This window comes from Hippopotamus amphibius, chromosome 9, assembly GCF_030028045.1.
Source record: "Hippopotamus amphibius kiboko isolate mHipAmp2 chromosome 9, mHipAmp2.hap2, whole genome shotgun sequence".
In the NCBI taxonomy this organism is placed as follows: domain Eukaryota; kingdom Metazoa; phylum Chordata; class Mammalia; order Artiodactyla; family Hippopotamidae; genus Hippopotamus; species Hippopotamus amphibius.
In genome coordinates this window covers 13,053,826-13,198,004 of record NC_080194.1, presented here as the reverse complement: position 1 = coordinate 13,198,004, position 144,179 = coordinate 13,053,826, and the positions used below count along the sequence as shown (strand labels likewise).

General features: G+C 37.5%; 1 protein-coding gene and 2 pseudogenes across 3 annotated transcripts; all 3 read left to right on the top strand.

Annotated features, from left to right (window-relative positions):
- The window catches only part of LOC130860278 (40S ribosomal protein SA-like), a 6,371-nt pseudogene extending 5,841 nt beyond the window's left edge, over nucleotides 1–530 (top strand).
- Nucleotides 531–33,097: 32,567 nt separating this feature from the next.
- On the top strand, nucleotides 33,098–131,215 carry HIPK3 (homeodomain interacting protein kinase 3). 3 transcript variants are annotated; one of them, XM_057748176.1, is made up of 17 exons: nucleotides 33,098–33,631; nucleotides 65,235–66,333; nucleotides 105,586–105,709; nucleotides 113,665–113,784; nucleotides 114,423–114,509; nucleotides 115,043–115,227; nucleotides 116,583–116,739; nucleotides 117,163–117,286; nucleotides 121,613–121,734; nucleotides 121,976–122,100; nucleotides 122,192–122,353; nucleotides 122,510–122,572; nucleotides 122,871–123,167; nucleotides 123,474–123,614; nucleotides 125,834–126,069; nucleotides 126,352–126,479; nucleotides 127,314–131,215. In XM_057748176.1, the coding sequence occupies exons 2-17, from the start codon at nucleotides 65,237–65,239 to the stop codon at nucleotides 127,788–127,790; spliced, it is 3,645 nt and encodes a 1,214-aa protein (XP_057604159.1). In that variant the 5' UTR covers nucleotides 33,098–33,631; nucleotides 65,235–65,236; the 3' UTR covers nucleotides 127,791–131,215. The 3 variants fall into 3 exon arrangements, with proteins under 3 accessions (XP_057604159.1, XP_057604162.1, XP_057604160.1); XM_057748177.1 differs by lacking the exon at nucleotides 33,098–33,631 and adding an exon at nucleotides 34,113–34,490; XM_057748179.1 differs by lacking the exon at nucleotides 122,510–122,572 and having other exon boundaries at nucleotides 33,099–33,631.
- Nucleotides 55,324–55,878, top strand: LOC130860268 (peptidyl-prolyl cis-trans isomerase A-like; annotated as a pseudogene).
- Nucleotides 131,216–144,179: the final 12,964 nt, after the last annotated feature.

The following is a 144,179-nucleotide window of genomic DNA, read 5'->3' as shown; positions in this document are numbered from 1 at the left end:
CCAGGCAGGCAGCCTCTCAGGAGCCAAAACTTCTGGGAGTTACTGATCCCAGGGCTGACCACCAGCCTCTCACAGAGGCCTCTTACGTTAACCTGCCTGCCATTGCTCTGTGTAACACAGACTCTCCTCTGCATTATGTGGACGTTGCCGTCCTGTGCAACAGCAAGGGAGCTCACTCAGCGGGTCTGATGTGGTGGATGCTTGCCCAGGATGTTCTGTGCGTGCATGGCACTATCTCCTGTGAACACCTATGGGATGTCATGCCCGATCTCTACTTCTACAGAGATCCTGAAGAGATTGAAAAGGTAGAGCAGGTGGTAGCTGAGAAAGCTGTGACCAAGGAGGAATTTCAGGGTGAATGGACCACTCCAGCTCCTGAGTTCACTGCTACTCAGCCTGAGGTGGCAGACTGATCCGAAGGTGTGCAGGTGCCCTCTGTGCCTGTTCAGCAGTCCCCCACTGAAGACTGGTCAGCGGCTCCCAACACTCAGGCCACTGAATGAGTAGGAACAACCACTGAGGGGTCTTAAGCTGTTCTTCCACAAACTCTTAAAATGGAAATAGGTTGATGGAAAATAAACAGTTAAAAAAAGAAAGATGTTTAAGAGGTAGAATGAACTGGCTTTGGTGATTAACTGAACATCTAATCCCCCTTCTCTTTAAGAGTAAAGAGAGGCAGGTTTGAGGTTGGGTACTGAAGTAAAAACCAGACAAGCTGATTCAGACTTGGGTTAGCTATGCCTCCAGGTAACACTGTAAGAGCAGGAAAAGTAAAAGCCAGTATATTGGTTTCTTCTGGCCACAATAATGGTACTTAACAAATTACCCCAAAACTCAGTGGTTAAATCCCCAATTATTGTTCCTCCTCTTTCCTCTCTTCTCTTCCTTCTTTGATCATTTCAGTCCTGAAACTATTAGATAGGGCTAAGCAAGGTGGCACCTATGCCTGGCTGAGCTGGGGAAGCCATGGCGGCCAGAGCAGGGTCTGACCACGGTGGGTGGTGGAGCCTGAGTAAGGTGAACACGGTGTCTGCTTGGGGAGTGGTCTAGTTGGGGAGTCAAATCCTGAGCAGGGAAAGAGAGCTTCTGCAGGGGAGAGGGGGTGGTGGCAGAGAAGAGGGATGGGTTACATACAGGGGGTTCAAAAAATGATATTGAAAATAATGGGAGAATGGTTTGTTGCCGTTAAAAAAGGAAGATACAACTATAGAAAGAAAAAAAAAAACTAGAATAAATCCTGTGCTATTGGATTGGAGTTGGATGTATCAATATGAATTCATGGTTCATATATACATATGTAATATATATTTATATATATATGTATATGTTCTAGAATTAGATTAGATAGTAATGGTTGTACAATATAAAGAATATGTTAATATTATTGTTTTAACTGGGAAGAAGGAGAAGGTTTATTTATTTATGTTTTTAAATTTTATTTTATATTAGAATATAGTTGATTTACAATATTATATTATTTTTAGGTGTACAGCAAAGTGATTCATTTATACATAGATGTGTATCCATTATTTTTCAAATTCTTTTCTCATATAGGTTATTACAGAATATCGAGTAGAGTTCCCTGTGCTATACAGTAGGTCCTTGTTGATTATCTTTTTTATATATAGTAGTGTGTGTTTGTTAATCGCAACTCCTAATTTATCCCTCCCTTCCATGTTTCCACTTTGGTAACCATAAGTTTATTTTCGAAGTCTGTCGGTCTGTTTCTGTTTTGTAAATAACTTCATTTGTATCTTTTTTCTAGATTCCACGTATAAGTGATATCACATGATATTTATCTTTCTCTGTCTGACCTACTTCACTTAGTATGATAATCTCTAGGTCCATCCATGTTGCTGCAAATGGCATTATTTCATTCTTTTTTCATGGCTGAGTAATATTCCTATATATAGGTACCACACCTTCTTTATCCATTCTTCTGTTGATGTACATCTAGGCTGCTTCCATGTCCTGGCTATTGTGAATAGTGTTGCAATGAACATTAGGGTGCATGTATCTTTTCGAATTACGGTTTTCTCCAGATATATGCCCAGGAGTGGGATTGCTGGGGCACATGGAAGTTCCAGTTTTAGTTTTTTAAGAGACCTCCATACTGTTCTCCATAGTGGTTGTTCTAATTTACATTCCCACCAACAGTGTAGGAGGGTTCCCTTTTCTCCACATCCTCTCCAGCATTTATTGTTTGTAGACTTTTTGATGATGACCATTCTGACCAGTGTGAGGTGATACCTCATTGTAGTTTTGATTTGCATTTCTCTAATAATTAGTGATGTTGAACATCTTTTCATGTGCTTTTTGGCCATCTGTATGGCTTCTTTGGAGAAATGTCTATTTAGATCTTCTGCCCTTTTTTGGTTTTTTAAAAAATTTTATTTAGAGCTGCATGAGCTCTTTGTATATTTTGGAGTTTAATCCCTTGGTGGTGGTTTCATTTGCAAATATTTTCTCCCATTCTGTGAGTTGTCATTTCATTTTGTTTACAGTGTCCTTTGCTCTGCAAAACTTTTTTTTTTTAATATTTATTTATTTATTTGGCAGAGTCAGGTTTTAGTTGTGGCATGCCAAATCTTTTCATTGGGTTCAGGCTTCTCTAGTTGCAGCATGCAGGCTCTCTAGTTGTGGTGTACAGGCTCTAGAGTGCGCAGGCTCAGTAGTTGTGGCACTCAGGCTTAGTTGCCCTGAGGGCATGTGGGATCTTAGTTTCTGGACCAGGGATAGAACCTGCATCCCCTGCATTGGAAGGTGGATTCTTAACTACTGGACCACCAGGGAAGTCCCCAAAGATTTTAAGTTTAGTTAGTTTATTTGTTTATTTTTGTTTTTGTTTTCATTACAAAGATATTGCTGCGATTTATGTCAGTGTTCTGCCTATGAAGAATATATTAAAAGCCATTGAATTGTACACTTTAAAATAGGGAATTTTATATCATCAACATAAAAAAAACAAAAAATGTGTATTTTAAGTTATATATACTATATCTCAATAAAAATTATATATATATTCTACACAGATAGATGAGAGAGAAATAAATATAACTGTAATTATGTATACATACGTACAAACACATTTACATATGTATATACATGTATTGCCCAGCTCAGTCCACTGAGAAAATCTGGGAGCAGTGGCAGCTCAATAGCAATGAGCATGTCTCGTGACCAGCTTCTGATTTTTAAATAACATTCTCCACTAAAAGGAATTAGGCTCCTTAAAGAAATAGCTATTTCTAGGTCTGGCACAAGGAAAGTACAAGATGATCTGGGATATCTTATTGTGTCCGAAAGTAAGGAAGTAGCCAAGGAATGCTGGGGACATGTCAAATGGTGCAGAGGCCAGCTTGAAGGGGGTCCCATTGGCCAAGTCTGGAGAAATTTGAGCATCAAAATAAACAATGAAAGTAACAGATTATAGTCTATTGAATAAAATAGAAAACTGTAAGTCTAGGTTGATATAAATCATTGAGTAAACCATAAGTTTGATGAGGAGTAGGACATTTGCACAGTATTCACAAAATATTTACCAATTATTTAGAGAAAAAGAATAAGTTTATAGTGGAGAAGCCTGCCAGACACCACTTCGATCAAGTGATCAAGTAAACATCATTGGTAATGGGACATATTGAAATCAGGTGTCACTGGAAAGGAAGACGTAGGAAGAAAATAGCATCACTTCTGTAATGTTCCTGCAGGAAGGGGAGGAGGGCATCCCCATGGGCATGTGCCCTGATGGGAAGTATGGAAGCCCAAGTGTGGTGACAAAGTCATCTCTGTAGAGAAAGGCCTGGTGCAGGGTGTCAGGACGAGGAGAGCATCGGCTTTGGGGGGTGACCTGGTGTGGGGTATCAAAGCCCAAGGAAGGGACACAGGGCCAGCCTGAAGTGGGATGTTGGAGCCCAAGTGGGCTGAAGAGGTTGTCCATGCAGGGTGGATGGCCCACTGTAGAGAGACAGGGCCTGAATGGGGAAGAGGGCTCGTGTGTTTAGAAGTGGCCTGGTCCAAGGTGTCAAAACCCAAAGTGTCTACCTGGAGAGAAGTCCTGGTGTGGGGTGTTAGAGCCAATTAGGAGGAGCAAAAACCATGCCTAGGCATTTCATATTCAGACTGCAGAAAACCAAAGATAAAGAGAAAATCTTGAAAGAAGCCAGAGCTGGGGGAAAAAATCATCTTACCCATAGAAGTACAGTGGAGTTTTCATCAGAAACTATATAAGAAAGAATTGAGTGGAGTGAAATATTTAAAGTGTGAAGAAATAAAAAATGAAAAACAAATCTGTGAACCTAATGAATATGGTGAATAATTTAGTGATAATTTCCAGTGAAATTATCCTTCAAAAGTGATGGAGATATAGACATTTTCTCCAGCAAATAAAAACAGGGAATTTGTTGCAAACAGACTTACCCTACAAGAAATGCTAAAAGAAAATTCTCAGTCAAAGGAAAACTGTATAGGTCAGAAGTGTAGATCTACATGAAGAAAGGAAGAGCATTGGGAAAGGAATGAATGATGGTAAAGTAAAACATTTTATTTTTCTTCTTTAATTGATCGACTAGATAATTTGTTTAAAGCAATAATAGTAACAATGTATTGAGTGGTTATAGCTTATACACAAGTGAAATAGGTGACAGAAATGTCACAAAGGACAGGAGGGAGGAATTAGGAATATTATAGGATATCTGCACTGCATATGAAACAGAACAGTGTGATATGAAAGTGAACTTATATTGGTTAAAAATATGTATTGTAAACACTAGAGCAAAGACGATTTTATTTTTTTGAAGACTATAATTTAGCAGCAACATTCACAAGCAATGAGCACACCTAGTGTCCAAATATTGGCTTCTAAATACTCTTCTCCACTAAAAGGAACCAGAATTCCTTGAAGAAATTGCTGGTTGCAGTGATGGTGCAGAGGAACTAAAAGATGCACCTGGATTATATTATGTTAGAAAGCAAGGAATTGGTCAAAGAATGATGGAGACATTTCAAAAAGACACAGAAGCCAGGGTGAATCAGCGCCCAATGGCCAAACTGGGAAAAATTAAGCGTTTAAATAAAATAATAATAATGACAGATAATAAACCATTGAATAAAATGGCAAACATGAGTTCATATTGTTATAAATGAATGAATAGATTGAGAATTTGGCAAGGAATGGGAAATGTACACAGTTTCAAAAAACTCCTACAACATATTAATTACACAGGGGAAAAGAATAGCTTCACATGGAGAAGTCTAGGAGACATCACCTTTATCAAGTGATCAAAGTGAATATCATCAAAATTGAAATTGTGTGTCACCTAATATGTTGCAACAAGAATAACAGAGTGTTATTTCCGTCATATTCCTGCCAAACATGCGTAATCTGAACTTATGTATGAGGAAACATCAGAAAAACACAGTTTAAAGGAGATTGTTTTGTTTGTTTGTTTTGGCACACGGGCTTAGTTGCTCGGTGGCATGTGGGATCTTCCTGGAGCAGGGATCGAACCTGTGTCCCCTGCATTGGCAGGTGGATTCTTAACCACTGCGCCACCTAGGAAGCCCTGAAGGAGATTGTGTAAGATAACTGTCCCATGATTTTCAAAAGTGTCACAATTATGAAAATCCAAGAAAAACCAGGGAACTGTTTCAGGCTAAAGGAAACTAATGAGACATAACAACTAAATTAAAACAAGTAGGACTTCCTTGGTGGCGCAGTGGTAAAGAATCTGCCTGCCAGTGCAGGGGACATGGGTTCGATCCCTGGGTGGGGAAGATCCCATATGCCGCAGAGAGACTAAGCCTGCGTGCCATAACTACTGAAGCCTGTGCGCCTAGAGCCCAAGCTCTGTAACAAGAGAAGCCACCTCAAGAAGAAGTCTTTGCACTGCAACGAAGAGTAGCCTCCGCTCACCGCAACCCGACAGCTTGTGTGCAGCAATGAAGACCCAACACATCCAATAAATAAATAAATGAATTTTATTTTTTTAAAAAAGAAGTGACTCTGAAATGGACCTTTTGGCAATAGAGACCATTATTAGCAGAGTAGATGAAACTTGAATGGGGCCCAACTATTAGAGGGTGGAAATGTATCAATGCTAATTTTTTGTTTTGTTGGTGTATTGTGATTACTGAAAATGTTCTTGTTTATAAGAAATACACACTTAAGTATTGGGGGTTGGTAATGGGGTATTAGGTTAACATCTTATTCTCTAATGACTCAGGGTGGAAAATTCTTTGTATTACTGTGCTTGCAAGTTTCCTATGTTTCAAACTGCTTGAAAATAAAATAACTTTTTGTGAAGGAAAAAAAACAGTAAAAAAAGTTTGTGTGCATATATATAAATAGAGAAAGAACTGTAAAGACCCACATACTAACTATGGTGAATTTTGAGAAGGGGGTTATGAACTGGAGTCGGAGTCAAGAAGGATCTTGTGTATTTATAAAGTTGTGTATTTATAAAGTTATATATTTATATGAAACTTTTGGGGGGAAAATGTCAATCTGTATGTCTGAAGAAAAAGGACCTACGTTGAAAGGACTGAACTTTAAAAAGCTGCTAGTCATAAACAACACTTCTGGCACTCTGAGGCATCCATACTACTGATTTTAAAAGACTTTTATTCATAATTTTATATGGTAGCCCTCACTGTAGAGTAATAATATTGCGATATTGCTTTTGTCGATAGAGTCTGTTTTAATAGTCAGTTAGCCTTATCATAGCAAAGTTCAGCTAACAACTTGTTTTGCTTTTGTTTGCTTTCTCTAACCTTTCCTTCATAGGTGTCTGGGAATCTTTAAGTACTTGATTCGACAGGACTTTCTTGTATTGTGTTAATATAGCCAGAGGTGTAAAGAAGTATCTAACAAAGAAAAGAAAATGAATGAATACACTATTGGGAGGGGCTTATGTTACAAATACTAAGTTTAAATAAAAGCTTCAATTCTTCCCATAACTCCTGATAAATCCACAAGAATTTAATAACTGTTTCTGGAAGGATTTTACACTGAATTTTGTGTGAATGCTAAACTAGAATTTAAATTGCCTTCAGTTTTACTGAGTAGACATTATAGATGTAAAGAAAAAAAAGAAAAAAAGAGGAAGAGGCAACTGTGAAACATACAACAATGTTGTCTCTCAAGCCACAAAGTTGTGCAATTACCTATTGTTTTTTGGGTTTTTTGAAAGAAGTGTTGAGGGCTCAAAGATAAAGTGTAGGCAAGGACACTTTTATTTAGGGGAATTTATTCTCTGAAGTGTTTTAAAGTCAAAAGCTGTATATATTTAAATTACAGATGGCCCTCTGTACTAGTTGGAGTCGTAATACTCTTTTTTTTTTTTTTCCATATCAGATAAAATGACTTTTTTTTTTAATTTTTAAATTATATATATATTTATTATTATTATTTTTATTATTATTATTATTTTTTTTGGGGGGGTACAGCAGGTTCAATCAACTGTTTTTATACACATATCCCCATATTCCCTCCCTTTCTTGACGCCCCCCCCCGTAATACTCTTAAATCATCCCAGGACCTCATTTCTGGCTCCATTTTCTCACTGGCCTGTAATCACTGCTACAGAAGGCTACATAAAATTCAACATTAAAAAACATACCAACAAATATATACATTTAGGGAAACTCTCCAACATGGGAGGCACTTGATGAAAAAGGGAACTTGAGTTTGAGGAGCCATTAAGTTTCTGCTTTTTTTTTTTTTTAAACAACCCAAAATTAGGTGATAGGCTTCTTTTGCAATGTGCAGAATGCCTAATACAGCACTTGGCTCACAAAAGGCTCAATATGTACTTGTTGACTTCAGAAAAACTTACTCTGATATGCGTCCTTAGAGACATATTTCCCAGTTCTGATTCCCTGAGGTTCCTATAAAAATAGAACATGACCAAAATGTGATGCAGAAACAAACTTCTGGAAATATTCAGAATTGGGTCATGCTTTTTTCCCTTCCTACCAGTATCAACAGAATAGCTACATACATGGAATTGCAATTTCACCTTATGTAAGTTTTCACTGACATTCTGGAAATGATCAATTTAAAATATCAGTTTAGGCATTTAGTTTCACAACATTTGAACATAAGAGTTCTCTCTCTCTCTCGCTTAGTAGTGCTTTCTCCCAAAAAAATATTCCAGAGAGTCTGGGATTTGACTTTCAATCACTACTAATATTAATAAGTAAAAGTTTTCAAAAGACTTCTTTAGACAGTTTTGTATATTCTCTACAGTAAAATTCTATGTAATAGTCATGCCCTGATGTAGAGACTATTTTATTCATTCATTCTTCAAAGATCTGACTCTTTAAAGGTTTCTAGTTTGAGTAAACATAATTTTCATTCAGAATAGAACAAAGCACCATTTACTTACCTATTTATTTATTTATTTATTTTCCAAGGCACCAGTGTTTATATTTCTACGGCACCAGTGTTTATATTTCTACAGCACTGTGGTTCAGAGACTGGGCTCTGGCAGATGACTGCCTTGTTTGAAGCCTGGCTTCACTGCCTGCTCACTGTGTTGTGAATTCAATTGTCTATACCTATTTCTTATTTCTAAACAGGGGATAGTTAAATCTATCCTTAGAAAGTGATTGTCAGGATCATATTACTCTATACTGCTTACCACAGTGTCCCTGACACAAAGTAAATGCTATGAAAAGTGTATACTACACTTTGACTGAGGTGCGAGGAAAAATGGTTCCAGTTTCCAGAGTTTGAAATCTTAAACCGACTTGCACTAGCATAATTCTCTGCTAAGCTAAGAGGTAATGTCTCTGTTCAGAACGAACTCAGAGTAGGAAGAAATCTGCAACTGAAGTCCATGGAGGGGATTTTATGGAGGAGTAGAACCTGCACTGGACTTTGAAGAATGAGTGAGGATAATAACTTAGGACCTTGTGAGAACAGAAGCAACTTTGATCAAACATGTTTTTAATTTGAGGATTTCTTGGCAGTCATTCATATAAAACTATTGTGATTATTTTGTTTATACCAAATATTTATATGTTTAAACTGCTTAATTTCTTTATCAATGATAATACATAATCTAATTGGAGAAAATCCAATTAAATGGTAAGTACTTAATTACAGTTCTTTCAGATCTGAAGAACACACTAATTTACCAACTGCTAATGACTTCTCAGCATGGATATGCCTTTCTTCATTCATCTTTTTTTTTTTTTTTTTTTTGGTGGGGGGGCCGTGTTGGGTCTTCATTGCTGTGCCCAGACTTTCTCTAGTTGTGGCGAACAGGGGCTACTGTTTGATGCGGTGCACAGGTTTGTCAGTGTGGTGGCTTCTCTTGTTACGTGCAGAGCATGGGCTCTAGGCGCATGGGCTTCAATAGCTGCAGTGCGCAAGGTCAGTAGTAGTTGTGGTATGTGGGCCCTCGAGCACAGCGGGCTTCAGTAGTTGTGGCACATGGGCTCAGTAGTTGTGGCTCTTGGATTCTAGAGCACAGGCTCAGTAGTTGGAATTAGTTGTTCCTCGGCATGTGGCATCGTCTCAGACCACAGATCAAACCCACGTCCCCTGCATTGGCAGGTGAATCTTAACCACTCTGCCACCAGGGAAGTCCCCTTCATTCATCTTTATGAAAAACTTGTATCTCTTATACACCTGAAGAAAGTATAATTGATCTGCTAATACTAGACTTCAGAATTACAGATGTTCAAAATCAGTGAAGGTATTACTTCAAGGTCTGTTTAGTGTTCAGTAGGCAGTAACATACTATGCACCTTCAAAATATATTATAATTTCAAAAAAGAGACATAGAAATCAAAAGCTGAAAAAGACCTCTTACAATGGTTTAGGCTGACTTCAGTCTTCTTTGTGTTAAAACTAGGAAACTAAGTCAAATTTTCCCAAGGGCCTAAGTAATCCAGAGAGTCGAGTTAATTCTTCCAGGGCCCCCTGAGGTACCATTTGATGTTGTTGCTTTCTTAATCACCAAATCACCTACAAAGTGGGAAAATAACATGTGTCCTCAAATGTGATTCCTAGGATCAGCTCCCCACAAGTTGAGAAACCAGGAAAGGATATTGCCACAACCTCTGACAAAAAGCTCCAGCTTTTTAAGAACACACTTTGCCCTATTTACATTCCCCAGTGAGTTTATTCAGCTTCCAGAACCATCCCATACTTCCAAGCTTTTTTAACTACTGTGGATAATACTCACTCTTGTGAATCCTTCCCTCTCCAAGTGGTGGTCTGTGCGTCACTTCTGCTCATCAACACTTATCTGTCCTTTGTCTTATTCCTATAGGGTCTTGCTACACAAGTTACATAATTTAATAAAATATTTGTAATTGGAAATCAACAATTGCTTCCTTTCAGTATTTTACTGGAAAGTCTATTGCTTGGAGTATTCAAAACATTGAATACCAAGAATGCTGTGTCATTCTTGGAAATTTCTCTTCTAAATGTTGACTTTGATAAGTTATTTTACCCCTAGTGAATCATGGGAGGAACAATCACTTTTATGAAGTACCAAAATGCAATGGGGAAAAGAACAGCCTAGGCAAAATTTGGATCTCTTGAAATGTATTTTCAGCTTAGAAATCTATTGTTAATTTGCACAACATGTTCTGAAGCAGAATGACTTCCTAAATTTGAACTTGAAGTTGACACAGAGAAAAGCAATCTGACACCTCTGTTGCAATCAGCCTATTTTCAACAGTCAGAAAAACAAACTTAAAACTTATCTCTGAGTTTTTGGTAGGGTACCACTGAAAGAATGATGTCACTTTTCCTTTCTTGTGCTTTTAAAACTCCATGAGGCCATTTCCCGGGAGATGTATTCCTTTAATTATAATGAACATGGGCAGGCAGATAGATAACACAGGGATGCCTCAGTGTTTGAAAACTTGCAGTTTCTGATAAGAGCTGGAAGTTTCTATTTTAAATGGAGGCTTGATAAGCAGCCCTGATAAATGTTTACTAAATTGATTTAAGTACTGCTGATTTTCACATTCTGCTTTTGAGTTGAATGCTAAAGATTTGACAATTTTAGAATGTGGAATTCACAACCAACAAATAAAGAAACCATCTTTGCAAATTTCTCCAACATTTTAAAAAACAGATTTTGAATTTACAGTAAGCATTTATTTCAGCAAATTGGGCTGTTGTCTCAATAGGAAGAAGCTTTCTGCTAATTGGATGTCTTGGCTGTATCACTTTTATGATGAAAAATGGTATAGTGTTTTAGGTAACTTTTGCCAAGAAAAGAACTACAGAATAGTGCTAAGATGGAATAGACTGGGAAATGATTCTTCAAAATACTAACGCTTACAGGTAGCCTCCTCTTAATAAATTAAGTGGCAAAAAAATGAACATACATATTACTGTGTCTAAGTTGCATAATTTTCAAGGTCCAAACAAGAAAATAAAGAGATGAGTGAATATTATGTGTCTGATGTCAGTGAATTAAAATGTATAAAGATAGTGAATATATATATTTTTAATCTTTATTGGCGTATAATTGCTTCACAGTATTGTGTCAGTTTCTGCTATACAACAAAGCGAATCAGCCACATGTATACATATATCCCCATATGCCCTCCCTTTTGAACCTCCCTCCCAACCTCCCTATCCCACCCCTTTAGGTCTTCACAAAGCATCAAGCTGATCTCCCTGTGCTCTGTAGTAGCTTCCCACTAGCCATCTATTTTACATTTGGTACTGTGTATATGTCAATGCTACTCTCTCACTACGTCCCAGCTTACCCTCCCCCTGGTGTCCTCAAATCCGTTCTCTATGTCTGCATTTCTATTCCTACCCTGCCACTAAGTTCATCAGTACCATTTTTCTAGATTCCATATATATGTGTTAGCATAAGGTATTTGTTTTTCTCTTTTTGATTTACTTCACTCGGTATGACAGACTCTAGGTCCAACCACCTCACTACAAATAGCTCAATTTCATTCCTTTTTATGGCTGAGTAATATTCCATTGTATATATGTACCACATCTTCTTTATCCATTCATCTGTCGATGGGCATTTAGGTTGCTTTCATGTCCTAACTATTGTAAATAATGCTGCAATGAACATTGTGGTACACGTATCTTTTTAAATTATGGTTTTCTCAGGGTATATGCCCAGTAGTGAGATTGCTGGGTCATATGGTAGTTCTAAGTGAAAATATTTTTAATATGCATATTTCAGTTCCTGTCCCAGGGAAGCAGATGTCAAGTGAGAATTATAAGTGCAAGAGATTTGTTAGGGATAAAGCCTGTGGAAGATAAAGAGGAAAGAACAGAAGGCAGTCTGTGATGAAGGTCTGACACCTGTGAGAGGAGGGAGGGAAGAACTGATAATTGAATAGGAAGAACTCTGGGCTATGGTGCAGCTCTGAGAGTCTTGGTCCTTCCAATGGAGAGCTGCAATACAAAGACGGCCAATAGAGGAGTTCTGTTTCTGTTACCAAACCAAACCTAGGTCTGTTCACCCGATGCGCTGCAAAGCCAATCTACTGACATGGGTTGTGGTGAAGGAAAGCACAGAGTTTACTGCCAGGTGCCCTATGTGGAGCCAAGTAAGGAGACCAGGTAGGTAGCTCATGCTCAAAAGATGGGACCTCCCTGATGGCTTTCACGGGAGGGTTTTTAAAGACAGTGTGAGGGAGATGCTTGAGGGTGTGTAATTGGCTAGAGCTTAATTCCCTGATGGGCTGACGGTGAGGTAACAGGATGATGTTTCGGGAATCTCAGTCATCAGCCTTCTGGTTCCAACTGGTCTGGGTGTGTATGTGCTGGTGGTCAGCAGGTGGTTAACTTTCTCTACCTGGTAGGGTTTTTAGTATCTGCAAAACAAGTCAAGGATATGGCTCAGGATATTATCTATAGCCCTTGAGGAGGAACTAAAGGTCCCTGACCTTGTTTTATGGCTAAACTATTATTATTTTGTCTTGCAAGACTGTTTTCTTCTGTTTCTGCATTTTCTCACTTCTCTGATCAGATCTGATCTTTGGAACCTGGGGAAGGCCTAGGAGGCTAGGAGCTTTTCTACAGACAAGAGGCAGGGGACTTTGGGGTCTGTCCCTGGAAAGGGCCAGCAGGGTCCTGCTCGGTTTCATGCTGGGCGGAAATGGCCAGGCCCCAGGCCCCAGGCTCCAGGCCCCAAGCTCTGCTCCGTCATTGGCTGCAAGCTGCCTGGGCAGAGTATGGCCTGGATGTGGATGCCAAGACACATCCCAGAGTTGCTGCAGCTAAAGACTCTTAGCTGGCTGATGGCACTCTTCAGCAAGTTGTTTCTTGAAAGGATCTCTGAGCAATGCAACTCCATGGCTGACACAATATGCATTATATCAAACATGAGGAAGAAAACAGAATTCCATCTGAGTCAAGTTTCCCCTGTTGACTAATAAGACACCAATATTATTTTGCTAAATTTGCATTTTTTTCTTTGCCAAGATGTGTGGGTTATAAGCCAACATACTACTCTTTGACTCAGATGACTTGCTTCACGCTTTCTGACTCTGGTTCTGGTTTTTCATTTGTTTTGGATAAAAATTAATTTGTAACACAAAGCATCATTTGTCATCTCATGACAATATCTTAGTATAGACTGCATGATTAGTGGATTATGTAAGTTCTGAGTATTTCTCTTTCATAATATAAAAATTGTTATTAGGGATGCAATTTTGAAACATACTATTTATCACAAACCTTTGCATTTCTGAATGAGTTTAATAAAAGAGCAACTCAAAGTTCCAAGGCACACTGTTTAAAAAAACAAAACGGGGGACTTCCTAGGTGGCACAGTGGGTAAGAATCTGCCTGCCAATGCAAGGGACACGGGTTCGATCCCTGCTCCAGGAAGATACCACATGCCGCGGAGCGACTAGGTCCGTACGCCACAACTGTTGAGCCTGCGCTCTAGAGCCCGTGAGCCACAGCTACTGAGCCCATGTGCCGCAACTACTGAAGCCCACGTGCCTGGAGCCCGTGCTCTGCAACAGCAGAGGCCACCGCAATGAGAAGCCCGCGCACCACAAGGAAGAGTAGCCCCTGCTAGCCGCAACTAGAGAAAGCCCATGTGCAGCAACGAAGACCCAACACAGCCAATAAAATAAATAAATAAATAAATTTATAAACAAACAAACAAACAAACAAAAAAAAGCAGGGCTTCCCTGGTGGTGCAGTGGTTAAGAATCCACCTGTCAATGCAGGAGACATGGGTTTGATCCGTGGTCTGGGAAGATCCCACATGCTGAGGAACAACTAAGCCTGTGTGCCACAACATTTGAGCCCACGTATCACAACTACTGAAGCCCACGCACCTAGAGCCTGTGCTCCTCAACAAGAGAAGCCACTGCAAAGAGAAGCCCGTGCACTGCAATGAAGAGTAGGCCCACTAGCCGCAACTAGAGAAAGCCTGCGCGCAGCAACGAAGATCCAACACAGCCAATAAATAAATAAATAAAATTAAAACCAAAACAAAACAGAAACAACCTATTACTCCCTGTAACTATGTATTTGTGTGACAAGGAGTATTGTGATACTATACAATCACAACAATGTATCAAAATTAATTGGAGAAAAAGGCAGATATAAGACAAATGATTATACCTAGTATCTGATTTCTATTTTTCACATTCATAAAAATGGCTTCATTGTTCCTTTTGATTTTTTAAAAAACTTATTTCTTTTTTTTAAAAAAATATTTATTTATTTGGCTGCATCAGGTTTTAGTTGCGGCACAAGGGCTCTTTGTTGCAGCGTGAGGGCTTCTGGAGGCTTTTATAGTTTCGGCTTGTGGTCTTCTCTCTAGTTGTGGATTGTGGGCTCCAGAGCTCGAGGGCTCAGTAGTTGCATTGCACGGGCTCTCTAGTTGCTGCTCATGGGCTTAGTTGCCCCGCGGCATGTGGGATCTTAGTTCCCCAACCAGGGATCAAACTTGCATCCCCTACATTGGAAAGTGGATTTGAACCACTGGACCACCAGGGAAGTCCCTGTTCATTTTAGTTGATTGGATAAAGTAAATACAAATGTAAATGAACTTACAAAATAAATGTATATCAAAAATTAAATTTATTCTGCCAGAAATATTGATATAAAGTGGGTTTTACAATTTTAAAATTTGGAGAACACCTCTTTTATACTGCAGATTAAAGGGATACATTTCTTGGGGTGAAATAGAGAATAGGAGCTTTTTTAGGAAATAAAAAGTACTGAAAAATAAAAGAGGAGAGCTCCACAAAGGTGAAATAGACATTGGCCAGTTTGTTGAAGACTTGCCTGGTTCCCTCCAAGCCATCAGTTGCTGCCACATCCCATCTTCAACTCAAACGAGATTCTCATGTGGGTGGGAATTGTAGCAGGCAGTCTCCTCTCCAATCCTCAAATCAATGCTGTCAACTCTTTGTGAAACCAAAGGCCTATGCTTCTTAGCAACTGCTTTAAAAAGTGGAAAAGAATATACAATAAAAAGTAAGTCTCTTTTCTTCTTCTGGTCCCTCCTTACCCAGGTAATTTCCTGAAGAGAGCCCAGTTATTAGTTTCTTGTTTATTCTTTCAGAGGTACTCTATATATTTGAGTATATACATATATCCATAAATCTTTATCTTCCACAGTAATAAGGTGTGTCATTCACATTGTTCTAAACCTTGCTTGTTTCACAATATAGCTTGGTGATTGTTCCAGATTAATACCTAGATATCTGCTTCATTTTTATTTTAATAGCTGTACAGTATTCCATTGTATGGATGTGCCACAGTTCATCTAACTGGGTTCCTACTGATGGACATTTGGGTTGTTTCTAATCTCTTTGTATTATAAACAACAGTACAAAGAATATACTTATATATGCATTATTTCACAAATGTATAATTATATCTGCAGCGTAAATACCTTTGTCTTTTTTAAATTAATTAATTAATTAATTTTATTGGCTGTGTTGGGTCTTTTTCGCTGTGCGCAGGCTTTCTTTTAGTTGTGGTGAGTGGGGGCTACTCTTTGTTGTGGTGCGCGGGCTCCTCATTACCGTGGCTTCTCTTGCTGGGGAGCACCGGCTCTAGGCACATGGGCTTCAGTAGTTGCAGCACATGGGCTCGATAGTTGTGGCTCACGGGTTCTAAAGCGCAGGCTCAATATTTGTGGTGCACGGGTTTAGTTGCTCCGCGGCATGTGGGATCTTCCTGGAGCAGGGATTGAACCCGTGTCCCCTGCATTGACAGGCGTATTCTTAACCACTGCGCCACCTAGGAAGCCCTGTCTTTTTTATTTTTTGTATCGAGTTGGCCTTTTTCTTAAGGATTTGTAGGAGCTGTATATTCATATAAAGGAAACTATCGTAATTTTTCAAAGTTCATGTTAAAAGTGGGTTGAAGGGATTCCCTGGCGGTCCAGTGGTTACAACTTGGCACTTTCACTGCTGGGTCAGGTTTGATTCCCTGGTCAAGGAATGAAGATCCTACAAGCCGCGTGGCACAGCCAGAAGAAAAAAAAAAAAAAAGAACAATGTGGGTTGAAATCTTCCTATATTCTTTTCACTTTCTTATTAGAAATGTACATAGTATAGGGGAAAGAGGAATTGTGTAGATCTCCAGTGAGGATTATTGGTTGAAGTTTCCTTATTTAAAATGTTTTCCTTTACAGTACAGTGAATTATTACCTATAAGGACATACAAAATTTTTACAGTGATGGCCCTATGAAATAAAATAACACTTTTAATATTTGTCTACTACCTGTGCAAACTTTTCTACTTGATATTTTGTCATTTTCAGTAATTTGTTTCTTTCCTGAATGCCAGCCTTAATAGCAATGTTACATTAAGAACTTGAAAACATAGAAACATAAGTAAATTTGGGCCTTTTGTAACATAATTCCCACAGACAGATGCAGAGCTGTAATACAACCCAGTATTTCAGAAGCAGAGGGGCTTCCTAGGTGGTGCAGTGGTTAAGAATCCGCCTGCCAATGCAGAGGTCACGGGTTCGATCCCAGCTCTAGGAAGATCCCACATGCCGTGGAGCAACTAAGCCCGTGTGCAAAAAGAAAGAAGCAGAGAGCGCTATTCTGCAACATTTGATAAAAGTTAAAGCCTACTGAACTATAGATGTTTTGTTGTCATTACAGCAGCAGTGATCTGCAAAATCTTAAACTTTTGTTGTAGCAGGTTAAAGAATATCTAAAGAGTTTAGTTTGGATCCTGTGACTCAAGATTTAAAAAAAATGTAAACCCTTCTATGCTCAGTGTTTACAAATTAATTTCCTTGTACTTTTCAGAATTTTTTTCATTTTGACAAGAAAAGAATGACAAAAATGTCATATGTTAAATGGTGCTATCTTCTTATGATGCCAGTTTTGGAGAACTCTTTAAAGAACATGAACCTTTAGAGAGATGTTTATCTACTTGTAAGGAACATAACCCGCAAGAGATTTTCTGAACTATTCCCTAATTTGTTGGATTTTTATCAAGTTTCCTGCATATGCTCATGCACTCACACTTAATTAGTCATAATTCTCCTTTAGAAAAGGCTTGTTTCAAGAGAAGCACAACAACTGTGATATCTTTGGAACTTATAAATATCTAGTCTAGGATTTCCTTAAGCCTGTCATCTGTTTCCTCATTTCAAAACTTGAAACAGTGTTAGGCTGTGTTTTAAAAATGTTGGGTTTGTTTTGCAAATACAGGAAAAGCAGCACTTCCCAATTTGCTTAGATGGGTGCCCACATAATTTGGAATTATATCAACTCAAGAGAAGTACTGTTATTGTAACAATAAGAATGATCAGTTTATACGTGTGTGCAGACACGTAGATGCCTCTGTGTGTGTCTGTGGTGTGAGTGTATATAGTTAATGTGATACAGGATTGTAGAGAATCTGTATGAAAGTCAATTCATTCTTTAAATATTGTGACAGAGAGACTGTTCTTCTAAGCACACTTCCTCTCTTTAGTTATTGATTAATCTATGTCCCCTAACTGCAAAAGTGATAGTAAATATTTTCCCACTCTTTAAATGCTTGAGTTAGGATTCATTAATAAGAATATTTTTCATGCGAACATGATATTTCCTAAAATAGTATTTTTAAATGAGTTACATATTAATTCAGTCTTTTAGATACTTAATAGTTACTTATCATCATTTATATTATAATTGTACTGAAAAATTCGACTATAGATCTAGCCCAAAATTCTATTCTACATTGGAATTTCCTTTATAATTTCTGTGATAGTTAGCTTTTTCGTTGTTATCTTAGCTAAGAGAATGTATGGAAAAGCACCTAGTACTGTTTCTAGTACAATAATTTTTTTGCTAAAAATATATTATTTTTCACGATGTGGATTTTTTCTTTAATTTCAAAAATAAAAAGAGAATCCTATATACTGACAGATATTAAAATAAAGGAATGTAAAATACAGAGGTTCAGAGTTTAGGATTCGACATCAGGAATGTAGCTCTGCCACTTTCTCCCTATGAGACGGTCAAGTTCTTCAACCTCAATAAGCCTCAGTTTCCTCATTTCACCTAGTGTGATAATCCCCAGGTCCATCCATGTTGCTGCAAATGGCATTATTTCATTCTTTTTATAGCTGAGTAATATTCCACTGTATATATGCAGCACATCTTCTTTATCCATTCATCTGTCGATGGACACTTAGGTTGCTTCCATGTCTTCGCTATTGTAAACAATGCTGCAATGTCTTGACGTGAGGGTGAGACTCACTCTTTGTTTCATGTTTATTTCCATTGAGTAGCCCCTTCAAGTGCCATAGTTTCCCCTGGGCTGCAACTTCATCTCTTATATCTGCTGGTGTTGGAGGGTTGCCTGCAGAGGTGGGGGGCACCTGTGGCTCACCAAGGAGACAGGGGCACTGGCAGCAGGAGTTCTGAGAAGTGCTCATTGCCTTGAGCCCTTCCAGAGTCCACCATTAGCTCCACCAAAGAGGCTGTAAGCTCCAGGGATGGGTCACCTCAGGCCAAAGGACCCTAAAAATATTTTTAAATGAAGATATTTTACTAGTGGATAATCATTAACTTTATTCAAAGATTTACCATTAAGTACTTTTTTTCCTGATTCTTTATATGTTTTACTGATTATGTGAGTAAAATATGTTTATTTTTATAAATCCAAACAAAACAAAGTTAAAGGGTACTATAATCCTACTTCTTAGTAATAATTACTATTAACAATTACATTACTCATAAATGTTAATATATTATTTTTTATTTTACAGAAATAAATCATATGTAACAACATTTAAAAACAATGTATCTTAGATACCTTTCTCTGTAAATAAAAGTAGATCTATCTTTTTTTTTTAATGCTGCAATGTTTCCATTGTGACTGTAACACAGTTATCCAAACTCTCCAAGACATACATTTCTTTTCCACATTTTAACATTTCTGAAATTAGGATACTGCTGTATATTTTATGTTGTTTTAGAATTACTATCCACTAGGCAGCATTTGTGACCTGGTTGTCTTTGCATAGTTGTTTTCGTGAGTTTCATTATAATTGTTCAAACTGCCAGCTCTTTAATTCAGTTACGTGCATTGTTGGTGCTATAGGTGTTGAGTTTAATTGCTGTTTAAAATGGGAAAAGATGGCACTAATATTTGTCATTGAAACAAAAATTTATTGTTTATATGGAAAGGCACAGACACAGAGCAGCAGGGCATAAATTTGATATTTAGTAAATATTTGTCATTCAGAAATAACTGTCATTCCACATTTTGTTGTTGCTGCAAAGGAAGAATCAAATTCTTCATGAGGTGGAAGAAAGTAAGGTACTCATAAATAATGAAGATATGTTTCGATTTATTATGAGGATGTATGCAAGAAGATTGCCTATCATAAGCCAAGCTGGAGAACATGCCAAATTACTCAAAACTGATGAAATATACTTCAAAGTAATGGGAGGCTGGCATGACCAATTCATACATCTCAAAGGACCATTCTTAAGGCATTGTGTCACAGTTTAATTGAGAGCAGTTTTTCTTTCTTGCTGCCCCATAAAATAATAATGATTGTTATTTTGACTATCAACGATGGCTAAAATTAGATGAACTACAATATCTACAATGAAGAGTAGGTACTGTGCTGAAGATTTTATATAAATTTTCTGCATATTTTTCTAACTGAATTTTTAAAAAGACTTTGCTTTTCAGAACAGCTTTAGATTTACAGAAAATTGAAAACATAGTAGAGAAAGTTCTCATATATTCCACATCCAGTGTCCCTTATTATTAATAATTTACACTGATGTGGTACATTTGCTACAATTAATGAGTCAGTATTAATACATTATTATTAACTAAAGTCCATGGCTTATTCAGATTCCCTTAGGTTTTACCTAATGTTTTTTCTGTCCCAAAGTCCCATCCAGCATACCGTAGTACATCTATTTACTCTGTCTTCTTTGTCTCTTCTTGGCTGTGATAGTTTCTCAGACTTTCCTTGTTTTTGATGACTTTGAAAGTTTTATCAGTTATTTTGTAGGATGCACCTCCCTGGGAACTTGTCTGATGTTTTTCTCATGATTAGACTGAAGTTATGGATTTGGGGGAAGAAAACCACGGATAGAAAGTGCTATTTTCATCATATTATATCAAGGATGCTTAGTATCCATAAAATTTATCATTGTTGATGTTGACCTTGTTCACTTGGGTGAGATAGTGTTTGTTAGGTTTCTCCACTGTGAAGTTATTCTTCCCCACCCTCCCACCTTTCGATTCTGTCCTCTTGAAAGGAAGTCACCACGTGCAGCCCACACTTAAGGAGTGGGAGGTTATGGTCCATCTTCTTGATGATGGAATATCTACATACATTTTTTGATTCTTCTGCATGAGAGATTTGTCTTCTCTCCCATTGTTTATTTATTCAATCATGTATTTATATCAGTATAGACTCACAGATATTTATTTTATACTCTGTTATAGTGCAATACAATTTTATTTATTTTGTTGCTTAAAATGTTCCAGATTGTCCATTGAGAGCTCTTTCCACTGGCCTTGTGTCCCTTTGGCACACCCCTGATCAATATGGGTTTTTTGTTTTTGTTAAGCACTTCCTTACTTCTTGGCATGTAATTGAATTCTCACAACAATTCTAAGAGGTAGGCTTTGTTATCTCCTTAGTTACAGATGAAGAAATGGAGGCTTAAAGAGATTAAGTAGCTTGTGAAGGTCACATAGGAAGCAAATGATAAGATTTGAATTTTGCTCTGTTTGAAATTTTTAATAACTTTTAATATATTATGCTGTTTTAAATTGTAATAAATTACATATCCTTTTAAGAAAAAGAATTCTGCAATCATAATTTGATGGATACATGCATTTCTATCTTTGTTTTGGACTAAGAGGGGAGAAATGTATCTCCTGGATTCAAATACATAACTTTTGGAATCCCATAAGCCTGTGGATGTCTACTCAGACTCTCAGAGTTTCAGTTATCTATGGCTCAGGGTTCACCCACCCTCCCACGGGAGTTGATTTGCTCTTTTGTGCAGAGGTTCCTTATTGCAAGCCCCTGTAGTAGAGTATGTCAGGCTATAATGTTTCATTGCCTTAAAGGAATATATTCCTTTCATTCATCTGACAAGGTTTTATGAGAGTCTACTGTTCTGGTGGAGCTTACGCTTCAATAGGAGGAGACAAAATACACAATATGTAAGCAAAGGAACATGGTATTCTAAGAGGGTGGTAAATGCTGGCTGAAAGCCAATGTGACCAAAATGCAGTGATTAAGGGGTACCTGGGAGGGGATGAGGTCAGAGAGGTAGGTCTGTGGCCCTTGGGAGGGAGCATTTGTGTTATTCTCATTTCATTGGTTGGCTTGGGAAGCTTTCAGGCAAGGAAGCTTCAGGGTCTGCCTGGTAACCCACAGATCTTACCTCACACTGCTCTCTCTCTGGTCCCTTCTTCCTGGCCACACTGGCCTGGCTCTTCCTGAAATATGTCAAGCTCTTTCTTGCCTTTGCGTCTTTACATTTCTTATTTGATCAATCTAGAAGAAAAAAACAAAAATCAAGACCGCTATTCTTCCAGATAGTGATGTGGCTTCCTCCTTCATGTTATTATTTAGGTCTCTGCATAAAGCCATCTCCTTGGACCTTCTATTTAAAAATGCTCACTCCCACCCCTACCATCATGTCTCCACTCCAGTCCCCAGGCTCTCTTTATATCCTTCTCTTCCTTTATTTTTCTTCAGAGCATTTATTGCTACTTGACTTTATTTCTTGTTTATATTCTGTCAGCCCCACTAGAATGTAAATGCCACACATGGACACAGAGTTTGTCTGTTCTGTACATCGTTGCTTCATACCCAGTGCCTAGAAAATTGTCTAGGACATAGTGGGTAATTTTATTAGTTATCTATTGCCATGGAACATGTTACCCCAAACCTCAGTGGCTTAAAAGGGCAAACATTTATTATCTCACAGTTTCTGTGGATCAGGAATTCAGGAGGTGCTAAACTGGGTGGCTGTGGCTCAGCGTCTTTTAAGGGCTAAAGTTATCTGAAGGCTTGACTGAGGCTGGAAGGTCTGGCTTCCAAACTCTTTCATATGCTTGTTGGCCAGAGGACTCAGTTCCTTGGTTTTTCCATAGGGCTGCTCGCAACATAGCAGGTGAAAGCCACAATATCCTTTCTGTGACCTAGTCTCCAAAGTTGCACACCATTATTTCTGCTTCATTCTATTTTTTAAAAAACAAGTCTCTAAGTCCAACATACATTCAAAAGGAGGTGAGGGCTTCCTAGGTGGCGCAGTGGTTAAGAATCCGCCTGCCAATGCAGAGGTCACGGGTTCGATCCCAGCTCCAGGAAGATCCCACATGCTGCGGAGCAACTAAGCCCGTGTGCCAAAAATAAAAAAAAAAAAAAAAAAAAAAAAAACAAAAAACAAAAGGAGGTGAACTAGGATTCACTTTTTTTTTTATGGTTTATATTTTGCATTTGTCTTTATTTTTTTTCCAGCTTTTTATTGGAGTGTAATTGCTTTACACTGTTGTGCCAGTTTCTGCTGTAGAACAAAGTGAATATGTATTTATACATATATCCACATATCCCCTCCCTCTTGAGCCTCCCTTCCACCCTCCCTATCCCACCCCTCTAGGTCATCACCGATCATCAGTTGATCTCCCTGTGTTATGCAGCAGCTTCCCACTAGCTATCTATTTTACATAGATTCACTTCTCGAAGAGAGAAGTATCGAAGAATATGAACATATTTTTTAAACTGATGCACTGATCAATTAATATTTGTTGAATGTAGGGGTGTATAAGTTGGGTTATGTTTTTAAACAATCACTCTGGCTGTTGCGTAGAGAATGGACTTTAGACGGGCAAGAACAGAAGCAATGAGATTGATGACAATGATGGCAGCCAACTTTTGTGAATTCTTTTTTTGTGTCAGGACTTGTCTGATCGCTCTGCAGCTATTAATGCATTTAATCCTCAGAACACTCTTATGAGGTGTACGTCATTCTGTTGCCTCCATGTTATAGGTGAGGAAATGGAGGCACAAAGATATAAGGAGCAGCAGTGTAGGTAAAAGATAATCTGGTGCTATAGTTACACCAGCTCTGATTAGGAAGATTTCAAATGCCTCTGTGTTCTCTAATTTGTGATCTCAACTCATAAAAACCCTGAGCACGGGGTATTACAGGAATTTCTAAACTGGTTGAAGATAATACCACAGACATCAAAAGTAATAATCATCAATAGGCACCATAGATTCCAAGTTTCTTCCAGTGATATTAGAGTAGTCCATGGTTTATGCCTTTTTTTCAATAATTGAAGTACATTGTTACGATGAAGATAAAACCATGGAATTTAAAATTTTCATTTTTAATGTTTTGGGGGCAAGAAATAAATTTATAAACACAGGAGCGTCATGAGTATATTTATCCTTTTGCAGATTTTATAAGACAAGTTTTTTTGACATTTGAATACGTATGTCTTCAACCTCAGAGCTTAGTATATAATTATAAAGCAACTGAATTTTTTTCTGAATCTAGATTTATGTATGATACATGATTTCCTATCATATCAATTATATAAGAACCACATTAATATACCATTATTTTAGTTCATTTATTTTTTGAATAAAATAAACTATATGTAAATGAAGTAGATTTTCCTTTACATAGTTTGAAATATTCTGCTCCTTGTCATGCAAAGAAAGAATAAATTGCCTTCATCTTAAATGAAATTCTGTAGTCTGTTTGCAGATCAGATATGACCTTCACACAGTACTTCTCAGTATACTGATTAGAAAAGAATGCTTGTTTAGATTTTCTTGCACGTTTCATTTAATTTTACTGCAGTGTGCACTGACTGAATTCTACATGGGAAAATATATCATTTTTATTTTTTGCTTCATATTTGATTGCTTCCCCCATAATCTCATAGGCCCTTTAATAATTTCCCTTCTTTTTTTCTTTTCATTTTTTTCTTCCTGTAAATATGCTTTTTTCCCTACTTGAAAAGAAAAAAAGTATTACTGCATTAACCCAAAGAGCAATTTTTGGACTAATGTTTCCTTCATTATGTCAAAGATGTGAGCTTGTGCTATACAAAAAACAAACTATGAAGCCATGAAAATACTTGAACAGCGTTCAATGTTTCAAGAAAAAAAGATGCACCACAGCATTAATTTCGTACATATTTAATAACATACATAATCATGGTGCTAAGTAGTAATTTAAACATCTGGGTAGTGAGCAACTGACATAAATAACTATACTTATATTTATTGAAGGCAAAGCAGACATTTGGGGGTCAGTTGGGGAAAGGGGACATGTGGACTTTGAGCAGAAATTTCAGTTGATATTTGATTATTAACTGAGAAGAATCCAGACAGTTAGGATTCTATAAACTTTCTGGTTGGGGCATCCCCCCAGGACAGACTTCAGAATTTTGCATTTAGGGCAAGACAATTCTTTTCAGGGAAAACTGCCCCTCTCAAAGTGGAACAAAACTGAAAAGGATGGTCCAGACATAAAACTGAATGCGTGGGACTTCCCTGGTGGTCCAGTGGGTAGTGGACCACTGCGTGCTCCCATTGCAAGGGGCCGGGCTTCCATCCCTGGTCAGGGAACTAGATCCCGCGTGCATGATGCAACTAAGAAGCCCACATGCCACAACTAAAGATCCCGAGTGCTGCAATGAAGATCCAGTGCAGCCAAAAATAAACAGATAATAAATAAATAAATAAATAAATAAATAAATAAATAGATAAAATCTTAAAAAGTAACTGAATGCAGTAAAGGTAAGAAGAGAGGTTTAAGCTTGAGAGGACCGATTCATCCTTGCAGTAGAAAAGAAGAGGACGAAGGAAGGCAGAGAAGGGGAATCTTGAGGAAAGGTAAACATTTCCTTTTTGTAGCTCAATCCTCCCCCTTTTCTCCCTGACTTCTGGGGCTGATCTCAAAAGAGACATAGACTGGGCAATGTAACACTGAGTATGTGTTCCAAGTAGCCTGAAATATTACTAATTAGACATTCTTAAACATTTAGATTCACCTAACTTTTTCCTTTTTCTTCCAGTTTTATTGCTATATAATTGACATACAGCACTAAGTTTATGGTGTACAGTGTAATGACTTGACATATACATCATCAAGTGATTATCACAGAAATTTTAGTGAGCATCCATCATTTCATATAGATACAAAAAAATGAAAAAGAAAAAAAAATTTTTCCTGGTGATGAGAACTCTTAGGATTTACGCTCTTAACAACTTTCGTGATAACACAGAGCAGTGTCATTATGCTCTTCATGTTGTACATTATATCCCTAGTACTTACTTATGTTATAACTGGAAGTTTTTTGTATATTTTGATCAGCTTCATCCAAGGTGGTCACCTAACCTTCACAGTGAGCCCACCATCTATTGGGTTTGCATAATCTATTTAACCCTAAACTTCTCTGTAAGATAAGCATTATTATGTCAAATTCAAAGATGAGGAAAAAGACCTGGAAAGGTATGAAATGCACCCAGTCATACAGTTAATTCAGTTGTCTCCTGATTCCTCCTTGACCAGTCTTCTTTTTTTTTTTTAAAGACTGGCATCCCATTTTTTAAACTTAATTAATTAATTTATTTATTTATTGTCTGTGTTGCTGCACACAGGGCTGTCTGGTTGCGGTGAGCAGGGGCTACTCTTCCTCGTGGTGGCTTGGGCTTCCCGTTGCGTGGAGCACGGGCTCTAGGCACGCAAGCTTCAGTAGTTGTTGCTTGCAGGCTCTAGAGCACTGACTCTGCAATTGTGGTGCACAGGCTTAGTTGCTCCACGGCATGTGGGATCTTCCTGGTCCAGGGATAGAATCTGTGTCCCCTGCATTGGTAGGCGAATTCTTAACCACTGTGTCACCAGGAAGTCCCGACCAGTCTCCTTTTGCCACTTCCTGGGAGGGTCAGAGGACGGAAAGGGAGGCTGTATCAGCAGGGCTGCTGGGAGTGAGGGGTGGGGATGGAGGGCAGAGTCACTGAAAACATCACAGATTTGTATGTTTATTATGATGCCTTTCAGATATATGGCAGAAAACTGCTCTGCCTCAAAATTTATATAGTAAGACAATTTTCTGACAGATGGAAGCAAAATGTCATGAGAGGTGAGGAGAGGAATGGGAATCCGGATGAGTAGGGAATATAATAGAAGGAGCATCACAAGTAAGTAGGAAAAAAGCACCAAGGAAGAAAGGAGAGTACCAATTCAGACCTTACAACCTGACCTAGACTCACTGCTCTGAAAAGTCTTAAAGGCACAGCTATCCTTGAATTGCTCCCCTGTGTTTCCCATGCTGGTGCCGTGGGAGAGCAGTTCCCTGTTTCTTGTCCCCAGAAGAGCCAGACTGACACGTATGTAGAGTAGCCTGTGATGTGATATGAGGATAGATCCTTACCCAGAGAATGTCTCCTTAAATGCCTGAAATTTCCCTAACCCAGGGGAATATGGGTTAGCAGGCAGGGTTTTTGTTGCAGTTGTTACGCGGCTATGCATGATCAGAGTCCCAACTTTTGTTGTGTGAGCACAGATTCTCCTGGATGGTCCTTGCATACTTCCTCACATTCCACTGTGGCACGAGCGTGCTCAGAAGGGAGGCGTGGGTAATTTACTCTCTGGAGTCAGGCAGTCAGTATCAAATATGGAGGGACTGGGCTGTTTCTCTAGGTTGGGTATTAAAAGAGGAAAGAATGAATTTAGCAGTAATTCAGGGAGTTCCTATTCTGCGAATAAAGTCTTTGTGATGAATCGGTTGGGATGACTGAAGCAAGAAGACTGGGTCTGTATGGTCTTGGGTAAGGAATGAAACCTCTCTGAGGCTCTATTCTCACCTACCCAAGTCTCATCTCTGTTCTCTCATCTGTAAAAGGAGAATGTGGGACCTGATGAGGGAGGATGACTCTTCTCCATGTATCATTTTAGAGGATTATAAGATTCTACTTTTCTTTCAGAGCTGAATGTTTGTCATATCCATGATTTGATGCTAAGACCTGTCAGGAACACAATGCTCAGTCTGAACTTTTCCCAGGGGGAATTACAATCTCCTTTATGCCTACATGCTTTATAAAAACATTTTCAAGAATGCATTTAGTGAAAAATCTGTGATTTGGGGTAGATGCTTAAGGCCAGACAGCTAAATTACGAATCCAGCTCCATTATTTACTGTATAACCTTGGACAAGATTCTTCATCTCTCTGTGATTCAATTTCCTTGTCTGTAAAATAAGGATAGTAATAGTTATCCTTGAGTAATTAAATAAAAGCATTCAGAACAGTGTCTGGCAAATGGTAGGACCTAAAAAATATTTGTGGGGTGCACGTATATCACTTAGGAACGGTGTGCTCAATCAAAGCTTTCTGGAGGAGTGAGCGTTTAACTTTGACTTTGAAGGATGTTTGGGATTTCAGTGATGGGAGGGCAACACTGATAACAAATGGCATGAACATGGAGAAATAAAGGTTATCATTGGCGAAAGAGAAAAGCACCCTTTTGTAAGATCACAGGGCATATAGGATAAATGGACAAAAAGGGTTTGAGTCCAATTGTAATGTCTCTCAGCAGCCAAATTAAGAAACATGCACATTTTAAGCAGGTGAAACAGTCTGAAGTTTTGTGAGCAGGGAAATGTCAAGATCAAAACAAGATCAATGGTTTATTTTATTTGCCTGTTTTGCATTTCCTTAGTTCAAACATTTTTTTTCTAATATAAAAACTATGCTACTCCATTAAATTGCATCATTCGTACATGTAACTTCTGAGAATTAAACTCCAGAAGCTCTGGAGAGAATGTGTGTAAACAGTGTGGGTGCTGGCAGGCCTTTCCTCTCCAGAAGCTGATGCGATAGATTCAATCAAACCTGAAGAAGAATGCAACTAGAGATTATTGGACTAAGTGAAGTCAGTCAGAAAGAGAAAGACAGATACTACGTGGTATCACTTCTATGTGGAATCTAAAAGATAACACAAATGAACCTATCTGTGGAAATAATGTGCCAAAGATTTTAAGGATTCTTCAACCAAGGAAAGGTCATTTGGGTGTCAGGTGAGTGGGTGTGTTAGTATCCTATCTTCACCACCCTGGAGGAAGAAATTAAAGATTTAACAGAAAAACTGTAACAAAGAGAGTGACTGCTAGACTCCATCTTAAGAAGCCCTCTAAGAGGTGAAACACATGAAACATTTACTTAATGACTACCTACAAGTAGCAGATCATTAATATGTACATATTATTGTGTAGGGTTACTATGTTTACTATATCTTGGAAATTCACAAGTCAGGGATGAATTTTACTACCTGAGATTTTTGTGCTGACTGCAGTACCAAACTCCCAGATTAAGACGAGATTTGTGAATTTCCAGATTAAGATGAGATTATCTTTATCTTTATTTAGTGGTGACTTTTTTTTTTTTTTGGTTTTGGTTTTAGAAGGGAAACAGATCTACAGGCTATGAAGAGTTGCTTGAGTGGAACTTTTAGTCATGCAAATGCAGGTAGCAGTGAGACACTCCCCAACAAACATTTTTCCAATCCCACCTGCCCATCCCTGAGGCCCAGGTACACAAGACTGATATCTAGGGAGAAAGTAGATTATTTGCATAAAGCGGCCAGGGGCTCGCCGCCCCCGCCAGAGGGAGGAGACAGAGGCTCCCTGCTAAACCTCTCTGCTCAGAGATTTGTAGTTGGGAGCTCTTTCCACGCCCCACCAAAGCAGGAAAGGATACCTAGGGTCTGGAGGAAGACAACAACAGCGACAAATCTCCAGTTTCTATGAGGAAGGGGCATGTGGGTTGATGTGACAAAATCCCAAGGCTTTTCTTCTGGAGCAGTATCAGCCTCATCCCCTATGGCTGTGGAGGGTCATTTCTGCATATTGAAACCTATAGGTGGTAAATGAGGAATAAGGGCAGTGATGAACATAGGGTAAGTGGGAGGAGGACTGTCCTCTGGATGGATAAATTTTGGGGTGTGGGGGTTGCGGAAAGCCCTGAGAGAGACAGAGGTCTTGGATTTCACATTTGGGTGATCTCAAACAACCATGACTGTTTGCACTCTGAGTTTATGGAGTGTTTCATACTGCTTACACAGAAAATTCATTTGTTCATTTTACAAATATTTATTGAGTTACTTTTTGTATGCCAGACCATGATCTAGGCTCTAGGAACAAAGCAGCCAACAAAACTGACAAAAACTCCTGCCCTCAGGAAGCTTACTGTCTGGGTCGGGGTGGGAGGGGTAGGGGGGAGTTAGGGGAGACAGAAAACCTATAAAATAGTATCTTAGATGGTGCTAAAACCTAAGGATAAAAATAAAGATAAAAAATGAGGGGTTTATGTATGTAGATAGGTGGTTATTGCTGAGGAAGTCCTCACAGAGAAGGTGAATTTTACTAAGGATCTGAAAAGGAGGTGCGTAGATGCTTGGGAAATGTCTCAGGCACAGAGGGGGATCCAGGTACCTGAGAGGGGAGAATGACGGGTGTCTCTGAGAAATTGTGGCTGGAGTGAGGAGACAGAAAGTGGGATGTGAATTCCTTGTGGGCCTTATAGACCATTTTAGGTCCGTTGCAAGGCTTTTTAGCTTTCATTCTGAATGAGATTGAAAGGAAAATTTGAAAACTACAGAAAAGTGGAAAGTAAAATAGATGGTTTTGACACCCAAAGCCAATTGCTTCTTTGATCATCCTGTATCTCTCCTTAAATTCTTTAATAGCTTCCTTTGCCAGAGAATGAAGTCCTAGATCCCAATCTGGACCTTGCTTCTCCCTCTACCCTGATCTGCTTCTGATTTATCTGTCCTCTTACTCTGACCCAAAACTATCAGTTTCTCAAATTTCTACTCTCTATCACATTTTTTTTCTACACGACTTTTGCATAAATCTTATCTTCTGCCCTCAAGTGTTCTCTCTTTGTTTGGGCTAATTCCTGTACCATTTAGATCTCAACTTTAATTCAACCTGTGTACTTGCAAGAAGTCCCCATGATTGGTTTAGCGTTCTTCCGTCACTAACTTGAAATCCTTAATAATTTTGAACAAGGGGACCCACTTTTTCACTTTGTACTGGGCCCTGTACCTGTATGTAGCTGGTCCTGTTGATCATCTACTATGCGCCACTGCCTCGGTGCTGAGGATACAATGGAGTACAAAAAAAGATATGCTCTCTACTTTGGCAGAGCTTTCATATTGATGAAAGAGGCAGACATGAATCAAACAACCAGAAAATAAACATAAAATGGCAACTGAGAAAAATGCTACAGAGGAAAGATATATGGAAATTGGGCTTAGTCAGAGAAGTCAGGAGATTCTTCCCTGAGGAAGTGAGTGTTTAGCCAAGTCCTGGAGGATGAGAAATGAACCAGTCTTTCCATGGTTCCCCCTCCCCCCACTTGATTAGGTTCTCGTGTTCTGTCCCCTCTTTGCACCCTGTATTTCTCTTTTATAATGCCTGTTGTTATCACTATTAATTGTATAATAGCCAACTTTCTAGAGAGAATATAAGCTCACAGCATATCTCACTTTTCACCACTGTATTCTCAGATCATAGCACAGTGCCTAATATATAGTATTTAAGCAATATTTTTGAATGAACAGACAAATGTTTTGGCTATCATCTTTTTATGCATAAACGTTCATATACAATTTAGTAGTCTGCATTTTAAAAAGAACTTAACACTATGAGACATTTTGCATTTTTTAAAACAAATTCCATAAACTGGCTAAATCAGGGGCTTTGAAGAATTATCTGGAGGTTGATGTTCTGAATGGATTGGAGAGGGAGAGATTGGAAGTAAAGAGATTAAGTTAGGAGACAATAGGTATAAAATGGAGGAGGACCTGAACTGATAGTGTTCATTTACTTATTCAGCTATGTTTACTAAGGACTTATAAATCAGCTCGTGTATTAGGCACTCACAATACAATGGTTAAAAAAAAAAAAAAAGATGGCAGGATCCCCTACTGGAACTTATAGTGTACTGAATATCAATGACAGGGCTGGAAAGGAAAGGAAAAACAACAACAACAAAACTTTCCTCTTTTCAGCCTCCTTCGTAGATGTAGCAATGCTGTAGTAGGGAGAATGGAAGCCTCCCATTATGGGTGACCCAGAGAAATGTTTTGCAAAAATTCTGGAAGTTTTAAATTCTAGTGGAATATTTCCCTTGTTTCACTGATAGATTTTTCTATTACTGCAACTTTCTCCTTTGAGTCATGTTTTTATCCTTTTTTGGTTCTTTTAACTATTGCTTTTTTTAAAAAAAATCAAAAGTAACAAAATACTAAGTAAAAAGGAATGGCTAATATGCTGCTATCTGAGAAACAGTCGGTGTTTTGTTTTTCTATTTTGGAAACCTTTGCGACTGGTTATCCTCCCTAACTTGAAGAAAACTGTCATTCGAAAATGTTATTTCCTTCCGCCTCAGGGCATACTATCATTTTCTCTTTTAAAGGCATCCTTCAAAATACTATTCTTCTCCCCGTGTGAAAAGCAGCAGGGAGTCAAGGTGTGGAATTAAATATGCAGCAAATTGCCACGCCCTTTTCCCTACCTCAGTTACTGCAATAGAAAATGTCTGTGGATAAAGACTTGTGCGGTAGATTCGATCCACCTAGTGAAGGGGACTTCCACTCCTCAGAGAAAGGTGTTCCCAAAGGTTAAACACTAACTCAAGACAAAAGAAACAGAGGAAAAGAATATTTAAAAAGATTAATTCTGAATTGCACTTAGAAGGTCAGTTGTTTGATAGGGACGAGAAGGAGCAAGGGAGTGCAGACCAGGGCTTGGCTGCATAACCTTGGGTAGGTCACTTACACTTCTTTGAACCCCTGCCCTACTTAAAAAGCGTTTGGACCAAGGATCTCTAAAGTGCTTTCATCTCTAAAATTCTATGGTTCCATGATTACGTTGAGATGGGCCATTCTGTTGATTTCCTAGTCTCCAGGAGGGAGATATAACTAGTCTCCGGGAGTGGAACTGACTGTCTTGATGGAGAATTATCAGCGCAGAGGTGGGTGAACTTCGTATTTACGGGGGTTTGGGCCGTAGGGATGCTCTTGGAAAATTTCCACGAGGGTCTTTTCCTTGTTCTTTAACCTGATTTTACACTTCTCTTGACTCTTTGGGATGGGGGAGCGGGAAGGACCTATTTTAGACTGGGATTGTTCACTTTAAGCATTTCGCCTTTGGTTATTATTAGATCTTAAAAACAAAAAACAAAAACAAAACCCGCCAAGAAACAGATCCCAAAGGGGTGACAGGGGAAACTATGAATACGGGATCCCGAAAGGCCTGTAAAATCCGCTTCCGCGTTTTCATCCTGACTTTGGTGTTAGGATCTTTTAAAAATATACATTTTTGGCTGAGTGGGCCTGAGAGTGAGGTTCGGAACAGCAGAGGGGGCGCCGGCGCGAGAGGGAGCTCGGGGTCGGACCCACGCCGGCCGCCAGGCGCGCCCGAAGCTATCCATACAAGGGCGCGGCCGCGGGCGGGCCCCGGGGAGGGGCTTCGCGGAGGCACCGCGGCCCGAGCCGAGCGGGGCCGCCTGGGCTCGGCGCGCAGAGCGGCCGGGCGGGCGGTGGCGCTGCGGAGGCGGCGACCCAGGCCGGCGGGCGCGGAGGAGGGGCCCGAGACTGGGGCGGCCGGCGGCAGCCGCCTCCGTGACGACTGCCGGCAGCGCGGCGACCGGAGGAGACCAAGCCGCGGGCCCCGTCGTCGCCGCCGCTCCCGGTTGTCTCCCTTCTCCTCTCTCGGCGGGGACGTCAGGAATGGGCCCCGGTCGCCGCGGGCCCCGCACCCCGCGCCGCCCGTAGGCCCCAGCAGTCCGAGGCCGGCCGGCCGGCCTCTCACCGCCCCTCGCCCGAGCCGAGCCATCCCCACCCCAGGTCCCCGGGAAGGAAGATGAGGGACACGGGCCCGGCGCTCAGCAGCCAGAGCAGCAGCAGCAGCAGCAGCAGCAGCGGTCGGGGGAGGGTGTTTCGCCGTTTCCTCTCAGCCGCCAGGACAAGATGGCAGCGGCCGCGGAGAGGGGCTGAGCCCGGACTGGGTGGTGCCGCCTGCTGAAGCGCCTGGCTCCCTGTCCCCGACACGGCCCCGCACCCACCCCGGACATGCTCAGGGCTGCGGCCGCCCGAAGAGGAGAGAGCGCAGGCCTCTAGGAAGGTAAGGGAACAGGGCGAGGGGCGAGGGGCTCCCCCACCGCGGGGCGGGGGGACCGGCCCCAGCGGCCGCGCCTGCGTTCGTGGGGGGGGGGGGGCGGGCAGCGGGCGCCTCCCCGGACCCTCCCGGGCCCGACGCCCCTGGAGCGGCCCGCACCCATCGCGAGTCCTGCCCCCCCCACCCGCACCTCCCGTGCGCCCGTGCTCCGCGCTTCCGCCCCGGCCCCCGCCGGGTGGCGGCTTCAGGCGTCTCCTTGGAGGCGGGGGCGCCCCAGGCCCGAGGCCGCCCGACGCGGGGGCCGCGCGTGTTCCCGGCGCGCGCTGGCGCAGCCTCCGGGAAGCCGCGCTTGGGCCGGGCCGGGCCGCGCCGGGCGGCCGCCGCCGCCCCCTGCCAGGGTTGCGCAATGGCTCTTCCCAGCAACCGAAGTTTTGTTTAGTCCCGCGGGGGGCCTCTTCCCTCACCGCAGCCTGGGCGGTCACTACGGAGACCTCTCGTCCTTCATGGAGGGGAACAAACGCAAGCACACGCACGCACGCAACTCGAGCGGCCGCGGCCGATGGCTGCGTGCCTGGCTTTGTGGCCCAGACCCCGGCGTCGCCGAGCGGCGGGCGTGCAGGGTGTCAGCTCCGGGGACGTGAGTGCGTGTGATTGTTGGGGAGGGGAAATGTGAGCCGCCGCTCCGCGTCCCCCGCCGCGGCCGGAGGAAGGCGTGGCGGCCGCGCGGCGGGGCTGTTGCCGGCGTCTCTCGTTACGGTGGCGGCCGCCCGCTTCCCTTCGCGGCGCCGGGGGAGCTCGCGGAGAGACTTCGGATGAGCGAGAATGCCTGCTTTCCTGTCGGGAGGGAGACGGCTGTCTTAAAATGGTACGTGGCCCTCGGCGGAGCCGGTTGTTTTCCCATCTTACCGCTTAGCTTGAGGAATTGCGCTGAAGGGTGTGTGTGTAAATTACCCTGGACCGGTTACAGAGCAGCCGCGACACGTTCAGTCCTTGAACCGTGTGCGCACAACCTCTTGCTGCCCTGGTAGAATTTATTTTCCCACCTGTCGTTCGCTGCTTCTCATTGAAAGGAGCTTCTGTGAACAACAGTGAAGTTTTTCAGATTGTCGTCCGGTTTACAGGGAGAGCTCATGATTGGTTCTGTTGTCAACTTTGATGTCTCTCTGGTCTAGGGCCAGGAGAGTTAGTTGGTAAACCAGTTTGTGCCTGTGTTTATGCATACCTTCTAGTAGTTTGGCGATGCGGGTGAATTTTTTTTTTTCTCCTCTCTTTTCTATTTTAGGTATTTGCTTGTTAGGTGTAGCTGCTGTAGCGGAAGGATTTATATTTAAACCATTTCAGTTTATTTCCAAGATTTAATTGCTGGGCCCTTTAAAATTTTAAGAGGTTCTTGATCAAATTTTTTGTTGAAAACGTTTAAGCAGGATCGGTGAGTTTTTGTTTGTTACCCAACTAAAGACATTTTAATCCTGCATTCTTATTTGATTTTTCAGAAGCTAGGCAAGCCTCACCATATGTTTGATAAGTCTAGATTCTGCTTATGCTTGCAAGCGCGGTGCTAATTTTATACAATGAGCCATGATAAGATTTTGATAGGTCATGATTAAACTTAGTATTTAAGTAAACAAAATAAGACTGACCTTTTTTTGAAACATAGTTTTTATAGTTTTGTCGGTTACCTTATGTCTTCATATGTTATTTAAGAGTAATCGAAATGTAACCAACCAAATGAAGGTACTTACTTGTAAGTCAACAATGTATTTCTTGATATATTTATGGGTGCTTTCCTTAAGTATAGGGAACTCTTATTTATGAAATATGATGCTTAACGTGGTTGAGGTTTATTTTTCTTTTATTTTTGAAACTTGTTTTTAATTTGTGTTAAGGTAAAGGTGTGCTGATATACTTGATACTTTGGGCATTTCACTGTGTGCAGGTTGGTTTTTTTTAGTATTTATGGGAACATTGAATAATTTAATTTGTTCTTTAATTTTTTTATACTCTAGGGACTATATTTAAAAATTTCTTTGTGGAGTGCCTTAGATTAAAACGATGTTTTAGAAAGATAAAATGAGCTTGAAATCTAGAACAGAACCAGCATTAAATGTTTCAGATTTATATTTGGACATTGCTGACTACAGTAGCTAAACATACATATTAGGCAAGCTGGTGAGCCTGCCTTAGTTTATTGTCATAATACCGTTTCCATTGAACTTGTCATTATCTTGCTTATAAACCGGTCATTGGCTTCTGGGTATGGAGTTTTAGAGTCACATAAAAGTGGATGGTTTTTATGAGATAATTCTTCTTGTAAACATGTTTGGAAAGAAGCTTCAGATCGTACTATCTTAATTTTTTGGGTGTTCTGTCATGGGGTATCATAAAACAGGGTGCAAATTACAGAGGTAGGTTGCTGTAACTAGTATGGCAGGGCGCTTAAGTATTTGTTGAATGCAGGTTATTGAAAGTTTTTTTTTTTTTGAGGTACACCAAAGTGAATCAGCTGTATTTATACATATATCCCCATATCCCCTCCCTGTCCTGGCCCTCTAAGGCATCACCCATCATCGAGTTGATCTCCCTTTGTTATATACAGCAACTTCCCGTAGTTATATATTCTACAGTTGGTAGTGTATATATGTCTGTGCTACTCTCTCACTTCGTCTCAGCTTTCCCTTTGCCCCTCGCCTCCCAACCCCATGTCCTCCAGTCCATTCTCTGCATTTGCATCCTTATTCTTGCCCTGTCACTGGGTTTATCAGCACCATTTTTTTTTTTTTTTTTAGATTCCGTATATATGAGTTAGCATACAGTATTTGTTTTTCTCTTTCTGGCTTACTTCACTCTGTATGACAGACTCTAGGTCTATCCACCTCATTACATATAGCTCCATTTCATTCCTTTTTATAGCTGAATAATATTCCATTGTATGTATGTGCCACATCTTCTTTATCCATTCATCTGTTGATGGGCATTTCGGTTGCTTCCATGTCCTGGCTATTGTAAATAGTGCTGCAGTGAACATTACAGTACATGTTTCTTTTTGGATTATGGTTTTCTCTGGGTATATGCCCAGTAGTGGGATTACTGGATCATGTGGTAGTTCTATTTTTAGTTTTTTAAGGATCCTCCAAACTGTTTTACATAGTGGCTGTACCAACTTACATTCCCACCGACAGTGCAGGAGAATTCCCTTTTCTCCACACCCTCTCCATCATTTATTGTTTCTAGATGTTTTGATGATGGCCATTCTGACCAGTGTGAGGTGATAACCGCATTGTGGCTTTGACTCGCATTTCTCTGTTGATTGGTGATGTTGAGCATCTTTTCATGTGTTTGTTGGCCATCTGCATGTCTTCTTTGGAGAAATGTCTATTTAGGTCTTCCGCCCATTTGTGGATTGGGTTATTTGCTTTTTTGGTATTAAGCTGCATGAGCTGCTTGTATATTATGGAGATTAATCCTTTGTCTGTTGCTTCGTTGGCAAGTATTTTCTCCCATTCTGAGGGTTGCCTTCTTGTCTTGTTTATGGTTTCTTTCGCTGTGCAAAAGCTTTTAAGTTTTATGAGGTCCCATTTGTTTATTCTTGATTTTATTTCCTTTATTCTATGAGGTGGGTCCAAAAGGATCTTGCTTTGATGGATGTCATAGAGTGTTCTGCCTATGTTTTCCTCCAGGAGTTTTATAGTGTATGGCCTTACATGTAGGTCTTTAATCCATTTGGAGTTTATTTTTGTGTATGGTGTTAGGAAGTGTTCTGATTTCACTCCTTTCCATGTTGCTGTCCAATTTTCCCAGCACCACTTATGGAAGAGGCTGTCTTTTTTCCATTGTATATTCGTACCTCCTTTGTCAAAGATAAGGTACCCGTATGTGCTTGCATTTACCTCTGAGTTCTCTATTCTGGTCCATTGATCTTCCTTTCTGTTTTTGTGCCAGTACCATAGTGTTTTGATCACTGTGGCCTTATAGTATAGTTTGAAGTCAGGAAGCCTAATTCCACCAACTCCATCTTTCCTTCTCAAGATTGCTTTGGCTATTTGGAGTCTTTTGCGTTTCCATACAAATTGTAAGATTTCTTGTTCTAGTTCTGTGAAAAGTGCCCTCGGTAATTTGATAGGGATTGGGTTGAATCTGTAAATTGCTTTGGATAGGATAGTCATTTTCACAGTGTTGATGCTTCCAAGAACATGGTATGTCCCTCCATCTGTTTGTGTCGTCTTTGATTTTTTTCATCAGTGTCTTATACTTTTCTGCATACAGGTCTTTTGCCTCCTTAGGCAGGTTTATTCCTAGGTATTTTATTCTTTTTGTTGCAATGGTAAATGGGAGAGTTTCCTTAATTTCTCTTTCTGCTCTTCTGTTGTTAGGGTATAGGAATGCAAGAGATTTCTGAGCATTAATTTTGTATCCTGCTACTTTACTAAATTCATCGATTAGTGCTAGCAGTTTTCCGGTAGAGTCTTTGGGGTTTTCCATGTATAATATGTCATCTGTAAAGAGCGACAATTTTACTTCTTTTCCAATTTGGATTCCTTTTATTTCTTTTTCTTCTCTGATTGCTGTGGCTGAAACTTCTAAAACTATGTTGAATAATAATGGTGAGAGTGGGCACCCTTGTCTTGTTCCTGTTCTTAGAGGGAATGCTTTCAGTTTTTCACCACTTAGAACGATGTTGTTGGCTTTTGGTTTCTCATATATGACTTTTATTACGTTGAGGTAATTTCCTTCTATGCCCATTTTCTGGAGAGTTTTTTTTTTTATCATAAATGGATGTTGAATTTTGTCAAAAGCTTTTTCTGCATCTATTGAGATGATCATATGGTTTTTATCCTTCAATTTGTTGATATGATGTATCACATTGATTGATTTGCGTATATTGAAGAATCCTTGCATCCCAGGGATAAACCCCACTTGATCATGGTGTATGATCTTTTTTAATGTGCTGTTGGATTCTGTTTGCAAGTATTTTGTTGAGGATTTTTGCATCTATATTCATCAGTGATACTGGCCTGTAATTTTCTTTTTTTGTGACATCTTTGCCTGGTTTTGGTATCAGGGTGATGGTGGCCTCGTAGAATGAGTTTGGGAGTGTTCCTCCTTCTGCTGTATTTTGGAAGAGTTTGAGAAGGATAGGTGTCAGCTCTTCCCTAAATGTTTGATAGGATTCGCCTGTGAATCCATCTGGCCCTGGACTTTTGATTGTTGGGAGATTTTTAATCACAGTCTCAATTTCTGTACTTGTGATTGGTCTATTCATATTTTCTATTTCTTCCTGATTCAGTCTTGGAAGATTGTACTTTTCTAAGAATTTATCCATTTCTTCCAGGTTATCCAATTTATTGGCATATGGTTGGAAAGCCTTTTTTTTTTTTTCTTGCAACTTAAAATAGCAACAGCTGTCAAGTGAACTTTTGATTGAGCTTTGTTTTAAATATTTGATACATCAACATTGAGGGCATGTGTATGGAAGGGCAGAATAGGAAGATGTAAATTTCAGAGCGCTAAAATGGTGCTTCCCAAGCCTGTTTCCCATCCATTGAATGGAATACTTGTTTGCATGTTATTATCCATTTGAATATTAGAATGACTTACTCTGGTAACTTTTGAAGTTAACTTTCTTCATCTGCTTATGTTTTTTTTTTGGCACAGGGGCTTAGCTGCTCCTTGGCATGTGGGATCTTCCTGGAGCAGGGATCGAACCTGTGTTCCCTGCATTGGCAGGCAGATTCTTAACCACTGTGCCACCTAGGAAGTCCTCATCTGCTTTTCTGATTGTAGCAGTTCACCATGGAGGGTGATAATATAGTAGATTAGAATTGCATTATCGGTGGTTAGTTAATTCAGAGGTTTTAAAAATGTAGTTTCCATTGCAACTTTACATACGTTTGAATTTGGAGATGAAAAGTGTCATGGCAATATTTAGATTTCAGCGTATTCTAAGGAACTGAAATTTTCCGTATTTAAAATATCCCTCCAGAATTATTCTTGCCTCTTAACTATTAAAGGACATAAAATAACTTGCTACATGATTATATTGTTGCTGTGGAAAAGAATCTTCATGTAAAATTTCTGAGTTTGCAGCTGTCCTAATTTCCTAATATCTGAAGTTGAAACTCCCAATGGGGTATATTTAACTTGGAAGTTACTTTTGATGAGGAACTCCTAGAACTTTGTTAAAATCAAGGAACCTATCAGTGTATTTTGTTACTTTTTAAAAGGTGACCCCCCCCACCCCCCACTCCCCCCCACTTGCTAAAAGCTTTGCCATGGGTAAGTAACCCTTTTTGTGTGATAGATATGTAAGTCTAATAAGTTATTTGAAATGTCTTTACTGGTTCTGCATTCAACTGCTTAAAAAAATATATCTTGTCTAGTACTTTAAGCATTTAACATAAGTTGAATATAGGGGATGTGGATTTGGAATAGAAGTTTTGAATCAGTGGAGGATTTTAGGATAGCCAGAGCAGTCATACGACTGACTTGAGGAAATACAGTCCACTTCTTTTGTTTGCATTGTTATGATTAAGAGTGGTTTGGGGAAGAGCAGTTCAGTGTTAGTGTGCTGCAGTAGCCTTGTCACAGCTGTTGTTTTGGACTTTATCTTAATCACTGTTAGGACCAAGCTGGAACAGATATTTAGAGGATGTATGTTACACATTTTACTTAAATGTTTGTGGAATTAGACCTTGACTGATTTAGCATATCGGGCTGTCCTCCTCAGTTGATACTTGGGCCATGTGTCACTACACAAAGGCAACATATTGCCTAGATTCTGAAGCATACACACTGTATGCTAGGGTGTTAGAGCCTCTGCTCTTACCGCTTGTGTGAAAATTAAAAGAACTGGATGAGTATTGGAAATACTGTATTTTTAGGGTGGCGTTTGTAGTTTGGGGACAGTTAAGTCATTAAACTGATTTACTTTGTCTTTTATATTTAGTAGTTAATGCCAACTGAATGCTTTAGAAAGCTGTCTTTTTCTAACAAAAGTCTGAAATGAAACAAACCAAGGATAATTTTTCTTTTTACTTTAAATGTATTTTGTTTTGACCCAAACAATTTCTCAAATTTCGGGAGAATTTTTTACTTCTAAGGGAGACTGAGTGGGAGGGAAGGTAGGGGGGCATATGAGTTAGAGAAAGCTGGGCTGTAGTGGGGGTGGTTTAATTGGATTTGGAAGACTTAGAAATCCGTTTTAATTTAAATGCTCAAGTTGCTAGAAACCAGAGTTCTCTTAGTTATAAAGTCAGTGAAATATTGTAGTAGCTTGGAGGAAAGATTATGAATATGCCATTGACACCTGCCGAATGATCAATCTTGTGAAATAATATCTGTTTATCATCTTTGATCAGGTTTTAAATCCCTGCCCCCCAATTTATTTCCCTTGGTGTAGAATTTAGGCAAGATAAACTTTCTGTACAATTGGAAAAAAACCACAAAACTTGGGACTTCCCTGGTGGCAAAGTGGTAAAGAATCGCCTGCCAATGCAGGGGACATGGGTTTGATCCTTGGTCCGGGAAGATCCCACAAACCTCGGAGCAACTACTGAGCCTGTGCTCTAGAGCCCTCTAGCTACAACTGTTGAGCCCACGTGCTGCAACTACTGAAGCCCATGTGCTCTTAGGCCTGAGTGCTGCAACTACTGAGCCTGTGTGTTGCAACTACTGAAGCCCCTGTATTTAGAGTCTGTGCTCTACAACAAGAGAAGCCACCGCACTGAGAAGCCCGTGCACTGCAATGAGGAGTAGCCCCTGCTCTCTCCACAGCTGGAGAAAGCCCACGTGGAGTAATGAAGACCCATGCAGGCAAAAAAAAAAAAAAGGTAAAACAACAACAACAAAAAACTTATGTTACAGACCTATCTTGAAATAAGAGGTGTGAAGAGCACAGAACATATTATTGCCATTAAGATGAGTTTGACTTATAAGAATAATATTTTTAGTTTTTGGAGATCCTTAAAAATAAAAACTACAGTGCACGTAATAGATGAATCTAGGTTTTTCAAACTGAACTAAAACCCAGACTTCTCTGTCACACAGTTCATTTTTAACTTCTGAGATAAACATCTCTTCTTTTAAAGATTAGATTTCCAGATACTTTTTCATGTTGCATTTTCTTTGCTGCTTTGTCTTTTTTTTTTTTAAAACAAAAAGTTTACACCTAAGAAGTGGAGATTTAGAGAAGAATAAAGAGAAATATAGTACTTTGCTCCTTTGAGCTCTACTTTTTCATTTAGGTAGGGATCTAAATTGTGAAAGACTGATTATTTAGTATGACTCTTGCTCATGTTGAAAATAAAGGATTGCCGGGGTGGTCAGATAAATTATTTTGTATAATTATTAATGCTGGAGCATCTTTTCTAATTGGAAAGAAAATTGTTTAGGCTTGATAGATATTGAAATAAATCAACAGAATACATCACTCTCTACCCCCCTTAAAATTTTGTAGTCATTTATTATAAATTATATTTGATTACAAATGGCTTACCAAGAAAATTGTCTTAGAACTTGACAGGAAATATAAAACTTGGCTGCATTTGACTAGCCACTCTTTCCCTTTTAGAAATTAAAAAAAGTACTTGATTTACTAAAAACATTTATATTAAGTTTAATTAAGCTCAGCTTCTTCCTAGTTTGTTGTATATTATTCATAAATTAAAATGTGTTACAGTTTTTAAGAAAGTGGTAAACTTTGCAGAAAATAACTTGCTTAGAAAATATTTCTTCACCTATAAAGCAGTTATTTTAAAGGCATAAAAATTTCATTTGTATATATGTTTGACTGTGTGTTATCTGTTTAATAATACAAGAGTCTTGTAGGTTTGGTAAACTATACTACTTTAGATAAATAATGCTACAGTCTTAAATAGTTAATAAATTAGATGGACTGATAACATACTGAAAATTGAACCTTACTTTCTAGAGACTTTTTTTTAAAGAATATAACTTAATACTTCTGAGGGCTTTAAATCTGTAATTTATTACAACTTCTATTGAGATTAAATAGGGTACAGTGACTTAAAATCACAATGAAAATTACAGGCTATGTGCTAGATAGCCTATGCTTCCCTACATTTTCAAAACAAAACAAACATGTTTGGGGCCAATTTGTAATCAGTTTCAGTGGAGAATAGTACAAGTATCTCTATAGTACATTAGTTGTAGTTTTGTATTTTGAGTTAGATAAGAATAGTATTGGGTTCAAAAGTATTAGCTTTTTAATCTGGTTAGTGTGCTTTAAACATTTTTTTTTTGAAGCTGGATCACAGACTGACCACAAATAAGTGAAATTTTATTATGGCAGGTAAAACAATGTTTGAGTGCCCATTAAGTGCAAGGTGTACTGTGCTATGAGTGGAGAGAGTAAGAAATCATGATCCCTGCTTTGAGGAAGTAGATTCTATGAACTTTATTTTTGTGATAAGCTTTCCGTCAAGTCTAACCAGTTTAGTAGTGTAATTGCCTTGTAGAGGCGTGGTATGTGTTAATTTAAATGAAGGAGAGGGTCATTTCTCAAGTGTGGTTAATCTAGTTTTGTTGTTCTCTCATGGTTTTTCTTTTTGGACATGCACAATTCTTGCATTGCCTGAGAAAGTTGTTATAGGTTTGAGTTTTCTAACTGTATTATTACCTTCTCAATTTGGAGTACAGAACTCTCCAAATCTCATTCCTTTGCCACCTGTGGAAAGCAAATAGGTGAAAACAGGGTATAGGTAGGATTCCATTTTAAAGTACTTTTAAAAATATTGAAATTGCTAGCTGTGACTTATTTTGAAACCACTGCTCAGAGGGGATATTATTTGTGTACTTAATTTGTATAAATCAGAAGTCTAACTTGGGGTCCTTAAAGTCATGCAAAGGGCAAGTATTGTTTTGTGTTGCTCTTATTATAATTGTATATGATATATTCCTTTTTTTTTTCTCTCATGGAGCAAGGATTCAGACCCAAATTTATGATATATTCTTAATGAATTTTGACAATTTGGTAACATTTTGGTATTTTGTATATGTGTATTTAGAGTTGAATTCTTGGTTTTATTTATTTATTTTTTGGCTGCACCTCGCTGGCTTGCCATGTCTTAGTTCCCTGACCCAGGATTGAACCCGGGCCCCAGCAGTGAAAGCACTGAGTCCTAACCACTGGACTGCCACGCCAGGGAATTCCCTAAAATTGAATTCTGCGTGGAAAGTTACGTAGGGTGTTAGGGACTATAACATAATTGGTTTGCCAATAGCCTTTTTTTTTTAAATTGGAGTATAGTTGCTGCCAATAGCTTTTGAATAGTTGGAATGCTTGCCTTGTGAGTTGCCTTGTCTAAGCCTACTGTGGCTGTTGTTGAAAGTATTTCTAGTGGCTACTTTGTAACTTGCAAAAATCTGTTTAAAGTATCTCATATCTGAAGGTATATCTAGCTTGAAATTGTTCCCTGTTAATCTGACTGGAAGAAAATGAGATACCAATTTATAACCTATTGAAAGTATTAAGTATTTATAACTTAATGCTTTACCTTGTGGGGAAGGGTTACATTAAAAAATATAAAATAGTATCTGAACTGTTCCTTGAGGTCAGAGACTTTATATCTCCTAAAGTGCCTACTTGACATGGGGGAATCAAATATAATTATTACAAAAGTAATCAAATACAGGCATTCTGTATTCTACTTATATCCTTTAATGAAAGGATAGCATCTTTATTGAGTAGCTTGACAGATACCTGAATGTGTCATAAACACATTTGACTTCTCAAAACCCTACCCTTCCCCTGACCTCCTTAATTCTAGCAGATGATTCTGTTTCTTTTTTAAAAAAAATTATTTATTTTATTTTACTTATTGGCTTTGTTGGGTCTTCGTTGCTACACACGGGCTTTCTCTAGTTGCTGTGAGCGGAGGCTACTCTTCATTGCAGTGCATGGGCTCCTCATTGTAGTGGCTTCTGTTGTTGTGGAGCACGGGCTTTAGGTGCGTGGACTTCAATAGTTGCGGCACACGGGCTCAATAGTTGTGGCTCACTGCCTTTAGAGCACAGGCTCAATAGTTGTGGCGCACAGGCTTAGTTGCTCCATGGCATGTGGAATCTTCCCAGAGCAGGGCTCGAACCCATTTCCCCTGCATTGGCAGGCTGATTCTTAACCACTGTGCCACCTAGGAAGTCCCAAGTCTGTTTCTTATGTAGAGGTCAACAGGCATGACTTCCTCCAGATTTCCATCCCTCTACCTCTGAGCATAACTTCTACCAGTATCCACTTTGTGTTTTGACTACTCTATCAGGAAAAGAACTATCTCCTTCCCTCCAAGATTACTTCCTATTCTTCCTTGTGGATTTCATCCTGAATTGTGTTTTTCGGCATCTCCAACCTGTCCTATAACTTCAATTTCCCCCTTTTTCTTGATCCTTTTTTCTTCAGTCTTTTAAAATGGTCAGGTATCTGGGATACTTAAGCAGCCATCTTTTACTTGTGCCTCCCCAGGTCTGTGGATCTAGCTTCCCTACTCTATTTCTTCCATACTTCTTAATGTGTACTCTAGCCTCGACTTGAATTTCTATTCATTTCTTAGCTCTTGGCAAGTGTAGTTCTCTGTCCATGCTACTCTAGTGAAGTTGCTCCCACTAAGCTCTCCGGTAGTTTTCTTTTATTCATAGTCTGTGTATTCCTCCAGATGATTGCGTCCATAGTGTACCTACCTATTCAGTTCTGAGCTTCCAGCTCATCTTTTAAACTGTCTATTGAACTCCATATTTTTCCTCTACAGTAGCTCAAACTGAGGTGGTTATCTTATTTCCAAATTTGTTCCTTTTTCTGCATTTCCTCTTTGGTGTCCTTACTCCTTTCTATTGTGGTTTTATGTTTGAAACTTTGTTTTAGAGTTTTTTCTGGTGGGTGCATTAGAACACACAAACAAGCAATAAAAACCAGCCATAACGGCACTTTGCAAAACAAAATCCGTCAGTTTTTATCAAATCTCCTTTTTGGAAATCCATATTAAGAAAATTAAGTATGTATAAAAACGATATGAAAGTGTTCTTTATAACTTTATAAATATGGTGAAAGAAACTGGGAAAAAAGCAGTCTAGCAACTTATGATATGCACATATGGTAGAATATTATGCTGCTGTTTAAAACAATAGTAAAGATTTCCTATAAGAGAACAAATTGACATCAGGCTACACATGTATTATGATTATAAGCATGTGTGGTAAAACATACATTAGAATGATATGAGGGAAATAGATTCTTTTTCTTGAGTATTTTGTAATTTATAGTAATTGAATAATTTAAAAATGATTGCCATAATGAAATCCCACCTCTTCCCGGAGTGAACAATGTATATCTTTTCATGTTTTTGTGGCAGAATGTTAATTTTCACCTTAGTCTAGTCTACTCATTTTAGCAGTCTGATTTCAGGTAATGATAATGGCTTAGTGATAATTTTTACTCTTTGAATTTGCAAGGTTTCTGTGAATAACATTTTAATTGATAACGTTTTTATAAAATAACCATTTTGGCATATTCATCATGTATAATTAATATGTAATCCTTACTTTTATAGCTGAGGTTTTATCTAGCCTCTTATGCAATTGCCTGAAAAATGGCATGAGGTCAGTTTTGGCCAATAAGAAATTTTTAGTTATTATCTCAGGATAAGTTGCTCATCAGTAAACTATAACTACTTTGTGGCCGTTTTCAAATGATTTAGTGTGTTTATTTTATGCCATGGGATCAATAGCTAGCCTTAAAAAAAATAGCTTAATTTAATGTGTTAGATATTACTTAGGCAACTTCAATCTGAATTAAACTTCCTGTTTTAAAAAATTTATTTTATTGAAGTATAGTTGATTTATAATGTGTTAATTTGTGTAGTACAGCAAAGTGATTCCGTTTTATTTATACACACACACACAGAGTCTTTTTCACATTTCTTTCCATTATGGTTTATTATAGGATATTGAATATAGTTCCCTGTGCTATATAATAGGACCTTGTTATTTATCGATTCTATATATACTAGTTTGCATCTGCTAATCCCAACTCCCAATCCATCCTCCTCTCCCCCTTGGCAGCCACAAGTCTTGTTATATGTGTGAGGCTATTTCTGTGAATTAAACTTTCTTAATCATATTTTTATCTTTTTATATGGCACTAAAAAACCTCTTTAGCCAGATAAATCTGAATGTTTTTCTTATCATTATGTAATTCTGATACATATAATTGTATAGTATCCTGTATGACAGTGTGGCTTTTTACATGAATATAAAAGTTTTTTTTCCAGTGTTTCTGTGGAGCTTGTTGTAGAAGAAATATTTGTGTGACCCTTGCTAAATGCATATAAATCTGCAGTTTTAGTTCATTGCTTATTACATGTAACCCAACAATGCATCACTTTAAGAAGTTAATGATTAGAGGTAGTCAGAGCCAAACAGAAGCAGTTTTAATAATTTCTAACAATTCAGTGTCTTTTCTTTGAGAGTACTTTTGAGAAGCTGATTTTCTTTCCTCTTTAAGACTTTATGAATTACATTGTTCTTTAGTTTTTTCTGGCTTTCTTAAGGATACCTGTTGTAAATCTCTACTTTGTCCTCTTCCTCAAATTTGTCATGAGAATGAGATCTTTATTTTTTTTTTAACATAGTTTCATTTCTGTTCCTTCTATTGTTTCTCACTTGATACCATAGTTTCCTGAAGCACAGGATTTCCTGATGCCATTGTGAAAGATCATCCTCAGTTCATAAGATGTATATGACATTTAAATTTTGAAACTCAAAAGAGTTTCTGCATTTAGAAAGGTTTTTGAAGGTACTTCACTAAATTCCTTAAAAAAGGGCATTTATATAAAGCGGCATATCTGGTAACCAAATATGAATAGAGAGAACATAATTGTAGGGGAGAAAAAACCAACTTTGAACTTGGCAGTGTAGGTCACATCAGAACCATATAGGGTCTTAACATAATTTGGAAAGAATACATAGTTTTTTTTTGTTCCAGTTTATTTTTTCAAGCTCTAAAAAGAAAGATTTTTTTTAAAACTAAAAGACCTAAAATCAAACTTAGGCAGCTGTAAATATTTGTCTCTGCAGCTCCTAGAAATGCAAAACTGTTACTAGTGTGTGCATGGGGCGGGGGGGGGGGGGGGGGGGGGGGGGGGGGGGGGGGGGAGCAGCTTCTTTTCTGATTTCACACTGGTTTTTTAGACTTTTAATTCTTGTAATATACATTACTCTGGAGTGATAGTACTCTTTCAGTAGTACTGAATGTAGAATGCTGTACAAAAAGGAGAATGTAAAAGTTGTTTATTTAGCATAGCCTGTAATTTAGAAAAGTTTTGTAGAACTTGACCTTTAATTCTATAAATGTTTATTTAGAACTTTGAACTATTATCTCTTACATAAATCCTGTCAGCAGAATCTTTCCCTTTATATTGCTTTATCAGCAGTGGACATTTGATCAAGTTATTAATTTACGATTCAACTTCCTCTGCATTATTTCAGAGGTGTTTTAGGTTAGGAGGTATTCTGGTAAGGATCATTTGACCTTTGCCTTCATAATCTGTAATAATTCATGCTTTAAAGGCTAGTTACATGGATTTTTATAAGAAATAAAAGTTTTGTGGTGGGGTTCTTTTGGGACAGATTTCCTACAAAGTAGAAAATAATTCATTTGGCTTTCTAGTAAGGGAGTTGTTCATAACCTAAAGATGTAAAGCTGTTTAATTTTTCTAACAATCCATTGGTAAGTATTGGTATTGACAGATGTTGTGTGACGAATTTAAATAAAGTGTACTTTTGTATTTGTTTTATAAACTAGATTTGAATTATTAATCTTACAATTTACTTCAATAAAGAGAGTGCTTCAGGTGAACTTTTCATTTTTAGTCAACTTTTCTGTCAGTGTTTCCATTTCTGAGTTTTGGTTTTCATATAGCTTGAAAAAATCTAGAGAATTATATGCTTAGTAAGCGTAGTCCTTAAGTACTGTTTTTAATTAACTCTTTTCTAGCCTTTCTAAAGTAAAGACTTGTATTGGCAGAGTGAATTCCAGCAGCTTTGAAATGTCCAGCAGATCACTTTCTGTTTCAAAAGCTGGAATGTTTTGCTAAGTCAGATGAAGCTTGTTATTTAACATGCTGGTTTGGGTTATCGTCAGCACATTCCCTAGATGCTTTGCTCACAATAGTGCTGGAAAATACCCAAGAGTTTAGTGTTTTCAAATAAATGTTTTGTAGGTACCTGAGACAGCAGGTTTATTTTATGAAGCTTTACAGTTTGTGGTGGTTCATTTATATGAAAAGATTTCTTACATGAGTTGTTTTAGTGTCAGTAATTTCCTGGATATAATACGGGTAAAATGACCCGTTCAATGATATAGCTATTAAAATTACCAGTGAAGAGTTAAACTTATTTACTGCCTTCACACTAAAAACTTATTTTATAGTGTACCCTGTCTTTTATTTCTAAGAAGACATGCTATTTTGTGTTTTATAAATATGCACTTTAAACAGAGTAAGTGAAAAATGAAAGTATGACTAGATACTACTTTTTATTGCCTGAATATTGCTAGTCATATAGTTCCATTTTTAAATTCCTATTGTAGAGCCTTGTATAGAGTAGTACTGAGGTTCTCTGTCTTTTAGGAATGAAGAGACTTTTATAGTCGAATTTATTGGACCACATAGTAAAATACTAGTTTTGGTCTCTATTAATTGAAGAAATTGCATAATGAAATTGCATAAGCTCCAAAAAAAGTGAATTAAGTAATACTTTCAAATGAAAAGATTTCCTTTCACTGCTTATGAATACTTTTTTCTTTTTTAATTAATGCTGGCACGTGATCCCAGAGACTAGCTCTGTGCCTGACAATTCTAGTTTTTAGGTGATCTGGGCCATGCCTAAGATATTCAGCAGTTCACTCCCAAATGTGCAACCCTTGAAGAGCAGCCTTGTGCAAGAAAAACGTTGTTTTATGCCTATCCCTCATATTTTTTTCTGTTTAATTTGTTACTTGACAAAAATTCAGACCTACAGAAAATTTACAGGAATAGTGCAAAGAATTCCTGTGTATTTTTCACCTAGATGTTTCAAATGTTAACATTTTACCTCATTTACCTTTACCATTTCTCTCTATATCTGTATTTTTTTCCCTGAACTTTTTGAAAGTAAGTTGCAGACCTGACGTCCACATACATCTAACTTTTTTTGGGAAAGCAAAGACTGTTTTGTTTTATGTCTGTTTTCTGTGATCTGAAAAGTTTCTCAGTCTTTGTGTTGTTTCCTGACATTGACATTTTGAAGAATACTGCCAGTTATTTTGTAGAATGGCCCTCAGTTTGGATGTTTGTTTTCTTGTGCTTAGAAGTATCACAGTGAAATGTATTCCTCTCCGTATATCATACCAGGAGGCACGTGATGTCAATATATCCCATTACGAGTAATTTTAACGTTGATCACTTGGTTAAGGTGGCATCTGCTGGTTTCTTCCTTTTGATTAGTATGTATCTTGTGGGAATGTACTATGAAAATATGTAGTTGTCAAAAACCATGAAGGGTCTTGCAAGCTAACAAATTAGCCTGGCTGCTGGTCGAAAATAGACTCTGAGGTCAGAGATAAAGGACTTTCTTACTCAGTGATAGCAGTAGTCAGTGTGTCAGTATTTCCTCTGTATCCCCGACTCAGTTCCCACAGGGTGATGCAGACAGCGCCAGGTGACTCCTGCACGAGAGGAGTTGTGCTGCAGGAGAGGAGCCCCAGGTTTAGGAAACTCAGATCTTTTATAAGGGGCGGTGAGCCTGCCTGACATGCACCCAAGAAGGAGTCATTATCTTTGTCATCCTGGACATGAAACAACGTGCTCTTTCCTCAGGAGGAAGACGCTCTCTCTATTTCCAAGGCTGTTCATTATACAAATATCCTTGAAAAAAGACTCCAAAACAAATAGCATTCAGTGTCCCTGCTTGCAAGACATAGAGAAACATGAGCGATCCATGGTGAATTGTCTCCCAACAATATCCTGTTATTCTTGAAACTTTCACCCACTAGCCTTTTTTCTCCTAAGTTTTGTTGGAGTATAGTTGATTTACAATGCTGTGTTAGTTTCAGGTGTACAGCAAAGGGGTTCAGTTATACATATACATATACTCGCTTTCTCACCCACTAGTTTTTGCACCCATTGACAATTCTTGTTTGAATCAACGATTATAATTGTTGCCAAATAGTTAATTTTTAATTCCATCTTTCCTTTATGTTTATTAATTGCCTTTCGCTCTTCCCTGACTTATTCTCCATGTCCCTTACTCGTGCCTCCTAGGATAACTTCCCAAGTAAACTACCCAAATGCAGGCCTTTTTATAAGAGTCTACACTTAAGGGAACTTTGGTTAAGTCACAAGGTACCTCAAACTCAGTGTGTCTAAAATTTTCCTCTCTCATTTCTCCTTTAAAAAAATTTTTTTGGGTTAACATGTGGCTATCAGTTTTTCAAGTCAGAAAAATGGTTTTGTCAATTCCTTCCTTCCTTCACTCCTCACCAAGTTCTGTGGTTCTGTCTCTTAGCTACCTGTAGCTAACTATTGGTAATCAGTACACTTTTCATTCTATTACTACTGCCTTTGCTCAGGCTCTGATCAAGTATTATGTGGATTATTACAGTAGTCTTTCAACTTCCTTTTCTTTCTTTCTTTCTTTTTTTTTTGGCTGTGCTGCATGGCATGGGGGATCTTAGTTCTATGACCAAGGGTGGAACCCACGCCCCCCCTGCAGTGGAAGCGTGGATTCTTAACCACTGTATTGCCAGGGAAGTCCTCCATTACTGTTTCTTCCCAGTTTATCCTTTGTAAATTTGTCTGAGTAACCTTTCTAAAATACAGATGATTATATTGATTTTTCTGTTTAAAACCTTTTGGAGGCACCTCATAGCTCCTTAGTACGGAAGACAGAGTTCTTCATGATCTTTCTTTTTAAGGTTGTCTTCCTTCTCAAGGATCTTTTTCTCCAGCTGCCCCCTCCACTGGAGGCAAGTTATGTTCTAGAGTGGAGGCTGGCAAATTTTCTTAAAGGGCTAGATGGGAAATATTTTAAGCTTTGCAAGTGTCTCATGATCCCTGTTGCATGCTTTTCTTTTTTTAAAAATCTTTAAAAATATAAAAACCATTCTTAGCTTGTGGACCATACAAAAATAGTCTGGGTTGAATTTGGCTAACCATAATTTGTGGGCCCTGTTCTAGCCAAACAAAGCTAATATGTCATATTTTTCATTAGTCTCTGCTCATATACCTGCTGTTGGTTTGTGCTGTTGGAATATCCTTCCTAAACAGCAGGCTTCTTCCCATTATCCTTCAAAATTTAGCTCAAGTTAACTTCTTACTGAATCCTTCTGTGCTGCTTTAGGGCATAGGTTAATCATCCCCTTTTCTTTGCCCTCACAAAGAAGGATGTATGCCTCACACATCCTTATGTTACTGCCCTCATTAGTGATTTAGTTAAATGTGTATACATGTATTTACCTCTTGCTAGAAGGAGCTCATTGGTGAAAAAACATACTTCATTGCTAAATATTCCTGCTTCTAAATGTCTTTGTTTGATTTGAAGTGAAAGTAAGTTTAAAAATTGAAAGAAAAAATGGGATGAAATAGTGTATGGCTGATTGAATATGCTAATAAAATATATCTAAAATGGTTATATTTTTCTAACTTTTAAAAATACAATTAATTAAAGAGGTTATTCTATTCTCTGGTCACTTTTCCCCCCTTCTTTGTTTAAAAATTAATGTAAATTTAGGCTATGAAAGTATAGAGAGTAATAGAACCAATTCCTATGCAGCTGCCACCCTGGGTGCAAAATAGTTCCTATTGTTGAAGTCCCTTCTTTTCGCTTTCTTCCTGGCATGTTTATCATTTCTATGCATGATTTTATACTTTTACCACATACTTAATATATCTAAAACCACAATATAGGTTTGTCTGCTGTTGGCTTTAAAATAAATGATACACGCTCCTCTGCAACTTGTTTCTTGTTCTACATTGTTGTTTTGAGATTTATCCATGTCGATATATGTAATTTCAGTTAATTCATTTTGCTGCATGTCTTTAATTCTAACACGCACAATTTTCCCCATGTTCAACATCTTTGAAATTGTGATACATCTTAAACAGTACATTACCCTTTTTTTTTTTTGTGGTACATAACTGTATGATGATTGTGCTATAAGCCACAGTTGTGTGTGTTGTATAAAAAAGCCTGTTTATCACTATGCAGCAGTGAACATTATTTTAGCTGTTTTGTTGTACTTATGTATGAGAGTTTTTCCAGGCAGGATATTTACCTAGGAGAAGACTTGCTAGATTATAGACCGCGTCCATTTTCAACCCTGCTTTCTGAAGTGATTGTACTTCTTGCCCTACCCAGTCTGTAAGAGTCTCTGCTGCCCTACTTCTCTTCAGCATTGGGTGTTGTCCTACCTTTTGTCAGCCTGATGGGTTTAAAATGGCATCTTATTGTAGTTTTAATTAGTATTTTCTTTATTACTAATGAGGTTGAGAAGTAAAAAAAAAAATCTTTTGGCTTGTATTTCCTTATCTGTGAATTGCCTTGCTCGTACCTTCTACCCAGTTTTTACTGTGTTTTGCCAAACACGCTATGACTTCTTTAGATCTTTTGTCAGTTATGTGTGTTGCCAGTGTCTTCTCCATCTGTGGCTTATCTTTATTTCTGTTATCACTTGATAAATACATGTTTTAAGTTTTAATAAAGTCACATTTTCATTTTCCAGTCTCTTTCTCTTATAGTTTGTGCTTTTTGTATCTTGCTTAAAGAAAACCTTCCGGACTTCCCTGATGGTGCAGTGGTTAAGACTCCATACTCCCAATGCAGGGGGGCCCGGGTTCGATCCCTGGTCAGGGAACTAGATCCCATGTGCATGCCGCAACTGAGTCCTTATGCCACAACTAAGGAGCCCCTAGCACAACTAAGACCTGGTGCAACCAAATAAATAAATTAAATGTAACCAAATAAATAAAAAAAATATTTTTAAAAAGACAAAAAAATCTTCCTTTCTATAAGAAGTTTGTTAAAAATGTAACATAAATTTTAAACTAAAAGGGAAAGACCCCCACCCCCCTTTGTATTTATCTTCTAGGAGGAAATTCTAGCACCTCAGTTGGAGAATAATTAGAGCATGTGGATGGGAGATTGTTTAAATGTAATGAGGGACAAATATAGCATTATAAACTTCTCATGATAGATGCACAGGTGGTCATTATAGGATAAAAATTTGGGAAATCACTAACTGGAGACAGTTTTGTGTCTGTGTGCATGCGTTCTTTTTTTGTTGTTTTTTTTTTTTTTAAATCACTAAAGAGTAAATCTCTTTTTGGATCGGGTGCGGTGAAGTGGGTAAACATACCAAAGTGAAGCAGGTAGTTATCTATTCAGTCCATACAAGATATAAAGGAGTTATAAACTGCTTTACCTTTGTAGGTTGTACATGTTAAAGAACAAATAAGGAGTGGCTAAATTTTGGAATAACTGACTTGATTATTTAAAAAATATTACCCCCAAATTTGAATGTACAAATGAAAATATATGAAAGAGTTTTCCATTGGATTATGTTAGCAATTCTTCCATTTCTTCCATAAATATGATCTGTGTCTTTGATGTCAGAAAAAACACTGGTAGTTTCAGATGTGTTTTGTTGTCATAAATTAAAGTTTGGGTACTAATGAAGGTATCTAGACTTTTTTTTCCCTCAAGTATTTGAATCTTTAAATTTCAAACTTGTAACTCTAAGAACGAGGCCAACCATCTGTTGTCGGGGGCAAGTATGGTAAAGATAGAATTAAAATAGTATTAAAACATTATTTGATAATCACAGTGGATGTAGCTATGAGATATTTAAAAAGTGACTTTGATATAACTTTCATAGATTATTAACTCATTTATCATTTGAAAAATACGTTGAAAATTGGGTCAGTTAGTAGGAATTTAAACTTCAGCCCAAATAATACAGCTTTTGGTTAAAGGTTTTCATTTTTGTGGTATCACCATAATTATTTCAGGGGCTGATTTGTTTTGGAAAATATATACAATAAACTAATATTAATGTAAAGTTGTATTTATGAGCTAATCCAAGATAAGATGGTTAAAGTGACATTACAGTAACAAGTAGTTGTACAATTCATAGCTTTGATCAGTCACTCTGAGAGTGTGATGTTTGTTTTTAACATACTTCTCTATATTTGATACCTCATCTTTCAGTTTTAAAGCTCTAAAGAAAAATGTCCTTTTATCACTCAATAAAATGACAAATTTTCAGTTGAAACAGACATGAAATTCTGATATTGATTGCATGGTGTTCAGTTACAAAAATAATAAAAATGATTCTGAATGGATATCGATGTCTTAATATCCTTTGTGCCCCAAAATATTCATGGGCCTGAAAATATTTTAAAAATGGAAAAAATGAAACCTAAGTATATACATGAGAGCAAAATCTTTAAGTCTATGGATAAACCAAGCTGCAACAACGTTATTTACATAAAACTAGGTTATAGACAGTATTGTTACCTTGAAGACTTCCGTTCTATCGCCTTCGATCTCTTATTCTCAGACTTTGTGAATCCGAGACATAGTAATTTGTACAAAAATTAGAGTTGTGATAAAACTGGTGTTTGCAATATCCTGTAAAAAATTAGTGAGAAGGCCTTGCAGACGCCACCAGCCCGGAGCCTCCCGCGCAGTCTAGCCATGGTCAACCCCACCGTGTTCTTCGACATTGCCGTCGACGGCGAGCCCTTGGGCCGCGTCTCCTTCGAGCTGTTTGCAGACAAAGTTCCAAAGACAGCAGAAAACTTCCGTGCTCTGAGCACTGGGGAGAAAGGCTTTGGTTATAAAGGTTCCTGCTTTCACAGAATAATTCCAGGATTTATGTGCCAGGGTGGTGACTTCACACGCCATAATGGCACTGGTGGCAGGTCCATCTATGGGGAGAAATTTGATGATGAGAATTTCCGCCTGAAGCATACGGGTCCTGGCATCTTGTCCATGGCAAATGCTGGTCGCAACACAAATGGTTCCCAGTTTTTCATCTGCACTGCCAAGACTGGTTGGATGGCAAGCATGTGGTCTTTGGCAAGGTGAAAGAGGGCATGAATATCGTGGAAGCCATGGAGCGCTTTGGGTCCAGGGATGGCAAGAGCAGCAAGAAGATCACCATTGCTGACTGTGGACAAATCAATAAATTTGACTTGTGTTTTTTATCTTAACCACCAGACCATTCCTTCTGTAGCTCAAGAGAGCACCCCTTCACCCCCATCTGCTTGAAATATCCTATAATCTTTGTGCTCTCACTGCAGTTCTTTGGGTTCCATATTTTCCTTATTCCCCTCCAAGTTTAGCTGAATTGAAAAGTTTATGATTATGAAATAAAAACTAAACAAAAAAATTAGAAGATTTGAGACTACAGAATAGCCTGAGGCTTTCTTCATTCATTTAACTCTGTGCTAGCCTTTGTGAGGAATGTAGAAGTAGTATAAGAACGGCATCATTTCTCTTTGGCCCACTAGCTACATGAAGTAGGTTGACCCTGCTGTTTTCTAAAAGGTATTCTGCAGTTTTTGGTTTTGTTTTTTTTTTTTAATTCAGTTTTGAAAGTCATTCTAATGATGGGCAAACCTCCTTTCTCCTTTCTTAGAATAACTAAATTGATTACTTCATTTGCATTTATTTATAAAAATGCTTTTGTGAAGAGCACCTTCCCCAACGTACTTTTACTTCTCTGGGAAAGTTTTGCCCTTTAATACTGCCTCCCCTAAATTACTTCTTCAAAGGTTGTTATACCTGAAATGTTTCAGGAAGAAGATTGAGAGCCACTGTGTTCAGATTTAGAGTTTTGTGTTCTTTTGCTTGTAAGCATCTTTAAAAATATTATTGTGTGTTATGTAAGAGAAGTGTTAATTTTGAATCTGTTTTACTAGAAGGAGAGGAACTAGAATTTAGCAAGCAGTGTTTTGGGAGTTTGTGTGGTGGGACATGATCGGAAAGAGATGGTAGATCAAAGGAAGAGATAATGTTTTGAGGACAGAATGTGAAGTGCTATGTTGATATGGGCAGGTCAGATCTTGGGGTTGAATTGAGATGAGGGAGGGAAAGAGGGTTATGAGAGATGACTGGATCCAGATAAAGATCAGAATAGAATGAGGAGGCCTTGGTAGTAGGTCAAAGAAGCACTAGCTTGTGTGTGTGTGTGTGTGTGTGTGTATGTTTGTGTGTGTCAGGGGTGGGGTGAGTGGTGGTGTTTGTTTTCCTGCATGCTCACTGAGTTTTTACAAAATACATTTCAGCCTTTTTGTCTCATGCTAATCATAGCATGTTGAAAGGCAGTTATAATCATTGTTGAAAGGCAATTAACATGTATTTGTGTGATTTGACTAAAAACACATTGTTCAGTTAGTGAACTTAGTACTACTCTAGCTGTGTAGAGCATAAGGTACCATTATTGTTTTCACACAGGATGATTCTCTAGCTCTTTGCTTTGAAGCCAGCAGATTAAAGGTGCATTTGTACATTTCACCTGATAAAGGAGTCTCAACTTTATTTTCATTTCCTGTTCCATTCTGTCTCCCTTTGAAGAGTGGTAATAAGTTCACTTTTGAAAGTGAACTGCATTTGTGTCTATTCTAATACATCCAGGAAACAGAGTTGATAGGTGTGTTCAGAAAAGCAATCTAAATGTAGGGTTTTTATATAACAAAATCAGTGGGTTACTTTGATCTAGTGTAGCTGTTTGCTAATTTCCAGGTGAGTGAAAATATTCTCTAAGGTAATGTTTATTGAGGTGACTTTTTTGTTTGTTGTATTGACAGCCTTCTTTTTTTTTTAAGTTGTAGAGCACTGGCTATACATTTAATATTTTTGGTCTTTTATCCCTGTTTATTATGAGATAATCTTTTGTGCCCTGAGCTTCTCCTTAGGTAAAGAAACCTTTTCCCTGTGGCTTTTTTTTTTTTTTTAAATAAAGGTAGGCCTCTTTTTTTTTTAATATATGGAAATTCTTTTTTTTTAATTAATTAATTTTTTTATTGGCTGTGTTGGATCCTTGTTGCTGTGTGGGCTTTCTTTAGTTGCAGCAAGCGGGGGCTACTCTTCATTGAGGTGTGCGAGCTTCTCATTGCGGTGGCTTCTCTTGTTGCAGAGCACAGGCTCTAGGTGCGTGAGCTTCAGTAGTTGTGGTGTGTGGGCTCAAGAGTTGTGGCTTAAGGGCTCTAGAGCGCACTCAGTACTTGTGGCACATGGGCTTAGTAGCTCTGCAGCATGTGGGATCTTCCTGGATCAGAGCTCAAACCATGTCCCCTGCATTGGCAGGTGGATTCTTAACCACTGCGCCACCAGGAAAGTCCATCCCTGTGTTTTTAAAAGGGTTTTGTTTTTATTTATTTCTTCATGTAGATCTTTAGAAGTCTTCAATACTGATCACATTTTCATATTTCTATCTTAATTTAAAGGAATGTTTTTAGTAATTTAATAATTCCTGTACTTTTCAGTGATAGTCTGAAAGAACTGGGAATTGTTCAGTAATCACTTGGGAATGGGTTTCCATAGAGCTTAATCTTCAGTGTAATGTTTAATATTCATCAGTAACTCAAATGAAAAAATACAAAGTTTATGTGTTATGGCTACTGATGTCATCAAACTCTAGTAGGTGTTAGTGTAGCCAGTATTGATGAAAAATTAGATTTTAAAAAATGGAGGTATGAAAAACCACAATAAGATACCCTTTCACACCTATTAGGATGGCTGTTATAAAAAGGAAAGAGGAAAATAACAAGCATTGGCGGGGATGTGGAGAAATTGGAACCTTTGTGCACTATTGGTTGGAGTGTAAAATTGTATAGCTGCTATGGATAACGGTTTAGTGATTCCTCGAATTAAAAATAGAATTACCATGAGAATTCCCTGGTGGTCCAGTGGTTAGGATTCCGAGCTTTCGGGTTCAATCCCTGGTTGGGGAACTAAGATCCTGTAAGCCGTGTGGTGAGGCCAAAAACCCAACCCGACCCGACCCAACCCAACCGAATTACCATATAATCCAGTGATTCCACTTCTGGGTATATACACAAAAGAATTGAAAACAAGGTCTTGCAGAGATATTTGTACATCTAGGCTCACAGCAGCATTATTCACAATAGTTGAAAGCTGGAAGCAACGCAGATATCTTTCGATGACTGAATGGATAAACAAAATATGGCATAAACATGCAGTGGGATATTACTTAGCTGTAAAAGGGAAGGAAATTCTGACACGTTGCAACATGGATGAACCTTGAAGACATGCTGAGTGATACTAGCCTATTATAAAAGGACAAATGTATAATTAAACTTATATGAGGTACCTAGAGTAGTCAAATTCGTAGATACAGAGTGTAGAATGGAGGTTGCCAGGGGCAAGTGGGAGGGGACAGTGGACAGTTGTTTAATGGGTAGAGTTTTAGTTTTGGAAGTGGGAAAAAGGTTCTGGAGGTGGATGATGGTGGTGGTTGCACAACAGTATGAATGACCTTAATGCCACTGAGCTGTGCACTTAGAAATGATAAATTTTATGTTATGTGTGTATATTTTACCACAGTTTTTTTTAAGGAGAAAAAAGTTAAGCTGAGATTTGAACAAGTAGAAGAAGAGAGTTGAATAAGGAGAATGTAAGGCAATTATTTACCTTTAATTGAATGTATTTGTGATATCACAGGATGTTTTAAAGAAGAACCTGATTATATAGGGCTTTGTATAAGTTTGGCAGAAATTGATCAGAATTTTCATATTGGCTAATAAATTGAATATAAGATAGTCAAAGTATTTCTATCTCTGCTACCTGCCTCCCTTTTCAGAAGGCCCGATATTATGTGTAATAAGAAAAAGAAAAGAAGAAAACATATCTCCTTATGGTTAGTGGTAGTTTGGTTATCAGCATTGGTTACATTACTGTTTTGGTAGTTGTAAAAGGATGTGAAGAATTTGATTAGATTTCAGATGAGTCTTAAAGTATTTTAGAGGACTGGAAAAATAACCTATTAAAGTTTAAAGTACCTGAGATTATTAAGCCTGAGGAATGGAAACTTAACAGTTGCTCTGTCAGGAGTCTTGACTGTCCTTGGAGTGATTTTATAGGCAGCTCCAGCTCACAAAAGTGTGCTGTTTCAAAACTTCATTTCTTAGTCAGTTGGTAAGAACAAATGACAAAGTCATGAAATATAACTGCAGCGGTATAACTGTATATTGCAATGAAAAATGATAGGAAGTGTGTAGTATTGGACTGAATCAGTGTTTTGGACTGTGGACTTCAGCAGCTTCTCAGAGTACTAACTATACTCTGTAAAATCCATAGATACCCAGTATAAGACACCCTTCTCAGGTCATAAATTAATCTGATGGAGCGTGGGAGAAGGGAAAGACAATGCTGCTGGCAGGGAGTCATAGTAGTAAAGTTAATTAGTAATTTAGAATTCTTTTCTTGTGGTCTATACCAACTATCTCCAGCATTACCCCTTCACCCCCTTCTTATGTACTATGTAAATTATGTGACATTCCTACCCCATGTTTATTTTCTAAAGTTCCCTTTGAGATTGAGGGGTACTTTTTCCAAGCTTTCTTTAGTTGGCCCTGGTTGGAACCTTTGGGCTAATTGCCTTTCAGCTTGGCATGTTGGAAGTGAAAAGGTAGGGGCAGCTGGATTCAGAAATTGCAGTAGTTTCTTTAATATCTCCAGGTGAATTACCTGGGTCTCAGCTGTTGTCCATATAACACCTTGATTTAACATGGCATGGATTGGCCTAGCATGGTATACGTTTTTTTCCTTAGGACTTCATCCTGATTTTTCAGACTTGAGGGCCCTGAATTGGTGGGACTTGGTTTTGTATAGACTAGATCATTGGTTCTCAGATGTTAGTGTGAAATGGCCTTGGGAACTTGTACACATACTTACTGAATCAGAATTTTTCTGGAGTTTTAAATATATGTTTACTTAACTTTTTTTTTTAACATTTAAAATAATATTTATTTATTTATTGTGGCTGGGCTGGGTTTTAGTTGCGGACTGTGTAGTTGTGGCATGCAGACTTCTTAGTTGCAGCATGCGTGTGAGATCAGTTGTGGCATGCATGTGGGCCTGATCAAGTATCAGGCCCACATGCATTTGAACCTGGGCCCCCTGTGTTGGGAGCGTGGCGTCTTAACCACTGGACCACCAGGGAAGTCCCTTAACTTTTTATTAAGGAAAAATGTATACATATTCAAAAGTAGACAGGATAGTATAATGAACCCCTTTTTACTCACTGTCCAATTCCTATGATGAATAATTTATGGCTAATCTCATTTTATCTATATCCCCATCCACTTTCTCTGTTATTTTGAATTATATTCCAGATATATTATTTCATCTTGCAGTTCTTTCATCTATATGTCTTAATAGATTTCCCAGATGATGAAAAAACTTTTTTGAACCGGTAATACACATACATAGTAAAAAATAAGGTGGTAAAAAAGGATGTATAATGTAAAATAAATCTTTCTCATTGCTCCCAGTATGCTTGCTATTCTTCTGAAACGCAAGGAAACCTACAACTTCTTTATGTATGTACAGATATTAATGTATGTGCAAAAATATAGATATATTATTCCCCTTTTTAATTAAACACACGTGGTAATATCTTTTGTAAAGTACACATTTTTCTGAGTTTTGCCTTTTTCATATAACAATATTATCTTGGGAATCAGGTTATAACAGGGTAACTAGATTGTTTTCATTTTTTTTTTTTTAAACACTCTGGTTGGTCTGTGTATCAAAGGGTATCTAACTCATGCCTTTGGATGGATGCTTAGATTATTTCCAGTGTTGCATTTCCTTACACACAGTGCTGCATGAATATGTTGTACTATATCTGAGTTATCTGATTCTTGATCAGAGAACATATACACTTGCAATTTTGTTAGATATTGTGAAATTTCTTTCCCACCATCCATGTGTGGTATGCAGGGTTCTCCAGGCTCACCAGTTCCATTTTATTATTTGTTTGTTTCTTTGTTTCTTTACTTCTTTGTTTCTTTATTTATTTCTTTGTTTCTTTCTTTATTTATCGGCTGTGTTGGGTCTTTGTTGCTGCGCATGGACTTTTTCTACTTACCGTGAGTGGGGGCTACTCTTCGTTGTGGTGCGTGGGCATTACGGTGGCTTCTCCTGTTGTGGAGAACGGGCTCTAGGCATTTGGGCTTCAGTAGTTGTGGCTCGCGGGCTCTAGAGCACAGGCTTAGTAGTTGTGCACGGGCTTAGTTGCTCCGCGGCATGTGGGATCTTCCCGGCCCAGGGATCGAACCCGTGTCCCCTGCATTGGCAGGCAGATTCTTAACCGGAGCCACCAGGGAAGCCCTTACCAGTTCATTTTTAAAATGACTTTCATATCTCTCTTGTTTATGTTCATGCTCTTCTTTAAATCCATTAGTGTGTGTATATATATATAAAAAGAACTTTTATTGAGATATAATTGGCATATAATAAACTGCATGTATTCAAAGTGCACAATTTGATTTTTTTTTCTTATTAGTAATGTATATATGGCAGTCCCAATCTCCGAATTCATCCCACCCCAACCCTCCCCGCTTTCCCCGCTTGGTGTCCATATGTTTGTTCTCTACATCTGTGTCTCTGTTTCTGCCTTGCAAACTGGTTGATCTGTACCATTTTATTTGTAAACATTTGTTTGTGTGTTTGTTTTAGGGTCAGTCCAGTTGGTCCTAGGTTTTTGTTTGTTTGTTTTTCATTTTATTTTTTAAGCTCTTTATTGGAATATAATTGCTTTACACTGTTGTGCCAGTTTTCTTCTGTACACCAAAGTGAATCAGCTGTATTTATACATATATCCCCATATGCCCTCCTTCTTGAGACTCCCTCCCACCCTCCCTATCCCAGCCCTCTAAGTCATCACCCATCATCGAGTTGATCTCCCTATGTTATGTGGTAACTTCAGTTGTTGAAGATGAGGTTGGGGAGCTTCACAGTGTTGAATTAGAGAGTGAGCTTGATATGTTTAGGAGTTTTTGACGTGGCTTTGCATCATTAAAAAGATGATAAATTGGTGGAGTTTTGAAACCTTTCCTGAGTAAAAGTATAGAATAGATGCCAACAAGATTTTAAGAAAATGGATGAAGAGTTTGGAACTCCAGGATTTCAATTTACAGTTTTCTCTTACACATTGAACAGCAAATCTTAATTTGTGTAATCAGGTTTTGTAGCTGACTTCTTGCCAAAGCCAGGTCAACTTAGGAAAGTGGTAGGTTGTAACAAGAATTGTTTATGGTTGAAGGAGGCATAAATTTATGCCTTTTTCCTGAAGGGGCAGTGTATTCTCCTGCTACACCCTAGCTATGTGACCTTGAACCAATTATGTAGTCCCTCTGAGCTTTAGTTTCCTTAACAGCAAATTGGAAGTAAATAAAATACTGCAAATAAAGCATTTGTTAAACTGTTGCATAGTAGGTGGTAGCTCTTATTATTTTAAATGTTACATATATTACATATTGTGGTGGCGGCAATCTGTTGATTTTGAGTTAAAGAATTGATATTTGATTTGTTAAAATAGTGGGAGACTGCCCAGAATATAATACAGATTTTTAAATTGTGGAGAATGGAAATATTTTGAAACTAATTCAACGAACCAACATTTATTAAAACTGACTCTGTATTCTGAGCACTTTGTTTCAGCTTTAGTGTGAAAGACTGCTGTATACACTGACAATTACAATGTAATGTCAGGCATGTCATATCATGAATGCAAATTAAAGGAACATGTAAACTTCTGTGAAAGCACTAAATGCCCAGCTCTGCCTGGAGAGTGAGTGGGGAGTGTGTGTGTTCCAGGAAAAGGCTCATCAAGAAGGTATTGTACAATGGAATATTACTCAGCCATTAAAAAGAATGAAATAATGCCATTTGCAGCAGCATGGATGGACCTGGAGATTGTTATAACTGAGTGAAGTAAGTCAGACAGAGAAAGAGAAGTACCCTAAGATATGGCTTATACATGGAATCTTAAATTTAAAAAAAAAAAGATACAAATGAACTTATTTACAAAAAAGATACAAATGAACTTATTTACAAAAGGGAAACACAGACTTAGAGAACTGAATTTATGGTTTTAAGAGGAGGGGGAAGAGTGGGGGAGGAGGGATAGTTTGGGATTGACATGTACACACTGCTGTATTTAAAATGGATAACTGGGACTTCCCTGGCAGTCCAGTGGCTAAGACTCCATGCTCCCAGTGCAGGGGGCCAGGGTTCGATTCCTGGTCAGGCAACTAAGATCCCACATGCTGCAACTAACTGTTTGCATGCTGCAACTAACTGTTTGCATGCTGCAACAAACTGTTTGCATGCTGCAACTAAGACCCGGGGCAGCCAAATAAATAAATAAATATTAACAAAAAAAAAGGATAACCAACAAGTACCTACTGTATACCACAGGGAGCACTGCTCAATATTATGTAACAACCTAAATGGAAAAATAATTTGAAGGAGAATAGAATGTATATGTGTAACTGAATCACTTTGCTGTACACTTGAAACTAACACAACATTGTTCCCCCAACTATACTCCAATATAAAATAGAAAGTTAAAAAAAAAAAAAAAGGGTATTGTATCAGGAATTCCCTGGCTGTCCAGTGGTTAGGGCACGGCCAAGAAAGAAAGAAAAAAGGTATTGTATCACTTTGATTTGTATGTAAAGGAGTTCAAGGGTGGATGTGGAAAAGGACGTTAAATAAAGAGAACATTGTGAATAGGAACTCTATCTGGCTTACATACTTATTTTTACAATTGATATTTTTTTCCCTGAGGCAATTCTTGAGCTTTAGGTTTAAGGAATGTGACTACATTTATGTAATATATATTTTGTTTTTTGGTCATTGGTTCATAAGTCATATATTGGTGGTAGAATGTGTTACTTTTTTTGGAATTTTTGGCTGTGTTGGGTCTTTGTTGCTGCTGTGTGGGCTTTCTCTAGTTGTGGCGAGCGGGGGCTACTCTTTGTCGCGGTGCACAGGCTTTGCATGGCGATGGTTTCTCTTTAGAGCACGGGCTCTAGGCATGTGGGCTTCAGCATTTGTGGCATATGGGCTCAGTAGTTGTGACTTGTGGGCTTAGTTGCTCCGCGGCATATGGGATCTACCTGGATCAGGGAGTGAACCCGTGTCCCCTGCATTGGCAGGCAGATTCTTAACCGCGGTGCCACCAGGGAAGCCCAGAATGTTTTACTTTTGGAAGGAAAATGGTTGGTACAGTGCCTAGGGCATATCTTGGCCATTGTAGCTGCTCAGTAAATATTTATTGATCAAATGAATACACTCAGCTGTTTAATCCCAACCTTTTATGCAACATGCAAAATATCCTCAGCACTTAAATATCTGAAGCACTAAGTAACTAAAATGGAGCATTGAAAATGTTTTTCTTCTCCAAGGGAAAAAAATCTTAATGAAATTTAACTATTTTTATAAATTATGGACTTGACCCTTAAAAGTTTTCTTCATGAGATTTAAAAAATTAAATTTTTGTAGCTAACATGGCCCATTTTTTCTTTTGCAGGTATGGCCTCACAAGTCTTGGTCTACCCACCGTATATTTATCAAACTCAGTCAAGTGCCTTTTGTAGTGTGAAGAAACTCAAAGTAGAGCCAAGCAGTTGTGTATTCCAGGAAAGAAACTATCCACGGACCTATGTGAATGGTAGAAACGTTGGAAATTCTCATCCTTCCACGAAGGGTAGTGCTTTTCAGACGAAGATACCATTTAACAGACCTCGAGGACAAAACCTTTCATTGCAGACAAGTGCTGTTGTTTTAAAAAACACTGCGGGTGCTACAAAGGTTATAGCAGCTCAGGCGCAGCAAACTCAAGTGGAGGCACCTCAGATTGGGGTGTGGCGACCCAGGTTAAATTTCCTAGAAGGCCCCCAGCGATGTGGATTGAAGCGCAAGAGTGAGGAGTTGGATAATCATAGCAGCGCAATGCAGATTGTCGATGAGTTGTCCATACTTCCTGCAATGTTGCAAACCAACATGGGAAATCCAGTGACAGTTGTGACAACTACCACAGGAACAAAACAGAATTGTACCACTGGAGAAGGTGACTATCAGTTAGTACAGCATGAAGTCTTATGCTCCATGAAAAATACGTATGAAGTCCTTGATTTTCTTGGTCGAGGTACTTTTGGCCAGGTAGTCAAATGCTGGAAAAGAGGGACAAATGAAATTGTAGCAATCAAAATTTTGAAGAACCACCCTTCTTATGCACGTCAAGGTCAGATAGAAGTGAGCATATTAGCAAGGCTCAGTACTGAAAATGCTGATGAGTATAACTTCGTACGAGCTTATGAATGCTTTCAGCACCGTAACCATACTTGTTTAGTCTTTGAGATGCTGGAACAAAACTTGTATGACTTTCTGAAACAGAACAAGTTCAGTCCCCTGCCACTAAAAGTAATTCGACCCATTCTTCAGCAAGTGGCCACTGCACTGAAAAAATTGAAAAGTCTTGGTTTAATTCACGCAGACCTCAAACCAGAAAATATTATGTTGGTGGATCCTGTTCGACAGCCATACAGGGTTAAAGTAATAGACTTTGGGTCGGCCAGTCACGTATCAAAGACTGTTTGTTCAACATATCTGCAGTCTCGGTACTACAGGTAGGTGACAGCTGTTTTTTGGTTATTTGGTAAGTGTTGCATTTTTGCTGAATGAAGTAATTTTGTGTGTGCATGTGGTGAAAGAGACTGCTTTGGATAAATATAGATCAAGATAAGTTCAGTTTAGTTTTGAGGTTTTAAAAATTTAGGCATAAAATCTCAAGCAGAATAGAAATTTCTACTGCAGAGTCCTGTGCCAAAGACATTTGATTATTTTTATTTTTTATTTTGTTTGTTTATTTATTGGCTGTGTTGGGTCTTCAGTGCTGCACACGGGCCCCCTCTAGTTGTGGTGAGCAGGGGCCACTTCTCACCATGGTGCGCAGGCTCCTCACTGCTGTGGCCTCTCCCGTTGTGGAGCACAGGCTCCAGGCATGTGGGCCTCAGCAGTTGTGGCACACGGGCGCAACAGTTGAGGCTCATGGGCTCCAACGCGCAGGCTCAATAGTTGTGGCACATAAGCCCAGCCTCTCCGCGGCATGTGGGATCCTCCCGGAGCAGGGATCGAACCCGTGTCCCCTGCATTGGTAGGCGGACTCTCAACCACTGGGCCACCTAGGAAGCCCTATTTATATTTTTTAATAGAAGACCTGAAGGAATGATAGGTGATTAATGATGATTAAACAGAAATCTAAATATTGAGAAAGTGTTAATAGTAATTTTTGTACTTATCTTTCAGCATTTTTTTAGTACTTAAGAGAAAAGAGAACTAGCTTTTTAAAGACACCTCTGATGTAACTGAACATTTAGAAAAGTTATAAAAATTCAGAAAGTTACTCTGATTAGTGATTTTAAGATTTAAACACACTTACATGGCTGCCACAAATGTTCAGGCCACTTTTTCGTAACAATTTTTATGATGTTCTTTCCATATATGCTTTAGGTAATGTTATTTTGGTGTTCGTGCTATGGGTGGAATTTAAAGAAGAAAATAACTTACATGTGCTACAATGTCATGATTAATATAATGCTAGCCTGGCGTACAGTCGGTGGTCTTGAGGGTACTAATGATTACTAAGATTCAAAATTTCTTAAGTTTGTAAATGTTTTTGAATTCATATTCTTATAATTTTGGGAAATTCTTTTCATTTCAGCCTAAATGAGTTTATGGTCTTGGTGTATTCTGGAGCCCCACAAGCCCCAGCACAGTGGGCAGATACAGGATCTGCCAATGTTGGCCATTATTAATAAGTTAGTAATTAGATGAACACATGCAGTTTATTGTTGGAAATTGTTAGAACGTGAGGATTATATATTTAGGCCCAACGGGGGTAGTTATTTTCTGGTACATCTGCCTTTGTGCTACACCTCTCACCCTGATTAGCTTCTTGCAAATATATGCCTTAGTACTCAGGACAAGATAAAGGAGAAATTAGCTACTACAAAAATCAGCTCCAAACATATGTAGTTTATCAGAAGGAAACCCACATTTATGTCACTTGGTGATAATTCAGTTTACTAAAATATACATTAGAAATTAGGAGTACAGCCTAATTTACCATTTATATTTCTGATGTTATAATTTTTAGTATTAGAGTGCTAGGTACTGTTCTTAAAACCTTTTAGATGGTTTAAAACGTATTGTGGTTGTGGCAGTGTACCGAGTCTTAATTGATAGCTCCTGTAATTAGATTTATTTGATCCTCTGTGCTCCTGACAATTTCTCTTTTTTTCAATTTAATGTAACACAAGATTAGCTTTTAGTTAATTTTTTTTCTGGAAAAAACATTTTAATATCTGATTTAACAGAATGAGAGGAATGGTGTTGTTTCCCCTTTCCTTTGTATTCTGTGAGTTCTGTCTTATGAGCTTTTAGAAGTCAGCTAGCATATTATATAAACCTCCAGGCTCCAGCTGCTTGGGCTCTATATTTAGTTCACTTGTTAGTAAATGACTTCATGATATTTGGGTACTTCATTATTCGGCATATCAGATTTAGTTATGTGTGATACCTAGACTCCTTTTCTTTATTTGAAATCTTTTGGATGAGAGTGAAAAAGAGCTTTATTTTTCATACTTGAGATAATCTGTTTGTTAAATGCTTCAAGAGAGTGAAGGATATCCTTTAAAAAGCAGTCTAAAACTAAATATTTTATGATATTAGTCTTTAGCATTAGGCCTTTGCCTCTTTGGGGAATGGAAAAATAAGTTATGAATAATTGCTAAGTACAACTAGTAGTGCCTAATTTGTTTTTATACATAAATTTCAAGTAAATAATGTACCTGAATTTCAGAACTTATACAGTTGCTAAATTACAGCTTCTGTGTTTAGAGTAAAAAAATTGAGATTCTTATTTGTAAAAAGAGTAGTGTTAGCATTTTGGTTGGTGTTGCTTGATAACCAAAATTTAAAAGTGCAGTTTGTCAGTTGGATCCAAGAGTTAGAAGAGTTAGTAAATATTGTGGTGGATTGGTGAAAATGTAATGTAGCCCTTAATCAGGTAATGTTTTAATGTCTAGTACAGTTTTGCATAAAAAATAGCAAGTAGCCATTATTTTTCAGTAATTAATTGTACTTTATATTTGGAGCTGTGTCAATTCTGCCTTAGTTTTTGACTAAGGTTACTCCTAAACCTGATTAGGCAATAAGCAAAAATGTCTCATACTTGATATTTTACTCTTTGTTTAAAATATGTTGTATTTAAAAAATGAAAGCAGGAAGTGGAAACTTAGCAAATTAAATATTTTTGTGCTAATCACAGTGGGAACACACATAGCCCAAGTTCCAGAAGTAAACGATTTGCATTCAAACACAGGTTCATGTGTTATTCTATTTCTTTGAACTGTGCAACACAGAAACATAGTAGGGATATCTTAAAATAGACAGGGGATAGTGGCCAGAAATTGTTGACTACTATAGATGGTGCGGCTGTCTAGCTCTTGTAGTGATATAAGCCAGAAGTACATGCTAAGAGCATTGATTTGCTCAAGGTCAGCATGTTCTAAATTCAGCTGCTTGAGTATGGTTTCTGTCAAGAACACGTAGGGCTCTTGAATGCATAAAAGGTTTTAGCAGCAGAAGGTGCTGTATTTATGAGGTGTGGTGGCAACATTCAGGTCATAAATATCTTTTTCTTCTTTTTTTAAATATAGAATTTTAGCCTGTGGTTCTGAGTCATTTCAGAGCATAGAGACAGGAAAGTGGGCTGGAAAGTAACCTGTATAGTGGTTATATTCTTTGCTACTTTACTGAGTAATTTAGCATTAAATATTAGCATTAGTTGTTGATGTAAGTGCTGCTTTTTTGCATGCAGTAGTTGACAAAGAGATACGTAATGGTAAAAAACAATTCAGCCTTATCAGTTTTTGCTTGGGGCATTCCCAACCCCTCATGCCTTTTTAGACCCTGAAGTATCAAAGACAAAGTTCCTGTAACAAAATGAAGTCACAAAGAGTGACCCATAAAAAAATAACTAGCATTTTATATCGGGTACTTTATAATAACAAAAGATTGTGTATGTAAACTGCATGCTGTTTTCAAGTGCTTCTGCATATAATTCCTAGTTTGTTTCTCATGTCTCAGTCTTTGTGTTCTTAGAAAAGACACTTGGTGGAATTCCTATTTAATAAGTAAAAAACTGAGGCTTATACAAGTCAGACAGGTCCAACTTTACAGTGCAAGATTAACGCAGTTTTTGTTGAGCCCTTTTTTGTGTGATGGCGCTGTGCTAGGTGCTAGGGATACAGAGGTGATAAAAATATGGTTTCATTGTTTAACAGAGGATAAAAATAGTTTGTCTCAAGAAGTTCTAGGGTAGAAGTGTGTGCAGGGTTCTATGGGAACGCAGAGGAGAGCGCTTAGCCTAATCCAAGGGTTCAGGGATGGTGTCTGGGGAAAAATGACCCTTGACTTGAATGAGCCTTGAGAGTAGAGGAGTTAGTATTGGCTGGTCTTTTTTTTTTTTTTTTTTTGGCTTACAGGATCTTAGTTTCCCAACCAGTGATCGAACCCGGGCCACGGCAGTGAAAGCACAGAGTCCTAACCACTGGACCTCCAGGGAATTCCCAGGATTGACTAGTCTTAAGGAGTGTTCTCTCACAAACCCACCCTTACCTAAGAGTTTAGTATTGGCTGAAATTGCTGGCAGCTGCTTGTTTGTATCTTTATTAGACAAATACAAAGTTGTCAGCTGGGTTTAGTTTTAACAGAAGTCTTCTTAATGAAGTGGTTTTCAATGCCATATGTTGTGGTCACAGACATAGATTACTTTACCTACTATATCAGGCCTTCAAATAAAAATTTTGACAGCTCTTAAAGTTTGTGGTGTTTTTTTCTTAAAAAATAGCTTTATTGAGCTATAAATCACATGCTATGAATTTTACCCATTTAAAGTGTACAAGTCGTGCTTTAGTGTATTCACAGTTGTGCATCCTTACCACAATTTTGGAAAATTTTCCTTACGCCCCTCCCCCACAAAATCCCCACTCCTGCTTCCCAGCACCCTTTAGCCATCTTTCCCCAATCTTCCCACCCCTCTAGCCCAAAAATCAACTTTCTGTCTCTACAGGTTTACATATTCCAAACATCTCATGAATGTAAGCATACACTGTGTTGGCTTTTTAGACCCTGAAGTATCAAAGACAAAGTTCCTGTAACAAAATTAAGTCACAAAGAGTGACCCATTAAAAAAATAACTAGCATTTTATATCGGGTACTTTATAATAACAAAAAATTGTGTATGTAAACTGCATGCTGTTTTCAAGTGCTTCTGCATATAATTCCTAGTTTGTTTCTCATGTCTCAGTCTTTGTGTTCTTAGAAAAGACACTTGGTGGAATTCCTATTTAATAAGTAAAAAACTGAGGCTTATACAAGTCAGACAGGTCCAAGTTTACAGAGCAAGATTAACGCAGTTTTTGTTGAGCCCTTTTTGTGTGATGGCGCTGTGCTTAGGTGCTAGGGATACAGAGGTGATAAAAATATGGTTTTTAACTGGCTTTTTTTTCACTTAACATAATGTTTTCAAGATTCATCTATGTTGTAGCATGCATTTTTTTTTGTTGTTGTTGCCAGATAATTCCATTGTCTAGATATACCACTTTTTTAAAATAAATTTATTTTATTTATTTATTTTATTGGCTGTGTTGGGTCCTTTTTGCTGTGCGTGGGCTTTCTTTTTAGTTGCGGTGAGTGGGGGCTACTCTTCATTGTGGTGTGTGGGCTCCTCATTGCCATGGCTTCTCTTGTTGCAGAGCACGGGCTCTAGGCACGTGGGCTTCAGTAGTTGCAGCACATGGGCTCAATGGTTGTGGCTCGCGGGCTCTAAAGCACAGGCTCAATAGTTGTGGCGCACGGGCTTAGTTGCTCCGAGGCATGTGGGATCTTCCTGGAGCAGGGATCGAACCCGTGTCCCCTGCATTGGCAGACGGATTCTTAACCACTGCACCACCTAGGAAGCCCCAGATATACCATATTTTATGTATCCATTCATCAGTTGATGGAGACCTCAGTGAAAAGATATGTGAAGAGAAAACTAATATGGCCCATGATTAAGTCTTTCATTCAAAAAATTTAGTGCCTATAAAGTATTGTTCTGGGTGCTGGTTATACATCAGAGGGGCAAAAATACAGACCCTGCCATTATGATGCTTACAATCTAATGTATAGATAACCAAAAAAGTAAAGTACTCTAATGGGAAAAGAGCAGGGAGAGAGACTAAGAGGATAGACTTACGTTCTTGTTTTGTCTTTTTTTGAAAAACTTTTTGCTTCCCAATAATTTTAGACATAAAAAAGTTGCAAAAATAGTAGAGAGAATTGTATTCCCTTGACCTAGATTCTCCAAGTGTTTCAAATTAAAGCATTTTTACCGCCCTAGTTTTATCACTCATTCTTTTTCTGTGTGTGTGCATACACAGATACACCCGTACATTTGTTGTTGTTGTTGTTGTTGCAGTGTTTGAGAGCAAGTTTTAGATGTAAAGCCCCTTTACCTCTAAATACTTAATTGTATTCAAGAGACTGTCCTTATGTTTAGGAATACACACTTAGTATTCTTAAACTTAAGGACAGTCTCTTGCATAACCCTAGTGCAATAATCTGAATCATCATTGGTTCACATCAGTATTATTGATTTGATGAACTGTTTGAACTGCTCAACACTATTTGATTTGAGGAAATTAAAATCAGTTCAGCAGTAGTAGCTTACCTAGGCTTAATTCAGAGTTTGCCAGTTGTCTTACTGTTGACTTTTTTTTGCCCAGAATTCAGTTCAAGATCACACATTGCAGTATATACACAATGGAATGCTACTCAGCCATAAAAAAAGAATGAACTTTTGCCAGTTGCAGCAACATAGATATACTTGGAGGGTATAATGCTAAATGAAATGTCAGACAGAAAGACAAATACTGTATGGTAACACTTACTTGTGAAATCCAAAAAATAAAATACGCTACTGAATATAACAAAAAGGAAACAGACAGATATAGAGAACAAAATAGTTGTTACCATTGGGGAGAAGGGTTGGGGGAGGGGCAAAAGAGGGGTAGGGGGTTAAGAGGTACAAGTTTTTATGTATAAAATAAAGGTACAATGATATATTGTAGGACACAGGTAATATCACCAGTAGTTTATAATAACTATAAATTGAGTATAACCTTTAAAAATTGTGAATCACTATGTTATATACCTGTAACATATACTATTTTTTAAGAAATAAATTTCTTTATTTATTTGGCTGTGTTGGGTCTTCGTTGCTGCACACGGGCTTTGTCTAGTTGCGGCGAGTAGGGGCTACTCTTCGTTGTGGTGTGTGGGCTCCTCATTGCCGAGGCTTCTCTTGTTGCAGAGCACGGGCTCTAGGCAGGTGGGCTTGAGTAGTTGTGGCACATGGGTTCAGTAGTTGTGGCACATGGGCTTAGTTGCTCAGCAGCATGTGGGGTCTTCCTGGAGCAGGGATCAAACCCGTGTACCCTGCATTGGCAGGTGGATTCTTAACCACTGTGCCACCTAGGAAGTCCCTGACCAGTTATTTTGTAGAACGTTCCCAGTTTGGGTTTGTCAGGAAACTTGGCTGTCATTATCCACAATATTACTTATTTGCTCAATTCTGGAATATATTTCTAGTAGTTTTGGAATTGCTAACCCATGCCACTGCTGATTTACTAACCAGAGTATGCATTTATTTATAGTTCTTTTATTCTTTAGCCTTCGACTTGGAGGATATATTCAAAGAACTGGGTTCCAAAGTTACTTAGGTTATTTCTTCCTCACCCCAACTTTCCCCCATCTTCAGTGTGATTGTTATTTATTTGAAACACAATTAAGTTCATTTCATTGTATTCCATTTTGGGTCCTCCATGTCCTTGTTTATTTATTTGACTATATGAAATATTAACATAGTTCTGAAAATCAGAGCAGTATTAAAATGTTATCTCAGAAGTGTCATGCCCCCTCTTCCATGACTACACCTCATTCTTTTCACCTCATTCCTACCCAACCCCTTTTGTAACCATAATCATTGGTTTTTTATTTATTCCGTGTGTGCGTGTGTGTGTATTTGGCCACAGGTACAAATAAGCAGATAAATGTCTCAATTCCCCTTTTACAAGAAAGCTAACATACTGTAGATACCTGTTTGAACTTGGCTGTTTTCCCTTAACAGTCTTTCCTGGAAATTGCTTCATGTTAGTTCAGAGATCTTTCTCATTCTATTTTGCTGCTTAATATCACTTCATTGTGTGAATTACCATAGCTTATTTAGCCATTTTTCTTTCTTTCTTTTTTTTGGCCTTGCAGCGCAACTTGTGGGGTCCTAGTTCCCCCATCAGGGATTGAACCTGGGCCCTCAGCAATGAGAGTGTGGAGTCCTAACCACTGGACCTCCAGGGAATTCCTGGCCATTTTTGTAATTATTGTGTATCCAAACTACAAACAATTATAAAGAATAACTTTGTGCATATGTATTTTTGTCTTGTTGGAGTTGCATCTTCAAGGTAAATTTCCAGAAGTGGAATTAGTCAAAAGGTAAATGCGTATGTAGTTTTGTTAAATATTGCCAAAGTCTTTTCAGTAAGGACTGTATAAATTTGCATTCTCATCAGCAATGTATGATAGTGCCTGCTTCCCTGTTGCCTTGCCAGAAGAATATGTTGTCATTCTTTTAAAATTTTGCCAACCGTGGTATATCAGTGGGATTAATTTGCGTGTGTCTTAATATGAGTGAAGTTAAGTAGCTCGTTTAAGGATCATTTTTAAATTATGGGGGGGGGGGTTGTGTGTGTGTGAGTGAGTGAATTGCCTGTTCATATCTTTTGCCCATTTTTCTATCAAGAGTTTGAGCCTTTGTTCCTCAGATTTTAAGATTTCTTTATATATGAGGGATATTGGCTCTTTATGTGTGATATGTTATCTTTTTTTCATTTTGTTTTCATTTCTAATGATTTTTGCCTTGTGAAAATTTTGTGTTTGTGTATGGTCAATTTTACCAATCTTTTATTGTTTCTGGATTTTAAGTCATAATTTTTCCTACACCAGGTTTAAAGAGGCATTTGCCCTCTTTTCTTCTGGTTTAGATCTCTAATCCATTTTGAGTTTATTCTTGTAATTGATGTGAGGATTGGATCTAATGTTCTTTTTCCAAATAGCTAATGAGTTGTAAGGATCTGCTTTGGGCAGGTCAGAGATTGGGCAGACAGAGAAAAAGCTCTAAGGACATGATATATTAAACTAAGACCTGAGGGAACCTGCCATCCACAGTGGTTGGAATGAGAGCTTTAGAAAGAGGGAAGAGCACACATGAAGGCTCTGAGGTTATAAAGAGCTTGGTTAGGTAAAGAATCTGAAAGCCTGCCAGTGAGACTCTGGCCTAGTACAGTGAGTACAGTAGTAGAGATGTGACCTGAGGCTGGAAGGTAGCCATAATATGGTTTATGTCTTTATCACTCTGGCTGCTATTTCGAGGGGAAAAGGGACAAGAATGAGAGTAGGAGTAGAAAAACCATTAAGAAGGAGGCATTAAGGTAATCTATAGAGAAGAGGTGGTGGCAGTGGAAAGAAATTAATAGATTTGAGATGTTTTAGTATTAATATATTTATTTTCTTCTTTATTAGAATTAATTTTTTCCTCCTGAGGAGATAGATGCTTTGTTATAGTTGATATTTGTTGACTTAAATTGTGTGTGAGTTTAGACAAACACCTGACTTCCATGGCCTCAGCTTTCTCATTTGTCAGAGAGGAGTGTCACTGTGATTCAGAGTATAATTTCTATGTATATACACTTAACTTGGAAAGCTCTATTAGACATGACTGCCTGAATCAGAGGAAGTGAAGTAATAGCCTTTAAAAATTTTTAAGCTAAATCATGACATTTTGTTTTTAAAGTTAAATTATTTTAGGCTGATTTTATAATTCCCCTGAATCAATGGTTATTGCTTATCCCCTAGAAATGACTACTTTTTAAAATCATATATTAAGAAAAATATTTAAATAAAATCAGTGCTATAGAATACATTGTTTTGCAATTTGCTTTTGATTAACTGTACATCTTTAGACTTTTTTTTTTCAGTGTATGTTTCTGTAGATTAATCTCAATTCTATGAAACTATTTAAAGAGAAATTTCATGTGTGACCTCCATTTAGATACTAATTGAACACATCAACCAGAAAGGAGACAGTTATAAGGCAGTAGAGAAAAATGGGGTGTCAGATGATATTAAGGAATTACTGAATTTTTTAATGTGATAATAGTATTGTGATTATTATTATTAAAGTACCTCTTGAAGTTATGTGTGTTGAAGTATTTTTTTTTACGGTCTTTATCAGAGTATAATTGCTTTACACTGTTGTGCCAGTTTCTGCTGTACAACAGTGAATCAGCTGTATTTATACATATATCCCCATCTCCCCTCCCTCCTGAGACTCTTCCCCACCTTCCCTGTCCCGGCCCTCTAGTTCATCACCCATCATCGAGTTGATCTCCCTGTGTTATGCAGCAGCTTCCCACTAGCTATGTTTTACATTTGCTAGTGTATATATATGTCAGTGCTATTCTCTCATTTTGTCTCAGCTTCCCCTTTGCCCCCCCACCCCATGTCCTCAAGTCTGTTCTCTACATCTGCATCTTTATTCTTGCCCTGTCACTGGGTTCATCAGTACCATTTTTATTTTTAGATTCCATATATATGAGTTAGCCTATGGTATTTGTTTTTCTCTTTCTGGCTTATTTCATTCTGTATGACAGACTCTAGGTCCATCCACCTCACTACAAATAACTCAGATTTCATTCCTTCTTATGGCTGAGTAATATTCCATTATATATATGTGCCACATCTTCTTTATCCATTCATCTGTTGATGGGCATTTAGGTTGCTTCCATGTCCTGACATTGCAAATAGTGTTGCAGTGAACATTATGGTACATGTTTCTTTTTGGATTATGATATTCTTGGTATATGCCCAGTAGTGGGATTGCTGGGTCATACGGTAGTTCTATTTTTACTTTTTTAAGGAACCTCCATACTGTTTTCCACAGTGGCTGTACCAATTTGCATCCCACCAACAGTGCAGGAGGGTTCCCTTTTCTCTGCACCCTCTCCAGCATTTATTGTTTTTAGATTTTTTGATGATGGCCATCAAAAATTTTAATCAAATTTTACTCAAAACCAACAATTAATTTTAAAATTAAAAACATTAAAAAAATTTTCTTTGGCTGCCCCATGCAGCATGTGGGATCCTAGTTTCCCAACCAGGGACCGAATCTGTGCCCCCTGCATTGGGAGCACAGAGTCTTAACCCCTGGACCACCAGGTAAGTCTCCTGTTGAAATATAAATGAAATATACCTGGAATTTTCCAGCTACCACCTAGTGGGTAGCCATAATGATAATTCTAGAGTCTTTTTGTTTGTGCACTGGTAATTTTTGAAGCTGGGTGGTTGGTAGATGGTAATTCAACGGTATGTATTTGAAATTTTCTGTAATAAAAAGTAAATAAAAGCAGTTAGGTCTTAAACACTTTCAAACTAAATGCCCAAAATAGTTATCATCATAGTTATTAATATTCATGGAATGTGCTGATAGTTTCCTAGAGTGTGCTTTAATCAAAAGCAGTGTTTTGGGGGTGGGGGAGGGGTATAAACTCAAAAGTGTAAGATTCAAAATGTTTGATTAAATAGAATTGCCTTTTGATAATAATATTTTAGTTGCAACTGTGACTAACTCCCTTTAGTTTCATATTGAGTGATTTAAGTCATTTTACATACTTTCAGGTCAATGTGACTAGCTATGATGCTTTCTGAGTTTTAATTAACTCAATCTTTTTTCTTTTTACTTAGTTTTAGACAATTTTCAATTTCCAGTAGGTGAAAAATAGAAATCCTGATTATTGACAGGAATCAAAAAAAATTTTTACGTTTTGTTTTAAAATTATTTTACTGAATTGTAATTTTATTTTTTATTTATATTTTATTTTAATTAATTAACTTGATTGCACCAGGTCTTAGTTGTGGCTTGCAGGCTCCTTAGTTGTGGCATGCATGTGGGATCTAGTTCCCAGACCAGAGATCAAACCTGGGCTCCCCTGCATTGGGAGCTCAGAGTCTTAATCACTGCACCACCAGGGAAGTTCCTAAATTATAATTTTAGGTATATTAATGTTTTGTTAACATTTAGGAAGGAATGTTAAATATAATTATTCTAAAAATTGCTGCGTAATACTAGAGCACTTTTGTACTTAGCTAACCCCTTCCTTTATGTATTTTACTCTGAAAAATTTTGTCCGTACTGCTCCCTATGTATTAGAAAAGCAAATTGAACTAATTTGTAATCTGTGCTATATCATCTTGAGCTAACAATTTGGTGGCTAAAGTTATTTTTATTATGGAAAATATTTTTCACTTTTATTGTGAAGAAACATAGCATAGTATTTACTATCGTAACCATTTTTAAGTATAGATTCAGTAATGTTATGTACATTCGTATTGTTGTGAAACAGATCTCTAGAACTTATTCATCTTGCGTATCTGAAGCTCTATACTCGTTAAGCAACACCACCCCTTTTCTCCCTTTATCCAGCCCCTAGTAACTACCATTCTACTTTTTCTACTTTCTGTTTCTATGACTTTGACTACTTTAAATATCTCATATAAGCCAAATCATACAGTCCTTGTCTTTTTGCAACTGGTGTATTTCACCTAGCATAATGTCCTCAAGGTTCATCCATGTTGTAGCGTGTGACAGGATTTCCTTCCTTTTTTGAGGCTGAGTATATTTTCTTGGATGTATACATCACATTCTTTTTATCCATTCTTCCATCCATGGACATTTGGGTGACTTCCATTTACCCTCCTCCCCTCCTGTCCCCTTCTTTCTTTCTTGCCATTCTAATGGGTGTGAAGTGATATTTCATGGTGGTTTTGATTTGCATTTCTTTAACTAGTGATGTTGAACATCTTTTCATATGCATGTTGGCCATTTGATATAATCTTTGGAGAAATGTCTATTCAAGTCTTTTGTCCATTTAAAAACCTAATTTGTTATTTGCTGTTGAGTTGTAGGAATTCTTTATATAGTCTGGTCATTAACCCTTTATCAGATATATTATTTCAAATATTTTCTCCCACTCTGTAGGTTGACTTTCACTCTGTTTGTGTCCTTTGATGTACAAAACTTTTAAGTCTGATGTAGTGCTGTCTGTTTTTGCTTTTGTTGCCTGTGCTTTTGGTGTCAGCAAAAATATCATCGCTAAACATGTCCTAAAGTTTTCCTCCTCGATTTCTTCTAAGAGCTCTGTAGTTTTAGGTCTTGGGGTTTAGCTCCTTAATCCATTTTGAATTAATTTTGGTATATAGTGAATATAAGGATCCAATTTCATTGTTTTTTGCGCGTGGATATCAAATTTTTCAACACCGTTTGTTGAAGAGACTGTCCTTTCCCCATTGAGTGGTCTTGGTACCCTTGTAGAAGATCTTTTGATCATATACTTGGTACCCTTGTAGATGACCATTTGATCATATACTTGAGCATTTATTTTTGGGCTCTGCGTTCTATTCTATTAGCCTATTTGTGTTTATACCAATATCGCATGATTTCATTAATGTAGCTTTGTAATAAGTTTTGAAATATGGAAGTGTGAGCCCTCCAACTTTGTTCTTTTTCAGAGATGAATATTTGGGGTCCCTTGAATTTTTTTTTAATAGTAATTAAGGTTTCTAGTTTCGCTTTCTTTCTTTCTTTCCTTTTTTTACAGAGCATTCTTTTTTTTTAATTCTTATTTTAATTCAATTTTAGTATTATTATTTTGGCTGCATTGGGTCTTTGTTGCTGCACGTTGGCTTTCTGTAGTTGCGGCGAGTGGGGGCTACTTGTCTTTGCAGTGTACAGTCTTCTCATTGCGGTGGCTTCTCTTGTTGCAGAGCACCGGCTCTAGGCGTGCGTGCTTCAGTAATTGTGGCTCGTGGGCTCTAGAGCGCAGGCTCAGTAGTTGCGGCTCACAGACTTAGTTGCTCCATGGCATGTGGGATCTTCCCCAACCAGGGATAGAACCCGTGTCCCTGCATTGTCAGGCAGATTCTTAACCACTGCACCACCAGGGAAGCCCCCTTGAACTGTTTTTATTTATATTCTTTACCCCCAAATTTGTGGTCACATTGAGAATTTTTTTAATTGAGATATAATTGACACATTATATTAGTTTCAGGTTTACAACATAATGGTTCAATATTTGTATATAGTGTGAAATGATCACCACAAAAAGTCTAGTTAACATCTGTCCCTGTACATGGTTATAAAAATACATATTGAGAATTTCAGTGTTAAAACTACCTTTAATATGTGTTAGAGTTTAAGAATGTAGATTGACAAGTGGGTATGGTTAATAAATAATGCATTTTGTCTATGTTAATGTTTTGATTCATTTTTCCTTTTCAGCTTTATAGTACAGTTTATCCTCAGAGCATCCTTTGCCTAGTAATAATTTCTGAACATGCTGTGTACTTTTCACTCCTGCTCCCTTGTCTAGGCCTGAATAGCCTTTTCTGTTCTTCCCATGAAAATTGTATTCATCCTGCAAGGCTTAACTTAGATATTATGTCCTGGATGGTCTTTTCCTGAACTACCCTGTAGTCACTCCTTCTGAGCTATATTTAGCATAGTAGAATATTTATATGTGGAATAGGCACTCACTGAGTCTTAATTAGGAAATGTTCACTCCTATTGTGAATTGCTGAAAAATAGACTTAGAAGTTTAAAGTTGGAAGGGACTTTTAATATCTTCTTATACAGTTCCCCAACCCATACATGTGTTATTTTAATAGTATCCTAAGACATTTATTTGTTCAACCTCACCCCGAACTCTTTTCGGTAATCACAGGAGACTTCCCTTTTAAAACTAGGTCCTACTTATACCCATACCCATGGGTACTTAAGGTGTGGGGGAGTTATTTCATATAATGGCATAAGTGTAATAGATCTTTTTGTATTGTCAGTTTTTTGTGGTCTTAAATTTAAAGAAATGAATACTTTTTAGATGTCTAGACTATTCTAAGGCCATGAGTTTATTCTTCTCCATATAGTCTTTTCTTTAAGTCTATATCGAGGAAAATTTTGGGGGAGAATTACATGAAGTAGGCCTCCTTGTTTTCAGGCATCTTTCATTGTTAAAAAATTTGCTCTTTGGTAACCAGAATTTTAATATATCCTCACCCCCATTTACATAAAGTAACTGTTTCTGCTAACCATAAGAAACGTGGTTAACAAGTGGATTAGATACATGTATTTTATCTGAGGAACATAAATATATCTCAGTTTAAAATCCTGAACTATTAGAACTAAGTGTATTAGTATCTTGCTTAGAGGACTGTCCTTGGGCTCTGTTTACCAACGGACTATATTTTAGACAAGGTCTCTTTAAGTACCTAAGGAACTAAACTACTTGGAGAGAGAAAAGAGAATATGACTATTTTGCCATGTACTGAATTCTGTCCATTTAGAAACAATTTTAGAATTAATCTAGATATTCTAAGTATTAAATCCTCTAAAGGTTATTTAAGGCTTCCTTCAATTCTACATGCCTAGGCACTTGTAACTTCTAATTTCATTTCTTCCCAATTTTCTCCTTACTTCCCTTCATCTTTCCTGAAATGAAATGAAAAATAATATGGCATTTTCCATATAATCATGTCCTGTATTTTGAGTCCATACTTTATTCTCCCTAATTAACTCTTCTAAGATAAATCCCTTACTTAATTATTTTTATATAATAACAAATTAGTGCTTATGATTTCACAAATGATTTTAGTAATATGGAAAACAACATGAATAACATGATAGAATTTGGGTAGAACTAGCAGACTAGGAATTCTGAATTTTAATCCTAATTCTAGTACTGATTTACTTAGTGTATGTGACTTGTGAGGCTAGTTAACTATATATTTGTACATCAATGGTTTAAAGTCAGTGTTATGATCCACACCTTGTATAGGTGTGATATTAGGTTATAAGATAACAGGACATAAATGCTAAGTGATACTAGTCAGGCGTAGGACAAAATCGTTTTGCAGAAGCTTGGTCACAAAGTGAGTTTGTTAATTTTGTTGATTATAGATGCAAAATATATAATAAATGTAATGCCATATAAACAGCTAATCTGTAATTTTATGTCAGATTGGAATGACTATATTCTAGAATTGTGTGTAACTTATTCACAGGTGAAAAAGAAAACTTTTGTGATGGTTTTTAAAATTAAGTTCAATAAAAACCTTTAATTTCTAAGGTTATCAGTTTTTCCCCTTGTGTATATAGCTTTGTTTCAAAGGTGTATATAGTCTCATGAATGTACTGTAATAGAATGTAATGACATCATGGATTAGATGTCAGTCCTGACCCCACACACCTCAGAATGAGTGTGCCTATTTGTTTCTGAGTCTTCAGCATTTTCCCATGAATAGAATTCAGCACCCTGGATGTTATTAACAAAGTGCCTGCTGCCACGGAAGAGTGCCAGTTCAGTGGTCAGTGAATAATTTAGGCATTGGTTGGTATGGCGAGATTGTATTACTTAGGAGAGAATCTAATATGTGCTAAACTTTGACATTAAAAAAGAACTTTTTCTTTGAGAACAGTGAATTACAAAAAGTTTTGAATATAATTATCGAAAACTAGTGTACTGACTAACATTTATTTGACAATGGTTTTAAAATTATAATAGTTATGGATGCTCACTGTCAGAAAAAATTGAATAATAGAGAAGTCAAAACAGGAACAATTTTCCCCTTTAGTGTGACTCTGCTTTATAATTTTTATGATATGTTTAAAGTATAAAACAGTTCTCTATGATGTACATTTCATTTGTTTTCTGATAATGCTACGGGGAACCTTCTTGTAAGTCCTTGGACACTTATAGGTACATTTCCACAACATTTCCAGAAGGAGAATTGTTGGGTCAAAGGATATGTACATTGTGCTGATGGGCATTGCCAAATTTCCTTTCGGAAATGTTGTGATATTCCAGTTTACAGTCTTACCAACCATGTGTGTAAGTGCCCTTTACTTCACATTCTTGTCATCACAAGGGTATTTTTCGTTTTTCAAATTGGTGGCTGTAAATAGGCAAAAAACAAAATCTTTAAAATTTTATCTTCACTACATTTTAAAAAGTTTTACCTCTGTCTTCTCTGTTACACGTTATACTGGTAGATACTCTTTTATGTGGGGAATGAGAACATAAAAGTAAACAGAGTTCATATAAAAGCATTTATTGACTGCTTAGTACCAGACACTGTGCTAGAAATTTTTCATAATTACCCTTTACCCTTATAGCAACCACATAAGTGGTAGTAATATCTTTATTTGACAAATAGGGAATTTGAGATTCATAAGCAGCTTGCCCAATGGTACACAGCTAATTGCAGAGCTGTGATTTAAGCTCATTTCATCCTATCCGTTTTACCATGTTCCTTTTCCAGAGATTTCCCCTCATCTTGCTGAAACTCCTCTGTTGAAGGACACTGATGACTTGTTTGTTAATCACCAAATTTGATAATTTTTTTTGTGTAAGTCCACACCTGGCTGGACCTCTTTCTTTCAGTGCTGTTAGTGCTTTATTTTACTGAAATGTTCTCTGCTGGTTTCCCAAACAGTATACCCTCAGATTCTTCTTTCACTTCTCTGACAAACTTTCTTTTTTTCCTAATTAAAATTTTTTTAATTATATGTTACAGGTATACAATAGAGTGATTCACAAATTTAAAGGTTATACTCCATTTATAGTTATAAAATATTGGCTTTATTTCCCATGTTGTACAATATATCCTTGTAGCTTATTCTATACCTAATAGTTTGTACCTCTTACTTCCCTACCCCTATATTGCACTTCCCTCCTTCCTGTTCTCACTGGTAACCACTAGTTTGTTCTTTTTTTTTTTTTTTTTACTTTTTATTTTTTACAATAAACTGCATATATTTAGAGTGTACAATTTGGTATCCCAGTCTCCCAATTCATTCCCCCCCAACCCTCCCCACTTTCCCCTTTCCCCACTTGGTGTCCATATGTTTGTTCTCTACATCTGTGTCTCTATTTCTGCCTTGCAGACCAGTTGATTTGTACCATTTTTCTATAGTCCACACATATGTGTTAATATACAATGTTTGTTTTTCTCTTTCTGACTCACTTCACTCTGTATGACAGTCTCTAGGTCCATCCATGTCTCTAAAAATGTCCCAGTTTCCTTGCTTTCTTACAGCTGAGTAATATTCCATTGTATGTATGTACCACATCTTCTTTATCCATTCATCTGCTGATGGACATTTAGGTTGCTTCCATGTCCTGGCTATTGTAAATAGTGCTGCAATGAACATTGGAGTGCATGTGTCTTTTTGAATGATGGTGTTCTCTGGGTATATATGCCCAGTAGTGGGATTGCTGGGTCATATGGTAGTTCTATTTTTAGTTTTGCAAGGAACCTCCATACTGTTTTCCATAGTGGCTGTATCAATTTACATTCCCACCAGCAATGCAAGAGCGTTCCTTTTTCTCCACACCCTCTGCAGCATTTACTGTTTGTAGATTTTCTGATGATGCCCATTCTAACTGGTGTGAGGTGATACCTCATTGTAGATTTGATTTGCATTTCTCTACTAATTAGTGATGTTGAGCAGCTTTTCATGTGCCTCTTGGCCATCCGTATGTCTTCTTTGGAGAAATGCCTCTTTAGGTCTTCTGCCCATTTTTTGATTGGGTTGTTTATTTTTTTTGGTGTTGAGCTGGATGAACTATTTATATGTTTTGGAGATGAATCCTTTGTCTGTTGATTCATTGGCAAATATTTTCTCCCATTCTGAGGGTTGTCTTTTCGTCTTGCTTGTAGTTTCCTTTGCTGTGCAGAAGCTTTGAAGTTTCATTAGGTCCCACTTATATATTTTTGTTTTTATTTCCATTATTCTAGGGGGTGGATCAAAAAAGATCTTGCTGTCATTTACGTCGAAGAGTGTTCTTCCTATGTTTTCCTCTAGGAGTTTTATAGTGTCTGGCCTTACATGTAGGTCTTTAATCCATTTTGAGTTTATTTTTGTGTATGGTGTTAGGGAGTGTTCTAATTTTATTCTTTTCCATGTAGCTGTCCAGTTTTCCCAGCACCACTTATTAAAGAGGCTGCCTTTTCTCCATTGTATATCCTTGCCTCCTTTGTCATAGATTGGTTGACCATAGTTTATCTCTGGGCTTTCTATCCTGTTCCATTGATCTATATTTCTGTGTTTGTGCCAGTACCATACTGTCTTGATCACTGCAGCCTTGTAGTATAGCCTGAAGTCAGGAAGCCTGATTCCACCAACTCCGTCTTTCCTTCTCAAGATTGCTTTGGCTATTTGGGGTCTTTTGTGTTCCCATACAAATCGTAAGATTTCTTGTTCTAGTTCTGTGAAAAATGCCATTGGTAATTTGAATGGGATTGCATTGAATCTGTAAATTGCTTTTGGTAGTATAGTCATTTTCACAATGCTGAGTCTTCCAATCCAAGAACATGGTATGACTCTCCATCTGTTTGTGTCTTTGATTTCTTTCATTAGTATCTTATAGATTTCTGAGTACAGGTCTTTTACCTCCTTGGTTAGGTTTATTCCTAGGTATTTTATTCTTTTTGGTGCAATGGTGAATGGGATTGTTTCCTTAATTTCTCTTTCTGATCTTTCATTGTTGGTGTATAGAAATGCAAGAGATTTCTGTGTGTTAATTTTGTATCCTGCAACTTTACCAAATTCATTGATTAGCTCAAGTAGTTTTCTGGTGGCATTTTTAGGATTTTCTATGTATAATATCATGTCATCTGCGAACAGTGACAGTTTTACTTCTTCTTTTCCAATTTGGATTCCTTTTATTTCTTTTTCTTCTCTGATTGCTGTGGCAAGGACTTCCAAAACTATGTTGAATAGTAGTGGCGAGAGTGGACATCCTTGTCTTGTTCCTGATCTTAGAGGGAATGCTTGTAGTTTTTCACCATTGAGAATGATGTTTGCTGGGGGTTTGTCATATATGGCCTTTATTATGTTGAGGTAGGTTCCCTCTCTGCCCACCTTCTGGAGAGTTTTTATCATAAATGGGTGTTGAATTTTGTCAGAAGCTTTTTCTGCATCTATTGAGATGGTCATGTGGTTTTTATCCTTCAGTTTTGTTAATATGGTGTATCACATTGATTGATTTCCGTATATTGAAGAATCCTTGCATTCCAGGGATAAAGCCCACTTGATCATGGTGTATGATCCTTTTAATGTGTTGTTGGATTCTATTGGCTAGTATTTTGTTGAGGATTTTTGCATCTAAATTCATCAGTGATATTGGTCTGTAGTTTTCTTTTTCTGTAGTATCTTTGTCTGGTTTTGGTATCAGGGTGATGGTGGCCTCATAAAATGAGTTTGGGAATGTTCCTTCCACTGCAGTTTTTTGGAAGAGTTTGAGAAGTATGGGTGTTAGCTCTTCTGTAAATGTTTGATAAAATTCACCTGTGAATCCATCTGGCCCTGGACTTTTGTTTGTTGGGAGATTTTTAATCATGGTTTCAATTTCATTCCTTGTGATTAGCCTGTTCCTATTTTCTGTTTCTTCCTGATTCAGTCTTGGAAGGTTATACCTTTCTAAGAATCTGTCCATTTCATCCAGGTTGTCCATTTTATTGGCATATAGTTGCTTGTAGTAGTCTCTTATGGTGCTTTTTATTTCTGCGGTGTCCATTGTAACTTCTCCTGTTTCCTTTCTAATTTTACTGATTTGAGTCCTCTCCCTCTTTTTCTTGATGAGTCTTGCTAGAGGTTTATCGATTTTATTGATCTTCTCAAAGAACCAGCTTTTAGTTTTATTGATTTTTGCTATTGTTTTCTTTGTTTCTATTTCATTTATTTCTGTTCTGATCTTTATGATTTCTCTCCGTCTACGCACTTTGTGTTTTGTTTGCTCTTCTTTCCCTAGTTTCTTTAGGTGTAAGGTTAGATTGTTTATTTGGGATTTTTCTTGTTTCTTGAGGTAGGATTGTATTGCTATAAACTTCCCTCTTAGAACTGCCTTTGCTGCATCCAATAGGTTTTGGCACTAGTTTGTTCTTTATATCTGTGAATCAGGGTTTCTTTTTTTATATTCACTAGTTTTTTTTTATTTTTTATATTCTACATATAAGCGATATCATACCGGATTTGTCTTTGTCTGACTTATTTCACTTTTAGTTTCTCAAAAAACTAAAAATAGAACTACCTTATGACCCAGAAATTCCACTCCTGGGTACATATCCCCCAGATCTTCATAGCAGCATCATTTACAAATGCCAAGATGTGGAAGCAACCTAAGTGTCCATCAACAGATGAATGGATAAAGAAGATGTCCATGTATATATATGTGGACATAAAGGAATGAAATTTTGGCATTTATAGTAACATGGACAGACATGGACAGCATTATGCTAAGTGAAATAAATCTGACAAACTTTCTTGTTCTTTTTTTCACCTTTTATATGAGTGTATTCTCCAGGGTTCAGTCTGGGCCCCTTTTTCTTTCAGTACAGTTCCCTCTTGGAGATCTTATTCTCTTCCATGACTTAAGTTTGTTTAGTATGGTAAACCTTCAGATACCTTCCTATAGCCCTGATTGCCATTTGAACACCTAATATATTTCCATTTATCTCCTTGGGCAGTCTCTGGATGTTACTAACTCATGTTTAAATTATTCATCTTTCTCCCAAAGTCTTCTCATCTTCCTATATTACTTATCAAAATTATTAAAGGAACCATTTTCCCTGTTACTCAGTGTTGGCTGTTTCCGTGCTATGTATCTAACCATTGTATGACCAAATCCTATTGATTTTACCTCTGAAATAGTCTCATATGTAATTTTTGGCATGCTCTTCTCACTGCCTTGTTCTGGTCTGGATTTCTGTGCTAGATCAGTGATTCCTTTTGTAGCCTGTAATTTCTGCCTCCTGCTCTTCTTATCCTGCATTGTTAGAGATGTGTTATGGATTGGTTTGAGAGATTACAGAAGTGTGCACACACAGAAATATTAGAAGGCTTTTTTTTTTTTAAACTACTTTGCTCTTTTTTACCCCTTCAGTTCTGATCAGCAAATGTCACAAACTAGTGACCTTTTGGAAACCTAATTGTGGTGGCATGAAGATTATGGCATGCCTTTGGCCTTGAAATAGTTGTATACTGTTGGAAAAGGCTGGTAAAGTAATCAAAAATGGGATTAGAATACTTAAAAATGTATGAGTAGAATGTTGTGCTTAGGAAGCATTTGGTAACTTTCAGTAGATTTTATAGTACACCCTTTGATAACGGGAGCCCTGTATCTCTGTTATGTCAGGAGTCTCTCTGTGATAAGGAGCTGTTTCATATTGTAGCAAAATGCTCCCTGGCATTGTAAAGTAAAGGTGGATTTTTTTCCTTTCCTTCCTCTAAAGCTAAGTTAATCATCAGCAGTTCCTAAAAATAAAAATACTTGTATTAAGGATGTTGAATGTACAAGCAAATAGTTAGAGGTGGGAATAGCTACACAGACATTTAGTCCAACTTACTTTATAGAAGACACTGGTGAAATCCAGTATACCTAAGTGAGATGCGGCACATCAACATTTATAAATAACTCTTTTACATGTACGTAATGGGGGGTATTTAATTTTGAGTAATAGCAAAGTAATATCTTTTGAATCTAAGGATATAGCTTCTCTGTAAACAGTAAAACATAATGGTAGAAATTGACAATCAGTGACTGCAAAAGTCATCTGAGAACAGGATATCATTTTCAAACAAAATACTTTGTTTGGAGCAGAACCTGTGAAATCTTAGAAAAAGCAGTTGAATTTGTATTAATGGTTAATTCAGCCATTTTAGAGGGGAGGGGTAAACTTATGTTGAAGTATAAGATAAAGTACACAGATTTTAAGTTTACAGCTTAATAAATTACAATGTGAACTGACCCATATAACCACTACCCAAGTTAAGTTTATTGACTATTTGACTGTTCTATTTTGTGAAGTTTCTTTTGCCTAATTTTCTGTTTGCTTAACTTTCTTATTGTTCATTTGTGGGTTTGTTTTTTTTTTAACATTTGTTTCTCTTTAAAAAAAAGAGTTATGTATTTATTTGGTTGCGCTGGGTCTTAGTTGCTGCAGGTGTGCTCCTTAGTTGCATCTTGCCAGCTCCTTAGTTGCAGCATGCGAACTGTTAGTTGCAGCATGCATGTGGGATCTAGTTCCCTGACCACGGATCGAACCCAGGCCCCCTGCATTGGGAGTGTGGAGTCTTATCCACTGTGCCACCAGGGAAGTCCCTCATTTGTGATTTTTAAGTATCTAATTCTCCATATGAGACCTTTAGGAGAAAAATAACTTCTTCTATTTTGTGATTTGCTTTTCATACTCTTAATGGTTCCTTGGGTGGACTCTTAATACATTAATAATCTTACTTTAAATAGTTTTATTTCTCAGAAATTTCCTTTATAATTAACACCATTTGTGTCCTATTTAAGGGATCTTCACCTTTTCTAAGGTCACTAAGATTTTTTGTTTTCTTTTAAAAACTTTTATTGTTTTACTTTTCATATTTAGCTCTGCTGTTTATCGGGGGTTGATTTTGTGTATAGTATGATCTAGGGATTAATGTACATTTTTCTCCACATGGGTATCTCTTAACTGGGTACCATTTATTATTCCACTACATGGAAGGGACAGTTTTGTCACAAACCAGGTCACCTTGTATGTGTGGATCTGTTTTTGGACTCTTTGTTTTGTTCTATTCATTTGTCTATTATACCAGTACCACAGTGCCATTACCATGATTAATAATATGAGTCCTCCTGCTTGTTCTTCAAAGGATTATTTCTGTTCTTTGGATTACTAGATGAATTTTAGAATGTGTCAATTCTACAAAATATATATATATATACACACACACACACACTTAGGGTTAGTTAATATATATATATATATATATATATATATTTTTTTTTTTTTTTTTTTTTTTTTCCTCCCCAGGAATGCTTTGGGAGTTATTTTTTTTCAGCACTTGAAAGATGTTATAGTCTGATGTCCATTATTTCTATAGAAAATTGGCTCCTTTGATGATGATATGTCCTTCTTTCTCCTGTGGGTACATCTAAGGCTTTTTCTTTGGTTTAAATAATTGACTGTGTGTGTGTGTGTGTGTGTGAGAGAGAGAGAGAGAGAGAGAGAGAGAGAGAGAGATTCTGCTTGGCCTTCTTTAAATCCCCTCCCTCCCCCGTGTTTTACTGTGAAACTTTTCAAACTTACAAATAATTCTGAAGGATTTACAGTGAACATGCACATATTCACTACCTGGATTCTGCGATTAAGATTTTGCTATATTGGCTTTATCACAGATGTCCCTCTATCCATTTATCATTCCATCTTTATTTCATAAGGCAATTCAGAGTAAGTTATAGACATCAGCACACTGTACCATTAAACACTTAGGCATGCCTCTAATAAAATAGTTCTTTGCATGGAAGTAAATTTTATATACAGTGAAATGCACAAATCGTAAGCACTATCCCAGTGAGTTTTGACAAATGCACATACCTGTGTAACCCAAATTCCTATGGAAATGTAGAGCATTACCATCACCCTTGAAAGTTCCTTCATGTCTCTTTCTATTCATTTTCTGTCCCTCCATCTTGGCCCTTTCATTTGCATCTGCTGCTGATCTGAGTTTTTTCAACTAACGACAAATTAGTTTTTCTGTTCTAGAACTTCATGTCAGTGGAAGAAATCTTTTGTCTAAGGTTTATTTCTCTCAACATAAGGATTTTGTGATTTATTGGTATTTTTGCTTGTATCAGTAGATCATTTCTTTTTATTGATGAGTAATTTTTCTGGCACAAGAAGATTTCCAAGCCCCTACCTGATTTTACCCCCCCCACCCCCTGCCTTCTGGAATCAGCCATTTCTCCAAGGGGCCTTAGTTCCTTTTAATATGGGAATGGTATTTAGAAATCAAGAATTTGTTGTTTTAACAAGTAGATTCCACAGTTTTTTTGGTGAAACTTTCTATCATTTCATTCATTCTCCTGAACATTTTTTATCATTATCTTAAAGTCCCTGTTATTCTTTTGATAACTAGATAACTGTGGGGCTGCCTCTATTGATTTTTCCTCCTTTTGTTTCTTTGCATTTGATTATAGTTCCTATTAGGCTGTTAACTTTTTGTTTGCTTGTTTGTTTCTTTAGCACCGGACCTTGGGTATTAAGTGTTAGATAGCATCACTCCTGTGGTATTCCTGCTGAAAACAGATAACCTGAACCTTCTTGTGAGGAAACATTTAGCTAAACACAAATTGAGGGAAATTCTATAAAATAACTGGTTTGTATTCTTCAAAAATGACAGTATCATGAGAACCATCAAAGTGCTGAGGAGTTATTCCAGATAAAGGGAACGAAAGAGACATGGGTCTGAGATTTATTTATTTATTTCAAAGAATTGTTTATTGTAAAAGAAGGCATTATTGAGACAATTGGCAAAATCAGAGTACTAGCATTGCATTAATATTCATTTCCTGGTTTTGACAAACATGCTGCAACTGTGTAAGAGGCTCCCATTTTTTTTAGGAAGCGAACACTGAAGTATTTAAGGGTAAAGGGATACAGTGTCTGCATCTTAACTGTCACATGATTCTTAAAAGTCATATTTGTGTATTATATAAAAGAGGATAATACAGATGTGGTAAATGTTAACATTTGGGAAATCTGGTTGAGGGTGTATAAGAATTCTTTCTGTTATGTTTGTGACTTTTCTATAAATGTAAAAGTTTGTCAACATAAAAATTTATAAGGAAAAAAAGATGAGAAAAATAGTTATGTAATTGCTGAGTTGTTAAATGAAATTTAAGAATTTGATCTTTTAAGAAATGACATACCCCAGAGTGCCACCAGGTTGTGTAAGAGGTCACTCACTTGGTGAATCAATGTCTAATCTTCTACCTACTTGTTAATGCATAGCTATGTGGTCTTATGATTAAATAATGCATTTGCAGTAGTTCATGAAATAAAATGATCTCTCTGCACGGTGTCGAGGAGCTTGGATTTTCACTGAGAGTGCGTAGGTTTGTTTATAAACCTTCCCACTTACTGAGAGAACTTGGAAAGTTACTCCTGTGCTTTAGCTTCCTCATGGCTACAGTGGGATAATACAGTACCCACTTCAGAGGATTTTGTTAGAATTCAGTGAGGTAATGAGCATAAAACATTTAGCACAGAATCTGATTCTTCATTAGAACTCAATAAACATTTTTGTTATCTTCAATAATTTTGCAAAATTGAATAATTTCTTGCAGTTAAACAATTTTTGTTTGATTTAATTTAAGCACTGTATAGACTATGAACTTCTCTTGGCATCTGCTGATGATATGTTATAATTTTAAATATATCTTAGAGTCAAATAAATTTGAGAAATCCTGGATTGTTTTGTACTTTCCTCCTAATCACCTGTAGAATAAAGATTACAATGTTTATCTTATTACCTCATAGAACAAGATGGTTGAAAGAGTTGTAAAATACAAGTGCAATACAGATGTAAGATATTAATAATATAGTCCATTTATGTGATCTGTGATAATTAGACATTGACTTTTCTACACCCAGTAACCTATAAACCAACATATGAAGAACAGACACTTTCAGCCTCAGTTACTGACGTGCTTTTCCTTTATCTTCCACGGTACTTTTCATATTCCCTTATCAATTTGGCTCCTTAGCTTCTCTCTCTTGATATATGTTAGTAACAATTTTCTCAATTTTCTCTTCCATAAGATGGAATTTTGAGATCTTGCAGCTGTTCTTGGTAGATAGCGCATAAAATAAATAGTGCCGTCTGTAAATGAAATACATTTCTCACTCCTACTTTTACAAAATATTAGCTGTTGATCAGTCATAGATGTGCAAATTACTGAGTAATACATCTTTTGGATGTTGAGCTCTAAGCAGTTCATTTAGCATATTGGTAATGACGATGAAATCTTTGTTGTCTCCTATCCTCTACCTCTCAGGTTTTACGTTTAATAGATTTTTAAGATGTTTATTATTACTGCAGTTCTCTGTACTTGGCGCTTTGATCCGGATCATTGTGCAGCATACTTAAAAGATTAAGTGGCCTTGCAATTAGGATATTTTTAATTGTGGTATTTTTAGCCTATGACTCAAGCTACATTTGAATGAGTGTCTATTCTAAGAACCTGTACTTTGATTACATTTCAACACGTTATTGAATTGTTGCAGTTACAGTCATAAAAGCAATCTGTGTGAATATCCAGTATTCTGTAGCGATGTTATTGGCTATAGCAACAAGTTTCTTCTCATGTTAAACATTTGTGACTTCAAAAATAAAATATTTCTAGAAGTGGTTGATTGGCTTTTTTGAAATTTATTTGCCTTTCTGAGAGTGTTGAGGTTTTGTTGGTTGTTTTAAAAAAGCACCAATCTGCAGGATATTGAAACCAGTGCTGATTAAGCTGAAGCTGGAAATGAATTCCGTAGTATATTTTAACAGTCATCCTTCTGTTAAAGTTCCAGTTGTACAAGTGTTCTTTCATATTTTCATAAATTTTAGTTGCATTATGATTTGGCAGATTCTTGAAGGTATTCCAGTTCGCGTGTTGTACTTAGAGGAGTCTCCTTCATGGTATCCCCTGCAGACCATGCAGAGCTTCTCAGGGACACCTCCAGTATTCCTTCCCTCCTGAGGCTGTGCATTCCCACCATCGGAGATCCTTACTAGGAAATTGTTCCTGATGATAAAAGGAAATTTAAAAATGGACTTAACACTGATTATGTAGTTTAACTTTGATGATAATATTAGAAGAAAACATGAAATTCCTATAAAATTTAGGTGACTGACAGTTTTTAAACATTAGTCTTTTATTGTATAGTATGAAGTGCTTGTTTTAGAAATAAGTATTGTGGAAATGTATACTTCTCTCTCCTTTCAAGGTTGATTCCTCAGAGATAACTGCCGATTAAACTTGGGTGTGTATCCTTTGCTAGATTTGCTGTGCTTGTATGAACACGTTTATTAGTGCCTGCATTTTATACCCATTTTAGGTCTTTGCTGTCTTTGCTGAGTATAAGGCTTTTTTGTCTTGTAAGCATTTATTGAGTGCATGATGTTATATTTATTAGTGATCATACCTGCTGGATGTTCACATCTACTATTGAGCTCATTTCCTAATTGCTTTTGTAAAAGCTTGTAGTCTTTTTTGGAACACAGTATCTACCAAAGTAAGAGCCTTATTTTAACTGAGAAGTATCCAACTGAGAAGTCTGTGTGTTTAACATGAAAGATTATTTATGGTTGAGTAAATGCTTAAAGATCAGGAAAAGGGCTTAGTAAAATGTCAACTAAAGTTCTTTTAACATAAGTATATATCTCACATTTCCCGGTTAGTCTAAAAATCAAAGGTGATAGGTTGAAAGAGAAAAGAACACATTGATAAGTATAGCATCTGGGTGGGAGGACTTCTAGTAAGATAAAAGTCTGATAGTTTTAGGAATCCTAGGAATTATTTATTTTAACATGTAGTAAGTAGTTAAAGCATGGATCCTGAAACTATAAAACCTGGCTTTGAGTTCCAGCTGTACTTCATACTGTAGCTGTGTGACTCTTAGGCAAGTTTGCTTATCCATATGTCTGTTTCTTTATCTGTTAAAAGGATTGGTGTGGATATCAAATGGGCTAATATTTATAAAGTGCTTGGAGCATTGCCTGGTTCATAGTGCTAAGTAACTGCTTGATGTTACTGCTGTTATTATATATATTTTAAAGGATTTACACAGAATGAAAAGTAGGTTTAAAAAATGGCAGTGAAATACTTTTTTCGTTTGATTGTCCTAGAAAGCTAAAGACCAGTTAATCAAAAAAGGTATAGAACTATTAGAAAGCATCGATCAGTTAGTATTTTCTTATTCTGTGGAAAATAAAATTAGAACATAACGTTAATTGAATTGTTAAAAATCACTTTGGTGTCAGTTTCTAGGTTTTCTGTTAGTTTGGCTGTGTTGTGCTTCTCTCAGTCACAAGATTTTATAATCGAGATGGTATAAGTACAGAGAAAGGCTTTTGGAATAAGGCATTTGAAATCTCAATTCCATCACTTTGTGGGTAACTTTGGATAGTCTATCAGTTATCTGTCGCTGTGTGACAACTCCAAAACTTAGTTGCTTCAAAAACAATTTATTTCTCATGATTTTGTGGACTGACTGTACTCAATTGAGGGGTTCTTCTGTTTTATATGGAATATTTTGTTTACCAGCATTTTTGATCTCGAAACAGAAGAACAATGCAGAAATCTGTTTTTAGAACATTTTATTTAAATAAGTTAATGTGTTAAAAAGTTATTTCTGTGATGCCTGGCCATTGTTTAAGCTCAGTAAATGGTGTTGATTTTTATTTTACAGTCAAAACATTTCAGTTGTCCCAAATGCAAAGTGGCTAACATGTGAAAAAAGTTTCATGGTTGATACTCTTTTGGTTCATGTGTTTGAGTTAACAAAGATATTCATTGCAGAATGCTAACAGCTTCCACTGCTTGATCAATTCATTGAACAAATTAATGAGTGAATGCCTACTATATGCCAGGCAGTGTTCTCAGTGCTGGGAATACAGCATTGAAAGAATTAAAGTTCTTTTCCTCATGGGTTTTATATTCTAGTGGGGGAGGGGAAAACAGATAATAAGCAAACATATATCAGTTGGTGGCAAGTGCTATAGAGAACACTAAAGCAGGATAAAGGAGGAGAGGTAAGTATATGTGCTGGTGGGTGCTTACCCTTCTGTTTAAGGTGGTCAGGGAAGGCCTTTCTCATAAGATCTTGGGCAGAAGCACAAAGTAAGAGTGAGGGGATCAATTCCTGCTGTTGCTTCTGTCTGGAACATTCTCCTAGATAAATGTAAAGGTTTTGAGGCAGTAACTATGGTTGGAAACAGTAAGGAGGCTAGTGTAGGTGGATCAGAGCAAAGGAATGAGATAATGGTAGGAAGTATTAGGTATAGCTGAGGGCTGACTCACGGATGACCTTGTAGGCCATTGTGAGGAATTTGCCTTCACTGTGAGATAGGAAGAAGCTGTTGGGGGTTTTGAGGAGAAGAGCGAGGTGGTCTGACTTGTGTGCTAAATGACCACTCTGGCTGCTAAGTTGAGAGCAGATGACAGAGGATGGGGCAGAAGCAAGAACAGTTAGGATGCTTGCAACGAGAGATGCTGGTGGTTTGGATTGGGGTTGTAGCAGTAAAGGGGGGGCAAAATGGTCAAATTCTGGATCTGTTCTGAAGATAAACTCGATGGGATTTGCTGATAGATGTTGGAAGTGAGAGAAAGAGAAGAGTCAAATCTGATTCTCACATAAATTACGGGCCCGAGAAACTAGAAGAACAGCGTTGTTATTTCCGGAGATGGGGAAGGCTGGAGGAGGAGTGGGTTGGAGGGAATTATGAACATGGGTTGGAGGGAATTTTGAACATGGTTTGAACATGTTCAGCTTGAGATATCTAATAGATACACTCAGTAAGAGATGTTGATCAGATAGTTCGATACGTAAGTCTGGAGTTGGGGAGAGAGGTTTGGGCTAGAGATACACATTTGGGTTTTAAGAATAGAGGTGGTGTTTAAAATTCTGTGATTGGATGAGATCACCTAAGGGAAGTGAATGTAGATAGAGAAGATAGGTATCCAAAGACAGCCTTGGGGCATCCCAGAATTTAAAGGTTGTGGAAATGAGTTGGAACTGGAAAGGAATCTGAGGAGGGAGTGCTAGTAAGGTAAAGAGGAGAGCAGAGTGGTGTTCTGGCAGTCAGTTGCACACTGTTTAAAGCAGTAGAGCACAGTCAACTGTGTCAAATGCTGCATGTCAGATAAATCAAGGATGTAGCAATGCAGTGGTGACTTTGACAAGAGCTATTTTGGTGGAATGATGGAGTAATGGAAGCCTGATTACAGTGAGTTCAGGACAGGGACAGAATTGGAGGCAGCTTTTCTTAACAGTGCTTTCAAGGAGGACTGGTGTAAGGGGAAACAGAGAAATGGGTGATGGCTAAAGGAGAGTATATAAACAAGAAAGCTTCTTTTTTTTTTCTTTTCAAAATGGGAGACATGGAATAGTTATATATATTTTTATATGTAGTGGGGAGGGGAGGGAGAGAGAGATTGGTGATGAGAGTGGGAAATTGATAGTGATGTAGTTCACTAAGTGAGCATGGGTGCCTTAGATAGAAGCACTGACAGATGCAAGTGGGCTAGTAGATGTGGTGGTGAGAATGTGGAAGTTTCTTTCAAATCCCCCCTGCCCATAAAATTGGACGCAAGGACAACAGTCAGGAATGAGGATGGGGGTGGAGGTGCTGGTTTGAGAAGACAGGAAGGAGGTGTGAATTAGGATAGTGGGAGTATGAATAAATTAGAAGAATGTATAGACTATTTTACATTTTACACAGATTCTTTTCCTTAGTCTTTTGGATAGTTTTCAGAGTATGCTACGCCAGTAAAACCCCATTTAAAAAATGAAAATACTAAGGCTCAGGTAAATTACTTGCTATTAGAGGGATTGCTAGGTGTTTACTGTTGAGTATTTAAAAATCTAGCTCTATTTAGATGATTTTCATTTTTTGAAGTCAGTGCTTCCTTAGCCGACTCCAAGATTTGTCTTCCTAGAACTCTCTGCATAGATTTTTAAGTACCACTATGGCAAAACATTCTGATGAATGTTTTTACCCCCAGATTTACCCATGACCCCATGCTCTTTTTTCAGGACTCCCTGAAGCCCCGAGCCTGGGAGCTAGGCTGGCCCCGCCTCCTGGTCCTTGACACCAGGATGGATGCAGGCGAGTGCTGCGCCAAGTAGATGGGCAAGAAGTTTTGTTTGTTTGTTTGTTTGTTTTTTTAGTGTCCTAGAGGTTTGAAAAAAGAGGTAGCACAAGATTAACTCAATCGTAAAGCCTGCATTGAAAAATCAGTAGTTTCTTTAACACTAGCACTGTTTTCCCTTTTGGATATATATTCCATCAAAGGCATTTTCTTCCTGTGCTGACCAGTTTTGTTTGAGGCAATACTTTTTGCTGATGGCTTCTCTGCTCTGACCTTCTTCAGCATTGGAGTATATTCTTGCTCAGTAGCCTGCTAAGCTGACTTGGCCTCTTTTGGTTAACTTTTCATTTTTCGTAATAGCCAAAAAGTGGAAATGACCCTAATATCCATCACCTGATGAATGGATAAAGTAAGTTCGGTATACCCATACAATGGAATACCATTCTGCAATAAAAGTAATTGAAGTACTGATGCATGCTGCAACATGATTGAACCCCAAATGAAAGAAGCTCATCACAAGAGATCACATGATGTGCCATTCCATTTGTATGACATGTCCAAATTGTACACTCTAAATATATGCAGTTTTTTGTATGTCAATTGTATCTCAATTAAAGTTCTCAAAGGGAAAAACAAAAACAAAACAGGTAGATCTAAAAAGATGAAAAAGAGATCTAAAGAGACAGAGTAGATTTGTGGTGGCCTAGGGATGGAGGAGTTTGGGAGAAATGGGGAGTGATTGATAATGGATATGGGTTTTTTTTTAAATAGTGATGAAAATGTTCTAAAATTGATTGCAGTAATGGTTGCATAATTCTGTGAATATACTAAAAATCATTGAATTGTACCATTTGAGTGGGTGACTTGTATGTGAATTATGTCTTAATAAAATTGTTATTTTAAGAAATGCCTTCTGCCTCACCTACCTCAGAGAAGACTCTTCTGATTTTATTATTTTTATCTTTATTGATTTTACCATTTATTTATCTTTTCCAGGTTTGTGCTGCATTTCTCTGGTATCTTCTTATTGTAGACAGATGTGTGTAGCTATACACTTGTATGTAAAGTAGTGGAAGGAGAGCTGTACCTTTCATTTTTACTGAGTGACTTTTTTTTTTTTAATATGTATTTATTTATTTTGGCTGCGCTGGATCTTAGTTGTGGCATGTGGACTCTTAGTTGCTGTGTGCGGACTTTTAGTTGCAGCGTGCGGACTCTTTAGTTTCGGCACGTGGACTTCTTCGTTGCATCATGTGGACTCTTATTTGTGGCATGCATGCAGGATCTAGTTCCCCGACCAGGGATGGAACCTGGGCCCCCTGCATTGGGAGCACGGAGTCTTACCCACTGGACCACCAGGGAAGTCCCTTGAGTGACATTTCTGACAGAATCATCAGAATCTGGCCCTTAGTTTTGTCATTTCAGAAATTATTTGATCAGTGTCCTAGACTTGACCAGACCTGGTTGTTTTGTCACTAGATTCTCAAGAAACAAATATGTCAGCGTTATGCTAGTTTATTAACTTTAATGAGAAACATTAGGAAGACTAAATAATCAACTTGGCTTAACCATTATATTCTCTGTATTTGAAAAAATAAGTTAGGAGCCATATTCTGATCATCATTTTCTTGGTGGCCATGAAATCATCATATGAGTTCATAGTTTAATGGCATTTGCAGGGATAACCCAGGGCATCTTTCCTTCTAATTGTTCTTAGAACTTATATCAAGTTTGTGAACTGAGACATCCCCTTTTCTAACAGGGCTAGGTTTCTCTGAGAGTAATTGAATTTTCAACTTAAAAAAGTAAAAAAAAATGAAGTAAATAAAAATGTTCCATTAATAGTCATCTTTTCTGAGTGAATTCCACCCTGTTCTTACTTGAACTATCTACTGCTAACATTCTCTCTGAGTTCTCAAGCAAAAGACCCACAAAGCATTCAGAGTTCAGTTTACCCACTTAAAAAAATCTTTTCTTTTTAGCTTACCCACTTTACCTATTAGTGTTTCAAGGTTTTAGGAAAGTAAGAAGGATTTGGTCTTAATGAATATTGATCAGTTTTATTAATTTCATATGGCAAAAAAGGAAACATGGCATTTTATATATAGATTGCCTTTGTCATTGTGTCACTGTGTAACCTAAATTTTTTAGTGTGTGCATTGGACACTTGCTTTCTAATTGTGAGTTCTTATTTATAGAGTGGTAAACAACAGGTTTAGTTATGCTCTCCGTTCAGTGGACATGTTTAATGTGTGTCTTGACATGTACAAAAGTACAAATGATGTCTTACATATCCTTAGCACCACCACATTATAGGTGCTCAGAGGGAGTTAAGGTAGACGAGAAAAGAAGTGGAAGAATTTCCTTTAGGTGTAGAACAGAAGATTTATTTTAAGAGTGGTCCATAAATCAGAATTTCGGCTATGGTCATTTAAATACGAAGGTATATTTAGACCAGAGGAATAATTTGAGAGCCAATTAAGATATAACCGGAAAACTAAGCTTGGTTTGTTACTGACAAATGGATATATTATTCTTTAGTGCATAATTTGATTTTTAAAGTCTGTTGTACTGTAAGACTGGCAAAGCTCTGACATCTCTGGCAGTTTTATCTGGATTGTAAATGCTTAAAGGTATTGCTTCCCCACCTTTTTACATGAGATGAGACACATAGAAAATGTAATATTTTATGGCATGCCATGGTAAACTGGAGAGAATTTGGGCACATTTGACCCAGACATGGTGAAGAAATTTATTGCATTTTCTTTATGATATGTGTGTATCATAAAATAAAATACAAAAGCTTTTGGGAAGATCGTTGTGGCAGCCTTGGAATTGTGCCATTCAGATCCACTTGAAGAGAACCTTCTGCGAAAAGCAGTTAACTGACAGCCTCCAGCTGTTGCAGCTTTAGATAATGCATCAGCGCTCACCAGAGGCCACTCTTCTTCTGGGCTGCTCCCAGCCAGTGGCCAAACACAGTGGGGGCCCTAGAGCTGCACTGTTCTAGTTTGATGGGGAACTACTCTAGCAGATAATTTTTGCTTAGGGACTCCCCATTGACGCTGTGGAGACTTTCTCTTAACAGCACTGCAGTTGGAGGTTTTTTCTGCCCCATTCTTCCTTTGCCCCTCTTTCACAGGTGTCAGAACTGCTCAAGGTCTGAGGCTCTCTTCACCTCTTCCTGCTTCCTCTTCCTGTGTATCCTGTGCAGAGACATTTCCCCCAAGAAATTCGTTGCATATCTTACCTGCTTCTCAGAGGATTTAAATCGATGCAGTAATACATGATGAATTTGTATAAAACTTGCAGTTAAAATTCTTTTCATTTTTTAAAATGAGAAATTTGACTTTGTTTCTATAAATACAACTTTTGAATCTTAGATTTTGTATTTGAAGTGGCTTTATACAATTCCTAGTCAAGATTTCGAAAAGATGACTCTATATTGTCACCGTCAGCTAGAAAGTTGACTCATTCATTAAGTGGTAGCAAATGGCATAAGGAATTCATCACACTTTGTCCAGTTGACAGAAACTCTTTTCTTAATTGTTAACCAGATTTCAAATAATTTCAGTCTCTAAGTTGTATATCCTAGATACTATTATTTTGTTAATTTTCTTTCCTTACCAAATACAATGTTGAACTTTTCTACAGTAGCCAATTTCAAGTCCCATGAATTTAATATCACTAGTGAATCACATTTACTCCATACTTTTGAAACTAGCTGCGTTTTGCTTTGAACCTTTTAAAGTATAGGTTAGTATATACCCTTTATAAACTCTTCTGCCCATTTCTCTTTCTTTCTGCCTAGACTTCTATTCTTCAAGGCCTAGTTCAAATCCACATTTCATGCCTGTGCTTTCTTTCCTTTGTGTGAATCAACCTGTGTTGGGATGGCTTATCTGAGAAATGTTTACTGAGTGCATATTCTCTGCTACATTCTGTGTATAAAATAGTGAACAAAAAAGGATAGTATCTATATTGTGAATATGTAAGTTGGTAATTTAGTGTAACCTATTTTTTTTCTTTCAACAATACAGTTTAGCATTTGACTATAGCTGAATATAATTAACGTGTACATCTACACACTGAGTTAAGTATTTTGTCAAAAGAATAAAGGCCTTTTATAACTATATTTTAAGGTCCTTTTATGCCTCATAGCATCTCCCCATGACACTTGCTTGTTTTTAACAAGTACTTGTGGATTAAGAGCCTACTGAATCTTCCATATATATGCATTAGCAAACGGCATTTGTTTTTCTATTTCTGGCTTACTTCACTTTGTATGACAGACTCTAGGTCCATCCACCTCACTACAAATAACTGTTTTTATGGCTGAGTAATATTCCATTGTATATGTGTGCCATATCTTCTTTATCCAGATGGCACAACAGTGTAAAGCATTTATACTCCAATGAAGATCTGGGGCGGGGGGTGGTGGTGGGGAGGGAAGAGTCTACTGAATCTTAAGTATTAATTATAGCAGAGATGTTCCAGAGTAGAGAGTGGACAGATCCCAAATCTGCGGTAGAAAACAATTTGTTTATTATCCTTTGAACTTATTCTGATCAGAAGAGCTGTAGGGAAAAGATGAAATAATCTTACCATTGGGTTTAACTACTTGAGTCTAGTGATTTGGTTCTCAACTTTGGCCATGTATTGGGAATCACCTGGGGAGCTTTAAAAACTATTGATGCCTACCTCTCATCCCCAGAGTTTCTGATTTAATTGGTATTGGGTGTAGCCAGGACAAAGGGATTGTAATGTGCAGCCAAGACGGAGGCCCACTGCATTAGGAGAGAACAGCAATCAGCACTCTTTTTTCCCCTTTAAGAGCTTTTATTGAGATACAGTTGACATACAATAAACTGCATATATGTAGAGTATACAATTTGATTTTTTTTCCTATTAGTAATATGGCAATCCCAATCTCCCAATTCCTGCCCCCCCCCCCAACTTGGTGTCCATATGTTTGTTCTCTACATCTGTGTCTCTACCTCTGCCTTGCAAACCAATTGATTTGTGCCATTTTTCTATATTCTGCATATATGTGTTAATATACAATATTTGTTTTTCTTTCTTACTTCACTCTGTATGACAGTCTCTAGGTCCATCCATGTCTCTACAAATGTCCCAATTTCGTGCCTTTTTACAGCTGAGTAATATTCCATTGTATATATGTACCACTTCTTTATCCATTCCTCTCTTGATGGACATTTAGGTTGCTTCCATGTCCTGGCTATTGTAAAGAGTGCTGCAGTGAACATTGGAGTGCATGTGTCTTTTTGAATTATGGTGTTCTCTGGGTATATGCCCAGCAGTGGGATTGCTGGGTCATATGGTAACTTTATTTTTAGTTTTGCAAGGAACCTCCATACTGTTTTCCATAGTGGCTGTATCAGTTTACATTCCCATCAACAGTGCTAGAGCATTCCCTTTTCTCTACACCCTCTCCAGCATTTACTGTTTGTTGATTTTCTGGTGATGCCCAGTCTAACCGCTGTGAGGTGATACCTCATTGTCGTTTTGATTTGCATTTCTCTACTAATTAGTGATGTTGAGCAGCTTTTCATGTGCCTCTTGGCCATCCGTGTGTCTTCTTTGGAGAAATGCCTGCCTATTTAGGTCTTCTGCCCATTTTTTGATTGGGTTGTTTTTTTTTTGGTATTGAGGTGCATGAACTGTTTATATATTTTGGAGATGAATCCTTTGTTCATTCGTTTGCAAATATTTTCTCCTATTCTGAGGGTTGTCTTCTTGTCTTGTTTATAGTTTTCTTTGCTGTGCAGAAGCTTTGAAGTTTCATTAGGTCCCACTTATTTATTTTTGTTTTTATTTCCCTTACTCTAGGAGGTGGGTCAAGAAAGATCTTGCTGTGATTTATGTCAAGCAGTGTTCTTCCTATGCTTTCCTCTAGGAGTATTATAGTGTCTGGCCTTACATGTAGGTCTTTAATCCATTTTGAGTTTATTTTTGTGTATGGTGTTAGGGAGTGTTCTAATTTTATTCTTTTCCATGTAGCTGTCCAGTTTTCCCAGCACCACTTATTGAAGAGGCTGTCTTTTCTCCATTGTAGATCCTTGCCTCCTTTGTCATAGATTAGTTGACTGTAGTTTATCTCCGGGCTTTCTATCCTGTTCCACTGATCTATATTTCTGTGTTTGTGCCAATACCATATTGTCTTGATCACTGCAGGCTTGTAGTATAGTCTGAAGTCAGGGAGTCTGATTTCTCCAGCTCCATTTTTTCCCCTCAAGATTACTTTGGCTTTTCGGGTCTTTTGATCAACACTCTCTTTAACTTGTTTTCTGTAAAAAAAAAAAAAAAAAAAAAAAAATTAGAAAAAGGCTTATTTATTTATTTTTGACTGTATAAAATATGTATACTGAGAGATCCTGGGAACAGTGCCATCCCTATAGCAATGAGGACCCATGGCTAATTGAGGGAGTTCCGACTGGTCGAATCTGGGAAAATTAGAGCATCAAAATAAGTAATTATAGTAATGGATTATAACCCATTCAATAAAATAGGAATCCATTATACTTACATAGATAAATAGATGAACAAATTGAAATTGGATTATTCGTACAGTCTCAAATTGAAACTCCACAGAATACTTCATTACAAAGGGGAAAGGAGAAACTTGGTAGTGGAGAAATCTAGCAGATACCATGTTAATCAGTTAAAGTGAATATGATTGGTAGTGGAGCAAATCAAAATTTTGTACCACGTGATAGCATATAATGAGGAAAAAACCCATCACTTTTTAAACATTTCTCCCAAAGTTTTATAACCCGGATCTAATCCTAAGAAAATGTCAGACAGGCCCATACTGAGGGACATTCTACAAATAACTGGCCTGTAATAGCTTATGCCGTGGTCCTAGAAGTCAAGGAAAGACTTGAGGGACTGTTCCATGTTGGAAAAGACTAAAAGAGATATGTAGTGCATGAGTTGGAATTGGATCCTTTTTCATAAAGGACATTATCAGTGTAATTGGCTAAACTTGCATTCTGAGGCTTAGATGGTGGATATGTATCAGTGTTTGTTTTCTGATTTTGATGATTGTATTGTGATTATGTAGGAGAATATTCTTGTTTGTGTAGGAAATACGAAGCATGCTGTTATTTGGAAAATTACTCTCAAGTGGGTTATTAAAAAATATTTATTGTATGTTCTTATAACTTCTCTGTGAGTTTGAGACTGTTCAGGATAACTATGATTGTATGACTTTCTTAGGAATTAGAGAACTATATGTGAAGCTTCTCTTAGAATGTTAATTTTCTTATGAGAAAGCCACTTGAAGTAGCAACATAATTTATTTGTTTGGGAATTTATTATTTGGGAATTGTATCTTTCATGAAATACATTTTCCAAATAATCAAAGCTCTTCAAGTGCTAAAATGCTTTTTAACTGTTTTGATGTATGCTTTGCTGCCTTTTAAGGCAGAATATATTGAACTTGATCTTGTCTATTTTGGATAATAAATAGCCCAGTTTTTAATATTATCTTCTGAAGTAATACCTAGGTCTAGATCCATGGTTAACCTTTGGGGTTTTGTTTTGTTTGGTTTGGGTCTTATCTTTCAGTCTGGTTTTCCGTTCTGCTTATATCATGGTGCATGTATTTAATAATTTGTCAGTTCTCTTTCTAGTGTGTTACTTCTAATCTGCTGTAGTCTCAAAAACAAGATCTATGCTTTTCCTTTTTTTACTGTCATGTTAATAAAACTCAGATTAAGTATAGATATTTTATCATAGCAATGTTGTACTCATAGTACCCTTTAAGTTTAATTCAGGATTATGGCTAGGTTTCAAAGAGTTCTGCAAAATGAAGAATTACTATAAATAGTACGTGATTTCTGTCTCATTTTACAAATTTTTCTTAGAATATCAGATGAAATGGATAATTTTAAAAGGAAAAAACTGCTCTGATTTTTCTTTGTTTTTTGTTTTTTGTTTTAATTTCAGAGCTCCAGAGATTATATTGGGGTTGCCATTTTGTGAAGCCATAGACATGTGGTCACTGGGATGTGTGATTGCAGAATTATTCCTTGGATGGCCTCTCTACCCAGGAGCCTTGGAGTATGACCAGGTAATAGAAGCATCATGTAATCCAGTAGAATTGGTAGAAAGTAAAGAAAATTTTTAGGAATTTTTAGAAAAAAATTTTTAGAAAATTTTTAGGAATGCATTTCCCTAGGAGTACAGTACATATGAAACCCTTTAGAATAAAATGGCAAAACCTGGGATCTTATGGAATTTAAATTGAAGATCTCAAAACAGAATTTGATTTTTAAAGTGTTTTCATGAACAAAGTTTAATCCACAGGCCTGAAAATCAATTTTGTAAACCTCTTAGGAGAATTTTTTTGGTACCATTTTTATATTATAGATATATAAAGGGCTGTTCTATGTCCATTTAAATAATAGTGCTTTGCGTGGGTGACAGACATCACTAGGGTGATGATGGATGAAACGTCAGCTTCTCCCAAGGAATCGAGGACATCATAACTACTGGTCTTGAACCAACAACCTTTATCTGTCTTAAGTACTTCAGTCACCGGAACCGTCTTTAGTATTTTTAGCTGTTTTTGGTGATGCTAAAAGTCTAGGTTATCATTATTGAAATGACTCTCAGTAGAATCCAGCCAATCACCTCATTACACACTTTTCATGGTAGTTTTCAGGTATGTTCATTAGTCTCTCTAAGCTACTAGACAATATTGTTTGCTATTTTCTTGGTTTTTAATATCAAGATTCTTTTTGGGGGTAATTGTTATCTTCTATTATTTGAAAGACTTTCATAGCATCTCCCTTATTAGATATATACTCAACTCATATTTTAGTGGAAAATGTTAGTCAGAATTAACACTGGTTACACAAATTTTGTCTGGCTTATGTTTTTATTTAAGTGATCTGCTGTTTAACTTTTAAACATGAAAAAATAGAAAACAGAACATTTTAAAGCACACATGACATAACTGTAGCAAAATGTCTGATTTCTAGGGTTTAGCTTTCCATATAAAAGGGGATATGAGAGGTAGTTAAATTTAGTGACTTAAATGTGCTGAGACAACTCTAAAAGCCATTTAATATTAATTATTAGATTAGATGTTATCATTAAGTTTAATCTTTTCCTCTTCCAATGACTTTCTACCCATAAAACTTCTCTTTTAGGCCAGCTTTTTAAATATTCTCTACCTTCCCCCTCCATGTTTCACATACCTCTTAAAAGACCATTTGTGTAAAAATTTCCATACGTTCTAGGTTCCTTCATCTTTCTACACAGTCATTAACTTTGATGCAGATGCCAAACTGTTACTAGTTTGAAAGAGTTAGGGACTTAGTTGGGGAGTCCCATAATCCCTTAGCTGCTGATGTGCTGAGGTACCTGTAAAATGCTAGAGATATACCTTTGGCTTTGTGGACCCCAATTTATGACATGTATAGTACTTTGGAGCAGGACACCATCTAATGGCAATATAAAGGTCAGTCTGCTATTGTACTCTGGATTTGGACTTTCAGTCTAGTCTTGCCCAATTAATGCTGATACTGAAAAGGACCCTACAGATTATCTAGTTACTGCCTCTTCCCATTTTATAAAGGAGAAAACTGAGACCCAGAAAAATGAAATGACTTGTCAAAAGGTACATGGTAATTTAAGACAAAGTCCCGACCAAAACTCAGTTTTTCTAAAATATATAATAGATTAAAAAAATAGTAATAGGAAGAAAACTGGGAACAGTTGTTATCTGATCCAGATTAACAATGTTTTCAGAATGTATATTACTTTAATTCCAAAAGGGTATAGTAATTGAAAAAAGTTATTAGCATACAGCATCAATAGTTGCACTCTTATCAATTCAGTGTTTTAAAAGTTGTTTTGCAAAATACATGAATGCAGACGAATCGGAGTGATGGTGTGTTTTTTGGTTTCAGTCTTAGACTCATGCTCATTTCCAAATATGATGCTTGCTGTATAGGTTTTGATAAATGTCTCTTTTTCAAGATAAAGGCTCTCCTCTGTATTCCTAATTTTAAGGTTTTTTTTGTTGTTGTTTGTTTGTTTGTTTAAATCCTAACTTGGTTTTGGACTCTGAAATGCTTTTGTGATTCTATTAAAACGTTCACATGAGTGGGATTTTTTGGTTGTTTTTTACTTTAGTCTGTTTATGTGGTTGAATTTCATAAAATTTCCTCAGCTCCCTGGATTATGATAATCTAATTAGGATGTGAAAGGGCGTGTTATCTGTTTCCTATTCTAGGCATCAGCTGCCATGATAGACTGTCCTTGGATACCCATTTGGGGTGTTGTTGCTGTTTTATTTTTTTAACTTATTTTTTGCCTTACAGTGACAATATAGTGGGCAATAGTAGTAACATTACTGATTAATACTTTATTGAACTCTTTTGTGTGCCAGGAACTGTCAACATTTTATTTAACTCACTTAATGTTCACCACAACCCTATGAGCTTATATAGATGAGGAAGTCAAGGTGTGGGGCAGTTTAATAACTTGCCCGAATCCAACGCAGGCAGTCTGAATCCAGAAGCTGTGCTGTTAGCAGCAGACCACCTCTACACTACCTCATGGATAGTGATACTTTCACGGCAGTAAGCATCCAGCTGAACCTTGCTGTAGTCTGCCCTAGCTCCCTGGCACTGGCCCGCTTCCAGATTCCACCTCTTCCCTAGCGCTGTCAATCTGCTATCGCTCGAAGAGGGTTTTCACAGTGTTTATATTGATTTCTCAGATTCATCAACTTCCATTGGTATTCTGTCTCTGGATTTGAATTCTAGGGAAGGAGCCAGCAGCCTATGCTAGTTTATCGTTTTGTCCCATGACAACATTTTGTACAAATATTTATCTGAGAATGTATGTTGTTCGAGATATTCTTCTTCTGTTTTGCTTTTATTAATAACATTGCTTTTAATAATGGGAGTGTTTTTATATTTCAAATACATCAGTATTATTTATATTATAAAGAGCAGAGGCCTAGCCAATTAATTTGGAAATTCAATTCAACACAAACACAGAAATTCAATATTTTATATCTCTAGCAACAGCTTCAAATTATTAGAACCAAACACACAGACAAAACTACAATCATAATTAGAGAATTAAAGCACATTTCTTTCAGTAATTGATAAAGTAGATAGAAAAAAATCAGTAAGAATATAGAGGATTTGAACACATGATTAACCAACTTGACCTAGTGATGATAAAGGCGTAGAGCACTATACCCAATACTACATGCAAACTGCAGGATACATACATTTTAAGTGCACATGGAACATTTACAAAAATACTTTCTGTGAAGTATATTGTAACATCTGTTTCTTAACCCTTGTTGATATGTCCTTTGTGTAACCTTTATTTGACCTTCTAATGTAACATTGGTTTTTTTCAAAGGAGGTGAAACAGTATACCTGTAGTTATATACTTTGAGGCCAAATTTGAGTCACCAGGCAAAACTATTCAGGTTATTTAAATTCTTTATTATGGGCTTTGCGTTCTAGCCCTTTGATTGCCTATGTCATCTCTTAAAGTCTTTCCAAGGCAATTTCTTCTTTGAATTTTGGATTCTACAGCTAGGCACTGACCATGTTGAGAATTTCTCACATTATACTTTCTCATATGTGCCTTCTATTTCCTTTTGTACACAAATGTATTTACTGTGTATGTTTAGAGAAGGCTGCCCTGTGAATTGGTACTGTGCTTCGATGCCTTCCTGTCTTAATTGTAGGTATATTGTCTCATTAGTGCTGTGTGTACTGGATTTGACTTATATTTACTGGGGAAATATCAATAACATTCCAGGAAATTAAATATTTTTATGGATGAATGGACAGTATTTATGTGATAAATGTTGATTGTTTTTGCAGAGTATTTATGTTAGAGTTTAGATAGACTCTTATCCAGAACAGCTAAAAGCCTGAATTTATATTCAGATTTTATTATGCTTGGTAATATAAATTATATCTTATGTAAAAAAAATAAAACTCACTATTTCAATTCCAGGGGTGGGGTGGGACTCCTCGAAGAATTCTGTTTTGTCAAGCTATTCAGGTCTCAAAGAGACCTTCTCAAGTTGGCTCAAGTAAGAGTTCATTTATTTATGTGTGGACTGTCACAAAAATCCAAAAATGAGCTTTATTATGACTGGATTTTGTGAAGTCTGGAGTTGAAGGTGCTTTTGGATTCAAGGCAACACTTAGTCGAATTAATAGGCCTTGGTAGAATTTCAGTTTGGTGCTAGATCATGAGTATAACTTAGCTGCTCTTTAAGTGCTTTTATCTCTTCTGATTCTAACTTGCTATTCAGAATTTCTGCGCACTCAACTCTGGTTCTGTTAACATGGTTATCAGACTCTAGCTCTACCTTATAAACCCTTCCGCTCATCCTCCAACAGTATCTGGAATTTCTTAGTTTATGTTTCCGATGTTGTAAATCTGATTTGCTTAGCTTAATTCTGGTTGAGTTCCCAAGGCAAATTTATGAATTAATTGCTTCTAAGTCAGGTCCCCAGCCTTTATCCACTGGAGACAGAAGGGGCATATGGATGGAACAAGTTCTTTTCAGGTGACTGGCAGGCATTATGACCAAAAATAAACTCGCAGGTTCACTTGCCGTTTTGTTTTTTCAGTGCTATCTCAGCTTCTTAGGTATATTAATTGCTCTATTTTTTTAAATTAATTAATTTATTGGCTGCATTGGGTCTTCATTGCTGCACACGGTCTTTCTCTAGTTGTGGCGAGCAGGGGCTACTCTTCATTGCAGTGTGCAGGCTTCTTATTGCAATGGCTTCTCTTGTTGTGGAGCATGGGCTCTAGGCATGCAGGCGTCAGCAGTTGCAGCACGCGGGCTCAGTAGTTGTGGTACACAGGCTTAGTTGCTCCGCAGCATGTGGAATCTTCCTGGACCAGGGCTTGAACCTGTGTCCCCTGCATTGGCAGGCTGATTCCTAACCACTGCGCCACCAGGGAAATCCTCTATTTTGTTCTTTTTGCACTTTGTTTTCTTCTTTATAATGGCACTTCCTAGTTTAATCAACGATTAGGTGCTTAAATATTTATCTATTCTGCTGAATTAATGCTTTTGAAGATTGGCACCATATTTTATTCTTCTGTATATCTTTAGCATCTTACATAATAAATGCCCTGTGTATGTTTGTTGAAATTGAATTGCCTTTCTTACCACCTGAGAGACTCTGATGCAGCATTTAGGTACTAAGCTCTTAATACCCTTTTCTTCATTTTCTCTTTCCATAAAACAAGGAACTCAGGCACTTGGGGGATGTGGGGTGAGGGGAAAGCACTGCACTTTAATGAAATGAAACTAATTTGTAAGGTGGAGTTTTTAGTTATTTCATGTGAAATTGGGTATACAAATATGCTCGAACATAGACTCTGTTGTCAGGAGGCGCATAGTCTAGCAGGGAAAACTGATGTGTAAAAATAATTGTAATGTAGTGGTGTAAATACATTAAAATTGTTATATTCTAGGTGTGATGGTAGCACAGAGGAAGGTGATTGCCTCTGTTTTGGATGGTTAGGCATGGCTTTGCAGAGGAGAATTTCTTGAATTGAGTCTTGAGGAAGGAGCTGTAAAAGTTTGTCACATGGATTTGATGCAGTGACAGGGAGGGCAGTGAGGAGCAAGAGGGACAGGGACGTTGGTAGGCAGGGGTTACCTAGAGAGCAGTCCAGGAAAGGGAAGCTAGCCCGTGGCTTAGCGGGAGCTGGAGTATAGGCGCCTGGGAAGAGGTAAAGCTGGAGGGCCTGTATGCCATGATTAGAGATTTGGAATCCATCCTGTAGGCAGTAATTTTATACATGCAGGTAACAATCAGATTTGCCTTTTACCATGGCCGCTAGCAACTTCTTGTTCCTGGCAATGTGAATAATGAGTTGGGGGCGAGTGGATGGGGTCAGTAGGGAGGCAGGTAGACTAATTAGGAGACTTGTAAGATTGTACAACTCAGAATTGAAGAAGACCTGAAAGAGGAATGGAGAGGAGGGACAGTTATGAAAAATACTAATGAGGTAAAATTGTTAGGGTTTTGGATGTTGGGTGATGAGGGAGAGGTACTTGTCGGGCATAAATTTCAGGTTTCTGATTCGGGTGGTTGGTGGTCACCGGGGCGGGGGAAGTACATGAAGATTAAGAGGTTTAAGGAAAGTCAGTTTAGGATGTGTTCACTTTGAGGTACCTAAAGGCCTGCCAAGATGGAGAGTATCGGTAAGCAGTTGGCTCTACAGCTCCAGAGCTAGAGATAAATGTTTAGACATAGAATTAGATCTAAGAGTATGGGCACGCGGGGCTTGTAGAGGGAAAGAAGACATAAAACTCTGGAACGCAATGCCGTATAACAACGGAGGAAGGCAGGTAAAGAGTGCTGAGAAGTAGGGAGAGGACTGGAAAGGAAGGATGTGGAAACGAAAGGAACAGAGTTTTTAAGTGGAAAGGCGATAGCCAATAGCTGAAGTAAGATAAGGATTAATATGTGACTATTAAGTGTGTCAGGTAATAGGGCATTAAGTATCATTTCGTGATAGTAATAGTAAAATTCCAGTTGTTGTGGTTTGAGGTTAGAATGGAAGGTAAATATAGACCACTATTTTAAGACTTTTAATTGCATGAGATAAGTGTTTTAAAAATAATTAAGGGACTTTTTTTTGTTCATTTGTTTTTTGTTTTTTTGTTTCTTTTTTTAAGCTGGAAAATATTAAACATTTTTATAGATTGAGGGCAGAAATCTCATAGAAAGGAAGAAATAGAAGATGCAGGAGGAGATGGAGTCGTTGTTTTTGAGGTTTAAAAAAAGAACCCTGTAAACAAATAAAAAATAAAAAAAAAAAAGAAAAGAAAAAAAAGAACCCTGTGTTCTCAAACACAGTTTCAAGGGGTTAAGCTTCTGTTTATTCCCTGTGCTTGCCCGGTTGTTGAGTTGGGGAGCAGATACTTGAGTGCCAACTATGTACCAGACACTGTCATGGGTGTACATGTAAGGAAAAAAAACAAAGTTCTTCCCCTCATGAACTTACATTCTACTGCAGAATGAGGTAGGAAAATACAAAGTAAATGTACAGAATATCAGATGGTAAAAAGCACAGTGGAGAAAAATACAACAGAATAAGGAGAGATAGGGGTACTGAGGAGGGCAGAGCTTGTTCTTATTTATTGATGGGTCTTGCAAGGCCTCATGAATAAGGTGACATTTGAGCTGAGAGCTGAAGAAGGTGAAACACAAGCTATACATATATCTGGGGGAACAGTGTTCAAACAGAAGGATATTAAGTTCAGAGGCCCCGAGGCTGGAGCTTTTCAGTATCCTCTTGAGAGAGCTCATCTGCACCTGTGTCTCTTCTCTTACTGACTCAAGCACACATATGCCAGTGATACAGGTGCATCCCCTCCAGTGTTCCCTAGCCCTTATTCACCAAATCGTCAACTTTTCACTAAGTCAGGTAACTTGTCAATTTCCTGTATAAATTTCTCTAGTTTCTCTAGTGGTTTCCCAGGATTACCTCGCAGAGTAAAACCCAGACTTAACCTACTGGTAAAGCCCTTTGCCTGCTAGATCAGTTTCTTCTTTTGCCATTTCTCCCTTAGTGAACCTCAGTCTCTGAATGTGTGGATGTTTTCTTTTTATTTTCCATATTTACTCATACTGTAACCTTAGCATAAATCATAATAGATCAGATTTTCTCCACTCCTTCAGAGCTAACAAGCTATTTGTTCTTCACGACCAAACTTGAGCATCACCTCTTCTGCAACTTTATGTGACTACAATTATTTTATGTCTCTTCTGTGTCTTTCCATGAGGCATGCATTCATTATATCTGTATTATATCAGTATATATTATACTGTATTATAGTTGCTTACTTGTATGTTCCCCACTAGACTGATTTCTTAGGGCTCACACTGCATTGTTTAATTCTTGACCTAATGTCTAGCTTAGTGTCTGATATATTATAGTTGTTCAATTAATATCTTAATGCAGTAAAAAAATAACTCTTCTGTTTTGTAAATTATTTTTCAGATTCGATACATTTCTCAGACTCAAGGTTTACCAGGAGAACAGTTGTTAAATGTGGGTACAAAATCCACAAGATTTTTTTGCAGAGAAACAGATCTCTCTCATTCTGGTTGGAGATTAAAGGTAATTCATTTAAAGAAATATTTAGAAAAACATTTTTCTGAGATGCCTCATGTTCACAGATAATACCCTCTGAGCCTATTTTTATTTTATTGCATTTTTTTCTTCTTTTGAATCTTCATTTTTGACACCCCCCCTGGATTCCCCTTCTAATGAGGAGAGTCCTCTCTGAATACCTTAGCAGCTACGTTACCTTAAGGCTTAGCTGGTTCTCTAACGTGGCAACACACTTATTAACTCATTTTAAATAGTTTCAAAAAATTGTATGTGTATCATTTTGTGTTTTTGATCTTCCCTAGCAGTTCTACATTTATTAAGCTTTATAGGACAGGGATTGAACCTAACCACTTACTACATAACCTAAGTACCTAATTTACTCCTAGGATCAGTAAATTGTTAATGATTAACTTCAGTTATTTTGTTAAGGAATTTATATGTGTAATATTTTTTGACCTGAACCCAAACTTCTCATTTTCTGTATGCTTTTAAAAAATTATATCTTTGATAAGTTATTCTTTTGAAATTACTACTTGCCTTAGAATATGCAATATATTAGACTGAATGTGCCAGGACTGAAGAAATAAAAGAGTTTACAAACGGTGGGTAATAAGAAATTTTCCTTCTCTGATATGTTCAATAAGACACTGGAAGAACATGAGGCAGAGACAGGAATGAAGTCCAAGGAAGCCAGAAAGTACATATTCAACAGTCTGGATGATATAATGCATGTGAGTACCACAGTCATGTTTGTCACATCTTTTATGTGCCACAGTCACATCTTTTGTGCTGAAGTTGGTGGACTTGAATGCCAAGACTGCCAGGACACGTTAATCATTTTCTACATGATGTAGAATGCTTGCTGTGTTTAAGCTTTTCAAACAAAATTGATTCCAAGGTTTCAGGAACTGAGTTGCATTCGCCCTTATCAAGTAGTTAATTTGTATCATCCTGTTCTTCAGTGAAAAGTGTTTCCTTTTAAAAGGAAAACTCTTAACAAAGGTTTGTTTGCCTTACATCTCTCTAGAAATGGATATTTCTTTAGTTAAAAAAAAATTTTTTCCCCCTGCTTTAAATGCTCTTTGGTACCTCAAAATATTTTTGAGGATTTATTAAACTCAGTTGTTCTTATTTCAAAATAATTGTAGTTCTTTGTTCTTTCCTGTGTTGTGGGTTTTTTTTTTTTTTTAAACTGTGAAACTTAAACATATACTACCTTGCATGGCTTATTTTTATTTGATGACTTGAAATTTTGATTTTGCAGGTGAACACAGTGATGGATTTGGAAGGAAGTGATCTTTTGGCTGAGAAAGCTGATAGAAGAGAATTTGTTAGTCTGTTGAAAAAAATGTTGCTGATTGATGCAGATTTAAGAATTACTCCAGCAGAGACTTTGAACCATGCTTTTGTTAATATGAAACATCTTCTGGATTTCCCCCATAGCAACCAGTATGTTACTTTAAAATCTTTTAAAATGATTCTGGAGAAATGATAATGCTGTCTGTAGTAAACCAGTGTGTTAGAAAAATGATTCCGTTTCTTCATTAAATATAGGTAAACTGAATCAAAAGAGGTTCTCGGCCAAGTTCACAAAGACAGTACAGTAAATTGCAGAGTAGAACTAGAATGCAAATCTAAATCACATTCCAGTGTTATTTTTCCAAAATAGCATACTGAAAATGGCTGAGTGCTGTCACTTTTACATGACGTTCTTTTTTTTTTTTTAAATTAATTTGTTTATTTATTATTGGCTGCGTTGGGTCTTCGTTGCGGTGTGTGGGCTTCTCTTGTTGCAGAGCATGGGCTCTAGGCACATGGGCTTCAGTAATTGTGGCACATGGGCTCAGTGGTTGTAGCGCACGGGCTTATTAGTTTCTCCACAGCATGTGGAATATTCCTGGACCAGGAATCAAACCCATGTCCCCTGCATTGGCAGGTGGATTCTTAACCAGTGTGCTACCAGGAAAGTCCCTACATGGCATTCTTTCCTTAGTAACCAGGCATATTTATAGTTAAAGGAAGTGTTAAGTTTTTCCTCTCTCAGTTTTGAGTCCTGCAAACTCCATTTTCAATTTCCCTTCACACCATTTGCCGCCCCCCCCCCCCGCATTGTGGAAGGAAAGGAGGTTTTTTTACGGGTTAGTAGAGAAGAGTATATGCTCAAATGGAGAAGGCCTTAGAAGAGTTAGCACAGGCAAATCTTGTGAATTCTTTGGACCCCAGCCCTCTTTTATTTTATTTTATTTTTTTCCAGCCCTCTTTTTTATAGGCTGAAGAGAGTAAAGTAAATGACTTCAAATAGCTTCTTTTTAATATTTTAAAAATATTGAATGAAGGAGGTAAAGGAACAAACTGATATCCATTATTGTGAATTACAATTAAAATGGATATTTTTATAAAGCCCAACTAAGTCTCCACACCCCCCACACTTAAAAATGTTTAATGGTTTCTGTATATAAGCACTGTAACCACATGCATAGTGCCATTAGTGTTAGGGCTGTGGAGATCTAGAAGTTTAGAAAAAACTACTTAGAATAGGGGTCATAAAATTATAGTGTGCTAACCAAAAAAGTGCTCACTATTGCTTTACTGTCTCAAGAAAATATTTCAGTTGTAAGTATATACTTCTGCTTGCTTTAAAAGTCGATCTTATAGGATCTCCTGGTAGAAATAGCATTGGAAATATGCAGATTACGTGCAAGACATAGACTTTTTTTTTCCTTTTGGAAATAACTTTTAAACTTAAATTACTCTACACATTAAAAAAACAGTGTGACGGTTACCTTTCACTTTCTCTTTTGCAGCGTCAAGTCCTGTTTTCATGTTATGGATATTTGCAAGTCCCATCCACATTCGTGTGACACAAATAATCACAATAAAACTCTTTTAAGACCAGTTGCTCCAAGCAATACTGCTAATCTGACAGCAAATTTTACTAAAATTGGCACATTAAGAAGTCAGGTAAGAACTTACTTACAGTATTTGATAATTTATGCCTCTCTCCTTTTTTCTTTTTATTAAATGATTGTTCATTTTGCTTTTGAAATATGCAGAAGTTTCCATGTCTGCACTTAGGAGTTCCAGTGCTGATGGGATCTTACTATGACTGTTCTATTAAATCTCTAATATTTCAGGGTAACAATTGGAGCATAGCTTACTCAATCCTTTTTTTTCCTTCAGCTTTTATTCTTTCAGTATGATCTACCTCCCCTTCTATGTCTCAACTCTACAAAAAGTACACTTTAGTAAGATTGATTTCTGGGTCCATTTTTATCATAGAATTATGATTTTTTGAAATGCATTTGAATTCTACTTATACAACATATGTACAGCAGTTAGAAGCCTGCTCTGTATAATAAATGCCATGTATGTTGATCGTTTCAGGCATTAACCACATCTACTCATTCAGTTGTGCACCATGGGATTCCTCTGCAGGCCGGAACTGCTCATTTTGGTTGTGGTGATGCTTTTCAGCAGACACTGATTATCTGTCCCCCAGCTATTCAAGGTATTCTTTTATTTAAATTACACTTTGAATTTAGGCATGCATTACTTTAAAAATAAATTTAAATACACTGCACGGGTTTTGTTACATTTAGTGTCACACTTGAATTTAACTGAAGCTGGTCAGTAACCTTTAGACCAGTGATACTCAGTTCTTGACTGCAGCTCCATTGTAGTCATCAGTGACAAAATGGATCATATGCCAGTTGTATTTCCTATAAAGTCCAGCATGATAAAATACCGTAGTAGAAATTAATGAACTTGGAAAGCTATGGATTGTCCTGTACTGAGTATAACTGCTCCAGATGCTCAGGTAAGTACTTAACTATCTGCATGTCATCACTAGATATTGCAGTGACTGAGAGCTCAGGTCTTTAAGTTTTGGTCAAAGGATTTCTTTCCTAAAATATTGTAGTCTTGTTCCTTACCCATAGCTTAGTGTTTTGTTTGTTTGTTTGTTTAAAGATTGATTTTGATCAAATTGCCCTTATTTAGATAAAAATATCAAATCAAATCCTCAGGTGAGATGGTGACAGAATACCTTTGAAGAGGCCATAAATTCTCACACTGAGGAACTTCTTAGTGGTAAAAGGGTGATAGCAGTGACCCTTTTGACTGGCATAGCTAGTATAAAGCCCTCTTTCCTGGGTCCTTTGGTAGCATTTTGTCCTTGCTAGGCTATAACAGCTAGTTATATCTTAAAGTCAAGAAATTGATTTCATATGGGCCCAAAATGACTTTCTGAAGCATGGTGGCAATTCTAAATTGTGTGAGAGCTCTTGGTACTAAGTCAGGATCTAGTTCTGTTTCTGCTATTTGCTCTGCCATTCCAGACATGTCTGTTAAGTTGCTTCAGCTTTAGTCAAAGGAAACAGAATGAATAGATACTATCTTGATTGTTTCCAGCTCTAATATTTCTGGATTCTGAAATTTTTATTTGATTTAAGGATGTGAGCAACTTTTTAAAGTTTTTATTTTAATCTTCCCCACAGCACCAAGAATATGTTTATTGACTTGCTTGGCTGGTAATGAGAGATGTGAAAACATGGAGCTCTTTAGCCACTTTGATTCTACCAGGGTAGCTTTGGTCTGTTATCTGTGACAGTGACCCATGGCTGGTCTGGTAATAAAAATACTTATACCATATTGTCAGTACTCTTAAAGTTGCTGTTGTGTTTGTTTTTCTTCAGCTGTTTATTATAAAAATTTCAAACATATAGAGAAGTTCAAAGAATAATAATGCCTTCTAGTTTAGGTTCAACAAGTATTAACATGTTATATTCTATCTATCTATTACACATATACTAACTGTTATTAGTAAGTCGTAGACATTTTACTTCTAAATACTTGAGCTTGCAAGACTGATGCTTTTTGTTTTTCAATCAGTTACTACTTAAGTGGTATCTTGACAAATACATTTTCACTTAGATGAGTTTTTAATCTTAGGTTCTAACAATCTATTTCCATGTACCAAAGTTAGTTTAGGGGTCACCCATACCTACAGGGTGGTATATTTCATCAAGATTTGGAATAGCAGCGAATTCCCTGGTGGTCCAGTGGTTAGGATTCTGGGCTTTCACTTCTGGGGGCTTCAGTTCAATCCCTGGTCATGGGGACTAAGATCCCACAAGCCGAGTGGTGTAGCCAAAAAAAAAAAAAAAAAAAGATTTGAAATAGCAATTTTTTTTTTAGCGCCTACCCTCTGTTTGTACCAAAAGGCTTTGTGAGACACATTTCTAAATACAATTGAGCATCATTCTTAAAACATTCAGTGAGGTTAGACAAATCTTTTATCTTTTTATATAGCTTAAAATTAATAAAAGGTTAGTAACCTTTCTGTGCATATGTTAACAATTGAGAATGGCTCATAACAAGGGTAACAGAAAGAAAAGGAGATACTCTCAGGCTCATTAACTCATCAAATGTCAAGAACAATAGTTTCAGAATTAATAGTGAGACAAAGCAAAATATTTGTTCTCTTATAGAAGTAACAAGTGCAGTTGCAGCAGCATAACAGGCAGGGCTCTATAATATGTTCTCATTGTTTCTTATCTTAATATAGTATCTGCTTAGAAATGAAAGCTTTCCCTCTAATCCATTTTGGCATATCTGTAGAAAATCCTAGTATTGGTCTTCTTACCCACTTACCTCATAATGTGCCAATCCACTTCAAAGAAACATTTCAAAATGATTATTGGGTAGCAGTTATGGTACCATTATAGTTTATATTTTAAAATAAAACTTATGGTACCATTATAGTTTGTATTTTAAAATAAAATTTATGTTGTCCTTCACTTTAAATTTTTCACTTGGGGGCTACACTGTTTTAGTTCATCATGTGTTTCATATATGTTAGATACTATAAATATAATATGTAGGTGCAGCTATGTAGATGCCACATCCCTAATATTGTGCCATTTTTAAGTACAGAAGACTTAGACAAGGTTTTACTTAACAATTTTGAGTATAGATTGTACATACTAAACAAGCATTTAACATCATTTGACGATCTGAAAAGATAGTTATTCATCCCCTCTGGATGAAAACTGCTATTTTAGAATCAATGCATTCCAGCAAAGTCCTCCTCTGTTGTACTGGAACAGTCTTTAAGCTTTTTGTGTCATGCTTTCCAGGTATCAAGCAAATCTAATCAAAGATAAAAATTTTAGCTAACCCAACAACCATACAGAAAATTGGGATCTTAACCCACTTTGATTTAAAAAAACAAGAGGTCATAGGAGAATTCTTCTCATCTTAAAGCACTGATTATGAGGAGAATTTAAGGGCAGCCTGATTTTGGGGGGTTTTAAGAATTTGCTCTGTGATTTCATCCTTATCAAAGTGAATTCTGCTTTTTTCTCTGATGAGATTCTCTATTGCTGCAATGTATCTACACAAGCTGGGTGTGCTTTTATTCCATTTCTTGGAGAATTTGCTGATCAAGACATGCTTTTTGGAAAGGGTAAGAAGGTCAGTTTTTAAAAATAACTCATAGATCTTTGTTAAACCTAATTCACATGTAGCTTTTTTTTTTTTTTTTTAAACTTTTTTTGGTCGTGCCCTGTGGCATGTGGGATTTCAGTTCCCTGGCCAGGGATTGAACCCTCACCCCTTGCATTGGAGTCTTAACCACTGCACTGCCAGGGAAGACCCTTACATGTAGCTCTTTTTGGTGGAGCTCAGAGGGCAGAGCACCCTGGCAGTAGGATAAGAGCCTCTATGAAGAAAATAAACACAATAAAATTAACCTTCTCCTTAGAATTATCACTTACAGTATATTTGTGCAGTAAAAAGTGTAAGGTTATTTTTCAATAGGAAAGGAAAACAATTTTTTTTAATGGCTAATCACCCAGGTCAGTTTTATCTAAAAACTGATTATCTTAAAATAATCTGCCTGTGCATATTGAAAGCAAGTGCTACAATAGACTGGAATTATGGAAGTAGTGAATTTATTCTAGTAACCAAGCTTTCTGATCTTAGGAGATATGCCTAAAATCTTATTAGTCAAAGTTCTTAGATGGTGTAATACTACTTTACTCTCTTAAAGTTTAGTATGTGCACAAGACTTAATATGTGCAAGGTGCTCTTGTAGTGTATGACAAGGACATATTAACATTAACAGGATTAACATGGGTAGCAATCTAATTTTCCTAGGGGGTAAGCAAAATGGAACATATTTGTCCTGGAGTTCCCAGTGGCTCTCCACTAGAAATACTGGTAGATTAAACCACAATGATCAAAGCTTAGTTGTGTCATCATATTAGACAGAAAAGTTTATTTTTTGCTTTTCTTTTGGAGGTTGAAGTGAGTGGGCCATTCTGAATTTTATTGAATCATGCAAACCATCATGGCCATTTAAGTTGAAGTTGTGATAGAGCCTATCATAGTTTTAAAGAAGAGAGCACCAAGCATAGCTGAAAGTTTATATGAAAAGATGAGCATTTACCTGCTAGAGGACAAGCATGTTGAGCCAGATTCACCTTTCTGTGTCTTATCAGTGGCAGGACTTTTTAAAAAGGAAAATAAAGCTGTGATAACAAACTTTAAAGGAGTGGGAAGTTTCAAAAACAAATGATTCAACTTTATGCATTTTAAAATGGTAGAAAGTGTAGCTTTATAACAATTTTTGGAATTATGTACCACAAAGTAGATAGAAAGTATCTCAGTTTCCCAATAAATTGCTTTCTAACATTATGAAAATTTTATGCAGGGGATTTTTTCATAATCCTAATAAAAATTTTAGCAATTCATCCATTTAAAAGGGTTTTATAAGTTAACTCAGAGAAAAGCTTTTTCTTGTATTTGAGAACTGTTCTTTTCTATTTTACAGGTATTCCTGCAACACATGGTAAACCCACTAGTTATTCAATAAGGGTAGATAATACAGTACCCCTTGTAACTCAGGCCCCAGCCATGCAGCCACTACAGATCCGACCAGGAGTTCTTTCTCAGGTTGGTAATAATTCATTATTTTTACATATGTGCTGTCCTCCTTGTACTCAAGTAGAGGCACTAATCCATTTGTAATATATCAGCTTGTACTGTTGGAAACAATGAAAATGGCTTAGGTGGGAATTCGATCCTTGTAGATTATTGACTTTAACTTTTATAATTATTAGATGATTGTTACTTTGAGTGACTTGTATCTTACTAGTTTTTCTTTTGTTTTTGGTTTTGTTTTTTGCTGCAACAGACATGGTCTGGTAGAACACAGCAGATGCTGGTACCTGCCTGGCAACAGGTAACACCCATGGCTCCTGCTACTACTACATTAGCTTCTGAGGGTGTGGCTGGTTCACAGAGGCTCGGAGACTGGGGGTAAGTTAAAAACGAGAGTACTTCTTTGTGACTAGTTTGCAAAATAGATGTGGTAAAGTAGGTATTAAATTTTTCTAAATTTTCTGCCTAGGAAAATGATTTCACACAGCAATCATTATAGTTCAGTGATGCCACAACCTCTTCTAACCAATCAGATCACTTTATCGGCCCCTCAGCCAATTAGTGTGGGCATTGCACATGTTGTTTGGCCTCAGCCTGCCACCACCAAGAAAAATAAACTATGCCAGAACAGGTTGGTATTGATATTTTAACTTTCTTCTGCATTTTGAGAATTAATCATTAAAATAAATTTTGCATGTACACCAAAGGGTCACTCTGTTGTATTCAAAATGACCTCTTTAATAGCTTTGCTACAAACACTAAGCCAGCTCCCTTCTTAATTTCTCAGAGGTATTTTGGTAAAACTAATGGAATGGGAGCCAGGAAGAGAGGAAATAAATGCTTTCAGTTGGTAAGATTGCCTTTATTGCCCTTTTGATTTATTATCTACGTATAATTTTAGACAATTCTAGATAGATACCACATTTACAAAAAAAAGAAGACCATTTGAATATATGTAAATGCAATCTACACTCATATTTCTAGCGATATTTTATATATCACAAACTTATGATCTGTTATGTTAGTGTGTTATGTACATAATCTTGAGCAAGTGAAGGTTCGCATTGTTAATTATAACAATATATCTTAGAAAAATGTTCTGTGTATATTTTCATTATAGAAATGACACATTATTCCTTTGATTGCAGGAGTAATTCATTGCAGAATACCAATATCCCACAATCAGCATTTATTTCTCCAAAGATAGTCAGTGGGAAAGATGTTGAGGAAGTAAGTTGCGTAGAAACACAGGACAATCATAACTCAGAAGGACAGGCAAGAAATTGTTGTGAAACGTCCATCAGGCAGGACTCTGATTCATCAGTTGCAGATAAACAGCGTCAAACCATCATCATTGCTGACTCCCCAAGTCCTGCGGTGAGTGTGATCACCATTAGCAGTGACACTGATGAGGAAGAGACGTCGCAGAGACATTCACTCAGAGAGTAAGTGCCAAAAGCAGTTTCCTGGGATTTTGCTGCATCCATAAATAATGATGATGGCGCCCTCTGCTGTGGTGGGAAAAAACCTTTGTGATTTATTACTTGTCTGTTTATGTCCTTCGGAGTAAACTTCCTGAATAGTATTAAGCATGATTATTATTGCATTTTTCCTGTGTTTACAAGCTTTAGTTTTTTGTCCATGTAGGAAACTCTTAACTGTTTCATATCCTTAATTAAATAATGTAAATTTTTGCTACTTGGGGAGTATGTTCACATTTTTGACCCGTTTATCCTTTCCCTCTTTACTAGATGTAAAGGTAATCTGGATTGTGAAGCTTGCCAGAGTACTTTGAATATTGATCGGATGTGCTCATTAAGTAGTCCTGATAGTACTCTGAGCACCAGCTCTTCAGGGCAGTCCAGCCCATCCCCTTGCAAGAGACCGAACAGGTGAAGGAATTTCAATAGTGGTATATTATAAATATTAAAGTCTACTGAAAAGCCTATGACTTTTTTTTTAATTTTAATTTTTAAGCTCTTTATTGGAATATAATTGCTTTACACCGTTGTGCCAGTTTTTGAGGTATACCAAGGTGAATCCGCTATATTTGTACATATATCCCCATATCCCCTCCCTCCCGAGACTCCTTCCCACCCTGCCTATCCCAGCCCTTATAAGTCATCACCCATCATCGAGCTGATCTCCCTGTGTTATGCAGCAACTTCCCACTAGCTATCTATTTTACATCTGGTAGTGTATATATGTCAAAGCTACTGTCTCACTTCCTCTCAGCTTCCCCTTCGTGTGCTGCCACGCCCCAGCCCCGTGTCCTCCAGTCCATTCTCTACATCTGCATCTTTATTCTTGCCCTGTCACTGGGTTCATCTGTACCATTTTTTTAGATTCCATATATATGAGTTAGCATATGGTATTTGTTTTTTCTGGCTTACTTCGCTCTGTTTGACTGTCTCTAGGTCTGTCCACCTCATTACATATAGTTAAATTTCATTCCTTTTTATGGCTGAGTAATATTCCATTGTATATATGTGGCACGTCTTCTTTATCCATTCATCTGTTGATGGGCATTTAGGTTGCTTCCATGTCCTGGCCATTGTAAATAGTGCTGTAATGAACATCACGGTACATGTTTCTTTTTGGATTATGGTTTTCTCTGGGTATATGTCCAGTAGTGGGATTACTGGGTCATATGGTAGTTCCATTTTTAGTTTCTTAAGGAACCCCCAGACTGTTTTCCATAGTGGCTATAACCAACTTACAATTCCACCAGCAGTGCAGGAGGGTCCCCTTTTCTCTGCACCCTCTCCAGCATTTATTGTTTCTAGATTTTTTGATGATGGCCATTCTGACTGGTGGGAGGTGATACCTCATTGTGGCTTTGACTTGCATTTCTCTGATGATTAGTGATGTTGAGCATCTTTTCATTTGCTTGTTAGCCATCTGCATGTCTTCTTTGGAGAAATGTCTATTTAGGTCTTCTGTCCATTTGTGGATTGGGTTATTTGCTTTTTTGGTATTAAGCTTGCATGAGCTGCTTGTATATTTTGGAAATTTAATCCTTTGTCAGTTGCTTCATTTACAAATATTTCCTTCCATTCTGAGGGCTGTCTTGTCTTGTTTATGGTTTCTTTCGCTGTGCAAAAGCTTTTAAGTTTCATTAGGTCCCATTTGTTTGTTCTTGATTTTATTTTCATTATTCTAGGAGGTGGATCAAAAAGGATCTTGCTTTGATGTATGTCATAGAGTGTTCTGCCTATGTTTTCCTCTAGGAGTTTTATAGTGTCTGGCCTTACATGTAGGTCTTTAATCCATTTTGAGTTTATTTTTGTGTGTGATATTAGGAAGTGTTCTAATTTCATTCTTTTCCATGTAGCTATCCAGTTTTCCCAGCACCACTTATTGAAGAGGCTGTCTTTTTTCCATTGTATATTCTTGCCTCCTTTGTCAAAGATAAGGTGCCCATATATGTGTGGGTTTATCTCTGGGCTCTCTATTGTGTTCCATTGGTCTTCCTTTCTATTTTTGTGCCAGTACCATACTGTCTTGATCACTGTAGCCTTGTAGTATAGTTTGAAGTCAGGAAGCCTGATTCCACCAACTCCATTTTTCCTTCTCAAGATTACTTTGGCTATTCGGGGTCTTTTGCATTTACATACAAATTGTAAAATTCTTTGTTCTTTGGAGAATTGTCAGAGGGGTGGTTTGTGGACCCAAATTATCGCTAAAGGCACACATATAACGTTAGAATTTAATCTGAAATATCCAAGTTGCATGTTTATACTTTTGTACATTTCATTTCCATTATCCAGAACAGTATTTATTTTTGTAGTATCTTGATGAAATCTTCTGTAATTTATAAAATGGGCTTTTATGAACTGCTACTAAGGATCAAGTGGGGAAGGAAAGGAGGGAAAATTAAGTGCCAAGAGGGTGTTCCTAAACAGACAGAATTAGGGTTGGCAGTCTGAAAAGGGAGTTAATGTGAGAGTCTAGGAAATCCATGAAAAATATCTTTTGGTTGAGGAAGAAGTTATAATTAGGTATGAAATAATTGCACAAGATTCTTGTCAGTTTGCTGGAGTCTCGAAATTATTTAACTTTAGATTTAATGTTGAAAAACATTGTTCATAAAAGTACTTTCTTGTTGTAGTATGTCAGATGAAGAACAGGAAAGTGGTTGTGATACTGTGGATGGCTCTCCAACATCAGACTCTTCGGGACATGACAGTCCCTTTACAGAGAGCAGTTTTGTGGAGGATACTCATCAAAACACAGAACTGGTAACCTCTGCTGACACAGAAACCAAACCAGCTGTTTGTACTGTTGTGGTGCCACGGATGGGACTAGAAAATGGATTAAATGCCGATGAGCATATGGCAAACCCAGGTAAACTGAATCCTCTCCATTTCCCGGATTGTCCCTTAAAGGTCTTAATTTAGGAACATCAGAGCCAAAAGTCATCTCTGAATTTCCAGCTTGACCCTGCCAAATCTTTTGTACAAAAGAAATATCTTCTAATATCATTCAGTCCTTGGAAACCATGAGGTCTTTTCTTTTTATTTAATTTTAAGGTTCTCAAATCAGTATTGTGTAAAATATCTAAAGACCTTTCTAATTTTTATATGAGAAGGAAAAAGCAGCTACTCTATAATATTTTGTTGTTGCCAGATTCTATATGCCAGCCATTAATAAAAGGAAGATCTGCTCCTGGAAGATTAAACCAGCCTTCCGCAGTAGGTAATCGTCAGCAAAAATTGACATCAGCATTCCAGCAGCAGCATTTGAATTTCAGTCAGGTATGTTTGTGAATTTATGAGTCTTTGGAATTCAAATTCAGTTTTTTAATTTGGGGGAAAATGATTCCCAACCATATAAAATCAATAAATTTTCCCCTTTTCATTATCCCAAGTGACTTAAGAAGTAACTGGCTTAATAATATCATAATTATCAGATTATCCATGGAACTTGAATTCTTCAGAAAGATTAGGTTCTTAGGTTCTATTAACTGATTTTTTTAGGGAGTTGTTTTAGACGCTTTAAATCAAAATGCACACCAATGGATTGATGGCTACATTTCTTGTGTGTTAGTTGTGGTGATGCTGAGAGTTGTCTTATTGAGTACTTTCCATCTGGCAAGCACTGTGCTTGGCAGTTGTGTTTCACGTGGGGGAAAGAAAAGATCATAGGTATTGGAGTCAGACCTGCATTCACATCCTGGTTTTACCAAATGCTATGTATAGTACCTTGGCCAGATCTCTTCAACACACCTGGACCACAGTTAATGGGAGTAGTAGCTATATAAGTATAATTAGAATTAAATAACATCGCATATGTAAAGTGTTAGTCTTACATATACTAGACGCTCCACAAATGGTAGCTATCCATAGTGGTAGTAGCAGATGTTAATATTATAATAATAAATGCAGTAATACATGTTGAAGTGTTAATACTAATATATATAAAATCAATCAATATTTTTTCTTCTCTATTTTTACTTAGTAGAAGCTCAGATCTGAGAGATCCCCTATGGGATGTCATCACAGAACATCTTGATATTTTCCCCTTTTTTCTCTTTGACTTACAAACTATGTAGTTAATCTTTTTGTTTGGTTGTTTTGTTTTTTCGGTAGGTTCAGCACTTTGGATCTGGGCATCAAGAGTGGAATGGAAACTTCGGACATCGAAGACAGCAAGCTTATATCCCTACTAGTGTTACCAGTAATCCATTCGCTCTTTCTCATGGAAGTCCTAATCACACAGCTGTGCACGCCCATCTGGCTGGAAGTACACATCTCGGAGGACAGCCTGCTCTGCTTCCATACCCATCATCAGCTACCCTCAGTAGTGCTGCACCAGTGGCCCACCTCTTAGCCTCTCCATGTACCTCAAGACCTATGTTACAGCATCCAACTTATAATATCTCCCATCCCAGTGGCATAGTTCACCAAGTCCCGGTGGGCATAAATCCCCGTCTGTTACCATCCCCAACCATTCATCAGACTCAGTACAAACCAATCTTCCCACCACATTCTTACATTGCAGCATCGCCTGCGTATACTGGATTTCCATTGAGTCCAACCAAACTCAGCCAGTATCCATATATGTGAAAACTCAAGAGTATATTGAGGAAGCTCAATGATACAAACATTTGATTAAAAATAAAACATGGTATTTAATAAATATTAGCCATGGCACAAGAAAATTATTTTTGAATCATGTAGACTTGGGTGCAATTTAAACAACTTTGAGCTTTAAAAAAATAACTCACTTTTAATGTGTTTTGCACATTTGGTATAACTTGTCTTTGGTCATGTTATCTTCTTATGTAGTAACTCTAGACAGGTGACTTATGGGAGCAGAAGTCCAGTTTTGCTCCCGCTATTTTTATAAAATTGCCTTCTAACTAGTGCAAGACACGTCCATATTTGGGAAGCCATTCTGTGTACAGACTTAGAGCAACAGATGCACATATGTCAGAATTACAGCATACGAGTGAATTGTATTCTCTGTGTCTTAGTGTATAAATGTTGGGTCACTTACCTAAGAAATTGAGCTATTGTTCTTTACATTTGCATGTGTCTTTGCATGGGCAAAATGTTGCCTAGACTTTGCTCTTAAATGTTGTTCTAATAATCTCAGCTGCATTGTAAACCGTTCCCACACATAGTGCCTTAAATATTTGAGGTTGTTAATGTTATTACTATATATAAATGTTGAGGACTGCAGCACTTAAAATTCAGACTTACTCTTTATTTTCCTTTGATAGAGTAGTGTTCATTTTTGGTTTTGTGTGGTATGATTTCAGGTTGTAGCTGTTTTTTCCTTACTAAGAGGGCAGCATGTTTGCTATAGCTGAATTCTGCTGTCTGATTTTTCAGAATGATCTAGCTTCAAGAAAAGCAAGCAGGTAGTAGTGCTTAAGAAAAATTGATTCAGTATCTAATGGATAGTTGATATCTGTCACAACACAGCATTTTATATACTGTTAAGTGAAACTGCAATACAATCTAAGTTTATTTTGGGAGTGTTTGCTGTATAATTGGATTTAATGAAATGTTTAGAGATGCAGTAGGCATGACTTTGAGTAGATAATGAAAGGAAATGCAGAATGCTCATTGATTCATGATGTGGTTTCATCCTAGCTTGGGCAAACCATGCAGTATTTAATAAATAGTAGCAGAATATTTACTATTGAAGCTTGAAAAGATGTGAGTTCTTTGTGTGCAATTTTTCATTTATGCATGTGAGAGGGTTTTTTGTTTTTGTTTTTGTTTTTTTTTAAGTATTTTTACATTGTAGTACTTGTTTTGCTTGTTGGTGGTGTTTGCTTATTTAATACATTCCGTCAGGGACAGAAATTACATGCTTTTTTTCCCCTAGGAAGTGTGTCTTGGGTTCCCCCCCCCCCTTTTTTTTTTTGATGGTGGTGGTTATGTTTAAATGAAGTTGCTTTTACAGCACCAAAGACTTAATCATCCATTTCCTATATAAAGGGTAGCTACTTTTTGCATAGACCTCAAGTATATTGTAGTGTAGAGGTGGAATTTAAAGGAAGGTATTAAACAGGCTGTGTTTTAGCTTTTGGGCAAGTAAGAAATTGTATCATTTATCTTGAATGTATCATAGATAAGCTGCTATATAACGATTGCCACTTCAGATAGCTGTGAAATTAGGTGATTAACTAGTTGTTATTTAGCCTTCTAATTTCTGTATAAGTCTAATTACATGAAATAGAAGTTGGGGTTTTGATTTTTTACTTTGCTTTTCTGTTTGGAGTGTCTTTGTAACTACTGTATTGTAAATGATGGAAAATAATTGCGTATGTTATTTTGGGGTGTGTTATTTGCATCAGTATTTTATCTCTATTAATGTTTGTGCTCATCACTGCATATAAAAACTTGGATGTATCAATGTAATTTAATTTTTTATTTTCATCCTGGCATTGTAGACACTTGAGAAAGCTGTATCTTGCAGGCTTGACTTAACTTTTTTTCCTTAAAAATCTGGAATATGATCTTATAGCATTTACTGGAATAAACAGTACAAAGCATTTGAGTGTAAAACTCCAGCTGTTTTGGATTTACAGCATTTCTTTGATAAATGAATTGCATACCACTAATACAGACCTAGTGCAGCATTGACAATAAGCTAATAATGGATAAACTTTTCTTTACTCCATTAATACAAGCAGTGTTTTATTTAATAATCATCAATGAAATAAATGTGCCTGAAATTAATTTTAAAAATTACAGTATTAGATCATAAAATCAAAACCAGCAGTACGTTTTTAGTCACACTGAAAATGGAGTTAATTTTCCCCACAAGTTTCAGTGTTTTTAGTAATCAATTCTATGCATTTTATATAAATAGAAATATATATATATATTACACATAAAAAGGAGTAGCCTAAGATTAATTTAAAAGATTATTTACAGATGGCAAATTTATGAAGTCACTATTTAAGTAAACTTGCTGCCCTCCACAGCCTTCTAATTTTATTTATCTGGTCCAGCAGTTTACTGGTATTTGCTCACTTATTGGAGAAAAATCAGTGCTGGCAGCGGATGTTTCAGAAACACCAAGTGCAAAGGATTGATTGATGTTTGTACCAGGTATAAAACTGGTGCAATTTTCTTTTTGTTCAGGGCCATGTTTACTACCCTGAAATGTTGTATTTTCTGTATTTCAGTTCCAAGACTGAGATGTCTTTGTTAAATTGACAGTGAATGATAAACTTCAGTGTTTTCATAATATAATAGTTGTGTTTGATAAAGGCATACCTAAGTACACTGCTCTTAACTGATTCTAATCATGGGCTTTTTGTGTGTTTAAAAAGAAAAAAAAATCTAAGATCCCGCTAAAGTCGGGATTTAGCATATTGACAAAAGAATCTGGATTTATACCCTCTTTAAAACCATTTTTACCAGTTTTCTTTGGTTTTAATGCTTTCTTAAATAAAACACTGCATGACTTCCAAGTTGCATATTTGCATACTACTTTAATTTACAAATTATTTTTAGATCAAATATCCTGATATTTCTTTTTCTTCAGGGTGTTTAAATATGTTACTTTAGTAGCAAAACCTTTTCATTTTAAAAATCTTTACTACTAATTTTAAAGTTGGCTTGTGTTAAGTAAAAGTTAAATCATACACTGCAAGGTGTAGGGAGATTTGTTTTAAAGAACCCAATGATATAGATTTGATTACTAAGTTTGAAATGTTAACTGTTTAACTTGTGGCTTTCTTTCTTTGGTTTTTTGTTTTTGCTTTTACTTCTATGCTACACTAGTTTGCCATGTAGCAATTGCACTGTGCAATATTACAATAAGGACTGGGAAAATTTTTATGGATGTAATGTCTATTACGGTTTGCGATAGTATTTCTCTCTAGTTCTCAGTGATTTAAATGTGACCAAGCCTTCTGTACTTTGTCACAAAAAGCGGGTTTTCCAGGTGACTATTTTGGTGAGTGTCAAAATAAGAATTTATGGTGTATTACTGTCGATTCACTTTGAATTAAAATATATATATTGCAGCAAACAGCTTGTTGACTTTTTTTCCACCCCAGTACTACTTAGAGGGTAGGGAAGGAAAAGGTTAGGAACATTGAGTTACTTACATCATCTCATTTAATTCTCAAAACCACCTGTGAGATAGCTATAATATTATCTTCATTAGGTAAATGAAGAAATAGGTTCAGAATATCTAGGTAAGTTGCCCAAACTCCCAGCACTAATGAGTGGTGAATCTGAGATGTGAACCAGGCTGTCTAACCATAACCAATCTACGTTCTAGCAGTTCTTTTAAAACTGAAGTCTGAAGTAGTGTGCCAGAGTACTATAACCACAGGATAACCAGGGCAGGCCCGTTTCCCTTAAATATTGTTTTCTTGAATATTTTTTGAGGTAAATATTTCTGTTCAATATGCGTGGGTGAAGAATAGGGAATTCACAAGTATTTTTAAGATAGAAAACAGACTTCAAAAGGATATGGTTGTAGTAGGCCAATTTAGGTTATATCTTCAAACACCACCTTATACTTCAGGGATTTAACTTTAGAGAAGCATTAGTGGGAAGGTTTCTTGGGGAGTCCCCCACCAGAACACACTGGTGAGAATACATATCCTCAGTCTCTCTCAGTAAACTTTTACTTTGGCGTATATGCACCTTGGTGTCTGGCTTCTTTTCGTTCAACATTTTGTTTCTAAGGTACATCCATGTTGTATGTAGTTGTTGATCATTCATCCCCGTTACTGCAGAGTGTTCATCTGTGTGCGTATATAATCCTTTATCTGTTTTGTTGATAGATATTTGAGTTGTTCTTACTTTTTTGGCTGTTAGGAATCGTGCTGCTACAAACATTTTTGTTCCTATCTTTTGGTGAACACATATGCATCTCTTTTGAGTATGTATATAGGTATGGAATTCCTGGGTCATAGGATATAGAGATTTTTCACATTATTAGATACTGCAAACAGTATTAAAGTGGTTAAATTAATTTACACTCAGCAGCTGTGTTTGAGAGTTCTCGTTACTTAACATCGTCACACATTGTCTTTTTTGTTTCTTTCGATTTAGTCATTCTTACGCGTGTGAGTTGTTAAAAATTATGTGAACATTTTAGCCCAGAGCACTGATCCTACGTATAGGTGACATCTAGATTTCATAATTTACTTTCATAATTTACCTTCATAATTTACTTGAAGGTAAATTGGCTTCTTGAGAGTACTATTTAAGTGGGTCTAGGAATATAAAATATTTTTTCCTAAAGAGATTTTAAAAAGTCTTTGACCAACACCTGTAAAGCATTCAGCCAGTACCTAGCACAGTGCCCTGTCACATAGCAGGTATGTCATGAATCATTTAGTAATATTTATGAAGCATCTACCATGTTCTAAGCATTCCATGCTAGGCATATGTCAGTGGGCAAAGACAGCAGATTCTTTCGCTTTTACAGATTTTTCCTTTTTGTGGGAGGGAGAGATTTAAAGTAAGTAAGTTCAGTTAGGGTAAGCAGAATGAAGAAAATAGTGTTAACCTGATTAAGTGACCTAGAGAGTGTGTCAGGAGATGCCTCAGTGAGAAGGTGACATTTGAGTTGTGACAAGAAGAATGCTTGTCAGCCATGCAGGGGAAGAGTATTTCTGGTAGAGGGAGCAGCAAGTACAAAGGCCCAAGTCAGGGATGAGATGTAACATGTGCAGAACAGAAAAGTGGCCTGTGAGGTCAGAGAGTGAGTGTGAGTGGGAAGCAGGAACTTGAAGACAGAACCAGCGGGGTGGGAAGACAGGCCTTTTGCCGGAGAAAGGAGTCTAGGTTTTATTGTGTTTATTCATGGGAAGCAAACAACATGAGTTGGCTATCGTGGAGGATGGTGGCAGGGCCAGAGTAGCAGCTGGAAGACCAGAGAGGAGGTTGTTGAAGCCGTCCAGAAGCAATGGTGGATGCTAGTCTTCTGTCAAGATGTTTGTATCACCAATATTTTCTCCCAGTTTGTGGCTTTTCTTCTCGTTTTCTTTACAGGGTGTTTGAAAGAGCAAAAGTTTTTGATTTTGATACAGTCCAAGTTAATTATTTTCTTATGGTTTGTGCTTTTTGTGTCCTAAGGAGTTTTGGCCAGTCCCAAAGTTGCAAAGTCTTTGTCCTTTGTTTTCTGCTAGGAGTTTTAGGTGTTAGCTTTTATTAGCTCCGTGGTCCATTTCATGTTAAGTTTTGTGTCAACTTTTTGTTTTAATGGCACGATTTTATCTTGCTGAGAATATATACTTTTCCCTAAATGGAAGTATGATTATTTGAAGTGGGAAAATAAGATGTTAATATTTAGTGTTTTTCAATCATAAAAACAACACCTGATTACATTGTACTTGGAAAATACAGAAAAACATATTTTTTAAAGCTCAAAAATGTAAGTGTTGAGGTCGTTAAAATATTGTATACAATTTTAGATCTTGATATTTTCTACTTCAATTTATAACATGAGCGTTTTGCATGTTTTACAAACTGCAGAAATATTTTGAATGCCAAAGTGTGGAATTTAGAGAGGTAATCAGCTTTGTTCTTTTTTTTTCCCCCCCAGAATATTTACCTATTTATTTATTTTGCTGTGCCAGGTCTTAGTTGCAGCATGTGAGCTCTAGTTCCCTGACCAGGGATTGAACCCGTGCCCCTGCATTGCGAGCACAGAGTCTTAACCGCTGGACCACCAGGGAAGTCCCAGCTTTGTTCTATATTGCTTATTTCCTCAGTGACTATGGAGAATCCAAAGAATCCACTTTTTCTTATCACATTGAATTTTTATATTTACTATAAACCAATTTTTAATTAGAAAAACAACAGAAAAGAATAGTATTGTGAACACACGTACAACCTACACCTAAATTCACCAGTTGTTAATTTAACATTTGCCACATTAACTTCACTTCTCTATATGTAATTTTTAAGTTGAACCTTTTGTGGATAATCATGATACTTGGCCCCTAAATACTTCAGCAAGCATGCATCTATTTGTAAGAATAACATTCTTCAGCTAGTCACAAAACTGTATAACACCTAGCAAAATTAACAATTTTGTAACACTAATTTCCAGTCCATATTCAAAATGTCCCAGATGTTTCAAGAATGTCTTTTATAGCCATCTCCCCATTCTCCCTGTCAGTCAAGATTCAAGGAGCCAATCAAAATGTACCCATTGCATCTGGTTATGACATGTCTCTTTTAAATTCAGAACAGCCTTCTTTTTTAAATGACATTTTTTGCAGAGTTCAGGCTAGAGTAGCCTACCTTCTGTCTGATTGTTTCTTCCTGCTAATTGTAGCATGCATTTCTGTGAAGTGCAAGTTGGCTCTAGTGGCTTGATTAGATTTCGTGTTTGCTCATTTGCAAGATTTGTAGGAGTAGTGCCTTATTGCTTCACATTGTGGGGCATACAACGTGCCCCTCAGGTTGTCCGTTATCGGCTATGACACAAGGATAATGAGGTTACTAGCAAATCTTTCCATTGTCATCTGTGGGGTTGGTACTGTGGCAGTATCAGTAACATTTTGCTCATTGGTTTTAGCGTCCATTGTTGTCTGAATCAATTATTTTTTGGGGGAGGGGGTTGCAAAATGGTGGGGTTTTTTTCCAATAAATTTATTTATTTATTGGCTGTGTTGGGTCTTCATTGCTGCGCAGGCTTTCTCTAGTTGCTGAAAGCGGGGGCTACTCCCTGTTGCGATGCGCAGGCTTATTCCTCATTGCAGTGGCTCCTCTTGTTGCAGAGCACAGGCTCTTAGGCATGCGAGCTTCAGTAGTTGTGGCACGTGGGCTCAGTCTTTGTGGTGCATGGGCTTAGCTGCTCTGCAGCATGTGGGATCTTCCCAGACCAGGGGTCGAACCCATGTCCCCTGCATTGGCAGGCAGATTCTTAACCACTGCGCCACCAGGGAAGTCCCTGTTTTTTCAATTCTATCATACCTTCTACATTCTTTACCTGGCATCATTCTTCTATAAAGACGTTCTGCCTTTGTCCCTGTGCTCCCTCCAGTTTTTCTCTGTCTCTCTCACCATTATGGATGCATGGATTTTGCTTTATTCAGTAATTTAAAATTATTAATTAAGACTTTTTAAGACTTTTGAATCCTTTTGACTTTTACCACATTAGTCTCTGAATGTTTCCTCATTTTCTGGCTTAATAAGGTGTCTTAGGTTCACCTCGTGTTTTTCCTGCCTTAGATCTGGAATTAGCCATTTCTCCAAATAGCCTAGGTTTCAAAGGACCCAGTTGAGTAACGTTTATGGTACAGGGGTAGTTCCTTTGTCTCTTGTAGTACTGTCCCATTATGGTGTCCATGGGTATTGCTAACCAAGAGAAAAGACTGATCTTTTCTCTTAGTTTAGCTTTAATCCTGTATCCCCATTACTCAAGCTCATGTCTGACTCCTGTTTTTGCAGAGAGATGTTGTTTGTCCAGCAACAGCTGCCCACTTTCTAGAACCATCTTGTGACTCTCGGGCTTACACACTGATTTCAGTTGACCAGGGAAAAAGATGAGGGCATGCATGGGAAAATTCATCTAATAAATGCCATGTTTACTGCTGTTTCCCCATTGTAATTATCCTGTTTGCTTTCCCCACTAACTAAAACTCTGAAAGCAAAGGCCGTTTTTATCTTGTATGCGCCATATATTTGACTCTATGTACCTGGCCATAGCAGGCACTAAAACATTTGTTAAATAAATGAATGAAATCAACAAAAATCTGTTGAGTGGCATTGAGGAAGCCCAGTTTTATTACCTGCTTGGCTGCTAATTTAGGTGGTTTCATTTTAAGCAAGTTTGGGTTTGCTTGGTAAATTGAGAAAGAGAGTGAGGTTTCACACTCAAAGGCATCAAGGGCTGGGCAGACTACACAAGTAAGGAAGCAGACTGAGTGGGGACTGGGGCCAAGTGGGGCATTAAGTCCGAAGGGAGCAGGACACGCATGTGGCATGGCACCCCCCACTGTCTACCAGCTTCTAGTTTTCTGAGAAAATAAATACGATGTCAGTGAAATATTGGCAACTAAACATAAATTTTTTATGTTTGTTTTAAATATGATGTAGGCCAAATACAAGTCATCTGCAGGCTAGAGTTGGTTTGTGTAGCCAGTTTGCTGCAATAGTTTTTTTTTTTTTAATGGTACTGATGATTTTTTTCCTTCAATCTTTATTGGAGTATGATGGCTTTGCACTGTTGTGCCAGTTTCTGTTGTACAACAAACGAATCAGCTGTATATATACATATATCCCCATGTACCTTCTCTCCCGCGACTCCTTCCCACCCTCCCTATCCCACCCCTCTAGGTCATCACCAATCATCGAGTTGATCTCCCTGTGTTATGTAGTTGCTTCCCACTAGCTATCTATTTTACATTTGGTAGTGGAATAGTTTTTCTTTTGAGTTTCCCATCAGTTTTGACATTTGATCATTCCGTTCATTTCATTATTGCTATATTGTAGGATGGCCAGCAGGGGGAGAAAGAGTTCTCTAATAAACTTTTCTTTCCAGTTTGGCCCCATAACAACATTAAAGTAGAGATGGGGTGGTGTAGTCCCATGAACACTGGTAATATGAAGTGAGAAATTTCTGACTTCTGTGAATAGAATTTGAAAAAGTGAGAAAGGAGCCTCAGTGAATCCTTGAATTACTAGACTGGTTGGTTTATCACGGAGTCCAAGGGAGACATCCGTCCATCCACTCCTCTGCGGCCGTGTATACCTGCCATGTAGTCCAAGATTGTGTGGACTCTTTCATCTCCAGCAAAGGAAATCAACCTTAGGGTTTGCAACCGGAAGGGGAAGGAAATGGTAACAGGAAAAAGTAAGAGTAACTCAGTACCTAGTTTGTACCAGAGCCTTTTATGTACATTATCTTCCTCATGACACCCCACTCCTGTGCCAAAATCCCTCTTTATTTTTAATTTTTTTATTTTGCAGAATAAGGAAAAGGCTTAGAGAGGCTCAATAATTTGCTTATGAAACAACACAGAAAGAAACAAGGCTGAAAAGCAAGTCCCTGTTTGACTCTGAAGCTTTTGGATATTTCCCCTCACTGCATTGTCTAAACCCAGTGCTGGTAAATATTTAACAGCTGTCTGGGTGGGAGGCAGGCGTGAGGGTTGTATGCATATATATGTACATAAGGTTGTTGTAAACTTTATTAGTATAAAGAATGTGTGGCACACAGTTGACAAATGATGATAAAATATACTTTTTATTATAAATTTCATATAGTCAATTGATTCTCGCAGAAGGCTTTCATGGAGTTTTGCCAAACTGTTTAATGGTTATAATTCAGCCACAGGTTGACAAAATCAGGCTATGAATAAATGCTTTATTACTATCTGATTTAGCAAAGAATTGCTTATGTTATTGATGAACAAGGGCAGTTCTGACCTGAATGTTCATTGTTATTTTCTTTTACATTTAAGACCAAAGTGAAACAACAAAGATATATCTTGGTCATATATCAACATATATACTTTATTGGTCAATGAGGTGAGTGAACGCTTTACTCAATCTGATGATAGGTTTCAAATACTGGGAGAATATGCTTTCCCTCAATTTTGTGGTGCTATTTACAATGTACAGCTACACATATGATATACTTTTAAAAAATATATATATATTTATTTTATTTTTCACTGCATCAGGTCTTAGTTATGACACGTGGGATCTTTTCATTTTGTTGCACGGGCTTCTCTCTAGTTGTGGCCTGTGGGCTCAGCAGTTGCAGCGTGTGGGCTTAGTTGCCCCGTGGCATGTGGGATCTTAGTTCCCCGACCAGGGATCAAACCCATGTCCCCTGTATTGGAGGGTGGATTCTTAACCACTGGACCACCAGGGAAGTCCCTGCCCACGATATACTTTGAACTGCATTAACATTTTCTTCATCACCAACAAAACAATAAACTAAACTCTAATTGGAAGTGTTTACCAATTTCCATGGTATAAATATTCCCACCGTAGCATTTCAAGCTACTGCATGATGTCACTGAACATAAAATTGGGAAGAGATGTGCACCATTAGATAGCACTTTAACATTAAATGGTTATGATAGATACAACTAACATCAAGAGCAGAGATAATCGAAAAATGTAGTGAAATAATTAGAGGTAAGTTTTAAAAACAAGCCGTTCTCCCTTTGCACAGCAGTGTGGGACTGTAAAAATGACCATGCAAGCTGAAACCGTGTAAAGTGATCTTAATAAGCAATGGGAATAATTACAATTGTTCCCTCACCTTGACTCTTTTTAATGCATTACAGGGTCTTACTGTTGGTTATAAATGTACACAGGAAAAGGAAAAAACAGTAAGGCTAATATTTATAGTAGTAAGGCTAATGTTTATGATAGTACACTAATGTAAGACATTAGAAACATTGAGGATTAGAGTTTTGAAGTTTTATTTCTTTGTAAAATACTTATCAAGAGTTTAAACGGTGCTTTCATTCTTCTCATTGTATAATTTACGATGCATCTTTTCTATATCTTTCCTGTATCTTGGTGAATTGTTATACTCCTTGCTAATTGTAGATCATCTTCCAACGTTTTATCCTTTGTGCTTTGAATGAAATATCTCTGAGAGTTCGTCTAATGTGAATTCTGTTGCTGGCGCCGCTTCCTCTCCTGGGTACCTTCATCCTTTTTGTCACAACCACTTTGCTAGTTTATGTTGATGAGTTTGCCTTCACTAAGTTCCTCTGGCTGTATAGGTACAGTCTCTCAAACAGCAGCGTGCCATCCTTCTCACAATCAGCTTTGTCTTCTTTGGCTCCAATTACATTGGATTCAAATTTGACTTCCAGCATTATCATTTTTCACTTCTCTGCGGCCCTTTCAGCTTTTTTGGCCAACTCCCTCTTTCCATTATCCATTTTTGTAAAATGTCACGTGGGTTTATCACAGCCAAATAAGAAGGTAACACAACTGCGTGCTCTGCTGTCTGCATGAACTGAAGAACAGATGAGCAGTGATCAATCACCAACAGTCTTTGGAAGAGGCGATGTGATTGGTCGCTGATCACGAAGCACATTCATGATTAACCTAGGGATTTACGGACTGAAGAGCCAACAGCAAAGTTTGTAATTTATACCATCACTCACAGTAAATACACTGTGGTAGCTAAAATTTGAACCACATTGTTGATGGACTGGTGTTATTTAACGAAACTGTGGTAGCTGAAATTCGTGCATGTTGGAACCAGAGTGAGAGCTGCTTATATTTATTACTTTCGTCTTTAATATAATTTAATTGCAACTTTATGAAATTCAATCTTTAATAACGAGTGTGTTTAACAACTGGTTCACAAAATAGCTGGAAATGTCTCAGCCGACTCTGGTACACGGCCGATCCAGCGCGTACTAGCTCATATGTATAAAATAGATAACTAATGAGAACCTGCTGCAGGGCACAGGGAACTCGACTTCACTTCGCTGTACAGTTGAAACTAACACGACATTGTGAAACAACTATAGCCCAATTTAAAAAAACCCGTGAAGCATTTAGTACTTCCACTTTCCTCATCTGTGTGAACAGCAGAGGGGCTGTTACTTGTTCAAGTTTACAGGCTCGTATTCTTTAAACTCTCCTGGTAACTTGCATTCAAATAATCTCAAGGGTTGCTATAAGCCTCCAACCTCATTCTATGTCTTCTTGGTATCCATAAAGAGGATATATTAGAAAAGTTAATGACAAAAAATGAAACATTCATTTTAGCTCTTCTATTTCCTTCCTAGCTTTGTTTCTTTCATTAATAGCACAGAGACTATTATTAGTCAACTTTCACTAGGTTATACTGCAGTAACAAATGACCCCCCCAAAATCTCAGTAGCTAAAAGCAACACAGTCTTATCTCTTGCTTTTGTTATAGATTGGTCCCAGGTTGGTGGCAGCTCTGCTCCTGGCTACAGCCTATGTACAGTCGAGGGATTTTCTTCATGTTTGTATCTGGACTAAAGGAGTAATCAATGTTGGACATGCTCTCCTAATGGAAGAGGGAGAAGAGGCAGAGTCGGACCTTGCAATGGTTCCTAAAGCTTGTGGGTGTAACTGGCACGCTCTCACTACTGTCACATGTCATTACGCAAAAAAGTCATGTGGCGAAGCCTCACATCAATAGGGAGAGAAAAATAATCAGGACATCAAGGCACTAGGAATCCCACAGTAATGGGTGGGGAAGTATAATCTTACATGGAAGTAAAGAACAGAAACAAAGCTGTTTCTTTGTTTTAACTTGTGAGAAGACAGGAATAGTTTCTCAAAAACTACCGAAGCTCAGGAATTTGATTTCTTAAAACTTCATTTGTTGAGATAAGATATAAGCCCTGTGTTCAGTGACCTAATGTCTGGTTACTCTGTCGATCAGGATTGGCATCACTTCGGAGTGTTTTAGAAATGCAGGCTCTTGGGTGACCTCAGATCCGCTTCATCAGAATCTTATTTTAAACAAGATCTACAAATTTGTGTACACGTTAAAACGTGTGAACCTTGGGCCTAATGGGCCTCTCTCCCTGGATGCCCTTTCTAGCTCTTGTTTTCTTTCCCCTTAAACCTCTTTTGCATGTATTCCAGATCTGGGGAATCCTCAACACCCCAGCCCAAAAGCTGAATGTGTTCCTCCATTCCCACCCCCATCCTCCACCTATCATTAGTTACCGCTATCAGATCCACTTCAGCCGTGGCTCAGGCCTAGGAACCTGTCTAAACGAACGCTCTTACCAGACGTCCTTGCCTCCAGCCCACCATCCTCTCCCGACTCCAACCAACCTCCTTATTACTTGCTGTGTGGTCTTATTAAACTTCAGTTCTGATGAAGGTGGTTGCAGTGAAGATGACAAGGAGATGCTTGGGGCAAGGGGCGCAGTGCCAGGTAAATAGCCAGTCTTAAGAGCATCCTCTTCACCAATAAAAAGGAACAAAGTTCTGAAAGCAGAGTTCGGCCTATCAAATTCAGTTTCAAGGCAAGTGCTTCACCATTTTCCCCTCCAAGCTCCTCATGTGGAAATCCTGGAGTTGCCATTGGACGCTAGCCTGCTCTAAGATTGTGACTGTCACTTTCAGGATACTGTCCAAATCTCACGGGAGGAGATTCTCTGTGACATGTCCTTTGTCTGCTTCAGCAGTCGAATCTCTCATTGCTCTCGTCCTCACCCCAAGCAGGACATATCAGCAGCTTGGTCTTGTGTGAAGGTACCTGTTGATTTTTTTTAATTAGTTAATTAATTTTTTAAAGAACTTTTGTTGAGATACAATTGACATACAATAAACTGTATATATTTAAGGTGTACAATTTGATATGTTTTTTCTTATTAGTGATGATATATATATGGCAATCCCAATCTCCCAGTTCATCCCCCGCCCCCCCCCAGCCCCCTCTCTTTCCCCGCTTGGTGTCCATATGTTTGTTCTCTACACCTGTGTCTCTATTTCTGCCTTGCAAACCAGCTGATCTTGAAGGTACCTGTTGATTTATAATTCCATACTTTGGCATGGCTCAGGTGCCCTGTCTCTTGCCTGCATCTTGTCTGCCTGACATGTCCCAGCTCAAATGTCACTTTCTCTGTCAGCTTTCCTTGACTCAGGAAGAGATTTCATATCTCCTTCCTTATGTTATTTTTCACCTGTGGCATAAGTAATTGTCCTATAATTTAATTTATCCATTGCCATATCCTGAGACCCTTGAGGGCGATGGATTTTGCCTTACTCATCTTCACAGTCCCAGTGAGCACAACGTTGGGCGCGTATTAATAGTAGAGCTCAGTACACATTTATTGAATGAATGGAGGAGTGAAGAAAAAATGATGGTTTAAATCAGATATTGTGAAGAATGACAGATATGATTGTGTTAACATATAGAAAGTGTCCCCTCTCGGGCACATAACGGGCACTCAAGAATGGAAGACATCATTACTGTGCATGTTGCTTCTATTATTATTATTATTATTATTATTTGGTCATGCTGTGCAGTATGCAAGATCTTAGTTCCCCTGACCAGGGATCAACCTGTGCACCCTGCAGTGGAAGCCGAGAGTGCTAACCACTGGACAACCAGGGAATTCCCACATGTTGCCTCTAAAGGGATGATGGTTTCATTCAGTCTGAAGATGCACTTGATTGGATTTTCTAATAAAACAGAAGTGCTGGCATTAATTGCTAGTGGGCTAATATCCTTCTTAGGATATGCATTGTTTATATTATACTTGTTACAGACCTTTCAAAAACGATAGAATTTGAAAATGAAATTTTAAATATAAATATTCTCTCCTTTATGTGCATTGACAAGGACTTAATATAAAAATAACATCAAAGACTTATTGAGTCCTTTGTGCCAAGCTTAGTCTTTTTTTGAACAGCTTTATTGAGATATGACTTACATAACATAAAATTCACTAGTTTTAAGTGTGCAACTCAATGAATTTTGGTATATTTACAGAGTTATATATCCATCACCACGACCTAGTTTTAGAACATTTCTGTCACCCTAAAAAGAAAGCTTGTGCCCTTGGCAGTGGGTCACTCCCCATTTTTCCTCCCTCAGCCCCAGGTAACCACTGTGTTACTTTCTGTCTCTTTGAGTTTGCCTCTTCTGGACATTACATACATGGGATCAAATAATGTGTGGCCTATTGTGACGGACTTCTTTCATTTATCATGATATTTTCAAGGTTCATCCACGGTGTAGCATGTTTCACAACTTCGTTCCTTATTATTGATGAAGAGTGTGCTGTTGGAGCACATTTTACCCGTTCACCAAGTCATAGAGATTTCAGTTGCTTCCATTTCTCTGCTGCCGTGAGTTATCTTGCTACAAGTATGTGTATTCGTACGGACGTGTGTTTTTATTTATGTTGGGTAGACACCTTGATATCTTGGGTAGATGTCCCCAGTTTTCTGAAAGAGGGATACTGAGGCACAGAGAGTTTAAAACATTTCCCAAGGTCACCAATTTTTGGTGATAGAGTTAGGACTGGAGCCCAGGTTGTGAATCAGTGAGATTTTCAATAGCCGATCCTAGTCTCCACCCCACAGGGCCTAAGGAAAGGGCTTAACGTAGCTAAGCTGGAACATGAAGGCGAAGTGTGCAGCGAAAATGAGCTAGCCTCACAGTGCCAACGCCTGGACCGCATCCCTGCTCTGCGATTGGACAAGCCCCAGAAGCGACAGAAATATTAACAAGACAAATTAGCCCTTGATGGTTAAAAAACAAATTTCCTCCTCCCACTGGAGGATTTGGAGAACAATTAGCCAGAACCCGGGGAGTTGAAATGTCATTAATGGAAGATCAGTTTAAATGAACAAACACTGACTCTCTAGGCTGCTGTGCGGGCCACGGCAAGGACTGCAGTCAGCCTCAGCCCCGCCGGGCACTCGGGCCTGGGGCTAATGGGTGCTGGCAACACCTTGCTGGGCCTGTTGTGCTGGGCCTTAGAGTGAGCTTCGGGAACTTCTTTTAGAAAAATAGGCTGAGAGATGAGCGAAAGGGGAAACCAAGGTGATCTACATTTCCGCAACAGCCTCCTTTCAGGCCGTCCCTTCTCTCTAGTCTCACCCCTCCTCTAGTCCGTTTTACTGGGTAGTTCCTCTCTCCGCGCCGCGCTCCGCGTGCCCACAGCACCCACCCCACCTCTGACAGCATTTGCCAGGCGAGGCAGAGCTGTGTTTACTTGTCTCCTTCACTCCAGGGTGGGGCAGGGCCTTGCACACCTCAGGGACTCCAGGACCTACCACGGTTTTGGGCACAGGAAACAAGGACGTCACAGTGTAGATCTGGGTTTTGTACCAGCAGAGAATGTCAGTAACAGAGATTAGAACTAAAGGAGAGATATCTGCTTATGGCAAAAAGAATGATACAGGCCCAGACATTCCCCTGCATGGCAATGGTTGAAATGTCAGGTTGAGGGCCTAAAAGCACTGCCCAGAGACTGATCTCCCCATCTCCACGGCCTCATAAATGCTTTGCACAAAAGACACTGACTTTAT

What these genes read in the sequence shown, in the direction of transcription:
- HIPK3 (XM_057748176.1), top strand. Translation starts at nt 65,237, where the DNA reads ATGGCCTCACAAGTCTTGGTCTACCCACCGTATATTTATCAAACTCAG. An exon ending in GAGCCTTGGAGTATGACCAG is followed by an intron (nt 105,710 to 113,664) that starts GTAATAGAAGCA and finishes ATTATTTTTCAG; the next exon opens with ATTCGATACATTTCTCAGAC. An exon ending in CTGTCCCCCAGCTATTCAAG is followed by an intron (nt 117,287 to 121,612) that starts GTATTCTTTTAT and finishes TCTATTTTACAG; the next exon opens with GTATTCCTGCAACACATGGT.